General features: G+C 39.1%; 1 protein-coding gene and 1 pseudogene across 1 annotated transcript; both read left to right on the forward strand.

Moving 5' to 3' along the window:
* The first annotated feature begins 17601 nt into the window (after positions 1-17601).
* LOC118356641 (gamma-taxilin-like) lies at positions 17602-66734 on the forward strand. The gene is given in 12 exon segments (XM_035725940.1): positions 17602-17731; positions 29556-29859; positions 36442-36533; positions 53529-53699; positions 55536-55730; positions 58154-58273; positions 59905-59979; positions 63137-63229; positions 65353-65381; positions 65383-65445; position 65599; positions 66394-66734. Coding segments are annotated over 11 exon segments (1461 nt in total). The 5' UTR covers positions 17602-17731; positions 29556-29558; the 3' UTR covers positions 66715-66734.
* A 46623-nt stretch (positions 66735-113357) lies between these two features.
* On the forward strand, positions 113358-114576 carry LOC118356638 (annotated as a pseudogene).
* Positions 114577-144179: the final 29603 nt, after the last annotated feature.

Below are 144179 nucleotides of genomic sequence, written 5' to 3' on the forward strand. Positions count from 1 at the left end.
GATCCAGTATATGATCTATTCTGGAGAGTTTACATGTTCACTTAGAAGGAATATGTATTCTGGTTCTTCAGGATGAAATGCTTTGATTATATGTTAAGTCCACTGGCCCAGTGTATCATTCAAAGCCCTTGTTTATTGGTTAATTTCCTGCCTAGATGATCGGTCCATTGCTGTAAGATGGGTGTTAAAGTCTCCTACTACTGTTGTGTTATTATCAATGAGTTCCTTTATGTTTGTTATTAATTGTTTTATATATTTGGGTGCTCCCATGTTGGGGGCGTAAATACTTATAACTGTTCTATCTTCTTGTTGCATAGTACCTTTCATTATGTTATAGTGCCCTTCTTCATCTCTTGTTACAGCCTTTAGTGTAAAATCTAGTCTGATATAAGTATTACTCTTCTGGCATTCTTTTGACATCCATTTGCATGTAATGTGTCCCTATATCCTCACTTTCAATCTGCAGGTCTTGAATGAATGAGTCTCTTGGAGGCAGCATATAAATGGGTCTTATTTTTCTAATCCATTTTGACATCCTATATCTTTTGATTGGAGCATTTAGTCTGTTTACATTCAGAGTTATTATTGATAAATATGTATTTAGTTTTATTTTATTGTTTTATCATTATTTTGGAGATTTTCTCTGTTCCTTTCTAGTCTTTGACACTTTTGTTCTTTCCTTCCCACCCAAAGTGTTGATCTTAATATTTCTTGCCTGACAGGTTTAGTGGTGATGAATTCCCTTGGTTTTTGTTTGGGAAACACTTTATCTCTCTCCTTCTATTTTGAATGATAGCCTTGCTGGATAAAGTATTCTTGGCTGCAGATTTTTCCCATTCAGCACTTTGAATATATCATGCCACTCTCTTCTGGCTTGAAAAATTTCTGTTAATAAACCTGCAGCTAACCTTATAGGTCTTCCCTTGAAGTTAGGGACTTCTTTTTTCTTGCTGCTTTTAGGATTTTTTTCTTTTTTACCATATTTTGAAAATTTAACTACAAGATGTCTTGTGTTAACATAATACCAAAGTGTTAACATGCTTTTGTTGAATTTGATGAGAGTTCTCTGTGCCTAATAGACGTGGATGTTTGTTTCCCTTCCCAGATTAGGGAGGTCTTCAGCTCTAACTTTCTCAATTACTTTTTTCTGCTCTCTTTTCTCTTTTTGTTCTGGAACTCCTATAATACAAATGTTATTATATTTGATGGAGTCTTTGAGTTGCCTGATCTCATAATCTGTCATTCTTCTTCCTCTTTCATTCAGCTTCATTATTTTCCATAATTGTATCTTCTATATCAGTTACTCATTCTTCTGCTTCTTTCATTTCTGTGGTTATTACCACAAGTCAATTTGAATCTTGGTATTGCATTTTTCATTTCTGATTTTTTTTTAGTTCTTTTATCTCTGTGGTAAGGATCTCCCTGATGTCTTTCATGCTTTTCTCAAGTCTAGCAAGTATCATTATGTTTGTTTATTTAAATTATGCATCAACAATATTACTTATATCTATTTTGATTAGATTTCTGGCCATGAGATCTTTCTTTTTCTTTCTTTGTGGATGAATTTCTCCATCCAGCATTTTGTCTAAGTCTGTGTAGTCTTCTTTGTATTAGAAAATCCTGTTAGGGGCACATTGGTGGTGCAGTTGGTTAAGTGTCTGATTTTGGTTTTGGCTCAGGTTATTATGATCCTGGGGTGGCGGGATTGAGCCCGGTGTTGAGCTCCGTGCTCACTGGGGAGTCTGCTTGAGATTCTCTCTCCCCTCTCCCTTTGCCTTTCTCCCTGCTCTCTCTCTCTCTCTTTCAAATAAATACATCTTTTTAAAAAAGAAAATCATGTTATGTTTCCTGCTCCTATGAATAGCGGCTTTGTGAAGAAGAGGTCATATAATGTCCTGGGTCTGTCACATCAGGGAGTGTCTCTGGTGTGTGCTGCCTGCACCCTGCTGCTGTGTCCTTCAGACCAATTGTCTGCAGAGGCTCTCCTTGCCAGCAATGGGCAGTGTTTGTACCTTGTCCAGATTATGATGAGTTTTAAGCAGGTGTGCTCTCATCTGCTTGTTATATGAGATCTGATGCTTTTCCCCTAGAATTGAAGCTTTTCAGAAGTCTGTCGTCAGTACATGTGGAGCATGTGTGCATTTGTGCTGCTCTTCTCTGGAAGAGGCCCCATGCACTGGTCCTTAGGCACACTTACCAGAGAGAAGCAGGACCAGCAGAGCACAGGGAGATGTGACCGGTTGTAAGCAGTTTAGGCACCCAGTACTGACACTGTACTATTTAGTAAAGCTGGCTTATGCTGGATGGCAGGAGAGAAAATGATGCCAGCCAGCTTCTTTTTCCCCAGAGGGGGAGTTCATGATTGTTGCTCCCAGAGAAACCCTCTCAGAATGGTGAATAATTTTCTCTAGTGTGTCCTGGGCATTTTTCAGATCCACTGTTTCACACCATCTCAAGATTCCTTGTCTTTCTGAAGCAGCACAATGCACTTTGGTCTTTATCACAGCCAAATCTGATGACTTTTAAAACTCCAAGCTTTATGGACCTAGTGTGGCAAGGTACCTGTGCTGGTCTCCTGCGTAAAGGTTTCACCTGCTGGAACCAGTGCAGGTTTGACCTAGAAAGGCAGTTGTGCTAGAGGCAGGGGCATGTGATTTGGAGAAAGCAGGCAAAATAGGCACTATTTGTGTTAGCCACCCTTGGCAGGTGTCTCTGAGCCTATGCTCAGGGGTGGGAGAAACAAAGTGGCAGCCACTGTCCCCAGAGAGGGATGTCTCGCAAAGGCACTCAAAGAAGAGTAAGTAATCTTTCCCTGTGTGTCTTAGGTATACTTCGGAACATGCCATCTATCTCAGGGTTGCTTGCCTGCTTTCTCCCCAGGAGTAGAGCAGTATCCTCAGGTTTATTTCCCAGCCAAGCCCACAGACTTCTAAAACTCCAGTCTTTGAGCCTGCTGGTTGCAAAAACTCACAAACACCAGCCCCTCTCTTTTTTCCCCAGCCAATGTCTTTGGGGAAGTGTTCTCCTTCTGTATATCCCTGTGTAGTCCACTCTCTCACATTATTTATGATCAAGACTCCCTCCCTTCCACAATACCATGGTCTGTTTGTCCCCTAAATCATGTCTCCATACTTCCTACCTTCCTTGATGTGGCCTTTTCTCTTTCTTTAGTTTGTTCTGTGAGTCCTCAGGCCTATTATTGTGTATTCAGAATGATTAATAGTTATCTAGTTGTGTTTAAGGGACAAGGTATGCCTAGGGTCCTCTCATAATGCTGCCATCTTATTGAATTTATAATAGAGAATTTGAAGTAGTTGTCATAAAGATATTCACTGGACTTCAAAAAAGGGTGGAGAACTTCATTAAGACTTTCAACAAAGAGATAAAAAATAACATATGAAGACCTCAGTAAATGAAATTAAAAATAAAATATTGGCATAAATAGTAGCCTGAATAATCAGGGTAATGTATCAGCGCTGTGGAGGATAGACTAATGTAAAGCAAACTGAAGAGAGAGACAAAAATTACTGCATAATGAGGGGCGCCTGGGTGGCTCAGTCATTAAGCATCTGTCTTCGGCTCAGGTCGTGATCCTGGAGTCCTGGGATCAAGCCCCACACTGGGCTCTCTGCTCAGCAGGAAGCCTGCTTCTCCCTCTCCCACTCCCCCTGCTTGTGTTCCCTCTCTCGCTGTGTCTCTTTCTGTCAAATAAATAAAATCTTTTTAAAAAAAAAAATTACTGCATGATGAGAATACATGTACAAAATTCAGTGACACCATTTACTGTAATAACATTCATATTATAGGGATCCTAAAAGGAGAAGAAAGAGAAAGAGGGGCATAAAATGTATTTGAAGAAATAGTAGCTGAAACTTTCCTAGTTAAGGAATCAGAAATCCAGATCCAGGAGGCACAGATATCCCCGAATCAATCCAACCCAAGGTGGTCCACATGCAGGCACAGAGAAATGAAAATAGTAAAAAATAATAATAAAAAATTGTAGAAGTTGCAAGGGAGAAAAGAATAGTTACATACAATGAAAACCCCATAAAAATCAGTGGATTTTTAGAATCTCTGCAAGCCAGAAGGGGTGGCCTGATATATTCAATGCCGAATGAGAAAAACTCGTGCCATGAACACCCTATCCAGCAAGGCTATTAATCAGTATAGAAGGAGAGATAGTTTCCCGGACAAACAAAAGTTAAAGGAATTCATGACCACTAAAGCAGCCCTCTAAGAAATGTAATGGGAGACTGTGAGTGCAAAACAATAAGTAGGATTAAGAAAAATAGGAAGTACAAAAAAAATCTAAGTATGTCTGTAAAAAATCAGTCAAGAGAAGTAAAAAATTTTAAAAAAATGTAAATTATGATACCAAATATCTGAAATGTGAAGTGAAGAGGAGTAAATAATGACTTCAAAATTAAGTGACCATCAGCTTAATGTAGAACACCAAATGCAGGTTATATATAAACTGAAGGGTAACCACAATGAAAAAAACAGTAATAGATATGCAAGAAATAAAGAGTTAGGAATCCAAGTGTTTCACGCAAGAAAACCAGCAAACCATGAAATAGCACGAGAAGAAAAGATCAGAGAAAAACTAACTAGAAAAATAACCACAAAACTGTAACAACATGGCAATAAATACCTATCTATCAATAATTACTTTGAGTGTAATAGGATCAAATGTTCCAAGAGACATAGGGCATCAAAATGGGTAAGCAAATAAGACCCATCTATATGCTGCCTACCAGAGACTCCTTTTACACCTAAAGACACCTGCAGATTGAAAGTGAGAGGATGGAGAAACATTTATCACATAGGTGGATGTCAAAATAAAGCCAGAGTAGCAATACTTATATCAGAAAATAGACTTTAAAACAAAGATTGTAAGAAGAGACAGAGAAGGACACTATAAAATAATGAAGGAGAAAATCCAACAAGAAAATATAACAAGTGTAAATATTTATGCCCTCGACATGGGAGCACCCAAATATATAAGACAATAACAAACATAAATGAACTCACTGATAATAATACAATAATAGTAGGGGACTTGAACACCCCACTCACACCAATTAACAGATCATCTAAGCAAAAAGTCAACAAGGAAACAAGGCCTTTGAATGACACACTGCACCACACAGACTTAACAGATATATTCAGAACATTCCATCCTAAAAACAGAATATACCTTGTTTTTACATGAACATGAAATATTCTCCAGAAGAGATCACATATTAGACCACAGAATAAGCTCAACAAATTGAAGAAAAACTTCCAAATACATTCTATGAGGCCAGCATTTATGCTGATACTATAACCAGAGAAAGACATTATGAAAGAAAGAAGGAAAGAAAGAAGGAAAGAGAAAGAAAGAAAGAAAGAAAGAAAGAAAGAAAGAAAGAAAGAAAGAAAGAAAGAAAGAAAGAAAGAAAGAAAGAAAGAAAGAAAGAAAGAAAGAAAGAAAGAAAGAAAGAAAGAAAGAAAGAAAAGAAAGAAAGAAAGAAAGAAAGAAAGAAAGAAAGAAAGAAAGAAAGAAAGAAAGTAAGAAAGAAAGAAAAAGAAAGAAAGAAAAAGAAAGAAAGAAAAAAAAGAAAGAAAGAAAAAGAAAGAAGAAAGAAAAAGAAAGAAAGAAAGAAAGAAAGAAAGAAAAGAAGAAGGAACTAAGGAAGGAAGGAAGGAAAAGAGGGAGAGAAAGAGAGAAGGAGAGGAGAGGAAGGAAGGAGGGAGGGAGGGAGGGAGGAAGGGAGGGAGGGAGGGAGGGAGAAAGAGGAAAGAAGAAAGAAAAAGAAAGAAAAGAAAGAAAGAAAGAAGAAAGAAGAAAGAAAGAAAAAAAGAAAGAAAGAAAGAAAGAAAGAAAGAAAGAAAGAAAGAAAGAAAGAAAGAAAGAAAGAAAGAAAGAAAGAAAGAAAGAAAGAAAGAAAGAAAGAAAGAAAGAAAGAAAGAAAGAGAGGGAGGGAGGGAGGGAGGGAGGGAGGGAGGGAGGGAGGGAAGGAAGGAAGGAGGGAGGGAGGGAAGGAGGGAAGGAAGGAAGGAGGGAAGGAAGAAAGAAAGAAAGGAGGGAAGGAAGGAAGGGAGGAAGGAAGGACGGACATCTTTCTTCTTAGCCTCAAAATCTTAGAAAAAAATTTATTATGGTAACAACAAAAACTATCATCTTAACTATTTTTAAGTGTACAGTTCAGTGGTATTAAATACAATTATAATGTTGTGCCGCCATCACTACCATCCATCTCAATAACTATTTTCATCTTGAAAAACTGAAACTCTGTGCCCATTAAACAATAACTCTTCATTCCCTGTCTCTCTCAGCCCTAGCAGCCACCATCCTACTTTCTGACTCTGATTGGACTACTCTAATTACTTTATAAGTGTGTTTTTTTTGTGCGTTTTTATGAGTTGCTTATTTCACTTAGTGTAATGTCTTCAAGCTTCAGCCATGTTGTACCATATTGTAGAATGTCTTTTCTTTTTTAAGGTGAATAATATTTCATTGTTTGTGTGTACCATATTTTACTTGTTTTACTATGAACATGAGTGTACAATTCTCTGTTCAAAATCCTGCTTTCATTTTGTGGGGTATTTACCCAGAAGAAGAATTGCTGGATTATAGGGTAATTCTATTCTTAATTCTTAGAGGAACTCCCATCTTGTTTTCCACAGCAACTATGCCATTTTATATTACCACCGACAGTGCACAAGTGTTCCAGTTTCTCTATATCTTTGCCAATATTTATAGTTTTCTGAGTTTGTTTTATTTTTTTTTTTTTTAGATAATGGCCATCCTAATGGATATAAAGTGGTATCTGCATGTAGGTTTGATTTGCATTTCCCAAATTATTTGGTGAAGTAGAGCATCTTTCATGTGCTTATTGGGCACTTACATATGTTCTTTGGAGAAATGTCTATTCAAGTCCTTTGCCTATTTTGTAAATTGTATTCTTTCTCTGATGTTGTTTGAGGAGTTCCTTAGATATTTTTAACTTATTTTATTTAAATTCAATTAGTTAACATATAGGTATCATTAGTTTCAGATGTAGAGTTCAGATATTCATCCATTGCATATAACACACAGTACTCATTACATCATGTGCCCATCATCCATCCCCCTAATCACCTCCCATCCAACAACCCTGTTGGTTTCCTATAGTTAAGAGTTTCTTATGCTTTGTCTCCCTCTCTAATATAATCTTATTTTATTTTTCCCTCCCTTCCCCTATGATCTTCTATTTTGTTTCTTAAATTCCACATATGTGTGAAATCATATGGTAATTGTCTTTCTCTGATTGACTTATTTCACTTAGCATAATACTCTCCAGTTCCATCCATGTAGTTGTAAATGGTAAGATTTCCTTCATTTTGGTGGCTGAGAAAAAATATTCCACTATATTTATCTATCATCTAGCTAGCTAGCTAGCTATACCTATCTATCTATCTATCATCATCATCTATCTATCATCTAACATCTATCATCATCTGTCTATCTCACAACTTCTTTATCCATTTTCTGTCAATGGGCATCTGGGGTCTTTCCATAATTTGGCTATTGTGGACATTGCTGCTATAGACATTGGGGCAAGTGTGCCCCTATGGATCATAACATTTATATCCTTTGGGTAAGTAACTAGTAGTGCGATCCCTGGGCCATAGAGAAGCTCTATTTTTATCTTTTGAGGAACCTCCATACTCTTTTCCAGAGTGGCTGTAACAGTTTGCATTCCCACCAATACTGTAGGAGAGTTTCCCATTCTCTACATCCCCACCAACAATTGTTTCTGGATTTGTTAATTTTAGCCATTCTGACTGGTGTGAGGTGGTATCTTATTGTGATTTTCAATTATATTTCCCTAATGCCCAGTGATGTGGAACAATTTTTCATGTGTCTGTTGGCCATTTGTATATCTTTATTGGAGAAATATCTGTTCATTCCTCTGCCCATTTCCTGACTGGGTTTTCTTTGAAGGGGGGGTGTTGAGTTTTTTTATAGATCTTGGATACCAGCTTTTTATCTGTAATGTCATTTGCAAATATATTGTCCCATTCTGTAGGTTGTCTTTTGGTTTTGTCAATAGTTTACTTTGCTGTGCAAAAGCTTTTTATCTTGCTGAAGTCACAATGGTTCATTTTGCTTTTGTTCCCCTTGCCTTTAGAAATGTGTCTGGCAAGAAGTGACTGCAGCTGAGGTTGAAGAAGTTGCTCCTTATGTTCTCCTCTAGGATTTTGATGGATTCCTGCCTCACATTTAGGACTTTCATTCATTTTTAGTTTATCTTTGTGTATGGTGTAAGAGAATGGTTCAGTTTCATTCTTCTGCATGTGGCTGTCCAATTTTCCCAACAGTATTTGTTGAAGACTGTCTTTTTACCACTGGATATTCTTTTCTGCTTTGTCAAAGATTAGTTGACCACAGAGTTGAGGGTTCATTTCTGGATTCTCTATTCTGTTCCATTAAACTGTATGTCTGTTTTAGTGCCAGTACCACACTGTCTTGATGACTACAGCTTTGTAATATAGCTTGAAGTCAGGCAACATGATGCCCCCAGCTTTGTTTTTGTTTTGTTTTGTTTTGTTTCAACATTCCTTTGGCTACTTGGGGTCTTTTCTGCATCTATACAATTTTAGGATTATTTGTTCTAGCTCTGTGAAAAATGTTAATGGTGTTTTGATAGGGATTGCATTGAATGTGTAGATTGTTTTAGGTGGTATAGACATTTTGACAATATTTGTTCTTCCAATCCATGAGCATGGAATGTTTTCCCATCTCTCTGTGTCTTCTTCAGTTTCTTTCACAAGTGTTCTGTAGTTTTCAGAATACAGATTCTTTACCTCTTTGATTCGGTTTATTCCTGAGTATTTTATGGTTTTGGGTGCAATTGTAAATGGGATCAAATCCTTGGTTTCTCTTTCTTCAATTACACTGTTAGTGTAAAGCAATGCAACTGATTTCTGTGCATTGATTTTGTATCCTACCACATTGCTGAATTGCTGTATGAGTTTTAACAATCTTGCGGTGGAGACTTTGGGTTTTCCACATAAAGTATCATGTCACCTGCGAAGAGCGAGAGTTTGACTTCTTCTCTGCCAGTTTGAACACCCTTTCTTTTTGATGTCTGATTGCTGAGGCTAGGACTTCTAGTGCCAAGTCAAACAACAGTGGTGAGAGTGGGCATCCCTGTCATGTTCCTGACCTTAGGGGAAAAGCTCTTTTTTTCCTCATTGAGAATGATATTCACTGTGGGGCTTTTCATGGATGGCTTTTATGATATTGAAGTATGTTCCCTCTATCTGTGGAGAGTTTTAATCCAGAAAGGATACTGTATTTTGTCAAACGCTTTTTCTGCATCAATTGAGGGGATCATATGGTTCTTGTCCTTTCTTTTATTAATGTGATGTATTACACTGATTGACTTGTGGATGTTGAACCACTCTTGCAGCCCTGGAATAAATCTCACTTGGTCGTGTTGAGTAACCGTCTTAATGTACTGTTGCATCGTATTGGCTAGTATCATGGTGAGAATTTTGGCATCCCTGTTCATCAGGGATATTGGTCTGTAATTCTCTTTTTTGGTGGGGTCTTTATCTGGTTTGGGGATCAAGAATGAGTTGGGAAGTTTTCCTTCCATTTCTATTTTCTGAAACAACTTGAGAAGAATAGGTATTAATTCTTCTTTACTGTTTGGTAGAATTCCGCTGGGAGGCTATCTGGTCCTAGACTATTATTTGTTGGGAGATTTTGGATTAGTTCTTCAATTTTCTTTTTGGGTATAGGTCTGTTCAGGTTTTTTATTTCTTCCTGTTTCATTTTTGGTCATTTATATGTTTCTAGGAATGCATCTATTTCTTCCAGATTGCCTAATTTGTTGGCATATAGTTGCTCATAATATGTTCTTATAATTGTATTCTTTTGGTGTTGGTTGTGATTTCTCCTCTTTCACTTATGTTTTTATGTATTTGGGTCCTTTCATTTTTCTTTTTGATAGATCTGGCAGTTTTTTGATCTTTGTAATTCTTTCGAAGAACCAGCTCCTACTTTCATTGATCTGTTCTACTGTTTTTCTGGTTTCTATTTCATTGATATTGTTCTAATCTTTATTTGCCTTCTCTTGCCAGGCTTAGGCTTTATTTGCTGTTCTTTCTCCAGGTCCTTTCAGGTGTAAATTTAGGTTATATATTTGAGACTTCTTGTTTTTTGAGAAAGGCCTGTATTGCTATATGACCACCTTTGCCGCAACTCAAAGATTGTGAACTGTTGTGTTTTCATTTTCATTGGCTTTCATGAATTTTTAAAATTCTTCTTTAATTTCCTGGTTGACCTACTCATATTTTAGTAGAAAGCTCTTTAACCTCCAAGTATTTGAGTTCCTCCCAAATTTGCTCTTGTGATTGAGTTCAAGTCAAGGTATTGTGGTCTGAAAATATGCAGGGAATAATCCCAATCATTTGGTACTGGTTGAGACTTGATTTGTGATCCAGTATGTGATCTATCCTGGAGAATGTTCCATTTGCACTTGAGAAGAATGTGTATTCTGTTGCTTTAGGATATAATGCTCTGAATATATCTATGAAGTCCATGTGGTCCAGTGTGTCACTGAACATTCTTGTGTTCTTGTTGATCTTCTCCTTAGATGATCTGACCATTGATGTGAGTGGGGTGTTAAAGCCCCTATTATAATTGTATTATTGTCAATGTGTTTCTTTAATTTTGTTACTAATTGGTTTATATAACTGGTTGCTCCCAAGTTAATGGCATAAATATTTACAATTGTTAGGGTAGACCTTTTAAGTATGATAGTGTTCCTCTTCATCTCTTATTATAGTCTGGTTTAAAATCTAATTTGTCTGATACAAGGATTGCTACCCTAGCTTTCTTATGATGTCCTTTAGCATGATAAATTGTTCTCCACCCCCTCATTTTCAATCTGGAGGTGTTTGGGTCTAAAATGAGTTTCTTGTAGGCAACATTTAGATGGGTCTGGTTTTATATCCAACCTGATACTCTGTGTCATTTGATTGGAACATTTAGCCCATTTACAGTCAGAGTAACTGTTGAAAGATATGAATTTAGTGCCATTGTATTACCTGTAAATTCAGTGTCTCTGTATATTGTCTCTGTTCCTTTCTGGTCTGTGTTACTTTTGGATTGTCTCTTCACTTAAAGTTTAGTTTTTCTTACAAGGCTGGTTTAGTGATAAAAAAATTCTTTTAGTTTCTGTTTCTCCTGGAAACTCTATCTTTCCTTCCAGTCTAAATTACCGCCTTGATGGATAAAGTAATCTTGGCTGTATGTTTTTCTCACTTAGCACCTTAAATATATTATGCCAATCCTTTCTGGCCTGCCAGGTCTCTGTGGACAGGTCTGCTGCCAGCCTTACATTTCTGCCCTTATAGGTTAAGGAGCTCTTGTTCCGAGCTGCTTTCAGGATTTTCTCTTTATTTCTGAAATTTGCAATCTCCTCTATTATGTCACCTGTTATCCTTTTTTTTGGGGGGGGGGCATTCTCTGTTCCTCCTGGAGTTGAATGCCTGTTTTCTTCCTCAGATTAGGGAAGTTCTCACCTATAATTTGCCCAAATAAACCTTATTTCCCTCTCTCTCTCTTTCTCTTTCTCTTTCCTCTCTTCCAAGACCCCTACTATTCAAATATTATTGAACTTTACTGTATAACTGATTTCTCAAAGCTTCCCTTCACGATCCAGTAAAAATTCTTTAGATTTTATGAATAGTAATCCCCTATCAGATATGTGATTTACAAATATCCCTTCCATTCTGTAGTTGCCATTTCATTCTGTTGATGTCTTTTGATGTACAACATTTATAACTTCCATGGAGTCCAATTTGTCTATTTTTTATTTTGTTCTCCTTACCTTTGGTATTATATCAAAATGATTGTCAAAGCCAATGCAGATTTTGCCCTATGTTTGCTTATGAGTTTTACAATCTTAGGTGTTGCATTTATGCCTTTGATTCATATTTATTTTAGATGGTGGTAGGTAAGCATTCAAATTCATTCTTTTGCATATAGATATGCAGTTGTCCTTTTTCCCATTAAATGTTCTTCACATTCTTGTCAAGAATCATTTGACTAAATATATGAGAGTTTATTTTGGGGTTCTCTATTCCATTCCATTTGTCTGTATGTCTGTTTTTCTGTCAGTAACACAGTGTTTTAATTACTATATGTTTATAATAAGTTTTGAAATCAGGAAGTGTGAGTTCTTCAGTTTTATTCTGTCTCACGCATCTTTCCTAGATTTGGTGGTGTTCTTTACCGGTATTCTTGGCATCTGTTGGCTTATAGCTACTACAGGTGGGGAAAAGTTCTGCACAGAATTCATTTATACCTTTAGAAACAAGAATTATTTTGTATTGCTGCAAGTAATCTGCAATTTACAGAGTTGTAAAATAGTTTCAGATGAAGAAAAGATAGAATCTGATAACCTGAAAGACTGTGCTATAAATATTACTTAGTTTCTGTTGAAAAGAACAGGAATCTTTTTGTTTATTTGCAGTATCCTCATAACATTTAGAAATGTCTCACATTACTTGAGAAACTTAATTGGAAGAATTATAAAAGGAAGAGGTTTAAATATTAGGTTGCTTTGGATAGAGTTCTCTCTTAAATTCCTACATAGGCTTGTAGAAGGATTTTTTCTTTTTTTTTTTTTTTTTTGTAATCACAAAATGAATGCTTTTTCTAGGATAAGGGAGACTAAACATTGATCACAATGAAATGCCAGAGGTTTGGCTATGTTTATGAAGTGCCTTAACATACTCTTACCTTCTTGTCTTCAGAAACCCTTGTGAAATCAACAGGATGGTGCTATTGTTTTCACATTACAGATTAGGAGACTCCTAGATAAGTTTCAGGAAGCTAGTTTTCCTCCTTGAACTGGATTAGAAGCCAGGTGAAATTTGCTTCCTCCTGCTCTGAAGGCCAATCTCATTTAGTAAACACTGCATCCTGTTCCAAAATTTTTCTGATGGAGATCGCCAACATATTCTGGTGGAGGCAGCTCCAGCAGCTCTCATTTTAGGCAGCTCTTTCCATAGACTGGAAACTGAAAGGATCGTATCTTTCAACCTTTCTGTTCACCCCGTTAATTCCTGAAGAAACAACTTAAAAGCATTTCTACATCTGGACAATCTGGATGTACTGGAACTTGTATAGACCCTAAGGGAGTTAATCCCTAGAGGGACAGCTGGATAATTCCTGGTGTAGGTTAGGGATTCCTGTGATTAAATATAATTAAATACAACTCCTATAGAGATTGGGGAGAAGATTGGCATGCTGTGACTTGGCAATGTGTGTTCCTTATCCCAGTAAATTTCAAAATTTTACCTGGCTGGTTGGACACCCAGTTATGTGGTCCTGGATCTCAGTCCATGATGCTGAGCTAAGCATAATGCAGGAAGACAGGGGTCATCTGAGAATTGCAGGGTCTTGAGAGACCAGTTTGCATGGACAGAACAGTGTTGTTGTTTTTGCACATTCATTTATTCCATTTTTGTGGAATGATGAGCCGCAATTGAATGAGGAAGTCATAAAGAAATACACAGTCAGTGGTGAAGACTACAGTGCCAGTTTGGGATTGCACTTCAAGAAAATCCATGGCTTCTGTCTTGAGGAATGCATAAGGTGTCTGTCAATGCTGTCAACTTTGGCTCAACTTTCTCCTATTTGCCCTGGTGGAAATTTTTTGGTGTCTAGGTTCAGGGGTTATTAGAGCAGTGGGCTGCAGAGGGATCCTGTGAATATGCCAAACCTGACCCAACAGTGAATTAATAAGTATTCACAAATTAGAAGTTAATCTTCTAGGGTTTAAATTGAACTGGATGCCCTTTCACTGACTACCAAGCACACACTGGAACAAGAAAGCTTTAGGCTGTGGTCAACACAAGACCCAATAGTGTTTGTAAGAGGGTGAGGAATGACCACACTGCCCTGGTTGCTGGTGATCAGAAGTTCACAGTAATCTGCCAATAACTGGCCACCAGAAGTTAGGTAGGGGATGGGGGGGAAAGGAGAGGGAATTCTATAAAAGACTTTCTCTGACTTTTCCTTCAACAGGAAAGAGGCTCAGCGATTTTCCTTTACAAACAAAAGGCTAAATATTAAGTCTTCTCTTTGTTCAATTTCATTGTATAACTTTTATCTTGGAAAGTTAGATCCCAGTTATTTGACTCAAAGCATCTCCCAAACTCCTTAACACTGAGGACCCAACTTTGGAGAAACAGAATAACTGGAGGCATCCAGATTTGTAAAGAAGAAACTAATACTATTTACAAAACATGCTCTTGTACACAGTGTAGAAAATATTAACAAACAAAAACACACACACATGTGCACACACACATTTCTGTTAGAACTAATAAATAAATTCAGGAAAGTTGAAGTAAATAGGATCAACACCCAAAAGCTAATTGTATTTCTATAAATTAAAAATGAATAGTCTATTCCATTTTCCCTCCCTTCCCCTATGGTCCTCTGCACTATTCCTTATATTCCACATATTACTGAAGCGATCTGATAATTGTCTTTCTCTGCTTGAATTATTTCACTTAGCATAATACCATCCAGTTCCAATGGAAAAAATATCAGAGAGGGAGACAAACCATGAGAGACTCTGGACTCCGGAAAACAAGTTGAGGTTTGCAGAAGGGTAGGGGTTGTGGGGATGGGGTAACGGGGTGATGGGCATTAAGGAGAGCATGTGATCTGATGAAGTCTAGGGGTTATACATAACTAATTAATCATCGAACACTACATCAAAAACTAATGATGTACTACATGTTGGCTAAATGAATTTAATTTAAAAAAGAAAATAAATGAGTGATCCAAAAATGGAAATAAGAAAACATTCCATTTTCAGAAGCATCAAAAAGAATAAAATACATAGGAATAAATTTATCCAAAGATGTGCAAAACTTGTACGTTGAAACTACAAAATATTGTTGAAAGAAATTTTAAAAGGCCTAAAAAAAGAGTGGAAAGACTTCTGTGTTCATGTATTGGAAGACTGAAAACTGCTAGCAGTACTCATTGACAGGTGATCTACAGCTGATCCCAAAAAGATCTGCCACTTCTATGCAATCCTTTTCAAAATCTCACTTGGCTTGTGTGTGTGTGTGTGTGTGTGTGTGTGTGTGTGTGTGTGTGTGTGTGCGCATGCTTATTTTGTTTTTACAGAGATGCACAAGTTAATTCCAAAATTCACATGGGTTTACAAGGGACCTGGAAAACCAAATCAATCTTCAGAATATAGGACTAATACTTCCAAGTTGCAAAATGTACTACAAAAGTAAATACAGTATAGCAATGGCATGAGAATTGACATACAGATCAATAAGAAAATTTAGAGTAAAAAATAAACAGTCACATGTATGGTCATTTGATTTGCAACAAGAGTGTCAAAACCATGTAATTGGGGAAAAGAGTCTCTTGCAGGAATGGTGCTGGGATAACAAGTTATCAACAAATAAAAGAATGAAGTTGGACTCTACAATACATAATGTACAAACACTATACAAAATTGTTTTAAGAACTTATAAGAATTCAAAATTCTTATAAATATAAAAATTAAAACTATAAAACTTTTAGGAGAAAACATAGCTACAAATCGTCATGTCTAGAATTAGGCAATGGCTTCTTTTTTAAAAAAATATTTTATTTATTTATTTATTTGAGAGAGAATGAGATAGAGAGAGCATAAGATGGGGGAGAGTTAGAGCAAGAACCAGGCTCCCTGCCTAGCAGGGAGCCTGACGCGGGACCCGATCCTGGCACTCCAGGATCATGACCTGAGCCGAAGGCAGTCGCCCAACCAACTGAGCCACCCAGGCACCCAGGCAATGGCTTCTAAAATATGACATCAAAAGTACACATGCAAAATAAACTGGGTTTCATCATTATTAAAAACCTTTTGTGGCAAGAGAAACCATGAAGAAAGTGAAAAGGTAACTCACAGAATGGGAGAAATATTTGTAAATCATACCTGATACAGGTTTATATCCAGAATGTGTGAAGAACTCTTACATCCTAGTAAGAATAGCCCAAATTTTAAAAGGGCAAAAGAGACATTTCTCCAAAAAGATATACAAACGGCAATAAGGAAAAGATGCTAGATATCATTCATCATGGGGGAAGTACAAATCAAACTATAGTAAGATCTGATTCACACCCCCTTGGATGGCTATAATCAAAAGAATGAATAACAGGTAGCATTGTTGAGAATGTGAATAAATATGTTGCTACTGGGAATATAAAATTGTGCAGCTGCTGTAGAAAACACTTTCATCAGTTTTTCGATAAATTAAGCATAGAATTACCATATAATCCAGCAATTTCTCACTCTTAAATATATACCCAAAAGAACTCAAACCAGATTATCAAATACTTGTTCAGAAATGTTCATGGCACAATGATGTTCACAATCGTCAAAAAGTGAAAACAATACAAATGTTCATCCACAGATGAAGAAAATATGGAAGTCCAAGGTTTATATGGAGCCCTAGAGCGATTTGAAGAACTGAGAATCTTGAAATCATTATTGTAAGTGAAAGAAACCAATCTCTAGGCTGAGGGAGAATGTGGTGAGTATGGTTTTTTTGTGGTTAGATGATGAAAATATTCTGGATTTATATAGTAGTCACTGGACAACTTTATAGATACCGTAAAAATTACTTAATTGTACACTAAAAACATGGAGAATTGTATGGAGTGAATTGTATCTCTAAAAAAGTCTTAAATCTTGATTTTATCAACTGGAAACAATGTTCAGGAACCCTCAGAGCAAGGTTGCATATTAACATCATCAACAACAACTAAAACTGACTCAGCAAACGAAGTGTATTACAAATCTAATAACGAAACAGTGGCTCACAGTAGAATCCATTCAACAAGTATTAAACATCAACTATTTGTGTAACTGTGTTCTTGAAGCCCCGGAAGGTTAGCTAGCACTCAACAAGACACGGTCCTCATCCCACAATAATGTGAAACTAGTAACGGACCACCAAGGTTATGATGGCTGGGCGGGGCTCTGGGCAGACGTTTGAGACCTGACAAATTATAAAAGCCAATACTCCTGAGTTTTTTCCTAAGTGTGAGGCCGCCATATAGCTTAAAGCAACAGGGACAAAACAGAAGCATATAATTCCTTTGATGTATTAACTTCCCAAACATTGGAATACTTACAAAGTTTTTCGAGTACTTTCCATAACCCGACCACCACCCCTTGAAAACTACAAATCCCAGTAGGCTGTGCGCGCAGCTCAGTGGGTACTTTCCCTTTCTCAGAACCCTGAATTACGCCATAAACATTATCTGGGCTTGGGGAGCTAGGACCACGAAGCTTGCAAGGAGTGTCAGTTTTTTCCAGAGTCTTCATCAGGGACTTCGCAAACTCGTCTCGGCCAGTACCCAGCTTTTGGCGGACGAGTTCAGCCTAGCGTCTAGTATTCCCCACCCCCATCCCAGGCCCTTCCTTCTGGGGCCAACCTCCTCCGGTCACGTGGAAGGCCTCGTGTGCGCGATTGGTCGCCGGGGTACAGAAGCTGGGAGATAGATCTTGCGAGCTTCCGTGCTGCTGGTTGAATTGCGGTTTTGTTGGCTTCCGTCAACTTTCGGCGACTTGGGTCAAATAGGCCGTCCGGAAGGAGGCGTCCACTTTTCCTAGCAGGTCTGTCGCCTAGATTCACTGGTCACCGCTGGCTGCAGGGGTAGAGGGTAAGGGAGAATACGGTCTTTTACAAGTTGGCTTTTAAGTCGTTTGTTTACTTCAGCCGCGGGACGAACACTCGGCTTTCTTTCCTCCCGGGGGATCACGGTGGGAGCAAGTGTGTGTTTTTATCTGTGTGACGGACTAAATGGGGTGGAAGAAACGGCCAGGGTTTGGGGGCGCGCGGCTGACAGAGAAGGAAAGGGAGGGAACGCAGCCCTGTCTGAAGGAATAGTATGCGAAGCAGGGGTGAGCCAGGTGTGACAGCCACGTGCGGACGGCGCCGCGGGGGCTCCGGGAGGCTGGTGTCCTCTCCCCCAGCCCCTGTCGTCTCCGTGCTCCCCGCGCTGGGCACCACCGTCGGGAGACTAACTGAGGTCGACAGCTAGCCCTCAGGTTTTGGCGGGTGCACAAGGAATTGCGCAGGATCCTCCCTGGCAGAGCTATTGCGTAGTTCCGTGATGGCGCGGAAGCCGTCGCTACGCTACCTCCTCCCTTTCTAGGTCTTTTCCTTTCTTTTCATCCGCGAAGGGTTGTGGGCTGCTGTGAAGTAGCTGGTTATGGCTGCGTGGTTCCTGAGACCGTGGCTCTTGGTGTCACCGGTTTGGCGACACTTGGGGCAGCGATGCCGATGTGCCAGACGACCTCACCAGCGGAATTGGCAAACATCGTCATGTAGTAACTTCTAATTCATGTTTTTCTTCCCTTTCTTTTTCTTGTCCTTTGAATGCCTCTCCTATGGCTTTTGGTATCTCAACCTGTGATACATCCTAGAAAATTTCCCTTATTTTATTTACGTCAAGGAGTTTTCATTGTCTTTGTGGATACAGGAAAATGGGGACCTCCTTAAGATTGGGAAAATCCAGGAAAAATCCTGGGGTCAGTGTATAGAATTCGGCAAAGTTCGCACAATGGATGGGCTAACCTCTCTACTGTTTTCAGAGCCGCGGAGTGGAGAATTGCAGGGAAGGGCCTGGGAAGATGAAAACCCCGTTTGTTTTTCCCTTCACTTGGGCATATTGGAACATTCACGCCTGTATGAAATTACGAAATAATCTTCTAACAACTTTAATGAATTTCAGAAGGTCAAGTTTATATTTGATCAGAGTGTCAAGAATTCGCTTTTGAGGTTCTCTTTCCTATGTCAGGTGTTTTCATGTGTCACTACAAGGTGTTTACTACTCAGTTGTGTCCCCCCACCCCCTCCACCCCCGCCCCTTTTCACTTTCCATACATCTGAAAGAAAGATCCAGTACCTGCAGCATTGAAAGAGAAGCCATGGATTCAACATACTCTAGGGATTCAAAATTGTAACTTTTGGTGACAGTGATGTTGGAGGTCTTTACCTGAGGGACAACTCTGATTTAAAAACAAAACACATTGCTATTAAGGACGTAAGTTTTGGTTTATGCTCCTTGGGGTGAGGGTAGAGACCTGTTGAATCTGGAACAAAGTTTTATTCAATTAACAGTTGAAATGACCAAAATAAAAAGGTCAAGGTAATGACCCTTTGTGTTAGTAGTTGGATATGAATGGTCTGAAACTAATAGTGCCTTAACGGTGTCATTTTCATTTACCAAAGTATACAGTCCGTCCTTCTCTGCCTGTGCTTTTCTGAGCATTTTTCTAGTTTTATCATCTTTCCTCATTTAACAACACGGGATTGATATACATGATAAAGTACTAGTTTTTCAATTTTTATTTTAAAAACTTGGGTAAATATCTACTGTCTGCATATATCACTTTTAGGTAGGTTCTTTATGACTCTTTAATTTTTAAATTTTCTCACTGACTTGAAAAAAGTACTTAACACTACGTTAACCTCTGTTCTTTCTTAGGAAGCAGAAATGATGTATAATTATTTGGGTTTTTTTTTTAATATTGGGGAAATTAAAAAACAAGTGACTTTTGTCTCTCTTTACCTGAGAAGAGGGCTTTTATTGGGTTCTTATTTTAGAATTTCCTATTTTTCCCTTCAGTTGTGTTTGTTATTGCTTATATATTTTGGGGTTCTGTTAGGTGTATGTAAATTTGTAATTGTTAATTTTCATGCATTGACATTTCAGTCAATATATAACACTTTTGTAACAGTTTTTGCCATAACATCTTTTTGTCTAATTTTAGATTGCCACTCTACTTTTCCTTTATTTTTTCCTATGGAATATCTTGTTCCATCTTTTAGTATTCCTATAATTTGAGTCCTTCTGTATGAAGTGAGTCTCTCCTAGAAAGCATGTAGTTGGATTATTAATTTTTTAGAATACTTTCTTTATTTGAGAGAGAGCAAAAGAGAATATGAGTGGGGGTCCAGAGGTGAAGGGCAGATGGAGAAGGAGAATCAGACTCCGTGCTAAGCAAGGAGCCCTGTGCAGCGCTCAATCCCAGGACCCCTGGGATCATGACCAAAGTCAAAGGCGGATGCTTAACCTACTGAACCACCCAGGCACCCCATATTATTAATTTTAAAATCCAAGTGTCATACTTTGCATTATTTATTTACTTATTTATTTATTTTAAAGATTTTATTTGTCAGAGAGAAAGAGAGCATGCACAAGCAGGGGGGAGGAGCAGAGGCAGAGGGAGAAGCAGGCTTCCCACTGAGCAAGGAGCCCGGATGCAGGACTACATCCCAGGACACTGGGATCATGACCGGAGCTGAAGGCAGCCACTTAGCTGACTAAGCCACCCAGGGCGCCTATATACTTTGCTTTTTAATTGGCAAGTTTACTCCATTTACATAAAAATAATTACTAACAGACAAGTTTATTTCTGTTAATTTGTTTTTGTAGGTCTTTTTTCCCTCTATTACTGCCTTCTTTTGTGTTTGTGTTTTTTGTAGTGTAGCATTTTATTTCTCATTCCTTTTTCTATACATTGTTTAGTTTTCCATTTTCTGGGTATTATAATTGGCAACTTCAGTTTAAAACAAATCAATTTGAATTAACATCAATTTTTCTTCAGTAGTATGCAGAAAGTCCGCTCCTATATAGTTCTGCCCTCCTTTCTTTTGTTACAGTGTCTTAGACTATATCTTTATAGATGAAATAGTTTTATTAATGTTTGTAATTTATCTTTTAATCATGGAGAGAAAAAAGGAGATAAAACCAATAATGTAATAATAATGGCTGTCTAATGTAGCTATGTTTACTATTGTTTATTTCTTTGTATGGCTTTGAGTTGCTGAGTGATATCCTTTCATTTCTGTCTCAGGATTGTCATTTTCATTTTTTGAAATGAACAGACATCAGCACTGAACTCTGGAAGCCAGATTCTGCCCCTACTCCCTAGGGTTCCTGGTTGCTGCTTATAAGGGGTTGTAGTTGTTTAGTAACTTTTTATGCTTTGGCTAGTTGGGGGGGGGGGGTTGCTCTTTTGTTAAATTTGTTATTTTATTTTTTTATGGAGTGTGGTTGACATACAATATTGTTTTCAGGTGTACAACAAAATTATTCAACATTTGAGCACGTTAACGAAATGATCATATGCTTAATCTCGTTACCATTTGTCACCATCTTCAGCTTTTGTTTATCTAGAGATTAAAACATCTCTTTGTTTTGAAGGATAGACTTTGAGTTTATCATATCTAAAGTTCTTTTAGTTCATTGGATGTGTAGATGAATGGTGTTCCTCAAATGTGAGAATTTTTTTGGCTATTTCTTCTAAAAAAAAATTTTTTTTTTGGCATCTTTCTCTTTCACTTCCCCTTTAACTCTCATTGTGTGTATACTGGTATGCTTCCCGGTATCCTAGAAGTCTCTTAAGTGCTCCTGACTGTGTTCATTCTTCTTTCTGTTTCTCGGACTAATTTCAGTTGACCTAACTTCCAGTTTGCTGATTCTGCTGCCTGCTGAGCTCTGCTATTGAACCTCTCTCTTTAATGGATTTTGCTTTTACAGTTACTGTAGTGTTCAGCTCTGGGGTTTCTATTTGGTTCTTTCTTTAAATAATTTCTCTTTACTGATGCTGTTATTTTGTTCATATATCATTTCCCTGATTTAGTGCTTTGTTTAAGTTTTATTTTTTTAGTTTAACTTTTCGAGCATAGTTACAACACTTGGTTCAACATGTACTCCGAATTAGTTCTATACCAGGGTTTGCTCAGGGACATTTTCTCTTAATTTCATACCTGTAATTTGCCCATCTTTCCATGTTTCTTTGCATAATTTGTAATTTTTCTGTTGGCAAGTAAATGTTGTGAATGTTATAATGTTGTCAAACAAAAACAAACTGTGATTTGATAAGACACCTTATTCAAGGACAGTACAGCAATAGGGAGAACATTCTGATTTTAGAAATCTGAAAGTATTTCAGAATCAGAATGATTTTTCTTTGATTGGAAGGGGTAGGGTAAGCAGGACTAATAGAAACTTTATAAGAGGAAACTGAGCAAGGAAAGAAAGAGCCGACAGCATGATAGAAAATGTGTCACAGCTCTTCCTTGGGATGACCTCTTCATTAAGGGGGCATAATCTGTATTTTAGTGCTCACTCAGGGGTAAGCCCAAATTCAGGGACCTGAGGGAAGGAGAGAAACTTGACTAAAGTTTGGTCAAGAGAAGGCAATGAGTACGAGGTGTGCCGTGGTGAACACTGAACTCTGGAAGCCAGATTTCTTCCCCCTACTCCGTTGGGTTCCTGGTTGCTGCTTATGAGGGGTTGTAGTTGTTTAGTAACTTTTTATGCTTTGGCTAGTAGGAGTTTTGTAAAAATAACATATGCTTTGTATGGCTTTGGAAGTCTCTTCTTTTAGCTTAGAGGTCAGCTAGTGACTTGAAAGAGATTTCCTTGAGAACGGGGAACACCGAAAAAACAAACTCAGTCTTTGCAAATGGGTTCTGTTTGGGGAACTCCTTAGCGCTTAGCCAGGCCATTTAAAATTTGCATGTACTTCCACCTTGAATATAGCAAGATGTAAAGTGTAGGGTCTTTGAGGTCTTTTCTGAGCATGTACCCTGCCCTTTCATATGTGTGGTCTTCTAGATTCCCTGGTATACCTGGAGCTTTTTCAAAGCTCTGTTCCATGTATCTTCTTTCTCAACCTTCTCATTTCTAGGCTGTTTGCCTTACCTGTTATTCTTAGCCAGAACAGTAGCTGCAGCTGTTAACTTCAACTTTGATACTAGGAGGCTACACCAGTCTGAGAGAGTTCTAAGGCTGGCAAAACAAAGACTCCTTGGGAGCTGCCATGTAGGTCAAAATCCATCATCAGGGCTCTTAAGAGTTTCTGTTACCCACCCTGGCAACCAGCAAGTCACACCAGGAATGCTAGCTACTTCCAGGCTACTAGGCAGGTAGTTAGAAAGCCACAATGTCCCTTTACTGAAATGTAGTATTCTTTCTTCATTTAGCCTGTCTGTGGTTGTTGTAAATTTTGATTATATTCCAGAGTTTCAAAAAATTAAATTTTTTCGTTGTGTTTTTGGAGCTTAATCTTTGCTTTAGTGTAGGAAGAATGGGTTTTTAGAAACCCTGCTTCATCATTTTCAGTCATGTTTCTCCCTCTAGTATAAGCTTAATTTTGTAAAGTAGTAGTATCTGGATAACACATCCAGTTTAAAAAACAAACACAAAAAAACAGCAAAACTTCCTTAGGTGACGTAGTTCCTAATCATGTTGCGGATGTTTAATCAGAGCAAGCCAGAGCAATGAAGATACAAGGGAAAATGCTTTATATCACCTCCTATTTGGATTTTCCTGGCTTGATAACACCGATCACTTCACAAAAGGAGGTCTTATTTATAAGTTACAGTTGATTGAGAAGGAAGTGGTTGGTACTCCTCTCCCTGTTGTCCTACCCAGTTCCACGGCATTTTCCCTAAAGTTGGGTTTGCCTGATAACATGTAAGGTAGGGATCCCTCTTCGACAATGTCTTTTTTTCTACTGTCTTCCTGTCTGTGTCCTTGTTTACACCCAAGGGCAACAGTTCTCTAACTTAACTATTACTTTTTTTTTTAAGATTTTATTTATAACTTAACTATTACTTAATTTTACTTTAAAAATTACTTAAAAAGCACTGATGACTCCAATATTGAATCTTAAACCCTATTAGAACTTTTTCTAATGTGCCCTTTTAAAAATCCAATGCTCTGTTTTATGCTTTAGATGCAGCCCTGTCTCTTTGGGTCATTTTGTAATGCATTGTCATGCGGAAAATATTGAATCACTGAGTTGTGTAGATCTTTCAAATGCTGTTACAAAATATTAGACTATCATAGTTGTTGGTACCATGATCAGTCTCATCATAAAAGTCTTTATGTACTGGGAAGCTGCCAGTCATGGTGGCTGACTGAAATTTTCCAAAAATTCTAATTTTCGTTTCAAAGTTTGAATTTTCCCATTGCAACAGATACTGTCTGTTCTTTATCCTTATGAGGTTGTTTCATTCATTTTCTAGAAAATGCCTGGCACATACCCAAATTTGAATAATCACAGTGACTAGAAACTACGAAGGGTCTGAGATGTTATTTTACTTACAAACTAATTTTTTTTTTTGTCATAGTTTTTGAGTACTGGGAGAAGTGTCAAGACAAAAGCCAGGTTTTTACAATAACATATACCAAAGTGTCCACATTCACACCTGTTTCCTGAGCCTCAGTTCCTGCACGGTGATGTAAAGAGAACCAGATGATGTTTGCATTTCATAGGAGGAATCCTAAGCTTAGGATCCTAAGATGACTCTTTTAGAATGTGGCAGACTCAAAGATGCCCATGTCTTAAACAGGGATCTGTAAATTATCTTATTGGCCGTAGGGATTTGGTATAGATGTGCTTGCATAGATTAGGATTTTGAGGGGTTATCAGGATGGGCCCAGTGAAATTGCAAGGATCTTTATAACAGAAGGAGGAAGACAGGAGTCAGACTGAGAGGGTGGGCATTGTGCATAAGGCTTGTCTTGCTGTTACTGGCTTTGAAGATGGAAAGAAGAGCCAGGAGCTAGCCTCCATAAAAGGCAAGGGAATGGATCCTCCCATAGACCCTTGAGAAGGGGATGTAAGATGATAATAAATAAGCCACTGAGCTGTGGCAATTTATTATAGCAGCAATTGGAAACATGCCAATAAACAAATATGTTTTACTGCTTTCAAAATAGACACCATTTCTCTTTCCCACCCACCCTGCAAGGCTGTTTGCTGTATGGGCATCCTTGGAAAGATGGCCTGAAACAAAGGCAGTGTCTCTGTCCACAGGAGAAGCAGAAATACTGTCATAGGTTCTGGTGAATTTTCCCTTGGGTATACAACTCCACTGCTAGGACCAGATTTGTTCAGATTATCTGATAGGATACTATCAACAGGACTCCAAGCATCAGGAAGAGCCCAAGTGGCAGAATTAACTTCAGCCCTACCCTGAGATCCAGATGTAACAGGCTGAACAAGTCTCATAATCTATCAGATCTACCTCAGAAAACCAGCTGGTTTTCTTCCTTGAGGCTCCGTGTTGACCTTCCACTGGCTGGGAGTGTGGCTCATGAATGGTCCACAAGAAGGGCAGTTTTATCATTACTAATCATTATCATTACATTTATCATTACTAATAACGGACTCACCTGAAACCAGGCAGTCATTGATCATTTCAACTAAAGTTTTGGACAGATTGCAGACTACCTTTTGTTAGTGAGTGGCTCCCATTGTGGGGACAAAACTACCTGCAGTGTGGGCATAAGCCCATGTTATGTGTGGAATGAGTTGGCCCTCTGGTGACTTCATGCAAGGAACCAAAGGTGTAAGGGCTACATGAGTACTAGTTGTGTTTCCTTAAACAGTTGATGATCTTTTATGACCACCCCTCAGGGAGAAGGCACAGAGTTTTTTTGAGGGATGCAAGTTAATGCACAGCTTCCATGAAAGAAGAGGTGCATATTGTACATCTGTAAAGAAAGTGTTTTTATGATTTTGGGGCTTCCCAAGTAGTACTTAAATCTGTGTTCTCAAGCGGATGCAAGTTTAGAGCGCTTTACTGCTTAGCTCCCTGGAGAACTTGGAAGTCTTACGATTTCCCGTTGAGTAATTAAATTACGCCCTCCTCCCCTTTTTGAAAGGCCTGCCTGAGGCCACTCTGTCCAGTTTGCCCTGTCTCTCGATTACATCAGCTGGATGACATTTGTTTACCCCTGGAATGACTTGGTGATGACTAGAGGAATGAGGGCAGGAAAGACATTCAGTCACTTAACATAAGTGTTTTATTTGGGGGATGCAGGAGTTGGGACATCCATTTCTGCTTCCCTTTAAAAGGCAATAAACTTACCATCGCTGTCTCTCTGTCAAATAAATAAACACACACACACACACACACACACACACACAGGAGTTGGGACATCCATTTCTGCTTCCCTTTAAAAGGCAATAAACTTACCATCGCTGTCTCTCTGTCAAATAAATAAACACACACACACACACACACACACACACATTTCTGCTTCCCTTTAAAAGGCAATAAACTTACCATCGCTGTCTCTCTGTCAAATAAATAAACACACACACACACACACACACACACACTGGTGTGGTCTTCTCAAACTGTTACACACACACACACACACACACACACACACTGGTGTGGTCTTCTCAAACTTACACACACACACACACACACACACACACTGGTGTGGTCTTCTCAAACTGTTACACACACACACACACACACACTGGTGTGGTCTTCTCAAACTGTTACACACACACACACACACACACACACACACACACACTCACACACACACACACACACACACACACTGGTGTGGTCTTCTCAAACTGTTACAATGTCCTTGGATCTGAGGCACTGCGGAATGTAGCTTCCAGCCAGATCCAAGGACATTGCAACAGTTTGAGAAGGCCACAGCAGATGTGTATGTTACATATATTTGTATGTATATGTTATATACACATATATATATATATTTAAGATTTTATTTATTTATTTGACACAAAGATAGTGAGAGAGGGAACACAAGCAGGGGGAGTGGGAGAGGGAGAAGCCGGCTTCCTGCTGAGCAGGGAGCCCGATGTGGGGCTCGATCCCAGCACCTTGGGATCATGACCTGAGCTGAAGGCAGACGCTTAACAACTGAGCCACCCAGGTGTCCCCAGAGTATATTTTTTATGAGGAGGTCTCCAGGAATAGTTTTGAAAGACACAGGATAGTTAATTACTTTCCTCCCTCAACACTCCTCAGTCTAAGCTGTTACTCAGTACCTAGATTTTGTAACTGCCACAAGGTTGGTATTTCCAGTAGATTCAACTTCACCTTTTGTCCAGTCATCCCTCACTTGTAGCAGTCCTTTTGTCCAGAAAGGTTAGGTGCTTGGGGGATGGGGAAAGTTTTATAGACTGTACAGAGGTCAGAAGACCTCTTTGACATGTGTGGGCTGTCATCCGAGGGATACCCCATGGGCAGTGGACAAGTGGTCATTATCCTTGTGATATAGGACCATGTCAGTCCCATAAGAGAATCCAGGTAGCTGAACCAAAGTTTGACTCCTCTAGGGCCCATTTTGTACCTGGAGAATGTACCATGTGGATTGATTTGGTTTTGCTTTTGGGGGAATGAAAGAAGCATCAGTTTATGAATGGTCAGGGTTCTTTGAATTTCATTTGATGGTGGTGCAAATGTCATGATCAGTGCAATGACTGTTACTCAGGTAGCAACGGTGGCAATCTGGGTGGGGCAGGCTTGATCAGTGGCTTCATGGCTTCATTTTAGTTGCCTTGGGCATCTGTATGAATAGCCCAGATGATTCATTTAGTAGGTTTGATTGATTTCCTCATTTTGTGATGCTGAAGAGGAGGTCTTTCATCTACGACTGTATTCATCTACTGCTCCACAGTTTTCTAAGTTGAACACCAAAGCGTGAGGCTGTAATAAGGCTTATCAGGGAGTACAGGTCAGAGCAATTCCCTCCACTAACACATTCTTGGTCCTTCATAATTTATGTTGAGGCAAATCAGCCACTGCAGCCAGCTGCACACTGTTCAGTTTCATTGTAACTGAATCCCCTAGTAAACAGGAACAAGGCATTTGCAGAGCCTCTGTGAATCCCACTGGGCCAGTGGCTTTGCTTTAGGCAACAGATCTCCAAAATGATGCCCTACACTTCTTTGTGTAGCATTGAGATGAGACTTTGCTGGCTAAATTCTTGACTCTAGACTCTACCATTTCAGTTTGAGAAATGAAGTTTGTTGTGCCTTTCCTACATGGTTAGTCTGATAAACTGAGCTGACCCACCCCAAAAGAAGAGTATTAGGCCAGAGACTCAGGAGGGTTTCATTCATTAGGTGTTAACTGTTTGCAAGAGCCCCGAGGTAAGATAATCGGTGCTTTTCCAAAAGGATATGTCTGGTGTGTGAGGGAGGCTGCTCTTTGCTTGCCTTAGCATAGAGACTTGTGACATAAAAGAGTCATTAGGGTTTGCGGACCCCCAAAGTACTTATTTGTGGGTTTCCCAAATGAGAGAATCCCCATTGGCAGCATATTACACTTCATATCTAATGTATATACGTATTTGTGTAGTAATCTATACTATACATTCAGATTTGGGGGCAGCACCTACAGTACATTGAATAAAGGCCAAAGCTGGTTGGTCTAACTTCGTAGGTCCACTGTGACGTGTGCCCCAGATGCCATTAGTGAAACAGAATCAGGTGGGCCAGTGATTTAGGTAGCTGTTTCCAAACAGAGACCTAAAAATTTGAGTCCCTCAATTCTACACAGCGCGCCAACATACTAGGATGCGTATGTGTGACCTTTGGTTTCATTTGGGGATGGGGAATCCTTGGTCCCAGCCCTAACCATCTTTCTCCTTAAGGTGGTTAACGTCAGGTTACACAGGAAGAAATGAGAGGACATGAAGGAGAGAGTAGGTCCATCCACGTGATACGCAAGAAGTGTTTCTTCTTGCTTCTGAACAGCATAACCAGGGTGTTTATAACTCTGCTTTCAAATGTTAGCCTTCACTTCTGTTTGAAGTCCAGACTGAAGGCCAGGAGGAGATAAAAGATAAGTTTGGGATGTGAGAGCTTTTAAAAGCATATCATCATCTCCTTTTCCAATTTCTCTCCTCTCAGTTTTTTTTTTCCCCCCTCTGTTGCTTGCTTTTTCCTGATTGTTGTCCCTTAATCCAGCTGTTGAAGTCAATATTTGTGCCTATAATGCTTTTATCCAGAGCTTCCTGGAAAGCTGCCCCACCTTGGGGCAGCTCTCTCAAGAGTGAAACAAAGGCAAACTCTTGCACAGGTTTCTCAGGGAGCTGCCAGAAAGGTTGAGGGAATCCTTTGAAAATAATGTCTGTATTATTCCCTCTGGCACTAAGAGTCTGGGCTGCCATCTTTACGGCCACTGTTGTTAGAGTGTGAGGAAAGGTAGGTGGGTTGTTTTAAATCCCACGGTGCTCTCCTAGAGCAAAACAGCAGCTTTTCTATTCACTAAAGCCTTCCATTTGGGTTGAAGTTTTAATTTCCTGGGTACATTTTTAGAAAATTCCAGAAGGAGTTTCTGTGAAAGTTGTTTCTGATGGATTCTGCCAGTATATACTACTTTTGGAGGCACAGGGCCTTGGAGTTTCTATTCCACTGTTACGGTAGTCCTTTTTAACTCTTTGCCTCCTTTCATTCTAAACAGCATCGTTATTTTGTAAACAACTATGAAAGGATGAAAAAGTGTCAAATGATGACGTGCCTATTGATTGTACCACATACAAAAAGTAAAACGTACATTTAGACATGAAGAAAGAGTGTAGGATGGAAAACTGTATTTTTGTGTACTGCGTAGTTCCCTCCCTTGATTTCATTTGATTGAGCTTCCCTTCCATGACCTTTCTTTCTCCTCATTCTTTCTAGCTTATGATTGGCATAATGGAAGACTCTAGAATTTGCAGGCTAGGACTAAAAGCAGATATATCGTGTATCTCTCAATCAAATGACATTCTTCAACATCAAGACTCAAATTGTGCTGGCGCAAGTTATAAGAATTCCTTGCAAGAGGGTGAAGGCAGTAACTTTATAACAAAGAACAGGAATTTGGTGAGCCCAGTGCACTGCATGCAAGAGTCAAGAGTGGATCCTTCTGGACCAGAGGCTGGAACAGATCCTTCTGATAGTCAACAAGATTCAGAGTGCAACAGGAACAAAGAAAAAACCTTAGGTAATAATCTCATAAATAAATCTCATGTCTCATAAAATTTGACATTTTTACATGCTGCTCATTTTACCTAACTTTTCTGTGGCACAGGCAATTACAGAACCTGTCCAGTTTCGAGGTAGTTGTGGTTTTGGTTAAAACACACCTCTGTGGTCAGTTATATGTAGAAGGGGAAAATGGCGAGATAGGGACCTTAGTTATAGGATCTGAGTTATTTCTCCCTGAATAATCAAGAAATTTTTTTGTGTGTGAAAAAGTCTGTGACCATTTGGCAGAAGCACTATTCTTTTGGCCTGTTTCTTTTGGTTCTGTAAAGTAATCGGACCAATTACTGTGAAGACTGTGTTTTTGCTCAATTTATTTAAAGAATATTTACTAATATTTGGCATGATACATTATTGCTGGCTTAGAAAGCAGGCTAGTAACACTGGATTTCACGGTGCGTTTTCTCCCTTCTGCTCTGGTAGTTTGAGAATTTAGGGCTAAGAATGTGATATGTTAAATTTCATGAATAAAATCTAAAACCCTAACTTTGGCTTTAGGGGTTGCTTCTCATTTTTAAAAATTCCTGTTCATGGGGCGCCTGGGTGGCTCAGTCATTAAGCGTCTGCCTTCGGCTCAGGTCATGGTCCCAGGGCCCTGGAATCGAGTCCCACATCAGGCTCCCTGCTCAGTGGAAGGCCTGCTTCCCCCCTCCCCCTGCTTGTGTTCCCACTCTCACTGCGTGTCTCTCTCTGTCAAATAAATGAATAAAATCTTTAAAAAAAAAATTCCTGTTCGAACCAACATTTACCGTATTTGAATTGAGTGATTTCTGTACCTGACACTAACTTGGAATTTTTTTAAATCCACTTTCTGCCATCCTTTATGACTTTAAAATTTATAGGAATATGGGTAGTATTTAAAATTCCTTGCAAACAAGACAGGTATCTTCAGACTAGGCATCCTCGACAATATATGTAAAATGCGGCTTTAGGTTAAGATTGTTTAAATAGTTGTAAATGGTTACAGTTTAAAATCTTCATAAAATTACATTTTAAATGTTCTGTTACTTAACCAATTGTCATTCCCTCTTTATTTGTCCTTGAACTCAAGGAGAAACAGTTTCAGAATGAAACTTTTATGTGCAAAGTATTTTATTTTATATTATTTAAATTCAATTAAATAACATATAGTGTATTATTAGTTTCAGAGGTAGAGTTCAGTGATACATCAGTTGTATGTAACACCCAGAGCTCATTCCATCACAAGTCCTGGTTAGTGCCCATCACCCAGTTACCCCATCCTGCCTCCCCCTCCCTTGCCCCCAGCAGCCCTCAGTTTGTTTCCTAGAGTTAAGCATCTCTTACGGTTTGATTCCATCTCTGTTTTTGTCTTATTTGTCCTTCCCTTCCCCTATGATCCTCTGTTTTGTTACTTAAATTCCACATATGAGTGAAATCATATGATAATTGTCTTTCCCTGACTGACTTATTTCGCTTAGCATAGTACCCTGCAGTTCCATCCATGTCCTTGGAAATGGTAAGATTTCATTCTTTTTGATGGCTGAGTAAAAGTCCGCTGTATATCTTTATCCATTCATCTGTCGACGGACATCTGGGCTCTTTGCATAGTTTGGCTATTGTGGACATTGCTGCTATAAACATTGGGGTGTAGGTGCCCCTTTGGATCACTATTTTTGTATCCTTTGGGTAAATAATTAGTAGTGCGATTGCTGGATCATATGGTAGCTCTATTTTCAACTTTTTGAGGACCCTCCAAACTGTTTTGCAGAGTGGCTGCACCAGCTTGCATTCCCACCAACGGTGTAGTAGGAGGGTTGCCCTTTCTCCACATCCTCACCAACATCTGTTGTTTCCTGGGTTGTTCATTTGAGCCATTCTGACCATGGAAGTGGTATTTCATTGTGGTTTTGATTTGTATTTCCCTGACGATGAGTGATATTGAGCAGTTTTTCATGTGTCTGTTGGCCATTTGTAAGTCTTTGGTGAAATATCTGTTCACATCTTCTGCCCATTTCTTGACTGGGTTGATTGGTTTTTGGGTGTTGAGTTTGATAAGTTCTTCATAGGTCTTGGATACCAGCCCTTTATCTAATAAGACATTTGCAAATATCTTCTCCCAATCTCTCGGTTTTCTTTTGGTTTTTTCACTGTTTCCTTTGCTGTGCAGAAGCTTTTTGCCTTGATGAAGTCCCATTAGTTCATTCTTGCTTTTGTTTCTCTTGCCTTTGGAGGCGTGCCTAGCGAAATTTACTGTCACCGAGGTCACAGAGGTTGCTGCCTGTGTTCTCCTCTAGGATTTTGATGGATTGCTGTCTCACATTTAGGATTTTCATCCATTTTGAGTTTATCTTTGTGTATGGGGGAAGAGGTCCAGTTTCATTCTCCCACATGTGGCTGTCCAGTTTTCCCAACACCATTTGTTGTAGTGACTGTCTTTCCCCATTGGATATTTTTTCCTGCTTTGTCGAAGATTGGTTGACCATAGAGTTGTGGGTCCATTTCTGGAGTCTCTATTCTGTTCCATTCGTCTATGTGTCTGTTTTTGTGCCAGTACCATGCTGTCTTGGTGATCACAGCTTTGTAATAGAGCTTAAAGTTGGTCAGCCTGATGCGCCCCTAGCTTTGTTTTTCTTTTTAAACATTCCCCTGGAGATTTGGGGTCTTTTCAGGTTCCATACAAATTTTAGGATTGTTTGTTCCAGTTCTGTGAAAAATGTTAGTGGTATTTTGATAGAGATTGCGTTGAATGTGTAGATTGCTTTGGGTGGTATAGACATTTTAACATCATTTGTTCTTCCAATCCATGAGCATGGAATGTTTTCCCATCTCTTTTGTGTCTTCCTCAATTTCTTTCACAACTGTTCTGTAGTTTTCAGAATACAGATCTTTTACCTCTTTGGTTCGGTTTATTCCTAGGTATTTTGTGGTTTTGGGGGCATTTGTAAATGGGATCGAATCCTTGGTTTCTCTTTCTTCAGTTACACTGTTAGTGTAAAGCAGTGCAACTGATTTCTGTGCATTGATTTTGTACCCTGCCACATTGCTGAATTCCTGAATGAGTTCTAGCAGTTTTGGGGTGGAGCCTTTTGGGTTTTCCACATAAAGTATCATGTCACCTGCAAAGAGCGAGAGTTTGACTTCTTCTCTGCCAGTTTGAATGCCCTTTATTTCTTTTTGCTGTCTGACTGAGGCTAGGACTTCTAGTACTATGTTAAACAATAGTGGTGAGCGTGGGTATCCCTGTCGTGTTCCTGACCTTCGGGAAAAAGCTCTTTTTTTCCCCATTGAGAATGATATTTGCTGTGGGCTTTTCATGGATGGCTTTTATGATATTGAGGTATATGTTCCCTCTGTCCCTACACTGTGGAGAGTTTTAATCCAGAAAGGATGCTGTATTTTGTCAAATGCTTTTTCTGCATCAATTGAGAGGATCATATGGTTCTTGTCCGTCCTTTTATTAATGTGATGTATTACATTGATTGACTTGTGGCTGTTGAATCAACCTTGCAGCCCTGGAATAAATCTCACTTGGTTGTGTTGCATAACCGTCTTAACGTACTGTTGCATCCTATTGGCTGGTATCATGGTGAGAATTTTGGCATCCCTGTTCATCAGGGATATTGGTCTGTAATTCCCTTTCTTGGTGAGGGTCTTTGTTTTTGAGATCAGGGTAACTCCAGCCTCATAGAATGAGTTGGACATTTTCCTTCCATTTCTGTTTTCTGAAACAGCTTCAGAAAAATAGGTGTTGGGGCACCTGGGTGGCTCAGTCGTTAAGCCTCTGCCTTCGGCTCAGGTCATGATCCCAGGGTCCTGGGATCGAGCCCCGCGTCGGGCTCCCTGCTCGTGGGAAGCCTGCTTCTCCCTCCCCCACTCCCCCAGCTTGTGTTCCCTCTCTCGCTGTGTCTCTCTCTGTCAAGTAAATAAATAAAATCTTAAAAAAAAGAAAAATAGGTGTTAATTCTTCCTTAATGTTTGGTAGAATTCCACTGGGAGGCTCTCCGGTCCTAGACTATTCTTTTTTAGGGAGATTTTGAATTAGTTCTTCAATTTTGTTGCTGGTTATGGGTCTGTCCAGGTTTTTTATTTCTTCCTGTTTCATTTTTGGTAATTTATATGTTTCTAGGAATGCATCCCTTTATTTCTTCCAGATTGCCTAATTTGTTGGCATATAGTTGCTCACAATATGTTTTTATAATTGTTTGTATTTCTTCGGTGTTGGTTGTGATCGCTCCTCTTTCCCTTATGTTTTTATTTATTTGGGTCCCTTCTCTTTGACAAATCTGGCTAGGGGTTTTTCAGTCTTGGAATTCTTACAGAGAACCAGCTCCTATTTTCATTGGTCTGTTCTACTGTTTTCTTGGCTTCTATTTCATTGATGTCTGCTGTACTCTTTATTATTTGCTTTCTCCGGCTGGGTTTAGGCTTTAATTGCTGTTCTTTCTACAGGTCCTTTAGGTGTAAGGTTAGGCTGTGTATTTCAGATTTTTCCTGTTTCTTGAGAAAGGCCTCTATTGCTATATACTTCACCTTCGCGCAAAGGTTTTGTAGAGTTGTGTTTTCATTTTCATTGAGCAAAGTATTTTTTTGACGTCAACCTGTTTCTTCCTCCCTACCCCCCTTGCATTGCAGTTTGTAAAGTGTATACCAACTAGGAAAGTTTTCCTCAGATTCTTAAGATGAAATAACCTAAATACAAGAGTGAACAGTTTAGAAAATAAAAAAGCACCTACCCTCAGGGTAAAAAGGAAACATTATCACTTACTTTGAAGTACCATTTGCCTGCACTTATCTCAGCCACATCCTTCTTCCTGCCAAAGTTATTAAAAGTATTCTTTTTTTTTAAGATTTTATTTATTTATTTGAGAGAGAGAGAGAGAGAATGAGAGATAGAGAGCACGAGAGGGAAGAGGGTCAGAGGGAGAAGCAGACTCCCTGCTGAGCAGGGAGCCCGATGTGGGCCTGGATCCCGGGTTGCCAGGATCATGACCTGAGCCAAAGGGAGTCGCTTAACCAACTGAGCCACTCAGGCGCCCTTAAAAGTGTTCTTTTAAAATTCTTTTCCCTGAGGGAAGAACGAATTATTCGACTTTGTTTTCTTGAACCTAAAGTTGGTTAACACCCAGAATATGGTTGGTAAATCACCTGAAAACAATTATAACTCAAATTGGTCCTTGGAAAAGTTGTTGGTCACAGTGGATTTTGTGTGTTTTCGATAGGCAGAGTGTGCTAGCTGAATAGTCTTAAACTTCCTTCAGTATTTGTATTTGGCCAGTGGGAAGGTTTTGAAAACATTCCCACCCTTTGTAAAATGTTTTACCTTGGAATCAGCAGTTAAGTAAGAGGTGTTTTTTGTTTTGTTTTGTTTTAATTTTATTATATTCGTCACCGTACAATACATCATTAGTTTTTGATGTGGTGATCCACGTTCCATTGTTTTCGAAAAACCGAGTGCTCCATGCGGTACGTGCCCTCCTTAATACCCATCACCAGGCTAACCAATCTCCACTCCCCCTTCCCCTCTAAAACCTTGTTTGTTTCTCAGAGTCCATAGTCTCTCATGGTTCATCTCTCCCTCCGATCCCCCTACCTTCATTTTTCCCTTCCTACTCCTAATGTCTTCCGTGCTGTTCTTATGTTCCACAAATAAGTGAAACCATATGATAATTGACTTTCTCTGCTTGACTTATTTCACTTAGCATAATCTCCTCCAGTCCCATCCAAGTTGATGTAAAAGTTGGGTATTTGCAAATGACACTACAGATAGAGGGCTGGTATCCAAGATCTATAAAGAACTTCTCAAACTCGGCACCCAAAAGACAAATAATCAAGTCAGAAAATGGGCAGAAGATAGGAAAAGACACGTCTCTGAAGAAAAGTGGCTAACGGACACATGAAAAAAATGTTTATCGTCATTAGCCATCAGGGAAATTCAAATCAAAACCACATTGAGATACCACCTCACACCAGTTAGAATCGCAAAAATGGACAGGGAAAGAAACAACAAATGTTGGAGAGGTTGTGGAGAAAGGGGAACCCTCTTCTGTTGGTGGGAATGGAAGTTGGTACAGCCCCTTTGGAAAACAGTGTGGAGGTTCCTCAAAAATTTAAAAATAGAGCTACCCTATGACCCAGGAATTGCATTCCTGGGTATTTACCCCAAAGACACAGATGTAGTGAAAAGAAGGGCCATATGCACCCCAATGTTCATAGCAGGCATGTCAGCAATAGCCAAACTGTGGAAAGAGCTGAGATGCCCTTCAACAGATGAATGGATAAAGAAGATGTGGTCCATATATACAATGGAATAAGTAAGAGTTTATAAACTTTCAGTAAGTGGTGTGCTTACTGTCTTAAGTGCCAAGTAGCTAGTTGCTAATGGCATTAGTAAACTGAAGAAATTTGATGGGGGGGCAGGGGGGGCTCTTCCTCATAGTTTCACTGATTTACTGGTGACTCTATAGCTGATTAACAGCCTTACATCATAATCTGAATATTTGAATATCACATTTATGTAGAATTTACAGATTGGATTCATTTTTTCCTTCTGGTACTTTTTTTTTCTTTTATTGACCATCAGGAAAAGAAGTGTTATTATTGATGCAAGCCTTAAACACTCTTTCAACTCCAGAGGAGAAGCTGGCAGCTCTCTGTAAGAAATATGCTGATCTCGTGAGTATTAAGGGTGCAAAACCTACGTAAAATAATAGCAAAATGTGTGTTTTAAATAGAATTTTGATATGGCTTTAAATGTAAAGTTGTATTTCACTACAAAATTGAAGGGAAGAATCTCTTTTCATTGTTGTTATTTTTTTAAAATTTTTTTATTGTTATGTTAATCACCATACATTACATCATTAGTTTTTGATGTAGTGTTCCATGATTCATTGTTTGTGCATAACACCCAGTGCTCCACGCCGAATGTGCCCTCTTTAATACCCATCACCAGGCCAACCCATCCCCCCACCTTCCTCCCCTCTAGAACCCTCAGTTTGTTTTTCAGAGTCCATCGTCTCTCATGGTTCGTCTCCCCCTCCGACTTACTCCCCTTCTTTCTTCTCCTCCTGCTATCTTCTTCTTTTACTTTTTTCTTAACATATGTTGCATTATTTCTTTCAGAAGTACAGATCTGTGATTCAACAGTCTTGCACAATTCACACCACTCACCGTAGCACATACCTTACACAATATCTATCACCCAGCCACCCCCATCCCTCCCACCCCCCACTGCTCCAGCAACACTCAGTTTGTTTCCTGAGATTAAGAATTCCTCATATCAGTGAGGTCATATGATACATGTCTTTCTCTGATTGACTTATTTCACTCAGCATAACACCTTCCAGTTCCATCCACGTCATTGCAAATGGCAAGATCTCATTGCTTTTGATGGCTGCATAATAATCCATTGTGTATATATACCACATCTTCTTTATCCATTCATCTGTTGAGGGACATCTTGGCTCTTTCCGCAGTTTGGCTATTGTGGACATGGCTGCTATAAACATTGGGGTGCACGTACCCCTTCGGATCCCTACATTTGTATCTTTGTGGTAAATACCCAGTAGTGCAATTGCTGGGTCGTATGGTAGCTCTCATTTCAACTGTTTGAGGAACCTCCATACTGTTTTCCATAGTGGTTGCACCAGCTTGCATTCCCACCAACAGTGTAGGAGGGTTCCCCTTTCTGAAGGGAAGAATCTAATTTCTTGAGGCTTAGGTTGATTGTATGGCCTCATTTTATGGTGTGATATATACAACATTTTATTGCTTTCTGACATGTAAGGTAGATTTTGTAAAACTCGGTCGGTTTTAGCATTTCTTTCTTTTTTAAGATCTTATTTATTTGAGAGACAGAAAGCAAGCATGGTGGTGGGGACGGGGGCAAGGGAGAGGGAGCCTGAAGAGAGGCTCGACCCCAGGACCCTGGGATCATGACTTGAGCTGAAGGCAGATGCTTACCTGACTGAGCCACCTACATGCCCCAGTTCTAGCACTTCTAAGCGAGCATTTTAATTGCATGTTTATATACCTGACAATTGTGAGGGAGTAATTTCATGTGTAAATCGAGGAATTCTAGACATGAAAGCAGTACTAAGTTTGAAGGATTTAAGGATTTTGAATGAAGTTGTGAGTTGCATGAAGTAGTCTAGCAGTTTCTTAGGAAAATATTTCCTTAGCACCCACTCTATGCCAGGCATTGTATTTTTTTCCCATGTTCCAAAGAAATTGACTCCTAAAAAGAGTTTGTTCTGAGCTATGGTCTGTGTTAATTTAAGTAGCATTAATCCTTTCTTGGGGGATATGAAAGAACTCTCAACATGGAAACCCTGCCATCATTTTAAAAGTGAAGAATGGGAAAGTCATAAAACCTTTTGAAGAACAGTTGTGGGAATTTTTTAGAATCGTTGGTTCTGATGTAAATGCTGAAATTCTTGTGTTTTGTGAAATATTTATGTGAATTATTTCTGGTGAATTGTATGCATTCACATGTGTTATTAAATCAACTGCGCTATATCGTATATATTAGATTGGAAGGTATGCATCATATCATCTAATAGACGATGTTTTGAGAATAATGGACTCTAAGTGTAGAGCTGGAACAATTGTAGTTACTATTCCTTCAGGTAGTACACATACACCCCACTGGCATTTTCTGAAATTGTGAGATGCAGGAACCACTCAGCATCAATGAAAAGGCCTAGAAACTGTCCAGATACAAAGATGGCCGTAATCAGAGTTGTTGGAATGCTGGCCTCAGGAAAGGAAAGGGCTGTTGCCATTGGGTAGGGAAGTCAGTCTGTAATGGTACACTCACATGATGAAAATCAAATGAGAAAAGGTAGAAAAAGAAATATGGAGAAAGGAGTGAAACTCACGTAGGAAAGTGGCAGAATGGAAGGTTGGGTAGTTGACCTGGTGATGTGATATATCAGCAGGCAGCATGAAAGGATTAGGGAAGAAAGAGCAAATTGACTAGCAAGCAGAGTGGGCTAGGGCAGTCCTTCTCAAACTCATACACATCACCAGAGGATTTTGATTGTAGATTCCGATTCGGTAGATGTAACATTCACTTTATAGTAGGTCTGAGGCAGGGATGGGGGAGATGGCTAAAACACCGTATTCTAGCAAATTACCAGTTGATGGCCAAAGCTGTTGGCCCAGGGACTAGACTTGGAGAAACAGAAATCAAGTGGGGTTTCACTTAGGAGGAGGACACGATAAGTAAGAATTACTGCTTTTGTTTTAGCAAGCAACACATTAGAGACTTTGCTAGTGAGTAGCCTCTCTTTGATCCCATTCAGATTAGTAGTTCTTGTGAGTAATACCAGCAGGCATATTTTGTTTTGAAAAAAAAACACAATGTTCTAATACTTTGTTACTTGAAAAACTAATTTCCTAAAAAAGTAGAGTAGTAGAGTTAGGGTACATAACAGTGAGACCATCTTGAGAGTATAACATCAGTATCAGAGTAAAAAGCAAAGGGCCACATTACAGTGGATAGGAGAGACCGAGACACAAATCCCATCCCCAGCATGGCTGCCAACAATCCGGAGGATTGTCTGTGAGGAGCAAAGCGTTCATAGCTCATATGACACACCCCAAGTTTGAAGATCTGCAACTGAGAGACAGACCTCCACAATATCAGGCTTTGAATACTGGTGGGGTTTCTATTCACAAGACCCAAAGGGCAGTGTCACCTGAGATACTGTTCTGTAAGGACTTGTGCCTAGACTCACTTGCCCTAGGGCCCAACACAGAAGCCGCTGTTTGAAAAACACCCAGACTTAATGTGCAAGACACTCATCTGATTATCTTAGAGTGTGGACCTGAGGGACAAGGGCGTGTTGGAATGCTCCTCAGGGACTGCGGTGATAGCAGGCACCATTTTTATACCGTCCTTCTCCTATCCCTTGCTAAAGCCCATGAGTGCCTTTTTTTCCCCCTTAACTCTAGACCCCCGCCAATCCCCCCTTTAGTGGGTGCCATCTTTGCCCTCTCCCTGTGTGTTGCTACAATCCATGGGAACCATTCTTTTATTTCCTTTTCCTTGGTGGTGCCATCTTTGAGCTCTCCGTCTGCCATGCTCCCCAACTCCCAGGGGGAAGCTTGTTTTTGTGGTTGCCTCCCAGGGGACAACAGTTTGTTGTCTGGCTCTTGAGGCTGAGGAAGTTGTTTTGCTGGATCCCACAGGACTGTAACAAGCAGGGACAGTTCTTGGCTGATTACCACCCCCAGGGCCCTGCACAGACACCACACAGGTAGCCGACTGAAACATGTCTTCAGTCTTTCTGGGAAACTTTATCATCACAGCTGCAGTCTGAGGGTCTGTCTTATAATAGACATGCCTCGATAGGCAGACTGTAAACATCTCCAGAGATCTTGGAAGTTGTGTGTTGTCTTTGAGCTCTCCCTCTCCCACTCTGGAGCACCAGATTCTCTTAGAGAACAGCTCTTATACGTGTCTGCTGCCCACAGGACACCCCTTGAATGCCTCGTCCAGTGGCCACAAAGTCTTGTGTTCCTGGATCCCATAGGGCTGTAACAATCAGAGAGATAGTTCATGGCTAGAACCACCCACAGGACATTGCACAGGCAGCCGACTGAACCATGCCAGCAAGTCTCTGTGAAAAAAGCCTGTTTGCTTGTCCTGAAACATCAGCTCGAGAGGCAGGCTTCAGGTTTCTATATAGTTGCTCTCTTGGAAGAGAGGCCAGAGTATGCCATGATTATTCTCTTCCTCTGCCTCACTACAGCTCACGATTATCTCCCAGAAAGGAGCTTGTTCGCTCCTCTGGAATTCTGATTTTTATGACTTTCACCCAGGGGATACCTCCAGATCTCCTGTTCTGGGAGACAGGCTGGCTTATGCTTCTGGTCCTACAGAACTCCAGATATTTGCGTATTTTAAGATGTGTTATCTGGGCCTGTCTTCCAGTCAGCACAAATCTCAGTGATCTCTGAGACCTGCCTACTTTGGGACACTGACATATCTTGGCACACTGAACAGCTGTGAGTCCATGAAGGGACAAACAGGCCACTGGACACTCACGAAGGCTTGACAGACAACCAAGACGTAAGGCATTGCTGAATTCCACGGTTCATCCCACAGAAGGCACTCCTTCAAGACTAGGAGGGGTGGCTGCTTCATCTGCTGCATAGAAACCAGGACAGAGAGTCAAGAAAAAGGAAGAAACAGAGGAATGTGTTCCAAAGGAAAGAGCAAGATAAAAAACCATAATGAAACAGAGTAAGTAATTTACCTGATCAAGAGCTCAAAGTGATGGTCATGAAGATGCTCATTGAACTCGGGAAAGGAATGGTTGAAAACAGTGAGAACTTTAACAAAGCCTTAGAAAACACAAGAAAGAGCCAAAGAGAAAAGGAATACGATAACTGAAGTGAAAAATACATTAGAGGGGTTCAATAGCAGACTAGATGAGGTAGAAGAAAGAGTTGGTGAACTTTGTAGCAAGAACAGTGGAGCTCACACAATCAGAGCAGCAAAAAGAAAAATAAGAATAAAAAAAGGTGAAGATAGCTGAGGGGACGTAACCGGACAACATCAAGTGGATTAACATTTGCATTATAGGACTCTGAGATGGAGAACAAAGGCAGAAAGAGAAAGAAAATTTATTTAAAAAAGAATAGGTGAAAACTTCCCTAACCTGGGGAAGGAAAAAGACCTTGAGATCCAGAAAGCACAGTTCCGAAGAAGATGGACCCAAACACATCCACACCAGGACACATTGTACCTAAAATGTTAAAAGTTAAAGACAGAGATTATTAAAAGCAGCAGGAGAAAACAAAACAAACAACAACAACAACAACAACAAACACCTTATATACATAGGAACCCTACTAGATTATCAGCAGATTTTTTAGGAGAAACTTTGCAAGCCAGAAGGGAGTAATACAATATATTCAAAGTTCTGAAAGGAAACAAAACAAACAAAAACAAAACCTCTAACTAAATGAGAACACCTACCAGGTGAAAGCTATTATTCAGAATTGAAGGAAAGGTAAAGAATCTTCCAGATAAGCAGAAGCTTAAAGGAGTTTGTCAGGCCTAAACTGGCTTTACATGAAATGTTAAAGGGACTTCTTCAAGCTGAAAAGAAAGGGTACTACACAGCCATAAAAACACAGGAAAGTCAGGGCGCCTGGGTGGCTCAGTTGGTTAGGCGACTGCCTTCGGCTCAGGTCATGATCCTGGAGTCCCCGGATCGAGTCCCGCATCGGGCTCCCTGCTCAGCGGGCAGTCTGCTTCTCCCTCTCACCCTCTTCCCTCTCGTGCTCTCTGTCTCTCATTCTCTCTCTCAAATCAATAAGAATAAAAAAAAAGAAATTAAAAAAAATAAAAAAATAGAAACACAGGAAAGTATAAATTGCCCAGGTAGAGGTTAAAGGCTATAAAAGGCAGTGCGTTAATCACTTATAAAGCTAGTATAAAGTTTAAAAGACAAAAGTAGTAAAAATAACTACAGTATAGACATGGACATGGATATATAGTACAGGATAGACATGATAAAAAGATGAAAAATGTGACGTAAAAACATAAAATGCAGAAAGAGAGAATTAAAATGTAGAGCTTTAGAATATATTCAGTCTTACATTGCTATCAACTTAAAATAGTCTGGCACATACACGTATATGTATGATGTTATGCGCAAGCCTGTTGGTAACCCAAAAACAGAAATCTATGGTAGATACCCAGAAGACATTGAGAAATGGATGTAAGCCTACCGCTTAAGAAACTCATCAAACCACAGAGGAAGAGAGTAACAGAAGAAGAAAGGAACAGCGGTAGCTACAAAATAGCCAGAAAACAATTAACAAAATGGCACTAAGTGCATACCTATCAATAATTACTTGAAATATAAGTGGACTAAATTATTTAATCAAAAACCTAGTGATTGAATGGATTAAACAACAGCAACCACAACCACCACAAAAAAAACCCCAAAACAAGAGCTGTCTATATGCCGTGTATAAGAGAATAACATAAGATGTAAGGATGCACACAGACCAGAAGTGAAGGGAAGGGAAAAGACATTCCATGCAAATGAAAACCAAAAGAGAGTTGGGGTAGCTATAGTCAAATCGGACAAAATAGCCTTTAAAATAAAAAACCAAGACAAGGGCATTTCGTAATGAAAAATCAGTCAGTCCAACACGAGGATATAATGGTTTTAAGTATCTACGTCTGCAACTTAGAACAGCCCAAATCAAACACTAAGAGACCTAAAGGAAGAAATAGATAGGAATATAGTATCAGTGAGGGGCTTTCACACTCTATTTACATCAATGGACAGAGCGTCCACACAGAAAATCAGTAAGCGAATATTGGCCTTAAAACAGCACCGTTAGAGCAGATGGACTTTACAGCTATATATGGAACATTCCATGCTAAAGCAACCGAATATACATTGATTTAAAATGCACATGGAACATTCTCCAGAATAGATCACATCAGGCCACAAAAGATTTCTTAGTGCATTTAACAAGATTGAAACCATGTCAAGCATCCTTTCCAAACACAATATATATGTTGGTATACAACGAGAAATCAGTCAGGAGAACTAAAGTGGGAAATTCACAAATGCGTGGAGGTTAAATCACGTGCTGAACCAGTGGATCAGTAAAGGAATTTAATTAATTAAAGGAAATTTTTTTAAATGTTGGGACAAGGGGCACCTGGGTGGCTCAGTCGTTGAGCGTCTGCCTTCAGCTCAGGTCATGATCCCAGGATCGAGCCCCACGCCTGGCTCCCTGCTCAGCGGGAGGCCTGCTTCTCCCCCTCCCACTCCCCCTGCTTGTGTTCCCTCTCTCGCTGTCTGTCTCTCTGTCAAATTAATAAATAAAATATTTATAAATAAATAAATAAATAAATAAAATGTTGAGACAATTGATGATGGAAATCACATCATACCGGATTGTGGTATACGCAACTGCAAAACCAGTTCTCAGAGGGAAGTTCATAGCACTTTGCGCCTACCTCAACATGAGAAATCTCAAACAAACAACCTAAGTTTACATATCAAGGAACTAGAAAAGGAAGTTAGGAGAAGGAAGGAATACATAAAGATAATAATATTAAGATCCCAGTTGAAATGAATGATAAAGAGACCAAAAAGCAGTAGAAAAGATCAACGAAACTAAGCTGGTTCTTTGAAAAGATTAACAAAACTGACAAAATCTTCAGCTAGACGTAGCCAGAAAAAATAGGGATGCCTGGGTGGCTCAGTCAGTTAAGCGTCTGCCTTTGGCTCAGGTCATGATCCCAGGGTCCTGGGATCTAGCCCCACGTCAGGCTCCCTGCTCAGCAGGGAGTCTGCTTCTCCCTCTCCCTCTGCCTGCCTCTCTGCCTACTTGTGCTCTCTATCTCTCTGTCAAATAAATAAATAAAATCTTAAAAAAAAAGAAAAAGAAAAATATAGAGAGGCCTCCAATAAATGAAATAACTAATAGAGGAGACCTTCCAAGTGATAGCACAAAAATACCATTAACTATAGCTGCTGATAGTGGCTGTCTGTGGGAAACCAATTCCTAGGCCCTGCTCATTGAGCCACACTACCAGAATAATCTTGCCTCCTGGCCGTAAGTGAAAGCCATGGTGCCTAGGACTAGGGGAATTAGGTCTTGAGGATGGATGATGTCTTTCCTTCTCCCCTCTGACCTCCACCAAAAAGGAAACAGACAAAACTTCTATGGTCGTCTTTGATTCTTACTCTGTACCACATGAAATGCAAACTCCAGAATTTATAGCCATATCTAAAATCAGTACCTCAACTTGTATTGCCGAAAGCTGTTTTTCCCCTGAGGACCTTACTCCCTTTTGGTCTCCCCTCCCCCCCCAAATATCTTGAGGCTAGGAGGTGCACCGTTTGCACTTCTTTCTGTTTCTCTGTCTTCTTTTTTCTTTTTTTTAAAGATTTTATTTATTTATTTGACAGAGAGACACAGTGAGAGAGGGAACACAAGCAGTGGGAGCGGGAGAGGGAGAAGCAGGCTTCCTGTGGAGCAGGGAGCCCGATGCGGGGCTCGATCCCAGGACCCTGGGATCATGACCTGAGCCGAAGGCAGACGCTTTAACGACTGAGCCACCCAGGCGCCCCTCTGTCCTCTTTTTTCAAAACCTGTGTTTCCAAAGGTTTGAAACAAATCTAGCTCTCGTGCTGTTTTTATTTATTTATTTATTTATTTTCCTCTCTCCCTCTTTTTGTTACTGTCATGAACCATCTTTTCTGGTCACCCAACTCTCTCACTCATTGAAGACTTTTGCACTGACCCACAGTGGTCCACAATACCCCGACTCCTATTCTCAATCCTGGTGCTTCCTCACTATGGGTGCCCCATATGAAACTCCAGCCCTGGCCTCTTGTTTCTGTGTTTTTAAAATAATGTGTTTTAATATATATACATACATACCATTAAATGTACCATATTAACCACTGGTAAGCAGTGCATTTCAGTGGTATTAAGTAAATTCATATTGTTGTGAACAGTCGCCACTGTCCATCGCTAGGAACAAACCAAACCTCTAAACGGTAACTCCTCCTCCTGCTCTCCCTCAGCCTCCAGTAACCACAATTCTACTTCCTACCTCTACGATTTTTGACCACTTGAGGTGTGTCATTTAAGTGGTATACGTACATACATATACACTGTTTTATATCATGTAGCATGTCTCAGAGTTCATTCATGTTGTAGCATGTATCAGAACTTTCTTTCTAGCAGAATAATATTGCATTGCATGTGTATACCACATTTTGTTTATCCACTCATCCTTTGATGGACATTTGTTTTGTTTATATCTTTTGGCTGTTTTGAATAACGCCTCTATGAATATGGGTGTACAAATAATCTGTTCATGTACCTGCTTTCAGTTATATCACGTGCATACCCAGAAGTTGAATTTGCGGATTATATAGTACTTCTGCATATACCCTGGTGGCTATAGCCAGCCAGCAATGCTCAATGATTGCATTTTCTCCACATCTTTGCCAACATTTGTTGTTTTCTGTTTGTCTGTTAAAAGCCATTCTAATGGGTGTGAAGGGGTATCTCACTGCAGTTTTGTTTGCATTTCTGTAATGACTGGTAATACTGTGCATCTTTTATATGCTTACAGGCAATGTGTATGTCTTCTTCGGAGAAATGTCTATGCAAGTCTTCTGCCCATTTTATAACTGGGTTATTATTTTGTTCTTATGTTTTAGGAACTGTCTATATCGTGCAAATACTAATCTCTTATGATATGGAACTTATACATAACATTTGTTTTTCTGTTCTGTGAGTTGCCTTTTCACTTCCTGGATAGTGTCCTCTGATGTACAACAGTTTTTAATTTTGTTGGAGTTAAGTTGTTTGTTTGTTTCTTTTTCTTTTCTTGCCTATGTCTTTGGTATCAGGTCCAGGAATCATTGTCAAATGCAAGGATTCTTTTCCCTATGTTTTCCGGTAAGAATTTTACAGTTTTAGGTCTTACATGTAAGTCTTTGATCCATTATTTTCTCTTTTAGGAGACATTTGGAATACAGTCTCTAGGTTGTTGTTGTTGTTGTTGTTTAATAGGGTTCTTCATTTTTTTTTTTAGTATAGTTGTTAACGTTACTTTCAGGTATACAACATGGTGACTGGACAAATTTAAACATTATGCTATGCTCACTACAAGTGGAACTACCATCTGTCCCATTACATCCCTATTACAACTGTGCATTTTACTCTTGACACTTAATCGTTCCATAATCGGAAGTCTGTTATCTCCCACTCCCCTTCACCCATTTTGCCCATCTTCCCACTCCCCTCTGGCAACCATCAGTTTGTTCTCTGTGCTAATAGGTCTAGTTCTGCTTTTTGCTTGTTTTTTAATTTTTTCCCTTAGATTCCACTTATGAGTGGAATTGTGTGGTATTTGCCTTTCTCAGTCTGACTCATTTCAATTAGCATTGCACCCTCTAGTCCTGCCATGTTGGTGCAGATGGCATGATCTCATCCTCTTCTATGGCTGCGTAATATATCATTGCAAGTTATACCACATTTTTCTTACCCATTTTTCTTAGGTTGCTTCCAAGTCCTGGCTGATCTAAGTAATGCGGCAGTAAACTTTGGGACACATATTTTTTCGAATTCATGTTTCATTTTCATTGGGTAAATACACTGTCATTGAATTACCAGCTCATACGGTAATTCTTTTTTTAATTTTTTTTGTGGAACCTCCATACTTTTTCCAGAATAGGCTGTACCAGTTTGCAGGAGGGTGGTTTTTCTCCACATCCTCATCAACAGCTGTTGTTCCTTGTGTTTTTTATTATAGCCATTTGGGCAGTGTGAGGTGATAATCTTATGATGGATTTGATTTTCACTTCCCTGAACATTATTGATTTCTTTTAATTAAATTAATTAATTTTTAGATTTTATCTATTTGAGAAGGACAGTGAGAGAGAGAGAGAGTAGGGGCGGAGTGGGGGGAGGTGCAGAGGGGGAGGGAGAAGCACTCTCCCCACAGAGCAGGGAGTCCGAAGCGGGGCTCGATCCCAGGACCCTGAGATCACGACCTGAGCCAAAGGCAGACGCTTAACCGATGGAGCCACCCAGGCGCCCTGAGTTGTTTAAGTTCTTTATATATTCTGGCTATTAGGCCCTTATCGGTTATGTCATTTGCAAATATCTTCTCCATTTAATAGGTTGTCCTCTGTTTTGTGGATTGTTTCCCTTGCTGTGCAGAAGCTTTTATTTTGGCATAGACCCAGTAGTTTTTGTTTTTGCTTCCTTTGCCATAGGACACATAATGGAGAAAAATATTGCTGCGATCGGTGTCAGAGACATTACTGCCTGTGCTCTCCTCTAGGAGTTTTATGATTTCGGGTCTGAAGTTTAGGTCTTTAGTTCGTTTTCTGTTTATTATTGTGTGTGGTGTAAGAAAGTGGTGCAGTTTCATTGTTTGGCTCCTTGCTGTCCATTTTTTCCCGAAACATTTGTTGAAGAGACTGTCTTTTTCCAATTGCATATTCTTGGCTCGTGCCAAAGATCAGTTGACCATATACCTTGGGGTACCTTTCAGGGTTTTCTGTTCTGTTCCATTGATCTGTGTGTCTGTTTTTGTGCCAGTACCATGCTGTTTTGAATACTACAGGTTTGCATTATTTCTTGAAGTCCGGTAACATCTTACCTCCAGTTTCATTCATTTTTATCCGTATTTCTTTGACCATTCAGGGTCTTTTGTGGTCCCACACAAATTTTAGTTTCATTTGCTCTAGTTTTGTGAAAAATGCTGTTGGCATTTTGATACAGATTGCATTAAATGTGTGGAATGCTTTGGATAATGTGGAGATTTTAACAGTATTCTTCAAATCCACAAGCATGAAATATCTTACCATTTGCTTGTGTCATCCTGAATTCATTCCATAAGTGTTTGTTATAGAGTATAGATGTTTCAGCTCAGTGTTAACTTTATTCATAGGGTTGTTGAATTAATTTATTTATTTGGTACAATTATAAATGGTATGTTTCTTTAATTTCTCTTTCTGCTACTTTGTTATTAGTGCATAGGAACACTACCTATTTCTGGGCATTAATGTTGTATCCTGCCACTTTGCTGAATTAGTTTATGACCCATAGTAGTTTTTTTTGCTGGAGTCTTTACGATTTTCTATGTCATCTGCAAACTTTAATTTCATTCTTTTTGGATATTATTTCCCCAGCATCTTTTGTTGAAGACACAGGTTTTCCCCCATTGAATGGTCTTGGCAGCCTCGTTGAAAATCATTTACCATGTACTTGAAAAACTATTTCTGTACTGTTTATTCCATTGATCTGCATGTTTGCCTTTATTCCAGTCCACACTATTTTGATTAGTATAGCTTTGCAGAAGTTTTAAAGTCAGGAAGTGGTGAGATATTCAACTGTTCTTTTTCAGTATTTGGCTATTCTTGTCCCTTGAGATTCCACATGTTTAGGGTGGATTTTTGTACTTTTGTGAAAAACCAAAAACCAAACCAAAACAAAACAAAAAAGCCCACACCATTGGAAACTTGATAGGGATTTCACTGAATCTGTAGATCACTTTGGTAATGTTGCCATCTTAACAATATCCTGACACTAGTATAGCCACCCCATTTGTCTTTTGGTTCTCTTTGTGTGTAATGTCTTTTTCTTACCTATTTACTCTACCTATGTGTATTTTGGACGGTAAGTGAGTCTCTTGTGGACAGTGTGTAGTAGGCTCATGCATTTGCTTGCCCATTTATTTACTTACATTTTTTATTGAGATATAAATGGCACGACATTTATTAGTTTCAGTTGTACAGCATAATGATTAACATTTGTATATGATCGAAAATGATCACGATAAGTCTAATTAACGTCCATCAACACACATTATTTACAAATTTTATTTTTCTTGTGATGAGAACTTTTAAGATCTTCTGCCTTGCCAACTTTCCAATATACAGTGCAGTGTTAGTTACAGTCACAATATAATACATTACATCTTCAGGACTTACTTATAACTGGAAGTTTGTACCTTTTGACCACATTGACCCATTCTTGGCTCCCCCACCAACCCTGCTTCTGGCCACCACCAGAATTTCTTTTGTTTTTGTTTTAGGATCCACATATAAGTCAGGTCACAAGGTATTTATTTTTCTCTGCCTGACTTACTTCATAGCATAATACCACTTAGCATAATGTCCTCAAGGCCCATCCATGTTGTTGCAAGTGGCAGCATTCCATTCCATTTTTATAGCTGAATAATATGCCCCTTCCCCTTTCTGTGAGTGTATGACTTCTTTATCCATTCATCAGTCAGTCGACACAGGTGGTTTTTATGTGTGGCTAATGTAAATAAAGCTTCGGTGCACATATACGTTTGAGTTTGTACCTTCATTTCCTTCACAAAAGTACTCACAGGTGGAATATGGTACTCCTATTTTTAACTTTCCAAGAAACGTCCATACTAATCACCATGGTGGTTCTGTGGTTCTGAGCCTCATGTAGGACAGTTCTGTTTCTGTGCAAAATGCCATTACAGTTTGGATACAGACTGCATGAATTAGTAGATTGCCTGGGGTAGTATGAACATCTTAGAATGATAATTCTTCCAACCCATGAGCATGGAATTGCTTTACATTTATTTGTATATTACTCATTTATTATTATTATTTATTTATTTGACAGAGAGAGACAAAGCGAGAGAGGGAACACATGCAGCGGGGAGTGGGAGAGGGAGAAGCAGGCTTCCCACTGAGCAGGGAACCCGATGCGGGGCTAGATCCCAGGACCCTGGGATCATGACCTGAGCCGAAGGCAGACGCTTAACAACTGAGCCACCCAGGCACTCCTCTTTTTTTTTTTTTTTTTCATCAATATCTTATAGTTTTCAGTACAGGTCTTTCATCCTCTTGGTTAAATTTATTCTGAAGTATTTTATTAGTGTAATCTTATAAGGGATTGTTTTCCCAATTTCTCTTTCTGGTACTCCCTTTGTTGCTGTGTAGAGAAAAACACAGCTGATCTCTGCATATTAATTTTATATTCTTTAACTTTACTGATTCATATATCCATTCTAACAGTTTTTTCGTCGAGTTGTAAGGGTTTTCTCTACATACATATCGTGTCATCTGCAATTAGTTAGAGACACTTTTTTCCTTTCCAATTTGAATTATTTTATTACTATTTTTTCTTGTTGAATTGCTTGGCTAGGATTTCTTTTCTTTCTTTTTAAGATTTTATGTATTTATTTGACAGAGAGTGAGGGAGCACAAACAGGGGAAGTAGCAGAGGTAAAGGGAGAAGTAAGCTCCCTGCCTGACACAGGGCTCGATCCCAGGACCCCAGGATCAGGACCGGAGAGGAAGGCCGGCGCTTAACCGACTGAGCCACTCAGGCACCCCGTGGCTAAGATTTCTGATACTATGTTGAATTAAAGTGGTGAGAGTGGGTATCTTTGTCTTTTTCCTGATCTTAAAGATCAGGAAAGCACTGATTTATTTATAGAGACAGGGAAGAGAGGGGGAGAGGGAGACGGAGAGAAAGGATCTCCAGTACTCTATGCTGAGGGTAGAGCCCATCACAGGGTTTGATCTCAAGACCCTAAGATCATGACCTGAGCCAAAATCAGAAGTTGGATGCTTAACCTACTGAGGCACACAGAGCCCCCTTGGCTTTTCACCATGGACTGTGATGTTAAGTGTGGGCTTATCACATATGGCCTTTATTGTGATGAGGTGTGTTTCCTCCCAACCCACTTTATCAAGAGTTTTTATCATAAATGGATGTTGGTTTTTCTGCATGTACTATGATGATCCTATGGTTTTTGTCCTTTATTTTTTTGTTGTTGTAGTATATCATATTGATTGATTTGTGAATGTGGAACCATTCTTGTATTCCTGGGATAAATCCCACTTGATCGTGGTGTCTGATCATTTTACTGTATTGTTGAATTTGATTTGCTAATATATTGTTGAAGGTTTTTGCATCTATGCTGCTCAGGGATACTGGCCTATAATTTACTTTCCCGTCTTGTCCTTGTCCGGTTTTGCTGTCAGCATAGTGCTGGCCTCGTGAAAATGAGATCAGAAGTGTTCCCTCCTCTTCAGTTTTTTCTTGGAAGAGATTGAGGTGGGGTGTTAATTCTTAAAAGTTTGGTAGAATTCCCTGGTGAGGCCCTTGGGTCCTAAACCTTAGTTTGTGGGGAAGTTGTTGATTACTGAGTTAATCTCCTTACTTGTAATTTGTGTGTTCGTATTTTCTATATCTTCATGATTCTGCTCATAGGTTATTTGTATCTAGGAATTTATCAATTTCTTCTAGATCGTCCAATTTGTTGATCTATAATTGTGTGTGATAATCTCTTATGATCCTTTGTATTTCTGGGGTATTTGTTTTTATGTCTCCTCCTTCGTTTCTGATTTTGAGTCCTGTTGTTTTCTTGGTAACTGTGGCTAAAGATTTGTCAATTTTATTATTATTATTTTTAAATCAGCTTAGTCACTGAGGTTTTCTATTGCCTTTTTAGCCTCTATTGCTTTTATTCCACCTGATCTGTGCTATTTCCTTACTTCTACTAATTTTGGGTTTTGTTTATTCTTTTTTGTTTGTTTGTTTGTTTTTTAGTTCCTTGAGGTATAAATTTAGGTGGTTCTTCATTTGGGCTCTGTGTTTTGATGGAGGCATTTATTACTAAGAACATCACTGTTAGAAATGTTTTTGCTGCGTCCCATTTTGGTAAGTTGTTTATCCACTTTAATTTGTCAGAAGATCTTTTTTAATTTCTTTTGATTTCTTCATTGATCCATTGGTTTTTCAGTATGTGATGTTTAATCTCCACACATTTGTGTATTTTCCCCTTCCCCCCCCCCTCCTTGATATTGATTTCCTGTTCCGTACCATATTGTTTGAAAAAGGATGATACGATTTCAGTGTCCTCAAAATGGGCTTTGGGGCCTATCATAAGACCTCTCCTGGAGAATGTTGCAGGTGCACTTCAGAAGAATGTGTATTCTGCTTTTGGGTGGGGTGTCTCTGGTGCAGTTTTGTTATATCCTTTTGGTCTAACCTTTTTTAATCCATAGATTGATTTTCTGTTTGGGTGATCTTCCTTCTTGTCTCAGTGGAGTTTGCTTTGAAATCTGTTTTGTCTGAAATAAGTGTAGTTACCCCAGCTCTTTTGGTTTCCATTTGCATGTACAATTTTTTCCATCCCCTCATTTTCAGTCCTGTGCATTCTTATTGTTGAAGTGAGGCTCTTCTAGGCAGCAAATGGCTAGTCTGTCTTGTTTTTTTAAATCCATTCAGCCACTCTGTGTCTTTTGATTAGAGAATTTAGTCTATTTACATTTAAAGTAACTGTTCCTGCTGTCCCTACTGCTGTTTTGTTCATTGTATTCTGTCTGTTAATGAATTACCAGTGTAAATGTGCTGTAATCATAGACCATAGTAGGACTCAAAAGCAAAACTATTCTTTCCTGGCAGGAATTTCAATGAAAGTATTTTTAGTAGCTGTAAACATGTTGCCTCCAAGAGTGTTTTTTTTTTTTTAAGATTTATTTGTTTGAGAGAGAGAGAGAGTGCGAGCGAGTTGCCTGAACATGTGGGGGGAGGGGCAGAGGGAGAGAGCGAGAATCTCAAGCAGACTCCCTGCTGAGCACTGAGCAAGACAAGGCTGGATCCCATGACCCATGAGATTAGACCTGAGCTGAAACCGAATCGGATGCTTAACTAACTGAGCCACCCAGGTGCCCCACCTCTAGGAGTGTTTGATAAATCAACATTTGTCAACATTTTTTTCTTCATGAAAGCTTTATTGAAGTGTCAGCAAGACTCCTATAATTTGCTCTGTCTACAATTGCCTTCTTCTCACTCACAAAGAGCTGCTAATTTTTTCAATAAAGTAGTTTTTGTATGTTCTTGTAGAAAAGCAAACCCAGATGGTGTGTGCGTTCATAAGAAGTTTTCCTAAAAGATCTCTCTTTGTTTTTCATGAAAAATTAGACACTGAGGTTTGATTTTCTTCATACACTAAATTATTTGCATACCTTTTTTATGTCTCAACTGAATAAGAGAGTAGTAGAAAGATTCCATGATGGTACCTCCCCAATTTTGCCAACTGTAACTCAGAGGTTCTTACTTTACTTTGTAAACGTATGGAGTGCTTGTTAATTTTAGCTGGAGGAGAGCAGGAATGCTCAGAAGCAAATGAAGATTCTGCAGAAGAAACAAGCCCAGATCGTGAAAGAGAAAGTTCACTTGCAGAGTGAACACAGCAAGGCTGTCTTGGCAAGGAACAAGCTAGAGTCTCTTTGCAGGGAACTTCAGCGTCACAACAGGACATTAAAGGTTAATTTGTTGACTTTTTTGTTTTTCAGGAGATCGTTAGGGTGATTTTATAAACACTGTGTATGTGTTCGAAGTAAATCCTTGCTTCACTTGCTGTACTGGAACTTGGTTGTAATAATGGCTGCCCGTTCATATTCCTAGGTACACTTTCTCTGATAGGTTAGGTTCCTGAGCAGAGGACTTTGTGGGGTCCTCAAGGACGTACTACTTTGCTTACTTGTTTATTCTTTTTTGCCTGGGTTAATGCTGTATGTGAGTCCACTATAAATCTGAGACTCTGTCTATCCAACTCGTGGTTTCAGCTTCAAGGAAGAGCTCTGTAGTATGTATATCTTATACTTGATCACAGGGAACCGAGATGGTATTGATGTTTACGTCCATAGCCTTCCTGCTTAGTAGGGAGCTCAAGGTGGCCAGATACTCTGCTGACCATTAACGTAGTTGATTACCACACTCTTCTTAGATAAGAAATGAAATGCTTAGCTGAAATGAAGAGACTGGTAGGTACAGACTTGAATCAGAATGAGTTTAAGAAGGAAAAACAGGTTGCAGAGCCGAGCCGCACTATGGATGCTGATTGGTGAGGGTGCCTGAGTATTCTCTGCCAATCTTCAGCTATTCAGTTGCTAAATACTGCAGAATAGCACTTATACCTAGGCTGATTTTATGTACCTGTGTGTATGTAAAAAGTATATATAAATCCAGGTAGTCCTATATATAAATTAATGTCCTGTATATAGGATTATAGATTATTTGATTATTTGTATATGAAAAGGGTTATATGTGTGTATTATATATGCATATGATTTTATACATAAAGAATATGTATATTTATACATAAAGGAAGAGGGAACAGGTATCAAAATTTGTGCAAACCAGGGAAGAAGGAACAAGAACAGAGACTCTAGAAGGACTCTGCCTTCTATAAAGGGAACGTGTCTGCTTTTAGCTAACAGTAGCTAAGCAGGTACAAATGGAGTAGGATTTTGATTAAGTAGGATTTCTAATTACCTCTGTCACAGCACACTCCCTGGAATATAGGACGACTCATGAAATGAATCCTTATGTAGTGTGAGGCTTGCCCCCCGCCCCCCCCCCCCGTTTAGAAGCCTTAAATTTGGATTTAACGAAAGTGGGTTTTTTTCCCTCCTTATTTCAAATTAACATTTTGACTAGACTGATCATTGTTTAGGTAAAGCTCTTTTGTGCTTGTATCCTATGAAGGATGGAGAGTAAGGGTTTTTTTTGTTTTTTGTTTTTTTTTATTATGTTCACTTAGCCGCCGTACAGTACATCATTACTTTGTGATGTAGTGTTCAGTGATTCATTAGTTGTGTACAAAACCCATTGCTGGGTGTTAAGGAGGGCACGTGTTGTGATGAGCACTGGGAGAATAAGCTTTTAAAATAAAGGTTCCATGTGTCCCTTGACCCTTAGGGAATGGAAAGTGTGACTCAGAAAGTAGGCTGCTAGATGGGACATCTCTCTTCAGACTGATATAGAATGATGTTTTGCCAAACCAGTGAGGAGAATAGTGGGGAAAATAATGAGGAAGAATATGACTGTGTGGAGAAGCTTCTTACTTGCGCTTTGGGCAGTAAGGTCTGCACAGTCAGCAAAACACTTATTTGGTAAGCAGGGCAGTTGTTTCTCTCTGATTATCTACTTAGGAAATATGTTTGTTTTTAAATGAAAGTTTTCTGGTCATAGATAAGGAGAAGGAGGTGAGAAGCAATACTTGGGGCAGGATTACATGAACTGACATAGCAGTAACGTGAGCAGTTTATGTATGAGTTTTATACCATACCAGTAACAGAAATTATTTTGGATAATAAGGAAGAAAATACGCAGCAGGCACAAGAAGAGGAAGAACATCGTAAAGAAGCAACTGCACGTTTCCAGTTTACTTTAGATGAAATCCAGGCACAGCTGGGACAACATGACATACACAATGCCAAGCTCTGCCAGGAAAACACTGAACTGGGAGAGAAGCTGAAGAAACTTGTTGAACAGTATGCATTAAGAGAGGAGGTAAAGACGTTTTGTTTATTTAGACAGCATCTTGTTGTTATGAAAAACTTTTCACCATTCATTACTAAAGACTACTGTCACAGGACAATATTTGAAAACTTGTGTACACAGGGTAGTAGTCGGGCATTCATTAGGAAAGTATTAGGCACACTGTGAAGGACTAATTGGGGATCATCACTGATGACCCCGGGGTCTTTGGATTTGGATTTGAGGTACTTTCTGCAAGACATGTTGAGTGGTGCTTGTTTTCCATGCGATAGTAGAAGATTGTGGTTTTAGCATACAGATTGTTTTTCTCATACACAACCTACCAGTAAATAAATATTTGGCCCCCCGATATCCAATAACTCAGACTTCCATGGTAATCCATCATATATCTATGATGATACAAGGTATAGTACCATTGCATTCTACCTACCATACTTTTTGGGAGAAAAAAAAAAAAAAGAAGCTTCTTTTAACAGAGCACCCAATCTTCTCGGTTGTCACACACAGTAAGTTTACAGGAATGATCTATAGCTGTACAGGTGCAGTTATTTTACACAAACTAGTCTGGAAGTTCCGTGGCATCCAGCTTAAGAGGAAATTGGTGATAACAGGCTCATTAAATTTTGTTACTTTCTGAGTTCAAGTGTACAGGGTGAGAGCCTTTGGGTTTTCCAGAGGGTACATTCCTCTGCCTTTACTATGCTTTAAGGGTAGTAAAATGTGGCATTAGGTGTGTTGAACTCCTCACACAACAGATTAAAACTGCTAATTCAAAAACATTCTGACCAATAAAAATGGCTAAAATGGTAAATTTTAAAATGGTGTATTTTATTCGCCAAAAGAGCCCCCAAACAAATCCAGCAACAATTTCTATGGCCTTTATCCAATTGTACTTCAAATTTTAGATTGTTTTAACTTACGGAGTTATTTACAGCCTTTGAAAACATAGTTAGGATTTTGAGCATTTTCCTAACTATTCTCGTTCATTCATCTTTTAACAGCAAATCTGTGTTTAAGCATATCCGAGATGTCATATTACTTCACTCAGCACTATTTGAACATATCTTGAAAGGACAAGACTCTCTTGAAGCAGAAACACAATACCATTTTCACACCAAAATATTTAATAATAATTACTTAATCAACTACCTTGTCACTACCCACCTTTTTCTGTTCCCCAACCGCCTTTTTAAGATTGTTTTAATCAGATCCAAACAAGGTTTATACGTTTCATTGGTTGTTGTGTCTCAAGTCTTTTTTCAAATACAGGTTTCCATCTCTGTGTTCATTCTCCGTGCAGTGTATTTATTGAAGAAACTGTTTTTCAGGCCTACAGAGTGGATTGTCTTTTCACTACGTTTATTTTATAAAGTTCTCATTTTCTTAAAGTTTTCCTTCATTCTGTGGTTGTTACAAATGACAGCCTATTTCATTATTAGTGTGGCACATTTTGAAAGTGTATGTTCAAATCATACTACGTGTAAGTCTTTTTGTTTTAGAATTTTCTCTCGTCTGCCCTTTTTTTAAATGAGGTCAGAATATAATTTGATAATCTAAACAATTTACAAATTGTTTAGACAAATCTAGTGCACTCCTTAAAACTTAGATGACTCATTATTATCTAGCATTTCTTCCTCTCACATGGAATATTGAACAAAAACTTTTAATGTTTCTCCATCTGTAAAGGATATTCTGATGACTTTATTATACAGAAATACTACTTAACAACCCAGTTTGGAAATAGGAATGACTTCTTCTCTTACTAAGTGTCTAATGTGGTTAGGCACCAAGCACATTAAATACGGTAAGCATTGTATTGATTTTTACAATAACGTCAGAAGGTACATGTGTGGCTGTCCTTCATATAGGACAGTAAAGGAGCTGAGATTCATCAAGGAGCAGAATTTGTCCAAGGCCATACACTGAGCCATGATGCAACCCCAGGCCATTCCTACGACTTACCATGCTACTACTATCTACTCTAAGAAATTTGGGGAAATTTAATGAGGAGAAAAAGTATCCTAGAGTTGTGTGTGTGATAAATGGGTTCCGTAGTTTGATCTCCTTATCTGTCTGGGGTTTTTTGGTTGTTGTTGTTTGTTTGTTTGTTTGTTTGTTTTGATAGTTTGAGCCTAATTCTCAGTGTAAAGCAGAAACAAGAACTACAAAGCCATTGATTGGGTTAGACCCCATCAACAAGAATGGCCTCAGCTTAGTAGTCAGAGGGAATCATTTCTGCAGCTGCAGAGTGGTTTGCAAGGTGACATGAATAGATGCTTCTGCAAACACAAGGATAGAAAGACCCAATGTTATTAGTTATGGTGGTATGAGCAGAAAGAACAGGGAAGGAAATTATTGTTAACTTGTGTTGTATCTCCTCACCAATGTATAGCCTTTTTCATTAAGTGATGGGAGAAATTTTATATTTTCTGTAGCATATTGATAAAGTGTTCAAACATAAGGAACTGCAGCAACAGCTTGTGGATGCCAGGCTTCAGCAAACAACACAGCTCATAGAGGAAGCAGATGAATAACGCCAAAGGGAGAGAGAGTTTGTAAGTTCTGTTTCCTAAAAACATTATTGCACAATTGTAAACAAAATATTTAAAATCCTTAAATTCATTCAATATTTTACATAGACCTGGGCATGTAATTTGTTTTTTTACTGTCAAGATTGAGAAATTTTAGAATACAGTCTGCTTTTTATTTCTGGTTAAATTTTCTTACAGAAATAGACTTGGAAATAATTAGACCAAGTGAGTCGAAAGACCTGCAGTTGGCGATTTTGTTCATGTGTAGAATGTTATCTTGATTTTTAGGTAACAGTCACCAGGTACAACAGTTGTGGCAGGTATTGGCAAATTAGGCCTTAAGAGCTACAGACAGTTACATTTCAGATCAAGTTTATTGTCTCCTATAGCCTGTTACATTTTCTCTTAAATGTACTTAAATGAGTAACTTGAAATAGGCAAGCTGGTTGTTTAACAACTCTGGTATAATTTTCTGGTAAAATTTAACAGAATTCCCTATTTCCTTAATCATGCAGCATTTTTCCCCTGAGGATGTACTTAGATTATTTTGTGTGTCAGTAATTGTGAACATGGTGAAATCTCATATGTAACATACACAGGTCAAACTGTATATGCTTAAGTTAGCTTAGATAAATTGTGGAAATTGTGAACATGGTGAAATCTCATATGTAACATACACAGGTCAAACTGTATATGCTTAAGTTAGCTTAGATAAATTGTGGACTATTTCATCAAGCATTTCACATTTCATTCAAGTACCCTAGATGCTGAGGTAATGATGATATGAAATGCTTAGTTCCTGAATCTTCCTCAGGATGTGAACAACACATACTAAGTCTGAGTTTGGAAAGATGGATTTTCCAAAGCATGGACACCTTTAGTGCAGTGCAATAGTGATACCTGGTGTACCTCTGAAGGAACTGTTGCCATTTCCAACCTGGAGTATAAAGAGAGTGTGTATGTGTGTGTGTGTGTGTGTGTGTACACGTATGTATACATAAACGTGTACATACATACATTACATGTATTATACTTTCTGGTTGGTTTACAAACCTTATTTGTAATATATGTGACATTTTACTTCTGAAATTCAAAGACTGGATTTCACAACTGCTTACTCTACAACTTTTTACTATATAATTTTCTTAAAAACCCGGGTACAAAACTAGACTCTCCTCTTCCCCACTTTTATTTTTTTAAATGTAAGCAGAAACTGATACCTGTTTTCACTGCTTTGCTCTGTGTGTTCCCTTTCTACCTGCCTCATCTTACGTCTCTCTTGGAGTGGAAAGGCTTTCTAAACCACCTAGATAATGCCAAGGTTTCCAGTCCTGTTTTGTGCTTCTAAGTGTAGTTGCCTGATTTCGTTCACCTAAACATGACAATTTTAACCCTGAGTTTTATAAACCCTATTATGCCTCCAGGGTACTTTTTCTCCTTAAGCAGTTTAAAGATGCTTCCCACATTCCAAAGTATTAGCAGGTGGTGCAGATCAAAGATAGAAATACTTGGCAACTGATATAATAGGATGCTTGACCTGTGATTCTTGTGAAAATAATGAGAGGGAACACTAAACCTAAGTATCTGGTTATTTGACGTTTCAGCCACATGTGTAATTGCTATTAGTATTTTGCCAGAATGTTTCTGTTTCCTAGTTCTTAAAAGAAGCAACAGAATCAAGGTACAAATATGAAGAAATGAAACAGCAAGAAGTACAATTAAAACAGCAGGTAGCTTGACAACAGAGGATAGTAGAATTTGTGAGTTGTTGTTCCCAGCCAATGCCAGCTAGAACTGAAAAATAGATCTCTTGACCTCCTGGAATGTTCCTCTTCATTTATGGTAACTAAGTCATCGTAAATTGACTAGGACTTTTCTCAAACTAGCACTGTGAGTCCTGTGTCTCAAAGAACTCCCTAGTCCCAAGCAAGTCTGGATGGCTGGTGAGCCTATTTTCAGTGTCCTCTTTCCAATGTCCTAGATTATCTTCTCCAGGGCTTTTGAATTTTGTTCTATGGGGAAAATAAAACAGGCAGAAAATACATACCTTGTTGTATGTGTAGTCTTAAAAACCGGCATATGCTTGCCAAATTCACTTTGCAGGTGAGTGTGTGTAGTGTGTGTCTGTGTACTTTCTAAAGGAGGAATTCAGATTCTTTGAGTTCAACCTTCTTATGTAGTTGCTTTATGTGGCATAAAGGAAGTAGATGCTGCATCATCGCTTCAGGAAAAGGTCCAGGAAAGTTGGTGCTTTCGTCTCTGAAAGATTACTAATATCTACCTAGTGCTTATAGACAATAACAATTAGGTATTTATCCATATAATTTATTCTTTTACTTAACCAAATTATATGTGTTGAAAAAAATATCACGTACTTTTTAAAACTTTATTAAATGGTGTTTAACATAAGGACTCTCTTAATTAGTTCTAAAATACACTCAAAAATTAAGACTGGCACACACTTTCATGAGCAACTCTTCTGTGAGTGCTCTTTATCGCTTTGGGAACAGTTTTTAATGTGATATGGGTGATAAAGCTAGTAGCCCCACTTACTGTGAAAATTGAAGAGGAATCAGATAATGAGAAGTCTTTTCTTCTTATGAAGCATAAGTTATGACTCTGCTTAGCATGCTTCCAGAAACTTCAAACCCTTCCTTATTAGTCCTATATACTCAGAAATCCATATAAAAGGCAGAGAGGATTGATGTGGAGAAGGTATACAATGTCTATATACAGCTTTGGAAGATGTTCTTTAATGTGGGATCATTGATAATTTCTCCAGTACCAGTCAGCAAAGGGCGTGTGATCAAGCGCCCAGGCAGCTCTGATTCTGTTGGGCTGTTCTTATTGCAACTTCTGTTGTCTGTACATCTGTGTCACTATGGGTCGTGTTATCGGATCATTACTTTGTATCCTTTGCTGTCGCCTCTTCCTTGTCCCAGTCCTTAAATGTGGCTCTCCTTTCCAAGACTCAGTCTCACGTGTCAGTTTCCAGCAATTTGTTGAGGATAGACTCACATTGGTGTGTGTTGACCATAAGGCAGGCATGTACGTCCAGGGGTGTTGGTAGTTGCCACTTACTAACTACCCAGTTTGAGCCACCATTGAGCTCTTGGATGGGAAAGTCTACCTGTTCCATCTTCAGTATATGCACACCATGCCCAGACTGCCATAACTTCTTATCTCCCTCAAGTGCCCAAACACTCCCTTTGTCTCCCTGAGCAGCACCATTGCTCTGACTGCAGGCCAGCACCTTCAGAAGCCCTGTCAGTGTGTGTCCCTCTACAGACTGCTCACAGGATTTTCCACATCGCTCCTGAGTTTTGATTCAGACTGGTCCTTGCCTTCCCTTTCTGTGGAAGTGAGTTGGTTATCTTATAATCATCTTGTCTACCCTGTTACCGGTAACACTCCCTTTAGTGTGTTTCTCCCTCCCATGTGTGGCAGAACTTGCTTTTTTATTTGATTTGATTTGGTTTGATTTGATTTGATTTTAATTTAATTTAATTTAATTGTTTTATTTTATTATTTTTATTTTATTTTATTATTTAATTTAATTTTATTTATTTTAGTTTAATTTTATTGTTTTATTTTACTTATTTTATTTTATTTTATATGTATTTTATTTTATTTATTTATTTTTATTTTATTTTAATGTTATGTTATGTTAGCCACCATACAGTACATCATTAGTTTTTGATGTAGTGTTCCATGATTCATTGTTTGCGTATAACACCCAGTGCTCCGTGCAGAACGTGCTCTCCTTAATACCGGTGATGGGTATTAAGGAGAACTTGCTTTTAAATGCTGTTTCCCATATGACCCATTCCATGTGATAACGGGGTGGACCGGTTCCATCATACCACATCCTATCCCTTCCCCATTGTGTTCAGGTGGTTTTGTTTATTAGTTCTCATACAGCACTGATGAAAATGGAAAGATATCACTTATATTATTTCTGGGCCTCTGATGGTTTTTTATTCTTTTCTAAACTTTTCTTGGGCAAACCACTATATTTCTCTGGTCCTCTTTCCTCATCCTGAACATAATATAATCATATATTAGTTACATACACTATGTAACATGTACCATATATAATATGTATGTAATATTTGTATAAAATTAATTACCTTCATATTTGGAGACGGTCTTCAAAGGGCTCCCCCTGGCCTACGTAAAACAATTCAGCCCATCCTGAGGCCTAGCTCAGCACTCACCTATGTGAGCTTTCTCTTCTGGCCACTACTATGCATGTCCCTCCCCTCCGCTGCAACTCCTTTTCTCAGGGGAAGAAAGAAGGGAGTCTGCATGCTGTATCCTTTGGGCTGCTCGGTTGGCATTGTCTTCCCAGCTACAATTTAAAAACTTCTTGAGGGTGGGCATTAAAAGAAAAATTGGTGTCTCTAACTTAATTTAGCTTTCCTTTTTCTCAACTACAGTCCCACTGAATTCTTTATCCTCCAACCAAGCCATTCTTCACCTTCTGTTATATTTTCCTGCCTACATTAAGGAAAGATTTAACCTTGGTATCAAGCTAACAACTATGCAGGCTACTGATCTAAAAGAAAGATTCCCCCCCGCCCAAGAAGTTCTTCAAATGTATGGACAGGGGGTAGTGCATAAAGCATTATAGTTATAGGAAGTTTATAGTTTCAGGAAATTTTTAGTTTTCATTATTGACATAATACAGCTAGTAAAGGCTTGACATTTCAGATATTTATAGTTAGATTAAATCAACAAGATTTCAGAAGTTTCAGAGCATTTCTTCTTCTTTGTAGCACTTATAACAAGTAACTAAGGTTTCACCATAGTACGTTCTTTTGCAAGTCTTTGGGAGTGTAAATCGCTTATCTGGAACTCAGAATATTTGATACTTTTTTTCTGTAGCTTTCTCTTTATATGGATAAGTTTGAAGAATTCCAGACTACCATGGCAAAAAGCAATGAACTCTTTACAACCTTCCGGCAGGAAATGGAAAAGGTATTTACATGATTTTAAGTAGAATATTACCACTAAATTTATCTGAGGTCATTTTAAGCGTAATTAGTATTTGGATGAGTTTATATTGAACTGATATGATTTTAACTTTGTCTTTCCTGGTCTTCACCTGGCATACTCAGACATTTTGTCTTGAAATTACCCCAAGTTGCTCATGATTGCTTGATGCTCTCAAAATTCTATCATCGTTAAAAATAATTCTTTTATTAAAGACAGCTTATTGTTAGAAGTAGATTTTGTTTTAAAAAAATCACTTCAGATGATCCCCACCCAGTTCTTTTCACAGAGCATTATTTATTTTTTTTTAAATCAAGGTCAAGGGAAGTTATGATATATTTTGGTAGAAATAGATGATTTCGGAGGATCTAGGTAAGCTGAATGTATTCTTGCTCTTTTAAATTTGATCTTTATACATACAATATACAGGGACAGACGTCCTTATAAAATTTAAAAATACTGTTAAAATTCAGGGTAGAAAAATGTTTGGGATCATTCCAGTTCAGAATGTGGGCTAAGTTACCTGCCTCTTCCCCAAATAAATAAACAGCCACCTTGGTTTGGAGCATGGACTTTGGAACTGGGTTCTCTTATTTGCATTGTGTAACTTCCGTGGGGCAAACGGTTTAGCTTGGCATTTCCGCCTTTTAAAATTGGGATTTAAAAAGAAATGGTGGTCAATAGAGGATGAGTAACAGTAAGGCTGACATTTTGTAGCCATCCAGTACATACCAGGCATGACTATTACTAGCTCTTACATGATGGTTGAGAGCATATGCTCGTTAGTCAGATTTCTTGGATTAATAGTCCTGGTCATCACTTACGGTAGACCTTGGACACGTTGTTTAACTTCTCTGTTCCTTCATTGTTAAGAATGGGAATAACAAAGCTAACTGCTGTGTTTCAAATGGTGCTTAGCCATGCTAAGTAGTCCAGTTACTACCTTCAGGTATTTTAACACCCAGTGGTGCCTAGAATTCAGCAGGCAGCAGATTGGTTGTGCCTGCCAGTCCTTTCAGCTGGGTGCTGCAATGGAAGGGAAACTCCTCCACACAGAGAAAGTATTAGCGGACAGGGACTCCTCAGTTTGCTACCATTCTGGAGAACTCACTGGAGTGGAACATATTCCTCTGTGCTAGTTGCCAATGCCTGTAGAGATCCCAGTTGGCAACACTGAACTTAGATCTTTCAGGAGCTCCTCCCACAGCTGTTGTCCTACTCTGCCTTGTGGGACTTCTCTGGTCAATTACCTTTGGCACAGGGCGTTGCCTCTGGCTTATCCTAGTTTCCCTTAACAGTGCCTGATGCAACTTCCCTACTTGGAACAGAGCTGATGTGCAGACCAACACTAAAGGAATATTGGAAAGATGGATGATTGATGGGCATAGTTGAATCTAATTTTGAATTTCGGAGAATTGGGGTCCTGTAGCATTAATTTAAGATCACTCTTATTTTTACCCCCATTTTATCTTTAATAACAATCTTGAAATAGAATCATCCTGTGAGTTGTGAGGATGGTTAAAGCTAAGGATTTAATAATTCCAGTATCATTTTCCTGATCACTTGCCTGAATTATGTGGCCTTTACTTCTGATACTTGATAGGGTTTTAGATTCTTAATCTCTTTGTGGACTAAGAATATCGCTCTTTCTGGAAATCTGATGAATTAGTTTAGTGTACTGTATCTATAGAAAACTCGAGGTCATGGACGTTTTTTGATACAATTTAGGGAGAAGGTAGTCCCATTTCTTGCTACCTCTGGCTGGAATCAATGGCACTCCACTCTTAACTGAAAGAGTTCGGAGCGTGGTGGTATCTGAAGTTTCCATGTGCTGCTTCCTCTGAAATTGAGGAGATCAAGTTGTTGTTCTTCTGATTATATGAAACTCCTACCTACTTTGGTTCCTGCTGCCACCACTGTAGGGTTTTCTGCTATATTAGTTCTGCTAACAACAGTCAAACGTAGCTACTTTTAGCAAGACATGCACAACTATCAGCTCGTTGAAGCAAGTGCACTAAAGAGGCAGGGGAGGAACAATATAAGATATTTTCGTGGTGGGTCAGGGAATGCAACTTAGAATTTAAACTTACAATTGTGTTGATTCACAGATGACAAAGAAAATTAAAAAACTGGAAAAAGATGATAATATGGCGTACCAAATTGGAAAATAATAATAAAGTACTTCTGCAAAAGGCTGAAGAGTTGAGAAGTCTTTACATGAATAACTGTTCATTTATTTCAGTAGTAAGGCAGGCTAACACTTCTAGAGGTTTCCTTACATGGTCTCTTGCCTGTAGTAAGTTAGGTTGTCTTAGGTGAGGGATCAAAATTATTTCCCCAACTTATTACCTCAGGGTTGTGTTATAGACACCTACAAAGTAAGGAGATTTTGCTTTCCTCTACAGCAAACCTAGCTTATAGAGACTAAGGCTTGTTAAACAGGATGCTGTGCCCACCGTGCCCCCGCTTTTGATTCATTAGATCTGAGGTGTGGCCTAAAATTTTGCATATCTAACAAGTGTCCAGCATATGTTCCTGTTGCTGGTTCAGGAGTCCACAAGTTGAGAATCCCAGCTTTTCCAGGAACACAACTTTATTCAAATTGCCTATGGACAGAGAACAAACTTTTAACCCAACAACTTTTTAAGTTGATTTTGTATCTTGACTTACTTCCAAAGGCAGCAAAGTACTTTTTGCAAGGTTTGCTGTAAAGGAAGCTGAAGTATATTCCATTTGCTAAATTTCTCACTTTCATAAACTGGATAAGGAGTCGCTCATAACATTTCGTGGGAGAAAATATTAGGGTTAGAAAATGGTGGAAAGGAAGAAAAATCGAAGAAATAAGCATTTTAAATTAAAATCCTGAATTTTGTTAATACTTCAGTAATTTGACATAGATACTTGCAGTCAAAAAGTGGATTTTGGTTACTTTAAAGAGATATGAAAGAAGAGTATTTAACTTTTTGCATTGCTACAGAATAATTACAAATATTTTAAATATCATTATAGAGGGAGGTTCAACAGATGACAAAAGGTAGTTTACAGTATAGCACAGATTTCTTAATTTCCTTTTTTTGTATGCAGTAATATAATTTCTATTTACATGTAGAATGGTTACATGAATTCTGCGCTTTTCTTTCCCCCCTCAGAAAGCCGTCCGCGGTAAAGAGTACAGGGCCTTTCAGATAAAACTGGAACGGTTAGAGAAGCTGTGTAGAGCTCTCCAAACGGAAAGAAATGAGCTCAGTGAGCAGGTGAAAGTCCTGAAACAGCAGGTCTCTGTCAATGCAGTGGATGTAGATTTAGCTGCACCTGTAATACGGTCCTGCACTGCTCTTGTTTCTCAGAATGAGTTGTCGAGTTCCTCTAGTAAAGATCCAGGGGTCTACCTGGATGCTGAGCTTGAGGGAGTGAATGAAACAAAACGCAGCTCCAAAGACCCTCTCTACATGATCTCTTCCAGGCACTGATTCAGTTGACTAACATGAAGTGTGATCACTGTATTGAATGGTATTTTGTGTATAATTTTCTGTGTTAGTTACTGTTGGTTTTGTGGTGAATGTTCTTAACTTTTTCTATTATATCTGTATTTTTCAAGAACTTTTGGACTGTGTGGTACAGGAGGCTGTTAAGCAGTCTTGCATTGTTTTAATGCATACACTTTCCAGGGCTGTATTGCACACCTGCCTTACCTTCCCCTTCCCTGGAATACATGAGTTCATTGCCTTATGCTTTTCACTTTGTGTATTCTTTTGCCTTAATCTTGCCCCTTGTGTAATTATCATAAGTAAATGGTTTCCCAATGTGGAAACTAATACTAATTTAAACTCTATAGTCCATTGATACAAAAGAAAGAGGGAGAGAGACAAAGAGAGAAAGAGAGAAAGAAAGAAAAAGAAAGAGAAAGGAAGGGAGGGAAAGAAAGAAAATATAAAGATGATTAGTTTTGTCCGGTAGCTCATTTAAATGCCATGTTAAAATGTCAAGTGTGGGGTATGAAATAAGCAAAGCAAATTTGATATAGATTGTTTTTTTAATAATATTTTCATCACTTGCAAATTGAGATGACTGCAAGTTTGTGGTACAATATGTATACGAAGATGTCATTTGTAAAGAAAACAGCATAATGCGGGCAAGTGATTGGACAAACAGGTTTCATGCTTGAGTCACTAAAAATAGTTCTACTGCTTTGATTTCAGCTTAGAACACATGTTTTAAGAAAAAAATTGATTATCTAGTCCGCTGCATTTACAGTGGCAAAATTTCTGGAATTTGTAATTTTGTTCCTTACTTTGTTATTTCAGCGTTCAAAAGCTAGTCTTATTTATGTGTTCCTGTCACATTTACAACCTAAAATGGGTTGAAAAGTGAAAATCACCTAGTAGGTAAGATAGTCTGGAGTGTGAGGTACTTGTAATCTTTCACCACTGACCATGATTAATTAATGGCTAGAGGGTGAAAGGAAAGAAATTTACATGAAATTTGACACTCAGTCCTCCAGGATGAGCAAAACCAAACAACAACCCTCCACAACTTTTTAAAAGCCGCTGCATCAGGCTCCAAAGACCCACTACTTTGAGGGGAAATGAAAGTTATGTGTCACAAATATAATTTACCTTAAAAGTAATACTAATGATCATATTGCGGCAGAACCCAGCTGCACGTAAAGGTCTTAACATCTTAACTAAGGTAGTTATGTGGCTCCCACACTTCTTTGTGGCACTTGTTTTGTGTGGAAGGTAAATCTTGGGCCGAAAGCGATGTGGTTCAGAGCATGTGTTCTACTGCTTTGTGTTTAGTAGGTAAATGTTAGATAGTATTGTGTGAAATAATGTAAGACATTGACAAGATCTGGATTCTGTTTGGGAAGCATTTGGTTTCCTTTCAGATTTTTTTCTCTGGTTAGCAAGAAAAAAGGAGCCCTTATGACAAGGATAAGCTTCCAAATGACTTTGTAGTATGTGCAGTAATACTATATTCTGGAACACAGGAGTTGTCAAACCAGCTCTATATTGGCTAGGCCTGCTTTCATACTACAACTGCTGAGTTGAGCAAGTCTTAAATATGTACTATCTGACCTTTGTTTGTCAGCCCTGTTTAAAAGCCTTGTAGCTGGCCCAGGAAAAGTTTAAATGTTGCAGTCTGTTAAATTATGTTTGTTACACCACTCTGTGGAACCCTCTGGAGTTGTAAAATCAGTAGTGTCCGTGGACTCCAAGGTGTAGAAAAAAACATGGCTCTACAAAAATAGGACATTTCATCTTCATGTGTGTAGGGAGTACATTTTGTGGTCATGAGACCAGTATTTTTAAATTATGTATTAACTGTCTTATCACACCTGCTTATCACAGTTCATCTCTCAGGTGTTAACAGGAATATCTACCTCTCAAACTGTAACTGACAATAACCCAAAAAAGGATGCAGTGCTAAATAAACTGCTCTATTTTTACAGCTCACATCTTTCATGAAGATACAAAATTGATGAAGCAGCCATATTTTGCTTTTCAAAGACATTTTGTAGAGATTTTTCACTAATGTGAATCTGATTTAATCTACTCTGTTAAGGTTGAATAAATATGTGATGATTAATTTAACAGTGTCTGTGTGTTCTTTATACTGAATGTGACTTAACTTGTAGCATTCAAGCTGAAAGATAATTGTTCTAAATAGCTGATTTCTCAGGTCTTAAAACACAGCTAATTAATTATTACACAATTCAATAAGCAAGGGGTGGAGGAGATTGCCTTCTGATGTTGGTAAAAACAATTTATTCCACCAGAGCACTGTAAGCACTCCCCCTCACCCCCATAAAGTAGGTGATTGTAGTTGATGTCTATGGCATCCCTGTGAATTTCTCTGGTCCTATCCGACCTTACCAAGAGACACTTGTATATAGAATGTCTTTCTGTTGAACTCGTTGTTGATAATAAAAGGCGCAGTTGATCTGATCCTATATAAGCAAGTTAAGTGAGTGAGTATTTTCTAGTTGAATAACCTGGGAGAAAGCTAATAATTGAGTACCCTGTTCAGGTTCAAGTTAAAAAATAAAAAGTCAAGAATAACATCATAGAAAATGCCAGGAGTCTGGCCCTGCACTGAAACAACCAATTTTGAAAACTTTATGTCAAAGAACGTTATCTAGTAAGTGCAAAGGTAATCTATAAAATAGAAAAAAAATCTAAATCATGTATCTGATCAGGGTATACCATTCAGAAGGTACAAAGAACAAAAAGACAATTAAAAACTAGGTAGAAGGACTTGTATAGATATTTCCCATATGTAAGACCCTATGTAATCATTAGTTAACCATATGAAATGAAGCTCAACATTAGTAATCTTTAGTGACATGCAAACCAGTATCATGAGACACCAGTTCATATTCACTAGTCCAAATAACAGTAGTAAACACTAGGCAAAATGAGAGAATGTGGAGAAATCGGAACTCTTGTTAATTGCTTAGGGGAATGTAAAATGGTGCAAATGCGGTGCAAAAGAGTTTGGCTGCTCCTCAAACAGATGGGAAGTGAGTGATATCCCAAGATGGCAATATAGGTCATTCTCAGTTTCACCCCCCTCTCACAAAAACCACCAACAGCTGTTCATGGACAAGACACGACTGACAGAATCCTAGAATATGCAGGTGAGGCTGGGGCAACCCTCCGCACCTCAGAGACCAAGACAGACTGCCTTAGAAGGGTCAGAGGAAAGGCTACATGCTGATCTCATTGCCCCTCCCCCAGGCCAGTGCAGCACCATAAGGAGAGGTCTCCCTGAGCCTATGGTTCCTCCAGCGGGAAGAAAGAACCCAGGGTGGACAACCAGCCCCATCCCTCTCCCTGCCGCCCTCATGTGGGTCACTTTTTGGGAGCCACTACCCTGACCTCATCTCATGGAGAGTGCAGGGGAGTCCACAGGGCCCAGCCACAGGGAATCTGACTGTGATGGAGAAGGGAGAGGGGCTCGCAGGGATCTTGGCTGACTGAATGCATACCTATAGTGCCCAAGTAATATTCCCAACTGGTGGTTTTGCTCATCTGCAGAGCCATGTTGGGGGAGGGTTCTAATCACGGAGCTTGGCAGGGGCAGGTCTGTGTGACATGGATCCTTAAGTGAGTTTGCCAGCCATAAAGCCTGGTTGGCCCTGTGCAGTAAAGGTGCTGAATCACCACCCGAACCTGTTGTGGAGAGTGCCTTCCAGTCCCATCTGACATGCAGGGCGCCTGGCATCTCCTGGAAGCTGTGTGGCTGTGTGGCCTAGTGGCACTTGAACTCAGAAGCTGAGAGGTAGTACCAATAATTTGCAGAACAGAGTCAGTGGCTCACCTCAGCCAGGGGAATGGGGATGCCCGGTGGCTTGAGTTAAGACGATAAATGAAGAGATCTACAGGCTTTAGAACTGCTTCCCCCACTGTGCGTGGGGAGGGAAGCTATTTTGTAGTGCCACTCATCAGTGAATACAGACTTCATTCAGCCTGTCCTACAAGGAAACCTAATGACAGCAAGTGGGAAGCTGTGTAGCCCAGTCAACAGCCATATGTACAGTAGCACTTGAAAAGAGAGCACAACCTGTGGTCTCACCCAAGTACAGAGCAAAACTGGTGGCCGCCCCGCACCAGGAAATTGACTGCATACTCCACGCCTCATTTGGACCCTCTAATGTTGAGCTGTACAGGACATAGGTTCCCTTCTGCTGCCCTGCTATGTCATGACAGCTAATTCATAGTCCCACTGAGTATAGTACCCAGTCCTGGCCATAGAAGCCGCGCCACAGAATCCAGGCAATGCAGAACCTATCCTACAACCTCACTTGTGTAGGGAACCAAGCCACTAGTCCTACCCAACTTTTGTCAATTAGAGACACACCCCACATCCGTGTCCCCATGTCTATCCCAAAACTATGCTCTAAGAGTAGGCCCCACCTGCCCGAAGACTTTACCAGCAGATATGTCCAGAAACTCAAACTGAGCTGATATGATGAACCATCTCTGGCAAAGTAAACCTGTAAAGTCTGGAAGAGGAACCACATTACTAAAATGCACAGATATCAAAGATCACAAGAAATGAGGTAAACATGGTATCAATAAGTTTCAAAGGAAAATAATACAGCTCCAAAAACTGACCTTAAAGAAATGGAGATCAGGGCGCCTGGGTGGCTCAGTTGGTTAAGCGTCTGCCTTTGGCTCAGGTCATGATCCCAGGGTCCTGGGATAGAAAGAAGGGAAAGAAAGTAAGGAAAGAAAATAAAAGAAAGAAAGGAAAGAAAAGAAAGAAAAAAAGAAGAAAGAAAGAAAAAGAAAGAAAGAAAGAAAAAGAAAGAAAGAAAGAAAGAAAGAAAGAAAGAAAGAAAGAAAGAAAGAAAGAAAGAAAGAAAAGAAGGAAAGAAAGAAGGAAAGAAAGAAAGAAAGAAAAGAGGAAGGAAGGAAGGAAGGAAGGAAGGAAGGAAGGGAGGAAGGAAGGAAGGGAGGGAGGAAGGAAGGGAGGAAGGAAGGAAGGAAGGAAGAAAGAAAGAAGGAAAGAAGGAAAGAAAAAGAAAGAAAGAAAGAAAGAAAGAAAGAAAGAAAGAAAGAAAGAAAGAAAGAAAGAAAGAAAGAAAGAAAGAAAGAAAGAAAGAAAGAGAGGGAGGGAGGGAGGGAGGGAGGGAGGGAGGGAGGGAGGGAGGAAGGAAGGAAGGAAGGAAGGAAGGAAGGAAGGAAGGAAGGAAGGAAGGAAGAAAGAAAAGAAAGAAAAAAAGAAAGAAAGAAAGGGAAGGAAGGAAGGAAGGGAGGGAGGGAGGGAGGAAGAAAAATCAGGTAAACATGGTATCAATAAGTTTCAAAGGAAAATAATACAGCGCCAATAACTGAACTTAAAGAAATGTCAGGAGGCCTGGGTGCCTCACTCACTGAGTGTCTGCCTTCGGGTCAGATCATGATCCTAGGGTCCTGGGATCGAGCCCCTCATCAGGCTCCCTGCTCAGTGCAGAGCCTCCTTCTCCCTCTCCTTCTGCCATTCCCTCTGCTTGTGCTCTTCTATCTCTCTGTCAAATAAATAAATAAAATCTTAAAAAAAAAAGAAATGGAGATCAGTGAAGTCAAAGAATTCAGAATAATCCTCTTAAGGAAGGTTAGAGTTACACGCCGACAACTAAATGAAATTAGGAAAACAATGCATGAACAAAATTAGAAATTTACAAAGGAAATAGTAACCATTAAAAAAACCAATAGAGGTCACCCAGGTGGCTCAGTCATTGAGCATCGGCCTTCTGCTCAGGTCATGATCCCAGGGTCCTAGGATTGAGTCCTGGTCAGGTTCCCTGCTCAGCAGGGGGAGTCTGTTTCTCCCTCTGCTGCTCCCCCTGCTCATGCTTTCTCTGTATCTGTATCTCTCTCTCTCTCTGTGTCAAATAAAGAAAATCTTTAAAAAAAAAAAAAGCCAACAGAAATCCTGATTGAAAAATACAATAGCCCAACTGAAGAATTCAGTAGGCTTTCTAAATCAGACTCAAGCATGCAGAAGAAAGAGTAAGTGACCTGGGAAAATAGACATTTAAAATGCGCCCCAGTAAGGGGAGTGAAAAAGAAAAGAAAACATGAAAAAGAGTAAAGAAAGACTATGGGACATATAGGACACAATGTGCATTATGGGAATTCAAGAAGGAAAACAGAAACACAAAGGGACAGAGTATATTCAATATATACTCAACTTCCTGAGCCTGGGGAGAGAAATGGACATCCAGATGCATGAGGCCCGAATAGGGTTACACAGAATCACAAAGTAATTAAATTGTCAAAAGTCAAAGACAAAAAGAAGGACTTCTGGGAAAATGGTGGAGTAGGAGGCTCCTAACCTCACCTCATCCCACAGATACACCTAGATAACACCCACATCAGAGCAATTAACCCAGAAATGGGTCCACAGGACTGTCCATAGGAGCGAGGGACTCCATGGGTTTCAAGAGGGAAGAGGACCACACCCCCATACCCCCAGACATGGGGGACCCTAACTGTGAAGACATCCCCATAACATTTTGTTTTGAAAACCAGAGAGCTTAACTTTATGAATTCTAACAACCAGCACAGCTTAACATCTGGAACTTTACACATCAGTGGGCTCAGCTCTGGGGAAGCTGGAGGGTGAGAGTGAACTGTGTCCCTGCCCTTAAAAAGGCAGTCCAACAAAGAGCGCAACTGATATGGCACAGAAACAACAGTTTGCAAAGTACATGGGGTATACGGGAAGGAGATTTGTTTACTAATCTCAGAGCATGCCCTGGAGGGACAGGGATCTTTGGGGGACTCCTCCAAGAACAAAAGAGCTGGAGGGCATCATTTCAGTCCCCTGCCCTGGACACTCAGACATCTTTAAGAGCCAGCACAGCATGAACAGTCAGCACCTAGCTTGCTAACAGCCCACCCTGCCCCCACACTCTCCCGCAGACCTGCACCCTCCAACCTTCCCCCAGCAGTTCTCCAAAGCAGCTGCAGTTTGCCTTCCACAAGAAGCCTGTGCAAACCTTCCTAATGCCAGGCACCCCAGCCCTGCATTGTCCTGTAGACTTGTCCCCTTGGCCAGAATCCTACTCCAAAGAGGTGCCACAAGTGTGGCAGGATGCAAGCAGCCCCCATAGGGACCAGCACCACTCTGGTGTGACCCCTGCCCCAGAAACAGATAACATCTGTCAGACTGCAGTCCTAGGAGTGGGCTGGGGGCAGGGTGCCCCCAACACCATGGAAATGCCACCACCCATGGAAAGCTCATCAGGGACATCACAGGGAGAGGGCCTTGCAGTTCAGTCTGACTGTAACATTGGAAAATACCTGGGCTGACCTAGCTCAAGCCCAAATCAGCCCCAGACTGGCCGACTACCAACACCATGACCAAACCCTGCCACAACAGGCCAAGACAGCCATTGCAGATGACTGGAGGGAAGGCAGACACAACTCAATCATAATAGTAAGAGGAACACAAAACACATAGCAGACACCCTGGAAGCCCCAGGTCCTGGTGAACAGGGTTAGGGTTAGGGTTGGGGCACTACAGGACCTCATCTTCATAAGGTGACTATTTTAAAGAGCAGGAGATGCAGCTGGCCTTCCTAACACACAGACACACACATAGAAAGAAAAATGAGGACATAGAGGAATACATCCCCAAAGAAGGAACAAGGCAAAATCACAGTAAGAGAGCTAAATGAAACAGAAATAAGTAATACACCTGAGAGAGAATTTGAAGTAAAGGTCAAAGTTCTCTAGACTTGAGAAAAGAGTGGAGGATTTCAGTGAGACCCTCAACAAAGGGACAGAAAACATTAAAAAGAACCAATCTCAGGTGAAGAACTCAAGAACTGAAATTAAAAATACACTACAGGGAATAAACAGTATACCAGAGGAAGCAGAAAAATGAATCAGTGAGCTAGCTGCAGGGCAGAGTAATGGAAAGCAACCAAGCTGAACAGGAGAAAGAAAAACAGGATAATAAAAATTGAAAATAGCTTCGGGGCTTCTGGGTGGGTCAGTGAGTTGAGCATTGACTCTTGATTTTGGCTCAGGTAACGATCTCAGGGTAAGGAGATCAAGCCCCGCATCTGGCTTCCTGCTCGCGGGAAGCCTCCTTCTCTCCCTCTCCCTCTGCCTCATGCCACCACCCTCAAATAAATAAAGACATCTTTAAAAAAATGAGAACGGGGGCACCTGAGTGGCTCAGTCGTTAAGCATCTGCCTTTGGCTCAGGTCATGATCCCAGGAGGATCATGCTCCCCTGCTTGTGCTCTCTCCCTCCCTCTCTCATAACAACTAACTAACTAACTAACTAACTAACTAACTAACTAACTAACTAACTAACTAACTAACTAACTAACTAACTAACTAACTAACTAAGTAACTAAATAAATAAATAAATAAAACCTTAAAAAATTATTTTAAGAAACATTTTAAGAATCCCAGAGGAGAAGAAAGAGAAAGGTGGGAAGAAAATTTATTTGAAAAAACAATAGCTGAAAACGACCCAAATCTGAAGAAGGAAAACAGACATCCGGATCCAGGAGGCACAGAGAACTCCCATCAAAATCAACCCAAGGACGGCTGCACATAATTATATTTGTTGGATTGTACACATTCTTTACAAGTGCACCATGGAGCATTCCCCAGAACAGATCACATGGTAGCCCACAAAAGAATTCTCAACAAGTTTTTGAAACGTCCAAGTCATATATAACTACACATAGTAATTAAAATGACAAAAAGTAGTGATAAGGAGAAAAATTTTAAAACAACAAGACAAAAAAAGACTTACATTCAAGGAGAACTTCTAAGGGCTTTAAGCTGATTTTTCAGCAGTAGCATGGCAAGCCAGACAGGAGTGGCATGATGTGTTCAAAGTGCTGAAAGCAAAAAAACCTGAAGCCAAGTATACTCTATCCAGTAACGTCATCATTTGGATAGGAGAGAGAAAAAGAGTTTCAAGGACAAATAAAAGTTAAAGGAATTCATCACCATCCACCCGGCTTTACAAGAAATATTAAAAGGGACTCTGTGTGTGGAAAGGAAAGACCAGAAGCAGGAATAAAAAAGAAGTAGGAAGCACAAAAGCTGTAAAATTAAGTATATCTGTAAGTATACACAAGGGATTCACAAAATAAGAGAACGTAAAGTATGACTTCATGTACCTAAATTGTTGGGGGAAAGGAGTAAAACTAGTGATTTTAGAATGGGTTCAAATTTAAGTGGCCATCAATTAAATACAGACTCCTATAGGCAAAATGTTATACATAAACCTAATGGTAACCACAAATATGCTTGCCCCGATAATAGATATGCAAAAATAAAGAAAAGTAATCCAAATATATCAATAGAGAAAACCTGCAAACCCCGAGAGAACTAGAGAAGAAAGAAACAAAGAACTGCAAAAACAACCATAAAACAAGTAACAAAATGGAAGTACATACCTACCAATAATTAATTTGCATCCAAATGAATTAACACTCCAATTGATGTAGGAAAGACATTATGTTTCAAAGCCAAGAACCAAGAAAGAATTCTTGAGATGTCTTTGGTGCAAAAATGTGATTTTATTAAAGCACAGGGACAGGAGAAAGAACTGCCCTGGGGTCATGAGGAGTGGTCCATTATATACTTTCAAGTTGGGAGGGGGTTAGGGATAGCATAAGTCTCTAGGGAATTTTGGAAGCAAGGTTTCCAGGACCTTGAGGGGGCTAGCTATTGTTGGGAAAAGGCCATTTATTACCGTCTAGGTAAAACCTGAGTCATGAGACCCTCAGATGTGTATCAGTGGGTCATATGCTTGGAGGATGATTGGCAACACCTATCTTGGAGGGGGGCAGTTGGAGATAAAGGAAGTTTCCAAAGCAATTTTTATATGTTGAAGTAGACTTAGAGGATCCTGGTGGGGCTAGGGGGAGGGGGTCAGGCTACGATTGTCTTTGGCCCTTAGCAAAGCCTCAACATCGAGGCACTTCAGTCCCTAGAGGAAGGTCACTTTGCCTGTTTCAAGGACTTGTCAAAGGGCTGTAGGTAGTAAGGAAATTTAATATTTTTTCTTCTGCCTTTGTTTCCCACATCACACTCAAATGACATAGAGTGTCAGAATGGATAAAGAAACAAGACCCATCTATAATGCTGCTCTCAAGACACCATTTTAGACCTAAAGTCATCTGCAGATAGAAAGAGTGAGGGGGTGCAGAAACATTTACCATGCAATGGAAGTGAAAAGAACTTCAGAGTAGCAATATCTATATAAACAAAATAGATTTAAAAAACAAAACAAAACAAACAACATTTTTGTTTGTTTGTTTGTTTGTTTTTAAGATCTACTTATTTATTTGAGAGGAACAGCGTGAGAGAGAGAGAGAGAGAGCGAGATCACGAGCAAGGGGAAGGGGTAGAGGGAGAAGCGGACTCCCCGCTGAGCAGGGAGCCAGATGCTGGACTCAATCTCAGGACTCTGGGATCACGACCTGAGCCAAAGGCAGATGCTTAACTGGCTGAGCCCAACAAAATAGATTTAGAACAAAGCCTGTAACAAGAGAAAAATAAGGACACTACATAATCATAAAGGGAACAATCCAACAGATATATAACAATTATAAATACTTATGCACCCAAAATGGGAGCACCCAAATACATTAAGCAACTTATAGCAAATATAAAGGAAATAATGGGTAGTAACACAATAATAGCAGGGGACGTTAACACACCACTTACATCAATGGAGAGATCATCCAAACAGAAAACCATAAGAAAACAGTAGCATTAAATGACACATTTGACCAGATGGGTCTAACAAAATGTGTTCAGATCACTCCAACCGAAAACAACAGAGTACACATTCTTTTCAAGTGCACATGGAGCAATCCCCAGAACAGATCACATATTAGCCCACAAAAGAAGTCTCAAGTTTTTGCAAAGTCCAAGTCATATTGTGCATCTCTTCTGACCACAGTGGTATGAAATGAGAAGTCAACCACAAGAAAAAATCTGGAAAGGACATAAATACATGGAGGTTAAATACCATGCTACTGAACAATCAATGGGTCAACCAAGAAGTCAAAGAGGAAATTTTAAAAAAGGACATGGAGACTATCAAAAATGAAAATGCAATGGTCCAAAACGTTTGGGATGTGTCAAAAGTGGTCCTAGAGTCCATAGTCTTCTTTCTTTTCTTCTTCTTTCTTTCTTCTTCTTCTACTTCTCCTTCTCATTCTTTCCCTTCTCCTCCTCTTCCTCCTTCACCTTCTCCTTCTCCTTTTCCTTCTCTCCTCCTCCTTCTCCTTTCTTCTCCTTCCTTCTCCTTCTCCTTTCTTCTCCTTACTTCTCCTTCTCCCTTCTCCTTCTCCCCTTCCCCCTCCCCCTCCTCCTCCTCCTCCTCCTCCTTCTTCTTCCTTCCTTCCTTTTTAATATAATGTATTATTTGTTTCAGAGATACAGATCTGTGATTCATCAGTCTTACACAATTCACAGCATCACCACAGCACCTATCCTCCCCAATGTCTATCACCCAGCCAACCCATCCCTCCCACCCCCCACCACTCCAGCAACACTCAGTTTTTAGACTATGGACCCTGAGAAACAAACTGAGGGTTCTAGAGGACAAGGGGTGGGGGGATGGGTTAGCCTGGTGATGAGTATTAAAGAGGGCACATACTGCATGGAGCCTGGGTGTTATATGCAAACAAGGAATCATGGAACACTACATCAAACACTGATGATGTAATGTATGGTGATTAACATAACATAATAATAATAATTTAAAAAGTGGTCCTAATAGGGAAGTTGATAGAAATACAGGTCTACCTCAAGGAGCAAGAACACTTCTAATAAACAAACTAACCTTATACTTGAAGGAGGTAGAACAGAGAAGAGAAAACAAAACCCAGAGCCAGAAGAATAAAGGAAATAATGGTTAGAGAAGAAAACAAAATAGCAACTCAAATACAATAGAATGCATCAATGAAATCAGTAGGTCGTTCTTTGAAAAGATCAACAAAATCAGTAGACCTCTAGTTAAGAGTAATCAGTGAGAGAGACAGAAAGAGGGAATAAGGGAGGGGAGCCAGAGAAGGACAGGGAGAGAGAGAGAGAGAGAGAAAATCTCAAATTCAGAAATGAGAGAGGACAAATAACTGATACCACAGAAATACAAAGGGTGATAAGAGAATATTTTGAAAAAATTATATGCCAAAAGTGAGACAACTTAGAAGAAATGGATAAATTCCAAGAAACATAAAACCTTCTAAAACTGAAGCAGGAAGAAAATTTGAAGAGGCCAATTCACCAGCAAAGAAATTGAATCAGTCAAAAAACTACCACCACCACCACCACCAACAACAACAACAACAACAACAACAACAACAGCAAAACATACCAACAAGCAAAAGTCCAGGAACAGATGGCCTCACAGGCTATTTCTACCCAGCACTTAAAGAAGAATTAATACCTATTCCTCTCAAACTATTCCGCAAGAGAAGAGGATGGAAATCTTACAAATTAATCATATGAGGCCGGCATCACTCTAATTCCAAAATGAGATAAAAACAAAACAAAACAAAACAAAAAACCCTCCCCCAAAAGAGACTACAGGTCAGTATCTCTAGGTAACCTAGATGCAAAATATCTAGATAACCTAGATACAAAAATCCTCAACACAATATTGGCAAACCAAGTCCAGCAATATATTTAAAATGTCATTTATCTCAAATAACACGGATTTGTTCCTGGGATCAAAGGGTGCAAGGGTGGTTCAGTATTTGTAAATCAATCACTGTGACGCATCACAATAACACAAAAGGGTGAGAAAATCACATGATCATTTCAGTAAGTGCAGACAGAGCATTTGACAAAGTACAACATGCGTTCATGATAAGATAAGTCAACAAGGTAGGGTTAGAGGGAACATTCCTCAGCATATATTAAAAATCCCACAGCTAACATTATCCTCAGTAGAAAAACAACAATAACAACAACAACAAAACAAAACAAACAAAAAAACGGAGAGTTTTCCGCTAAGATCAGGAAGACGACAAGAATGTCCACTCTCACTAGAAAATGATTAGCAGGGACGCCTAGGTGGCTCACTCGTTAAGTGTCTGCCTTTGGCTCAGGTCTTGATCCCAGCGTCCTGGGATCGAGCCCCGCATTGAGCCCTGCATGGGTCTCCCTGCTCCGCTGGAAGCCCGCTTCTCCCTCTCCCACTCCCCCTGCTTGTGTTCCCTCTCTCGCTGTGTCTCTTTCTCTCTGTCAAATAAACACATAAAATCTTTTAAAAAGAAAAAGATTAGTAAATAAAGCCTAAAACCAGCAGAAGAATAGAGATTGGAGCCAAAATAAACGATATAGAAACAACAACAACAACAACAAAACCAGTACAGATCAACAAAACTAAGAACTGGTTCTTAGAAAGAATGAATAAAATTGATAAGCCCCTAGCCAGACTTATCAACAGAAGAGAGAAAGGAGCCAAATAGATAAAATCACAAATGAAAGAGAGAAGATCACAACAAACACAACAGAAATGCAAACAATCATAACAGAATACTATGAAAACTTATATGCCAACAAGCTGAGCAACCTGGAAGAAGTGGGCAAATTCCTAGAAACATACAAACTACCAAAACTGAAACAGGAAAGAAATGGAAAATTTGAACAGATCCATGACCAGGAAAGAATCTGCATCAGTAATCAAAAATCTCCCAACAAACAAAAGTCCTGGGCCAGATGGCTTCCCAGGGGAACTCTACCGGACGTTTAAAGAAGAGTTCATACGTACTTTTCTCAAACTGTTCCAAAAAATACAAATGGAAGGAAATCTTCCCCACTCCTTCTATGAGGCCAGCACTATCTTGGATCCAAATCCAGGCACAGACCCCACTGAAAAGGAGAACTACAGGCCAATATCCTTGATGAACATGAATGCAAAAATGCTCAACCAGATCCTCACAAATCAGATTCAACAGTACCTTAAAAGGATTCTTCACCGTGATCAAGTGGGATTTATTCCTGAGCTGCAGGCGTGGCTCAATATTTGCAAATCAATCCACATGACAGGCCACATTAATAAAAGAAAGGAGCAGAACCACATGGTCCTCTCAATAGATGCAGAAAAATCATTTGACAAAATACAGCATCCTTTGACAAAATACAGCATCCTTTCTTGATAAAAGACCTCATCCTCTGGTAGGGATAGATGGACCATACCTCAACATCATAAAGGCCATATGCGAAAGACCCAGAGCTAATATCATCCTCAAGGGGGAAAAATGAGAGCCTTTCCCCTACCTATGGTCAGGAACACGACAGGAATGTCCACTGTCACCTCTGCTACTTAACATAGTACTGGAAGTCTTAGCCTCAGCAATCAGACAACGAAAAGAAGTAAAAAGGCACCCAAATTGGCAAGGAAGGAGCCAAACTTTCACTATCTGCATATGACATGATACTCTATGTAGAAAACCCAAATAATTGCTAGAACTCACACATGAATTCAGCAAAGTCACAAGATATAAAATCTATGTGCAGAAGTCTGTTGCATTTCTATGCACTAGTAACGAAGCCACAGAAAAAAAATCAAGGAATCCAACCTATTTGCAACTGCACCAAAAGCCACCACATACCTAGGGATAATCTCAACAAAAGAGGTAAAAGATCTGTACTCTGAAAACTATAGAACACTTATGAGAGAAATTGAAGAGGACACAAAGAAATGGAAAAGCACCCCAAGCTCATGGACTGGAAGCAGACACATTGTCAGAATGTGTATACTACACAAAGCAATCTACACATTTAATGAAATCCCAAACAGAATACCACCAGCATATTTCCTGGAGCTAGATAGAACAAGGAATCCTAAAATTTGTATGGGTCCACAAAAGATCCCAAAGAGCCAAAGCAACCCTGAAAAAGAAAACCAAAACTGGCAGCATCGGGATTCCAGACCTCAAGCTCTATTACAGAGCTGTGGTAAACAAGACAGCATGGTACTGGCACGAAAACAGACACATAGATCAATGGAACAGAATAGAGAGCCTAGAAGTGGACCCTCAACCCTGTGGTCAATTAATCTTTGAGGAATCAGGAAAAAAGTAGCCACAGCAGGAAAAGAGACAGTCTCTTCAACAAATGGCATTGGGGGAACTGGAGGGCAACATGCAGAAGAAGGAATCAGGGCCACTTTCTTACACCACACACAAAAATAAGTTCAAAATGAATAGAGCTACCGTATGACCCAGCAATTGCACTACTGGGTATATACCCCAAAGATACAAATGTAGGGATCTGAAGGGGTACATGCACCCTGATGTTTATAGCAGCAATGTCCACAATAGCCAAACTGTGAAAAGAGCCAAGATGTCCATTGACAGATGAATGAATAAACAAGATGTGGTATGTATACACACACACACACACACACACACACACACACACACACACACACACACACATACACACAATGGAAAATTATGCAGCCATCAAAAGGAATGAAATCTTGCCATTTGCAAGGATGTGGATGGAACTGGCGGGTGTTATGCTGAGCGAAATAAGTCAATCAGAGAAAGACATGTATCATATGACCTCACTGATATGAGGAATTCTTAACCTCAGGAAACAAACTGAGGGTTGCTGGAGTGGTGGTGGGGGAGGGATGGGGTGGCTGGATGATAGATATTGGGGAGGGTATGTGCCATGGTGAGCACTGTGAATTGTGTAAGACTGTTGAATCACAGATCTGTACCTCTGAAACAAATAATACATTATATGCTATAAAAAATAAAAAGAAGAAGAAGATAGCAGGAGGGGAAGAATGCAGGGGGGGAGACAAACCATGAGAGATGATGGACTCTGAGAAACAAACTCAGGGTTCTAGAGGGGTGGGGGGTGGGGGGATGGGTATTAAAGAGGGCACGTACTGCACGGAGCCCTGGGTGTTATACGCAAACAATGAATCGTGGAACACTATATCAAAACTAATGGTGTCATGTATGGTGATTAACGTAACATAATAATGAAAAAAAAAAGTTCAAAATGGGTTCAAAAGACCTGAATGTGAGACAGGAAACTGTCAGAATCCTCGAGGCAGCAACTGCTTTGACCTTGGCTGTAGCAAGTTCTTACTAGACACACCACCGGAGGCAAGGGAAACAAAAACAAAAATGAGCTACTGGGACTTCAACAAGCTAAAAACTTCTGCATAGCAACGGAAACAGTCAACAAAACTAAAAGGTAGCCTACAGAATGGGAGAAGATATTTGCAAACATATCTGATACAGGGTTAGTGTCCAAAATCTATAAAGAAGTTATCAAACTCAATGCCCCCAAAACAAACAATTCAGTTAAGAAATGGGCAAAAGACATGAATAGACACTTTTTCAAAGAAGACATCCAGATGGCTAATAGACACTTGAAAACATGCTCACCAGCACTCACCATCAGGGAAATACAAATGAAAACTACAATTAGATACCACCTCACACCTGCCAGAAAGGCTCAAATCAACAACACAGGAAACAGCAGCTGTTGGCGAGGATGCAGACAAAGGGGAACCCTCTTGCACTATTGGTGGGAATGCAAATTGGTGCATCCATTCTGGAGAACAGCATGGAGGTTCCTCCGAGTGTTAAAAATAGAATTACCCTACGACCCAGCAACTGAACTACTAGGTATTTATTCAAAGGATACAAAAATACAGATTTGAAAGGGAACATTCACCCTAAAGTTTATGACGGCATTATCAACGATAGCCAAACTATGGAAAGAGGTCAAATACCCATCGACTGATGAATGGGTACACACAGTGGAATATTACTCAGCCATCAAAACGTATGAAGCCTTGGGCACCTGGGTGGCTCAGTTGGTTAAGCGACTGCCTTCAGCTCTGGTCATGATCCTGGAGTCCCGGGATCGAGTCCCGCGTCAGGCTCCCTGCTCAGCAGGGAGTCTGCTTCTTCCTCTGACCCTCTTCTCTCTCGTGCTCTCTATCTCTCATTCTCTCTCTCTCCAATAAATAAAATCTTTAAAAAAAAAGTATGAAGCCTTGTCATTTGCAATGACGTGGGTGGAGCTGGAATAGACTATGCTGAGCGAACGAAGTCTGTCAGAGAAAGACAAGTACCCTATGGTCTCCCTCATTTGTGGAATTTAAGAAACAGAACAAATGAACACATGGGAAGGGGGAAAAGAAAAGAAGGAGAGAGGAAAGCAAATCACAAGAGACTCTTAATGATGGAGAACAAACTGAAGGTTGATGGAGGGAGGTGGTGGGGGGATGGGCTAGATGGGTGATGGGGACGAAGTTAGGGCACTTGTGATGAGCACTGGGTGTTGTATGTAAGTGATGAATCACTGAGTTGTACTCCAGAAACGATTACTGCAGTGTATGTTCACCAACTAAGATTTAAATTTAAAAAAAAAGAAGAAAAGGGGGAAAAATGCACAAGGAACTCAACACTCCAAAACTGAGTTATGGAATTTAAAATGGGGCAGAATTATGGATAAACATTTTTCCAAAGGGCTAGTTAATTCTTGAGAGACAGTGAAACAATTTAGGCTTGAGCACATCTTTCAAATGCAAACCAACTAAATCCAGAGCCCACTTTCCCAAGTGTTTCTTGCACTCTTACTCACTTCCCCCTGCCCTAAATATGCCAAGGCCAGGTGCCAGACAATTGGAGAAACCTCCATGCCCCAGAGTTTATTGAACTTACTCAAATCAGGCAAAGTAAACCTGCTTAGAGTTTCACAGGAGCTTTTACACAGAAACACCATAAAGACTCCTGCCCACATTTTCTCCTCTCCCCTCCTCTTTATCCTGATGCTTCCCTGGGAGAGCAATGGTCTTCTTCCCATCCCCCTGCACTATGGTGTGGCCCCTTCTTTGGGACAGGCAAGTATAAGAAATCTGTTTCACTGTCAATTATTTCGTAATCTGTTGGCCTCACCGTACCAATAAATAAATAAATTAGATAATAATAAAACCTGTTTTATTATTTATTTTTCAAAAGATATTTATTTATTTGACAGAGAGAGAAAGCAGGAGTGCACAGGCAGAGGGAGCAGCAGAGGGAGCGGGAGAGGGAGAAGCAGGCTCCCCGCCGAGCAGCGAACCCGATGTAGGGCTCCATCCCAGGACCCTGGGATCATGACCTGAGCCGAAGGCAGTCGCTTAACCAACTGAGCCACCCAGGTGCCCCTAAAACCTATGTTTTAAAACACAAATACCGAGAATGGATACATCCATGGGTATATTGGTGTTTGCCAGGGGCAAATTGGTGTTTGCCAGGGGCTGTGAGGAGATGAAATAGGGAGTGACTGGCTTATGCGCAGAGAGTTTTCGTTTGTGGTGATGAAAATGTTTTGGAACTAGATACCGGTGGTATATGGTACAACACTATGAATGTATTAAATCCCTCTGAGTTGTATGCTTTAAAATGTTAATTATTGTTATGTGAATTTTGCATAAAAAAAGGAAAAGATAGAGGTGAAAATGTAATTTGAGGCAAGTTTACATATCTGACAACCTCCAAGTACAGACGCCTTTCATTCCCCTTTCTACCTTTGGATCATATAATCATGTACTTTGAAAACATAAATAAAGTTCTCAATGCATACTCCCTTGGATACATAAAATTTTCCTTACTGATAAAATGAGGCAATTAAGGAATTGGAAACAAAATAGTAAAAAATGTGTTTATTTTTGGTCAAGATTTGGAACACACACCCATCTGGTCACTTTTAATATAGTTGTAAAACATATTTAAAAACTATTTCTGTAAAGCCAGTCAAGAACTGCTTGAGAGAAGAAGTATAAAAGACATTCTTGCGTATCTTGCAAATGTTCCAAGAAGTTTAGAAAATTTGGACTTGAACTGCTTGACTCATAGGTGGTACCCTGCTACTTGTATTTCAAGACAGCCATGTCGGCTTTGGTTAAGCAACCTCTTTCTTAAATGTTATAAAACATATAGTAGCTCATTGGAAAGTGCTAGAGTCAAAGGATAATGACTGCCATGCCATCCCACTGAATATCCTGCTTGCTTTTTTGGCACGTGATAAATGAAGGTTTACATTCCAAGGAAGATGTTTGAATGTATCAAGTGGTCCCCAAATCTCCAATGATCATTTAAATGAACTCAACCTATGCCAAACACCAAAAACAAAACAAAAACAAAAACAAAAACCATCTCTTGCACTTTGATTTTAAGATCCTCCGACCCCTGGGTGCAATATTCTAATGTCTCCTCTCCATTGTATGTATTTCCAGCCCAGAGATAAATCAAGTAATTCATGAGTAAACTTCAGGTTTTAATAAGATGACGGTTTTTTTCCAGATCAAATAATGTGCTCAATTCTGTATGACTAGCTTTTTAATTTTTTTATTTTAATTTTTTTAATTCATTGATTGGTGTGTTTCAGTACTAGAAATTAAATATGGACTTTTAAGCTTTTGAGGGGAATTTATTCACCAGTTCCATTTTTGTGTTTTCCCCAAGAACCTATATATTTTAATGGAAAGGCAGGCCAGTATTTTCAAAAATTGTTCACACCTGTGTACTTCCACAAACATACTCAGCCTCTTATGCCCTGCTTTTATTTCAATTATTCATAAAAATTTCCACAAAGCATTTTCAAACATCAGTTTGAGGGACTCATAGCCCTGAAGGGGTTGACTGTCAACTAAATCCCTTAGAGATAGTTCATTAGAGAATTCAGCATCATTTTAAAGGTCTTGATGTTTTCCTCTAGTATCCTTCATGCCTATGTATGACAAAGCACAGACGTTAGTGGAGAAACACTGTAATAATAATGGAAATAGGAGAGCAGAAGCTACATCAATGTCTGTATATTTTTATTAGATGAGTATAGAGACTTCTCATGACCTGATGTGACAAAAATGATGGATAAAACTATAATATTGAACTATAGACGCTTGTTAAAATTTAAAATATTCTTATAAACTCTTGGTTTTCTATAAATATTTGGTACAATATGCATCTAAATAGTCAAATATTTTTACTATGTTATATATAACACTAGTAAATTTTTCTTCAAAATTTTTATTGTTATGTTAATCACCATACATTACAACATTAGTTTTTGATACAGTATTCCACGATTCATTGTTTGTGTATAACACCCAGTGCTCCACGCAGAACGTGCCCTCTTTAATACCCATCACCAGGCTAACCCATCCCCCACCCCCCTCCCCTCTAGAACCCTCAGTTTGTTTTTCAGCGTCCATCGACTCTCATGGTTCATCTCCCCCTCCGATTTCCCCCCGTTCATTCTTCCCCTCCTGCTATCCCCTTCTTTTTTTTCCCTTAACATATATTGCATTATTTGTTTCAGAGGTACAGATCTGTGATTCAACAGTCTTGCACAATTCACAGCACTCACCATAGCACATACCCTCCCCAATGTCTATCACCCAGCCAACCCATCCCTCCCACCCCCAGCACACCAGCAACCCCCAGTTTGTTTCCTGAGATTAAGAATTCCTCATATCAGTGAGGTCATATGATACATGTCTTTCTCTGACTGACTTATTTCACTCAGCATAACACCCTCCACTTGCATCCACGTATTTGCAAATGGCAAGATCTCATTGCTTTTGATGGCTGCATAATATTCCATTGTATATATATATATATACACCACATTTCTTGATCCATTCATCTTTCGGTGGACATCTTGACTCTTTCCACAGTTTGGCTATTGTGGCCATTGCTGCTATAAACATTGGGGTGCACATACCCCTTTGGATCACTACATTTGTATCTTTGGGGTAAATACCCTGTAGTGCAATTACTGGATCTTATGGTACCTCTATTTCCAACTTTTTGAGGAAGCTCCATATTGTTTTCCAGATTGGTCACACCAGCTTGTATTCCCACCAACGGTGTAGGAGGGTTCCCCTTTCTCCGCATCCCTGCCAACATCTGTCGTTTCCTGACTTGTTAATTTTAGCCATTCTGACTGGTGTGAGGTGGTATCTCATTGAGGTTTTGATTTGGATTTCCCTGATGCTGAGCAATGTTGAGCACTTTTTCATGTGTCCGTTGGCCATTTGGATGTCTTCTTTGGAAAAATGTCTGCTCATGTCTTCTGCCTGTTTCTTGATTGGATCATTTGTTCTTTGGGTGTTGAGTTTGATAAGTTCTTTATAGATTTTGGATGCTAGCCCTTTATCTGATATGTCATTTGCAAATATCTTCTCCCAGTCTGTCGGTTGTCTTTTGGTTTTGTGGACTGTCTCTTTTGCTGTGCAAAAGCTTTTTATCTTGAAGTCCCAATAGTTCATTTTTGCCCTTGCTTCCCGTGCCTTTGGCGATGTTTCTAGGAAGAAATTGCTGAGGCTGAGGTCAAAGAGGTTGCTGCCTGTGTTCTCCTTTAGGATTTTGATGGACTCCTGTATCACATTTAGTTCTTTCAAAAATTTTGAGTCTGTTTTGTGTGTTGTGTAAGGAAATGATCCAGTATCATTCTTCTGCATGTGGCTGTACAATTTTCCCAACACCATTTGTTGAAGAGACTGTCTTTTTTCCATTGGACAGTCTCCCCTGCTTTGTCAAAGATGAGTTGATCATAGAGTCGAGGGTCCATTTTGGGGCTCCCTATTCTGTTCCATTGATCTATGCGTCTGTTTTTGTGCTAGTACCATATTTTCTTGATGATGACAGCTTTGTAATAGAGCTGGAAGTGTGGAATTGTGAAGCCGCCAGCTTCGCTCTTCTTTTTCAGCATTCCTCTGGCTATTTGGGGTCTTTTCTGGTTCCATACAAATTTTAGGATTATTTGTTCCATTTCTGTGAAAAAAGTGGATGATGGGGATTGCATTAAATGTGTAGATTGCTCGAGGGAGTATTGACATCTTCACAAAGTTTGTTCTTCCCATCCATGATCATGGAACGCTTTTCCATTTCTTTGTGTCCTCCTCAATATCTTTCATGAGTATTTTATAGTTTTCTGAGCACAGATCCTTTGCCTCTTGGGTTAGATTTATTCCTAGGTATCTTATGATTTGTATCTTGTAAATAGGATCGACTCCTTAATTTCTCTCTCTTCTGTCTTGTTGGTGTACAGGAAAGCCACGGATTTCTGTGCATTGATTATATATCCTGCCACTTTACTGCATTCCTGTATGAGTTGTAGCAGTTTTAGGGTGGAATCTTTTGGGTTTTCAACATAAAGGATCATATCATCTGCAAAGAGTGAGAATTTGACTTCTTCTTTGTCGATTTGGATGCCTTTGATTTCTTTTTGTTGTCTGATTGCTGTGGCTAGGACTTCTAATAATATGTTGCATAGCAGTGGTGATACCGGACACCCCTGCCATGTTCCTGACCTTACGGGGAAAGCTCTCAGCTTTTCCCCATTGAGAATGATATTCGCTGTAGGTTTTTCACAGATGGCTTTTATGATATTGAAGTATGTGCCCTCTATCCGCATACTCTGAAGAGTTTTGATCAAGAAAGGATGCTGTACTTTGTCTAATGCTTTTTCTGCATCTATTGAGAAGATCATATGATTCTTGTTCTTTCTTTTGTTAATGTATTGTATCACGTTGATTTGCGGATGTTGAACCAACCTTGCAGCCCAGGGATGATTCACATTTGGTCGTGGTGAATAATCCTTTTAATGTACTGTTGGATCCTACTGGCTAGTGTTTTGGTGAGAATTTTTGCATCCATGCTCATCAAGGATATTGGTCTGTAATTCTCCTTTTTGATGGGGTCTTTGTCTGGTTTGGGGATCAAGGTAATGGTGGCCTCATAAAACGAGTTTGGAAGTTTTCCTTCCATTTCTATTTTTTTGGAACAATTTCAGGAGGATAGGTATTAATTTTTCTTTAAATGTTTGGTAGAATTCCCCTGGGAAGCCATCTGGCCCTGGGCTTTTGTTTGTTGGGAGATTTATGATGGCTGCTTCAATTTCCTTAGTGGTTATAGCTCTGTTCAGGTTTTCTATTTCTTTGGTAGTTGATACATACCTGGGAATTCATCCATTTCTTTCAGGTTATCTAATTTGCTGGCATAGAGTTGCTCATAATATGTTCTTCTAATTGTTTGTAATTCTTTGGTGTTGGTTGTGATCTCTCCTCTTTCATTCATGATTTTGTTGATTTAGGTCATTTCTCTTTTCTTTTTGATAACTTTGGCTAGGGGTTTATCAATCTTGTTAATTCTTTCAAAGAACAAACTCCTAGTTTTGTTGATCTGTTCTACTGTTCTTTTGTTTCTATTTCATTGATTTCTGCTCTGATCTTTATTATTTCTCTTCTTCTGCTGGGCTTAGGCTTTATTTGCTGTTTTTTCTCTAGCTCCTTTAGGTGTAGAGTTAGGTTGTGTATTTGAGACCTTTCTTGTTTCTTGAGAAAGGCTTGTATTGCTATATGCTTTCCTCTTAGGACTGCCTTTGCTGCCTCCCAAAGATTTTGAACAGTTGTGTTTTCATTTTCATTTGTTTCCATCAATTTTTTAAATTCTTCTTTGATTTCCTAGTTGACCATTCATTCTTTAGTAGGATGTTCTTTATCCTCCATGTATTTTTTTTAGTTTTTGTTTGTCCTGGAAGCTTTTTATCTCTCCTTCTATTTTCAATGACAGCCTAGCTGGATACAGTATTCTTGGCTGTATATTTTTCTTCTTTAGTGCTCGAAATATATCCGCCATTCCTTTCTGGCCTGCCAGGTCTCTGTGGATAGGTCTGTTGCCAATCTAATGTTTCTACCATTGTAGGGTACAGATCTCTTCTCCCAGGCTGCTTTCAGGATTTTCTCTTTGTCTCTGAGACTCGTAAGTTTTACTATTAAATGCCAGGGTGTTGACCTATTTTTATTGATTTTGAGAGGGGTTCTCTGTGCCTCCTGGATTTTGATGCCTGTTTCCTTCCCCACATTAGGAAAGTTCTCTGGTATAATTTGCTCCAGTATACCTTCTGCCCCTCTCTCTCTTTCTTCTTCTTCTGGGATCCCAATTATTCTAATGTTGTTTCATCTTATGGTATAGCTTATCTCTCGAATTCTGCTCTCATGATTGTTTAGTTGTTTATCTCTCTTTTTCTCAGCTTCTTTATTTTCCTTCATTTTGTCTTCTATATCACTGATTCTCTTCTGTCTCATTTATCCTAGCCGTTAGTGCCCCCATTTTTTATTGCATCTCATTAATAGCCTTTTGGATTTCGACTTGGTTAGATTTTAGTTCTTTTATTTCTGCAGAAAGGGATTCTATAATAACTTCCATGCTTTTTTCAATCCCAGCTAGTATCTTTAAAATCATGATTCTGAACTCTAGGTCTGACGTCGTACTAATGTCCGTATTGAGTACATCCCTGGCAGACGTACCACCTCTTTTTCTTTTTGTTGAGGTGATTTTTTCCGTCTTGTCATTTTGTCCAGAGGAGAATAGATGAATGAAAGAACAAAATGCTATCTGGGTAACAACATCCCGAGCAAATATACTCTAAACAAATCAGAAAAGACATGAAACCAGGGGATTCTCTCTTTTGTTCAGCTTCATTACTTTCCATTACATTGTCTTCTGTAGCACTTATTCATTCCTCTGCTTCTTCCAGCTTTGTATTCATTTTCCAGTGTTTTAAATTTCAGTTACTGTAATTTTTTTCTTCTGACTGCTTTTTAAACTCTATCTGTGGTAATGGCCTCTGTGAAGTTTTCTATTCTTTTCACAAGGCCAGTGAGTACCCTTATGATTATTGCTTTAATTTCTCCACCAGTGCCCATCATATCAAGGCCCCTCCTTAATACCCATCATCCAGTCACCCCATTCCACCATCCACCTCCCCTTCCCAAACCCTCAGTTTGTTTCCTTGAGTCCAGAGTTTCTCATGGTTTTTCTCCCTCACTGAATTCTACCCATTCAGTCTTCCCTCCATTCCCTTATGGTTCTCTACACTATTTCTTATATTCCAAATATGAGTTAAACCATATGATAATTGTCTTTCTCTAATTGATTTATTTCCCTTAGCATAATCTCCTCCACTTCCATCTATGTTGATGCAAATGGTAGGTATTCATCCTTTCTGCTGGCTGAGTAATATTCCATTATATATGTACAACATCTTCTTTATCCATTCAGCTGTTGAAGGGCATCTTGACTCCTTCCACAGTTTGGCTATTGTGGATATTGCTGCTATGAACAGTGGGGTGTATGTGCCTCTTCTTTATACTACATATGTATCTTTGGGGTAAATACCTAGTAGTGCAATTGCTGGGTCATAGGGTAGCTCTATTTTTATCATCTTGAGGAACTTCCATCTGTTTTCTGAAGTGGCTGCACCAGTTTGCATTCCCACCAACAGTGTAAGAGGATTCCCCTTTCTCCACATCCTTACCAACACTTCTTTTGTTTCTTGTCTTGTTAATTTTGGCCATTCTAACTGGTGTAAGATGAGATTTCATTGGGTTTTGATTTGAAGTTCCCTGATAGCTAGTGATGTTGAGCATTTTTTCATGTGTTGGCTAGCCACTTGTATGTCTTCTTTGGAGAAGTGCCTGTTCATGTCTTCCTCCCACTTTTTGACTGGATTATCTGCAGTCTGGGTGTTGAGGTTGAGAAGTTCTTTATAGATCGTGGATACCAGCCCTTTACCAGAAATGTCACTGCAAATATCTTCTCCCATTCCGTGGGTTGCCTCTTAGTTTTGTTGACTGTTTCCTATACTGTGCAGGATCTTTTATCTTGATGAAGTGTCAAAAGTTCATTTTGGCTTCTGTTTCCCTTGCCTTTAGAGATGGGTCCTGAAAGAAGTTGCTGTGGCTGATGTAAAAGAAGTTACTGCCTATGTTCTTTTCTAGGATTTTGTTGAATTCCTGTCTCACATTGAGGTCTTTCATCCATTTTGGGTTTATCTTTGTGTATGGGGTAAGAGAATGGTCGAGTTTCATTCTGCTGCAAGTGGTTGTCCAGTTTTGTCAGCACCATTTATTGAAATGACTGTATTGAAAACAAAAATCTTGGGACTGAGGCAAGATGGAATAGTGGACCCCATTTAAAATGGTCCCCTGAAGTTAGCTGGATATCTATCAAACCATTTTGAACACTCACGAAATCAACCTGAAAATAAGAATACATATCTGGATCTCTACAAGCCAAGTAGTATTGCCTGTCATAAGGTAAGCAGGGCAGATTCGTGAATCTGTGGGGAGATGTTGGAAGATAAACACAAGGCAGACGGGGCCTCCATAAGCTGATTCCTGGAAAGTGAGATAACACTGGAGCCCAGAAGCATCCTGTGCAAGGGACCGGGCAAAAACTTGCTGGGTGGCGAGTAGTGGCTAGGAAAGGGCTTTAGAACAATGACCAGACAGGATCCAGCACCTGCAGGTGCACGCACAACCCCTCAGCTGTTGGAGGGTTCAGAAACACAAAGGGCAGGGACACACCCTGGCCCCTGGGATCACCTCTGAGAGTCACGGTGGGCCCGCACCTCAGGAGGCTGCAGTTTTCAGTGGCGCATACGGAAATGGAGATTGTTTGTCCTGGTGGGTTTACAGAAGAGAGCAGACTGCAGTTTCTCTGCTCTGGGCCAGAGGTTTTGGTATGGCCTTTTTGCTCTGACCCTCAGAAGACGCTCTGAAAGCCACCAGAGAACAAAAGCTCAAAAACCAAACAAACAAACAAACAAACAAAAAACAGCTTCCAGGGGCGCCTGGCTGGCTCAGTCGTTAAGCGACTGCCTTCCCCTCAGGTCATGATCCCAGGGTCCTGGGATCCAGTCCCGCATCAGGCTCCCCACTCTGCAGGAAGCCTGCTTCTCCCCCTCCCACTCCCCCTGCTTGTGTTCCCTCTCTCTCTGTGTCTCTCTCTATCAAATAAGTAAAATCTTCAAAACAAAACAAAACAAAACAAAAAACCAAACAAAACAAAAAACCAGCTCCCACTGAACCCATTCCCCCAACAGTGGGGCAGGGCAACTCCACCCAAACAGGGTTGCCTGAGCAACAGCGGGCAGGCCCCTCCTGCTGAAGACAGGCTGGAAGAAGATGAGGACAATGGTATGGTCCCCATAAGACTGTAAAATCCCAACACCAGGGGAAAATAGTATATTGAGCTCTAGCCGTTGCCTCGCGGCTTGTGTATTTTTCAGATACAGCTCCCTTTTTCTTTTTATTCTATCTCTTATGCTTCTCTGTTTTTTCTTTTTATCTCTTTCTCATTTCAACTAGATGTTTAATGTATCAACTTATATTTCATAGTAGCTTTTTAACTTAGACTTTTTCACACCTGTATTGTTTTTATAGATATATGCTTCATTGTAGTCCTTTTTTCCCTATTCAATGTTACCTTTATATATAGGTAATATATATTACCTTTATACACACACACGCATGCACACACACACACACGCACATTTTACTTTCCCTGTAATTTTGGGAAGTAGTGTCATCTAACAAACAGAACAAAATACACCCAGGAACAACCGAAACACCCTGCTTTGTCCAAACTGATATATAGCCACCCACCATAACTCACTTTTTCCCTTCTTTTAAAATTTTTAATTAAATTTTTTTTAATTTTATAAATTTTATTCTTGTGTTTCATTTTGGCTTTGTTTTTTTCAGTGGTGGCTTCCAACCGCTCCAGATTTTCCTAGGATACATCTTGCTTGGGTTGTGGTTGATATTTTGGGATCTGTACACTACCTCAGCCATCCCTCAACAGAAAGAGTAGGAGGAAGAACTCCCAACAAACAAAAGAACTAGAGACAATGGTCTCTCCTGCAGACCTAATGGATATGGATATAAGTAGGATGTCAGAGATAGACTTCAGGGTAGCAACTATGAAACCAATAGCTAGGCTTGAGAAAACAATTAGAGACAATACAGAATATCTAAGGGTCTAATCAAGCTGAACTTAAAAACGCTATGAATGAGATGCAGTCTAAACTGGATATTCTAACAGCCAGGGTAAATGAGGCAGAAGAACAAATTAGTGACCTAGAAGATAAGCTGATAGAAAGTAAGGAAGCCTAGGAGGATAGGGATAGGCAGCGAGAAGCTGCCCATGAGAACAGATTTAGAGAGATCAATAAATCCATTAAATGTTCCAGTGTCAGAATTATTGGGATCTCTGAGGGAGTGGAGACAGAGAGAGGACTAGAAGGTATATTTGAACAAATTGTAGCTAAGAACTTCCCTAATCTGGTGAGGAAAGAAACATTCTTGTCCAAGAGGCAGAGAGGACCTCTCCCAAGATCAATAAAAATAGACCAACATCCCAGTATATAATAGTAAAACTTACAAATCTTAGAGCCAAGGAAGCTATCCTAAGAGCAGCTAGGGGAAAGAGATTTCTTACACACAGAGGAAGGAACATCAGAATAATGTCAGATGTGTCCACAGAGACCTAGCAAGCCAGAAAGGGTGGCAAGACACATTCAGGGTATTAAATGAAAAGAACATGCAGCCATGAATACATTATCCACCAAGGCTGTCATTCACATAATGGACAGAGAGACAAAGAGCTTCCAGGTCTGGCAGAAATTGAAAGAATATGTGACCACCAACACAGCCCTGCAAGAAATATTAAAGAGGATTCTATAAAAGAAGAAAGACCTCAAGAGCAATACAGACCAGAAAATTGCAGAGACAATCTACAGAAACAGGGCTTTACAGGCAATACGATGGCACTAAATTAATATATTTCAATCGTTACTCTCAACATGAATGGCCTAAATGCTCCCATGAAAGGGCACAGGGTTTCAGATTGGATAAAAAGACCCATCCATATGCTATCTACAAGAGACTCATTTTGAATCTAAAGAAACCTCCAGATTGAAAGTGAAGGGATGGAGGAACATTTACCATGCCAACAGACCTCAAATGAAAGCTAGGGGAGCAATCCTCACATCAGGCAAATTAAATTTTAAAACAAAGTCTATAGTAAGAGATGTAGAAGGATACTATATCTTACTTAAAGGGTCTATCCAATAAGAAGATCTAATAACTGTAAATATCTGTGCCCCCAACATGGGAGCAGCCAACTACATACACCAACTGTTAACTAAAATAAAGAAATACATGGGTAGTAAAACATTAATAGTAGGAGAGCTAAACACACCACTCACAGCAATGGACAGTTCATCTAAGCAGAAGATCAATAAGGAAACAAGGGCTTTGAATGACACATTGGACCAGATGGACTTTGTAGATGTATACGGAACATTCCACCCTAAAAAAATACCCAGAATACTCATCCTTCTTGAGCGCACATGGAACTTTTTCCAGATACTGGGTGACAAATCAGGTCACAACTGATACCAAAAGAATGAGATTATCCCCTGACTATTTTCAGACCACAGTGGTTTGAAACTGGAATTCAATCACAAGAAAAATTTGGAAGGAACTCAAACACTTGGAAGTTAAAGAGCGTCGTGCTAAAAATGATTTGGTCAACAAAGAAATTAAAATTTAAAAACAGGTAATTAAAACACATTGGTCCAAAACTTCTGAGATATTGCAAAGGCGGTCCTAAGGGGGAAATACACAACCATCCAAGTCTCTCTCAAAAAATTAGAAAAATCCCAAATGCACAAACTTACATTCCACCTAAAAGATCTGGAGAGAGAGCAGCAAAAAAAAAGGCCTAGACCAAGCAGGAAAAGAGAAATAATAAATATTAGAGCAGAAATTGGTGAAATAGAAACCAGAAAAATAGTGGAGCAGATCAACAAAACTTGAAGCTGGTTCTTTGACAGAATTAATAAGATCAATAAACCTCCAGCCAGACTTACACAAAAGAAAAGAGAAAGGACTCAAATCAATAAAATCATGCATAAAAGAGAAGAGATCCACAACTAATACCAAGGAAATAGAAAAATTATTAGAAATTATTACTAGCACCTATATGACAACAAATTAAGCAACCTGGAAGAAATGGGTGCCTTCCTGGAAACTTATAAACTACCAAGACTGAAACAGGAAGAAATAGGCAATCTGAATAGACCAATAACCAGTAAGGAAATTGAAGCAGTCATCAAAAACCTCCCAAAAAACAAGAGTCCAGGGCCAGATGCTTCTCAGGGGGCTTCTACCAAACATTTAAGGAAGAAATAATGCCTATTCTACTAAAGCCGTTTCAAAAAATAGAAATGGAAGGAAAGTTTCAAACACGTTCTTTGAGGCCAGCATTACCCTGATCCCAAAACCAGACAAAGACCCCACCAAAAAGGAGAAATACGGACTAATATCCCTGATGAACATGGATGCCAAAATACTCAACAAAATTCTAGCCAATAGGATCCAACAGTACATTAAAAGGATTATTCACTATGACCAGGTGGGATTTATTCCTGGGATGCAAGGGTGGTTCAACATTTGCAAATCAATCAACATGATAGAGCACATTAATAAAAGAAAAGACAAGAACCATATGATCCTCTCAATTGGTGCAGAAAAAGCATTTGACAAAATACAGCATCCTTTCTTGATTAAAGCTATTCAAAGTACAGGGATAGAGGGTACATATCTCAATAGCATAAAAGTCATCTATAAAAAGCCCACAGCAAATATCATTCTCAATAGGGAAAAACTGGGAGCTTTTCTCTTAAGGTCAGGAACACGACAGGGATGCCCACTGTCGCCACTATTGTTCAACATAGTACTAGAAGTCCTAGCATCAGAAATCAGACAACAAAAATAAATAAAGGGCATTCAAATTGGCAAAGAAGAAGTCAAACTCTGATTCTTTGCAGATGACATAGTAGTTTATTTGGAAAAACCAATAGACTCCACCCCAAAATTGCTAGAACTCATAAAGCAATTCAGCAACGTGGGAGGATACAAAATCAATGCACAGAAATCAGTTGCATTGTTTTAGACTAACAGTGTGACAGAAGAAAGAGAAATTAAGGAATGGTTCCATTTACAATAGCACCAGAAGCCATAAGATACTTGGAAATCAACCTAACCAAAGAGGTAAAGGATCTATACTCTAGAAATTACTGAACACTTATGAAAGAAATTGAGGACAACACAAAGAGTTGGAAAAATATTCCATGCTCATGGACTGGAAGAATAAACATTCTTAAAATATCTATGCTGCCCAGAGCAATCTACACATCCAATTCAATCCCTATTAAAATAATATTGAACTTTTTCACAGACCTGGAAAAAACAATCTTAAACTTTGTATGGAACCAGAAAAGACCCCGAATGCCAGAAAAATGTTGAAAAAGAAAATCAAAGCTGGGGGCATCACAATGCCTGACTTCAAGCTATATTACAGAGCTGTGATCATCTGACAGCATGGTATTGGCACAAAAACAGACACATAGATCAATGGAACAGAAGAGAGAGTTAGAAATGGGCCCTCAGCTCTATGGTCAACTAATCTTTGACAAATCAAGAAAAACCATCCAATGGAGAAAATCAGTCTCTTCAATAAATGGTGCTGGGAAAATTGGGCAGCCACACGCAGCAGAATGAAACTGGACCAGTCTCTTATTCCATACCTAAAGATAAACTCAGAATGGATGAAAGACCTCATTGTGAGACAGGAATCCAACAAAATCCTAGAGGAGAACATAGGCAGTAACCTCTTTGACACTGGCTACAGCAACTTCTTGGTAGACATGTGTCTAAAGACAAGGGAAGCAAAAGCCAAAATGAACTATTGGGACTTCATCAAGATCAAAAGCTTCTGCACAGCAAAGGGAACAGTCAATAAAACAAAGAGGCAACCTACAGAATGGGAGAAGATATTTGCAAATGACATTGCAGATAAAGGGCTGGTATCCAAGGTCTATAAAGAACTTCTCAAACTCAACAACCAAAAAACAAATAATCCAGTCAAGAAATGGGCAGAAGACATGAACAGACACTTCTCCAAAGAAGACATACAAATGGCTAGCAGACACATGAAAAATGTTCCATATCACTTGACATCAGGGAAATACAAATCAAAACCACAACGAGATACCACATCACACCAATCAGAATGGCTAAAATTGATAAGGGAACAAGATGTTGGAGAGGATGTGGACAAAAGGGAAGCATCTTACAATGTTGGTGGGAATGCAAGCTGGTACAGCCACTCTGGAAAACAGTATGGAGATTCCTCAAGACATTAAAAATTGAGGTACTCTATGACCTAGGAATTGCCCTACTAGGTACTTACCCCAAAGATACAGATGTGGTGAAAAGAAGGGCCACATGCACCCAATGTTCATAGCAGCAATGTCCACAATAGCCAAACTGTGAGAGGAGCTGAGATGTCTTTCAACAGATGAATGAATAAAGAAGATGTGGTTCAGATATACAATGGAATATTACTCAGCCATCAGAAAGGATGAATACGTACCATTTACATCGCCATGGATGGAACTGTAGGGGATTATGCTAAGTGAAGTAAGTCAATTAGAGAAAGACAATTATACGGTTTCACTCATATGTGGAACATAAGGAATAGCATGGAGGACCACAGGGGAACGGAGGGATAACTGAATGGGAAGTAATCAGAGAGGGAGACAAACTATGAGAAACTCTGGACTCCAGGAACCAAACTGAGGGTTACAGAGGGGGACATGAGGGCGATGGAGTAGCCAATGGGTATTAAGGAGGGCTCAATTTGTGATGAGCACTGGGCGTTATATGCAACTAATGAATCATTGAACACTACATCAAAAACTAATGATGAACTGTATGCTGGCTAACTGAACATTAAAAATATAATAATAAAATAAATAATGGCTGAAATCTTCCTGAGCCATTGACAGAAATTATCATGAGATTCATGAAGCCCTAAAGGCTCCAGATAGGTTGAATTTAGAGGTCTAGACCAAGATGTAGTATAATTAGTTTGTCAAAAGTTAAAGAAAACCGACAACTTGAAAGCATCAAGGAAAAAGTAAATCATCACATATGAGGAAATCCCCATGACCCTCTCAACTACACTCTGATAGGAATCTTGCAGGCCAGGAGAGACTGTAATCATAAATTTTAAAACACTGAAAAAAATTACCAATGGGGAATAATACTGAACGCAACAAAACTATCATTCACATGTGAAGAAATAACATTTTGCTAAGCAAAACACAAAACTGAGGGAGTTTGTCACTATGAGCACTGTTAAATAAGAAGCATTACTGGAATTTCTACAAAAAGATGCTAACCAGCTACATAAAAAAATGTAGGAAAGCATAAATTTCATGGCGAAAGGTTGATAGAAAAAAGAATGTTGCTTTATTGTATTGTTGGTACATAATTTTAAATCCTAGTACAATCATTAAAAGATAAAATATTTGGGTACCTGGGTGGCTCAGTCAGTTAAGCGCACCCCACCCCCCCACCCCCCCGGCCCACCGCCCCGGGTCTCGATATCAACTTGGTTCTTGATTTCAGTGTTGTGAATTCAATTCCCACATTAGGCTTCGTGCTGGCTATGGAGCCTACATTTTTTTAAAACAAGATTAAAGTACTAAGGAAAACTCATTACTGTATACATAATAAAAATAAATAAAACCAGCTATCCGTAATATAAAGTGCAGGTGAAACTGTATAACTTTTGTATGTGATTGAAGTGCAGTTGTTAGCAGCTTAATGTAGACTGTTATAACTACGAGAGTTCAGTGCAAGTCTCATGGTAACCAGAAAGAAAAAACCTTATTAGGTACACAAAATATAAGAGAAAAGAATCAAAACATCATTATAAAAATTCTGTAAACGAAAAAGAAAGATAGCGAATGGAGGAGAGAGTCAATGCAATTAGAAAGCAACAAAAACTGAATAATAGCATGCCCTCACCTATAAATAATTACTGTAGATGTAATTGACTTAAACTTCTCATTCAGAAGATTTAAGTGGATTCTAAGTGGATCTTAAGGAAAGAAAAATAATGAACTATCTGCTGTCTATAACAGACTCACCTTAGATTTAAGGACATGCATAGGTTGAAAGTGAAATGTTGGGAGACAGTATCCCATGAATACAGTAACAACAGGAGCAGGAGGTGGCTATGCTTGTATAGGACAAAACAGATTTTAAGTAAAAAATGGTCACAAGAGACTAGGTCATTATGTAATGATAAACATGTCAATTCATCAGGAAGATGCATACACCCACCATCAGAGCACCTACAAAAGTAAAACAAATGTTGACAGAATGAAAGGAGAAATAGACCACGTTACATTAAGATTAGAAGATACACCTTACCTGTTTCTTTATTTTTAAAAGGTATTATTAATTAATTAATTAATTAAAGAGACAGACGGACAGCAATTGTGGTTGGGGTGGGGAGGAACAGAGGAAGGGAGAGGAAAAGAACTTCAAGCAGACTCCCCCACTGAACACACCAACACCAGGCTCCATCTCACAACCCTGAGATCATGACATGAGCTGAAATCACCAGTCACTTAACTGACTGAGCCACCCAGGTGCCTCTCCACCCCACATTTAATAATGGACAGAACAAATATTCAGGCAGAAAATTAATAAGAAAAGAGAAAAGCTGGACACCTACAAAGAATTTTTACTTCTACCTTTCTGATCCACATGCTTTTTTCTCATCTCATTGCACTGCTAGAACTTCCACTACTCTGTTGAATAGACAGGTGAGAGCAGGCATCTTTTTCTCATTCCTCATCTAAAAACAAAACAAAACAAAAACCTTCAATCTTTCACTATTATGATGTTGCTTTTTTCCACATACAGCTTTTATTCTTTTGGCATAATGTCCCTCTATTTCTATTTCTTTTAGTATTTTTTTTTAATTATAAGAGAGTTTTTAATTTTGTCAAGTGCTTTTTCTGCATTAGTTGAGATGACGATGTAGTTTTGTTCATCCGTACTGTTAATGTGATGTAATACATTGGTCAGTTTCTGTATGTTGAATCATCTTTGTCTCTAGGAATAAATCCCACTTGGTCATGGTATATAATCTTTTTAGTTTGCTGCTGAATTCAGGTTGCTAGTATTTTGCTGAGGATTTTTGCATCATTGGCATAAAGATACAGGTCTGTAGCCTTTTTGTAATATTAGTCTGGTTTTGGATCCAGAGTAATCTGGGCCTCACAGAATGAGTTAAGAAGTATTTCCTTCTCTTCAATATTTTTAAAATCCTTGAGAGATTGTGTTAGTCTTCTTTAAATATTTTTAAAATGTAGCAATGAAGCCATCAGGTAGTGCTCGGATATGTCAGGAGATTTTTGATTAATGGCTCAATCTCCTGACTAATTATAAGTCTATTCAGATTTCTAATTTTTGTGTATTTTTAGTGGGCTTTTTTTCCAGGCATTTTTCTATTTCATCTAGGTTTTGAAGTCCATGGTATGCAATTGCTTGTAGAACTCTCATAACCTTTTTACTTTTACAGAATCAGTACTAATGTCCCCACTTTCACTTCTGATTTTACTGCAACTAGAAATCAAACTAGACTAGAAAGTATAAGTCAAAAATACAGGAAAATGCACAAAATTTTGAAATAGAAGGACATGCTTCTAAACAACTAATGAATCAAAGAGGTAATCACAAGGGAAATTAGCAAACTCTTAAGAGTATTTCTCTTTGCTGTTAATCCCTCTAACTAAGTGTGCATGAATTTAGCTGGACTGTTCAAAAAACCTTGACTTTTAGATTTACTTGCCTCTGTGTTTTTTTCTTTTCTCCATTTCATTTGTTGTGGCTATGATCTTTAACATTACCTTCTTTCTTCTTGTTTATGGGTTAGTTTGGTACTCTTTTTCTAGGTTCTCAAGTTGTAATGTTTAGTTGTTGATTTTATTCTTTCTAGCTTGTTTATTATGTACTTTTACAACTATAAATTTCCTTCTTGGAAATTTATTTCTTTCACTAGGCCCCATAAGTTTTGACATACAATGATTTTGTTTTCATTCCTCTCTAAGTATTTGCCCATTTACCTTATGATTTCTTCTTTAATTCATTGGTTATTTAAATGTTTAATTTCCAAAATTTTGTGGACTATGTTTCCTTCTGTTTTTGATTTATAGTTTCTACTTTATTTTCTGGCTTTATTTCTAGTTGCACAGGAATATGAATTTACTTAATGCCTCTGAACTGCACATTAAAATGTTTAAGATGGTAAATTTTATGTTATGTGTATTTTACCAAAAAAGAAAAAGGAGGAAGTTGAGTCAGTTACTTTTTATGCATTACCAATGAGCCATATGAAAGAGATATTCTTTTAAAAACCCATTTACAAAAGCATCAAAAAGAATAAAACACAGGCATTACCCAGAGAGGTGAAAGGCTTATAAACTGAAAATTGTAACAGACTGAAGAAGGAAATTAAAGAAGACACTAATAAATGAGAAGATATTCTGTGTTCATGAACTGGAAGAATTAATATTGTTAAAATGACTCTACTATCTATAGCAGTCTACAGATTTGATGTAATTCCTATAAAAAATCCAGTGGCATTTTTCACAAAAATAAAGAATACAATCCTAAAATTCATATGGAACCACAAAAGACACAAGACTGGGAGGGATGGTGTTTCACCTATTGTATAGAAACCAACACAGAGAATGGAGAAAATGAGGAATAGAGAAATATATTCCAAATTACGGAACAAGATAAAACCTTAGGAAAAAAATCTTAATGAATTGGAGATAAGTAATTTAGCTCACAGTAGTGGTCATAAACGTGCTCACCTAAATAGGGAGGATGGATGAACACAGTAAGTACTTAAACAAGGGGATGAAAAAATAAAAAGAAAGTCCCAAATAGAAATCACAAGGCTGAGGAACACAATAAGTGAACTGAAAAATACTCTGGAGGAGTTCCACAAAAACTAGAGGAAGCAGAAGAAAAGATCTGCCAACTTGAAGACTGGGCTGTGGAACTCAAACTATCCGAACTATCCGAGCAGCTGAAAGGTTGGGGGTGGGGAGGAGGATGGAAAAAAAGAAGGTGAAAATAGTTTAAAGGATTTATGGGACAACATCAAACATCCTGCTCTTCACATCATAGATCTCCTCAAAGAAGAAGAAAAGAAAGGGAAAAGGGCAGAAACCTTATCTGAAGAAGCAATGGCTGGATAATTCCCTAACTTGAGAAAGGAAACAAACATCAAGATGGAGAAAGCCCAGAGATTTCCAAGCAAGGGGAAACAGAGACCCACATTATAATTAAAATGTCAAAAGTTAAAGAAAGGAAGAGAATATTAGAAGCAAGAAGATAAGTTGTTACATGTAAGGAAACCACACAGAACTACCTGCAGATTTTTCAGCAGAAAATTTGTAGGACAGAAGGGAGTATATGCAAAGTGCTGAGAGGAAAAAACTTCCAACTAAGAATACTCTAGCCAGGATTCTAAAGTTATTATTCAGAAAGAAGTAAAGGATAGATAAAGAATTTTTCAGACAAACAAAAACTACAGGAGTTCAACACCATTAAACCATCCTTATATGGAAATGTTAAACAAACTTCTTTAAATTAAGACAAAGATACTTAGTAACAAGAACACATAAAAATAAATCTTAGTGGAATGTATATATATAGTAAAGGTGTTGGATTAAATACTTATAAAGCTATTATGAAAGCTAAAAGACAAAAGTAACTATGTTACAATAATTAGTTATGGGATACACAAGATAAAAAGATGTAAAATATGATATCAATCACATAAAATGTGGAGAACAAAACCTTCTAGAAAGACCCTGAACTCACCTCCTCCTGCAAAAAAGAACAAATTCACAGCTACATATGGGATAATTTTCCTCTAAAAAAGTTCATACCTATTCTTCTCAAACTGTTCCAAAAATAGAAATGGAGAAACCTTCCAAACTCATTCTACAAAGCCAGCATTCTACAAAGGTGCCACTAAACACGAGAATTACAGGCCAACATCCCTGATGAACATGGATGCAACTAGATACTAGCAAACCAAAATCAACTGTACATTGTTTGTTGGGAGGTTTTTGATTCAATTTCATTGCTGATTATGGGCCTGTTCAAATTTTCTATTTCTTCCAGTTTCAGTTTTGGTCATTTTTATGTTTCTAGGAATTTGTCCATTTCTTCCAAATCACCCAATTTGTTGACCTATAGTTGCTCATAATATGCCCTTATAATTACTTGTATTTCCACCTGACAGCCTCAATTCTTTTTTTAGTGTATAATTGACATATAATGTTAATTTAACTTCAGATGTACAATATAATGACACAATATTCGTATTTATGCAAAATAATAATGGCAAATCTAGTTAACACACATGGTTACAGATTTTCTTTCTTATGATAAAAGATTTTTTTAAAAAATCCTTCTTTTAAAATTTACTCTTTTAGCAACTTTCAAAATAAAATAGAGTATTACTAAGTTATCATGATATACATTTTCATAATGTCTATTTTATAACTGGAAGTTTGTACCTTTGAACCCTCCTTCACCCGTTTCACCCATTGCCACACTCTGATTTTGGCAACCATCAATCTGTTCTCAGTAGCTATGAAGTCAGTATTGCGTACTTTATTGTTCTTTTTGTTTTTGTTTTTGCTTTCAATTCCATATATAAATGAGATCACACAGTATTTCTCCTTCTCTGATTTATTTCATTTAGCATAATGCCATGAGTTCCATCCATGTGGCATAAATGGCAAAATTTACTTCTTTTTTATAGTTACGTAATATTCCACTCTCCATACCTATTCTACTCTTTATTCATTTATTCATTGGTAGACAGTTTTCCTCCATATCTTGGCTACTATACATAGTGCCACACAGAATAAAGGGATGCATATGACTTTTTCAGCGTATGACATCTGTTTGGTTTTTTTTTTTTTAGATAAATACTAAGAAATGGGATTTTTTATTATATGGTAGTTCTAGTTTTAATTTTTTGAGGAAAAAAAACTTTCTTCAAGAGTGGTACACCAATTTACATTCCCACTGAGAGTGCACAAGTGTCCACTTTTCTGCACATTGTTGTCAACATGTTCTTTCTTGTCTTTTTTAAATAGACATTCTAACAGTTGAGGTGATATTGCATTGTGGCTTTGATTTGCATTTCCCTGATGATTAGGGATGTTGGACACATTTTCATGTACCTTCTAGCCATTTGGATGCCTTCTATGGACAAATGTCTATTCACATCCTATGCCCATTGTTAAATCAAGTCATTTGCTATTAAGTTGTATGAGTTCTGTTTATATTTTGGATACTACCTACTTAATAGATACATGATTTTCATATATTTGCACCCCATTATGTATGTTGCCTTGTCAATGGTTTCCTTTGCTGTACAAAGCTTTTTCGTGTATTCCATTTGTTTTTGCTTAGTTTCCTTTGGCCTTTGGTTTCAGATCCAAAAATCATCACCAGATCAATATCAAGGAACTTTATCAACCATGATTTCTACTACTATGGTTTCATGCATTACATTCAAGTCTTTAATCCATTTCGAGTTTATTTTTGTGTATGTTGTATGAAAGTGGTCCAATTTCATTGTTTTGGCTGTTCAGATTTTACTACACTGCTTACTGAACAGACTGTCTTTTAGTCATTGTGCATTCTTGGCTCCTTTGTCATAAATTAATGGACCAAGTATGTGTGGGCTCTTTTTATGTTCCATTGACCTATGTGTCTGTTTATGCAATAGCGTACTATCTTAATTCCTGTAGCTTTGTGATACAATTTGAAATCAGGGAGTTTGATGCCTCTGACTTTATTCTTTTCTGCATGATTGCTACATGATAGAAATTTTGTGGTTCAACACAAATTTTAGTATTCCTTGTTCTATTTCTATGAGAAAGTGTCATTTGGTTTTGTTGGAGAGGGTTTGAATATGTAAATTACTAATTCTTTCTTCCATGAGCACAGGATATTTTTCCATTTAATTTTCTTCAATCTCTTTCATCAGAACCTTACACGTTTTATTGTATTGTATTGTACTGGTCTTGTACTTCCTTGGTTAAATTTATTCCTAGGTATTTTATTTGATGCAACTATAAATGGCATTGTTTTCTTACTTTTTCTTTCTTTTTTTAAAAAATATTTCATTTATTTATTTGATAGAGCACACACAAGCAGGGGGTGGGGGGAATGGGCAGAGGGTGAGGGAAAACAAGCTCCTTGCTGAGCATGGAGCCTGATGTGAGGCTCAATCCCAGGACCCTGGGATCATCACTGAGCCACCAGGTGCCCCTTAATTTTCATTCTGATAGGTCATTATTAGTGTATAAAAATGTAACAGATATTTTCATACTGATTTTGTATCCTGAAACTTTACTGAATTCTTTGATTAGTTCTAACAGTTTTTTGGTGGAGTCTTTAGAGTTTTCTACATAAAGTATCACGTCATCTGTAAATAGTGGCAGTTTTACTTTTATTTTTCAATTTGGGTGTTTTAAGTTCTTTTTCTAGTCTGCATACTCTGGCTAGGATTTTTTTTAAAGATTTTATTTATTTATTATTTATTTATTTATTTGAGAGAGAGAGAGAGCAAAGGAGAAAGAGAGAGCAAAGGAGAAAGAGAGAGCACAAGCAGTGTGGAGGCAGGGGGAGAGAGAGAAACAGACCCCCCCCCGAGCAGGGAGCCCCATGTGGGACTCTATCCTAGGACCCTGGAATTATGACCTGAGCCAAAGGCAGACATTTAACCAACTGAACCACCCAGGTGCCCCTCTGGCTAGAATTTTTAATACTATACTGAATAAAAGTAGTGAGAATGGGATCCCTGTCTTAATCCTTGTCAAGTATAGTGTTAGCCATGGGCTTGCTATATGTGCCCTTTATTACTATACTTTGTTGAGAATTTTTATCATAAGTGAATGTTGAATTTTATCAAATGCTTTTTCTGCAACTATTGAGATGATTATATGATTTTTATCCTTCACTTTGTTAATGTGGTGCATCATGTTGATTGATTTCTGAGTGTTGAGCTATCTTTTTACTTCTGGAATGAAATACCCATTTGATCATGATGTACAAGCCTTTCAATATATTGTTGAATTCAGTTTTCTAAAAAAATTTTTAAAAGATTTTATTTATTTATTTGAGAGAGAGTGAGATCATGAGCGGGTGAGTGTCAGAAGGAGGAGCAGGCTCTCCAGTGAGCAGGGAGCCAGATATGGGGCTCAATCTCAGGACTCCAGGATCATGACCTGAGTCGAATGCAGACACTTAACCTACTGGGTCACCCATGTGCTCCTTTGTTAATAATTTTCCTGAGAATTTTTGCACCTATATTTCTTAGAAAAATTTTTTATTATGTTCAGTTAACCACTGCATACTACATAATTAGTTTTTGATATAGTTTCAATGATTCATTAGTTATGTATAACACCAAGTGCACATCACAACACGTGCCCTCCTTAATACCCATCCTTTCTGATGGCTGAGTAATATTCCATTGTATATATGGACCACATCTTCTTTATCTCTTCATCTGTTGAAGGGCATCTCGGTTCTTTCCATAGTTTGGTTATTGTGGACATTGCTGCTATGAACATTGGGGTGTATGTGCCCCTGAATGGGAAGACATCAGAGAGGGAGACAAACCATGAGAGACTCTGGACTCTGGGAACCAAACTGAGGTTTACAGAAGGGAGGGGGGTGGCGGGATGGGGTAACTGAGTTATGGGTATTAAGGAGGGTACATGTGGTGATGAGCATTGGGTGTTATATGCAACTAAAGAATTGTCAGACACTACATCAAAAACTGATGTACTATATGTTGGCTAATTCAACATAATTTTAAAGAGAGAGAGAGAAAAAGAGAGACATTGGGAACCTGAGGGACTTTAAACAAACACAGAAACAGAACTTTCTATATGCTGCCTACATGAGACTCACTTAAAAATAAAGGCACATACACAAAATGAAAGGATGAAAAACCTTGTTCCATACAAACGGAAATGAAAAGAGAGAAGGGAAAGCAAAACTTATTATATCCAATAAAATAGACTTTATTTTTTTAAAACAAAGGCTGTAACAAAAGAGAAAGAGGGACATTACATAATGATAAAGGTGTCAATCCAACAAAAGGATAAAACATTTGTAAACGTCTATGCAACCAGTATGGGAGCACCTAATACATAAACCAACATTAACTGACCTGAGGTAGAAATAGACAACCAATGGAATAACAGTAAGGGAGTTTGATACGACACTTACCTCACTCAGTAAATAGATCTACCAGATAGAAGAATAATAATATTGAAAAATTGACCTTAAATGACACATTAGTCCAGATGGAATTAATAAATACAGAAAATTCCATCCCAAAACAACAGAACACAATTTTGTTTTGTTTCAAGTGCACATGAAACATTCTCCAGGATAGATTACATATTAAGACACAAAACAAGTCAACAAATTCAAGAAGATTGAAATCACAGCAAGCATCTTGTCTGACCACCACGGTATGAAACTAGGAAAGCAAGTAAAGAGGAAAACTGGGAAAAAAACACAAATATGTAGAGACTAAGCAACATGCTAGCAAACAACCAATGGGTCTACAAATAAAAGAGGAAATTTTCAAAATACAATGAGAAAATGAAAATGGAAACCCAATGCTCCGAAAGCTTTAGAATACAGGCAAAGGCACTCCTAAGAGGGAAGGTCATAGTGACCAACACAGGTCTACCTCAAGAAACAAAATAAATCTCAAATACTCAAACAGTACAAGTTTATATTTAAGGAACTAGAAAAAGAAGGTTTTAAAATAGCCTAAAATTAGAAGAAGAAAGAAAAAAAATAAAGGTCAGAGTGAAGAGAAAGGAAAGGGACACTAAAAAACAGCAGCAAAGATCAATGAAACTAAGAGCTGGTTCTTTGTAAAGATAAACAAAACTGACATATCTTTAATCAGACCAACTAAAAAGAATGAGGGAGCCTAAATAAGTAAACTCAGAAATGAAAGAAGACAAATTATAACCAACACTAACTACAGAAATACAAAAGGAACATAAAACAATAACAATTTATATACCAACAAATTAGACAACCTAGATTTAAATAAATTCCTAGAAACACACAGTCTTTCAAGATTGAATTATGAAGAAGTATAAAATCCTGAAAGACCAAAACTAGGAATGCGATGGAATCACTTATTAAAAAGGAAAAACTCCCAGGGAGCCTGGGTGGCTCAGCTGGTTAAGCAAGCATCTCCCTTTGGCTCAGGTCCTGATCCCAGGATCCTGGCATGGAGTGCCACATCATGCTTCTCCCTCTCCTCTGCTCATGCTCTCTCGCACGTGTGTGCTCTTTTTCTCTCTCTCTCTCTCAAATAAATAAATAAATAAAATCTTAAAACAAAACAAAACAAAACTCCCAACAAACAAAAATTCAGGACCAGATGGATTCACAGGTGAACCATATCAAATATTTAAAGGAGAATTAACACTTATTCTCAAATTTTCCCCGCAAAAAGCATAGAGGTAGAAACATTTCTAAACTTATTTTAGGTAGCCTATATTACCCTGACACCAAAACCAAAGACATACCAAAAGGAAAAAAAAAATTATGAATCCACATCCTTGATGAACACACATGCAGAAATTCTTAACAAAAAGCAAAGCAAAATCAATAATGCATTAAAAGGATCATACACCATGGCCAAGTGGAATCCATCCAGGTATGGACAGATGGCTTAACATCCACTAGTCAATTGCCATGATTTTATATATATATATATATACTACATTAACAAAATGAAGGCTAAGAAAACCATACAATTATCCCAACAGATGAAGAAAAAGCATTTGACAAAATTTAACATTCATTTAGGATATATAATAAAAAAATTCTCAACAAAGGGGGTATAGAGCAAACGTCCTTCAATATAAGCAAACGTCCTTCAATAAGCCAGACCCAAAAAAATATACAAAAAAAAATATTCTCAACAAAGTGGGTATAGAGAAAACGTCCTTCAATATAAGGCCATGTATGAAAAATCCACAGATAATATCATATTCAGTAGTGAAAAACTGAAAGCCTGTCTTCTAAGATCAGGAAAAAAACAGATGCCCATTCTTGCCATTTATATTTCACATAGTACTGGAGTACCAGCTACAGCAATCAGACAAGAAAAAGAAATAAAGCTTTTCCAAACTGGTAAGGAAGAAACAAAATGGTCACTATATGCAAATGACATAGTACCATATTTGGAAAACACAATAGATTCCACCAAAAAACAAAAGCAAAACTATTAGAACTTAATAAATAAATTCAGTAACATCTCAGAATACAAAATTGGTATACAGAAGTCAGTTGCATACCTATACTATCAGAAAGAGAAATTAAAAAAACAACAGCATTTGCAACTGCATTAAAAGAATAGAGTAAGGAGAAATATATTTAATAAAGGAGGTAAAAGACTTGTACTCTGAAAACTGTAAAACATTGATTAAAAAGAATTGAAGATAACACAAATAGAGATACTATGTTCATGGATTGGAAAATAAATACTGTTAAAATGGCCACAATACCCAAAGCAATCTAGAGATTAAATGCAATCTTTATCAAAATGCCAATGATATTTTTCACAGAACTAGGAGAAATAATCTCAAAATGTGTATGGAACCATAGAAAACCTCAAATAGACAAAGGCAATCTTGAGAAAGAACAAAGCTGCGGTATCACAATCCCAGACTCAGGCTATATTATAAACTTACTGCAATCAAAGTGGTATATTACTGCACCTAAAATAGATACACAGGTCAATGGAGTACATCAGAGCACACAGAATTAAACCCACATGTATATGGTCAACTAATATATGACAAAGAAGGTAAGAATATATAATAGGGAAAAGTCAGTTGCTTCAATAAATGGTGCTGGGAAAACTGGACAGTCACATGTAGAAGGATGAAACTGGACCATTGTCTTACACCACACACAAAAATAAACTCAAAAGGGACTAAAGACATAAATGTGAGACCTGAACCCATTAAATTCCTAAAAGAAGAGGCAGTAAAATTTTGAGCATTGATCTTAGCAATTTCTTATTTTCTTATTTATTTATTTATTTATTTATTTATTTATTTATTTATTTATTATGTTAATCACCATACATTAATTACATCATTAGTTTTTGATGTAGTGTTCCATGATTCATTGTTTGCATATAACACCCAGGGCTCCATGCAGAATGTGCCCTCTTTAATACCCATCACCAGGCTAACCCATCCCCCCAAACCCCTCCCCACTAGGACCCTCAGTTTGTTTCTCAGAGTCCTTAGTCTCTCATGGTTCATCTCCCCCTCTGATTCCCCCCCTTCATTCTTCCCCTCCTGCTATCTTCTTCTTCTTCTTCTTTTTCTTTAAACATATAATGTATTATTTGTTTCAGAGGTACAGGTCTGTGATTCAACAGTCTTACACAATTCACAGAGCTCACCATAGCACATACCCTTCCCATTGGGGAGCAATTTCTTTTTTGATCTATCGAGGGAAGAAAAACAAAAGCAAAAATAACAAAATAATTTAAAAAAAATAAAAGGCAACCTACTGAATGGGAGAATATACTTGTAAATGATACATCCAAGAAGGAGTTCATATTCAAAATATATTAAATAAACAAATAAAAAAACAACTCATACAACTCAGCACCAAAACAAATAAGATTTAAAAATGGGCAGAAGACCTGAGTAGATATTTTTTTCAAAGAAGACAACATGCAGATTGCCAACAGGCATGTGAAAAGATGTTCAACATCACTGATCATCAGGGAAGTGCAAATTAAAACCTCAATTAGATTACATTTCACACTGTCAAAATTACTCAACAATTTGTAACAACATAGATGAACGTGGAGGACACTGCGCTATGTGAAATAAGCCAGACCCAAAAAGACCAATAGTGCATGTCTCACTTACGTGTACAATCTAAAGTAGTGCAACTCATAGGAGAGAGTAGAATGCTGGTTGTCAGGGGCTGGAAGCTGGGGAAATTAGGGAGATGTTAGTCAAAGGATACAACGTATCAGTTACTCAAGGTTAGTAAGTTCTGGAGATGTAATGTAGATCAATGCATGTATATTTGAAATTTTCTCAGGGTAGATTTTGAGTGTTCTCACCAAAAAGCAAGAAAGAGAAAAAAAAATTGAAGAAAATGGAAGACTAGTAACAATGTTGTTAAGTGATGGATATATTAATGAGCATGATTGTGTCAATTATTTCACAATGTATATGTATCATAACATTAGATTCCCTCTCCAGGCTGTGTCTCGTACCAGATCCCTCAGGCTCCGGCTTTTCCTCCCCGCGCACCAGGGAAGCCAACCCGTTTGCTGCCTCGCCAACCCCAGCCACAGCCCCTGCACCAAGAGGAGCCTCAGTGCTCCTGACACCTCCCTGCCCGCCAGAGCAAGGGCAGGACCAAAGGACGAACCGCCTCCAACGGCCTTCAGCTCCTAGAGGGAGGGCAGGTTGTTGGGGCGCCTCCACCTCCTCTTCCTAAAGCGGCAAGGTGTGGAGGAGTGGCATCATTCCAGCCAGTCTCTACAGCCACACGGTGCCCCAGGGTTGAGAGGAGGAGGGTTGTGCCAGAAAAGCCTGAATCTGGAAGCCTGGCAGAGTCCTTGGAACCATCCCGGGAGGAGGAGCAGTATGAGCGAGAAGCGCCACCACACCAGGAGCAGTGAGGAGCAGTAGTTGCCTACTCGCCTGTGGCTAAGTTCACGGGATGCAGGATAACACAGCCGATCCCAGAAGAACTGTTCACAGAATTTGAACGCATTGAAAAAGGCTCCTTTGGAGACGAGTTTTTGAAGGAATTGATAACGGTACCCAGCAAACGGTTGCTATTACAATCATAGAGCTCGAGGAAGCTGAAGATGAAATTGAAAACATTCAGCAAAAAATAACTGTTTTTAGTCAGTGTGACAGCTCATATGTAACAAAATAGTATGCATCATTTTTTTAAAGGATTCAAAATTATGGATAAAAATGAAGCACCTTTGTGGTTGTTCAGCACTGCATCTTCTTCAAGCTGGTTCATTTGAGGAGTTCCAGATAGCTACTAAGCTAAAGGAAATTTTGAAAGGTCTGGACTATCTACATTCAGAAAATAAAATTCCAGGAGACATAAAGGCCCCCGATGTCTTGCTGCCAGAACAAGGACATGTTAAACTTGATGACTTTGGAGTTGCTGGCCAGCTGACAGATTCATAAATTAAAAGAAATACCTTTGTGGGAACACCATTTTGGATGGCTCCTGAAGTTATTCAACAGCCAACTTATGACTCAAAAGCTGACATATGGTTATTGGGAATTACTACTACTGAGCTAGCCAAAGGGGAGTCATCTAACTCTGATATACATACAATGGGGAGTTCTGATTCTTATTTAAACAACAACAATAACAACAAAACCCACCACAATCATCAAATTCTTGTTGGCGACTTTACTAAGTCCTCTAAGGAGTTTAATGATGCTTGCCTGAACAAAGATCCCTCATTTCATTCTACAGCAAATGAACTTCTGAAACACAAAATCATTGTAAAAAATTCAAAGAAGATTTCTTCTTATCTGACCAAACTGATAGATCGATTTAAGAGATGGAAGGCACAAGGGCACAGTAATGATGAATCTGTTTCTGAGGGCTCCGATTCAGAGTCTACCAGCAGAGAAAATAATACTCATCCTGACTGGAGATTTACCACCCTGCAAAAGAAGCCTGATGGGGAGAAACTATAGAATGAGGTAGAGAAAGATCTTGTGCAAACCCTGAGCTGTTTGTCTATGATAATCATACCTGTGTTTGCTGAACTTAAATAGCAGGATGAGGATAATGCTAGCAGGAAGCAGGCAGTTGAAGAACTTGAGAAAAGTATTGCTGTGGCTGAAGCCACCTCTCCTGGTATCACAGATAAAATAGTGAAGAAATTAATTGAAATTTTTCAAAAGTGTTCAGTAGATGAATCCCCCTAAGGAACTTATCATTGGCTTCCTTTTCATATGGACACAGAGAAACCCACCAAAGCTATTTCAAACTTAACAATGCTTAACTTATGAGCTCCATGTGCCTTTTGGATCTTTGCAACATTGAAGATTTGGAAGAAGCTATTCAACTATTTTGTGATAGTGTTTATCGTTTTATATCTTAAAGAGATTATTTGTAAGGCATATTTTTTTTATTTTTTATCTTATTTGACAGAGAGACACAGCGAGAGAGGGAACACAAGCAGGGGGAGTGGGAGAGGGAGAAGCAGACTCCCCGCGGAGCAGGGAGCCCAATGCGGGGCTCGATCCCAGGACCCTGGGAAAATGACCTGAGCCAAAGGCAGACGCTTAATGACAGCCACCCAGGTGCCCCAGGAATAACTTTTTTTTTAAATTTTTTGAATTTATTTGCCAGAGAGAGAGAGAGCACAAGTAGGCAGAATGGCAGGCAAAGGGAGAGGGAGAAGCAGGCTCAGCTCCCGCTGAGCAGGGAGCCAGATGTGGGACTCGATCTCAGGAACCTGGGATCATGACTTGAGCCAAAGGCAGACACTTAACAATCTGAGACATCCAGGTGCCCCAAGAAATAAATTTTTTTTAATTTTTTTATTGTTATGTTAATCACCATATATTACATCATTAGTTTTTGATGTAGTGTTCCATGATTCATTGTTTGTTCATAACACCCAGTGCTCCATGCAGAATGTGCCCCCTTTAATACCCATCACCAGGCTAACCCATCCCCCTACACTCCTCCCCTCTAGAACCCTCAGTTTGTTTTTCAGAGTCCATCATCTCTCATGGTTCCTCTCCCCCTCTGACTTACTCCCCTTCATTCTTCCTCTCCTGTTATCTTCTTCTTTTTCTTTTTTCTTAAAATATGTTGCGTTATTTGTTTCAGAAGTACAGATCTGTGATTCAACAGTCTTGCACAATTCACAGTGCTCACCATAGCAGATACCCTCCCCAATGTCTATCACCCAGCCAACCCATCCCTCCCACCCCCAACCACTCCAGTAACACTCAGTTTGTTTCCTGAGATTAAGAATTCCTCATATCAGTGAGGTCATATGATACATGTCTTTCTCTGATTGACTTATTTCACTAAGCATAACACCCTCCAGTTCCATCAACGTCGTTGCAAATGGCAAGATCTCATTCCTTTTGATGGCTGCATAATATTCCATTGTGTGTATATACCACTTCTTCTTTATCCATTCATCTGTTGATGGACATCTTGGCTCTTTCCACAGTTTGGCTATTGTGGACATTGCTGCTATAAACATTGGGGTGCACGTACCCCTTCGGGTCCCTACATTTGTATCTTTGTGGTAAATACCCAGTAGTGCAATTGCTGGATCGAATGGTAGCTCTCATTTCAACTGTTTGAGAAACCTCCATACTGTTTTCCAGAGTGGTTGCACCAGCTTGCATTCCCACCAACAGCGTAGGAGGGTTCCCCTTTCTCCACATCCCCGCCAACATCCATCGTTCCCTGACTTGTTAATTTTAGCCATTCTGACGGATGTGAGGTGGTATCTCATTGAGGTCTTGATTTGGATTTCCCTGATGCCGAGCGATGTTGAGCACTTTTTCATGTGCCTGTTGGCCATTTGGATGTCTTCTTTGGAAAAATGTCTGTTCATGTCTTCTGCCCACCTCTTGATTGGATTATTTGTTCTTTGGGTGTTGAGTTTGATAAGTTCTTTATAGATTTTGGATACTAGCCCTTTATCTGATAAGTCATTTGCAAATATTTTCTCCCATTCTGTCAGTTGTCTTTTGGTTTTGTGGACTGTTTCTTTTGCCGTGCCACACCTTTTTATCTTGATGAAATCCCAATAGTTCATTTTTGCCCTGGTTTCCCGTGCCTTTGGCGATGTTTCTAGGAAGAAGTTGCTGTGGCTGAGGTCGAAGAGGTTGCTACCTGTGTTCTCCTTTAGAATTTTGATGGACTCCTGTCTCACATTTAGGTCTTTCAACCATTTTGAGTCTATTTTTGTGTGTGGTGTAAGGAAATGGTCCAGTTTCATTCTTCTGCATGTGGCTGTCCAATGTTCCCAACACCATTTGTTGAAGAGACTGTCTTTTTGCCATTGGACATTCTTTCCTGCTTTGTCAAAGATAAGTTGACCATAGAGTTGAGGGTCCATTTCTGGGCTCTCGATTCTGTTCCATTGATCTATGGGTCTGTTTTTGTGCCAGTACCATACTGTCTTGATGATGACAGCTTTGTAATAGAGCTGGAAGTCTGGAATTGTGATGCTGCCAGCTTTGCTTTTCTTTTTCAATATTCCTCTGGCTATTCGGGGTCTCTTCTGGTTGCATACAAATTTTAGGATTATTTGTTCCATTTCTTTGAAAAAAGTGGATGGTATTTTGATGGGGATTGCATTGAATTTGTAGATTGCTCTAGGTAGCATTGACATCTTCACAATGTTGGTTCTCCCAATCCATGAGCATGGAACGTTTTTCCATTTCTTTGTGTCTTCTTCAATTTCTTTCATGAGTATTTTATAGTTTTCTGAGTACAGATCCTTTGCCTCTTTGGTTAAATTGATTCCTATGTATCTAATGGTTTTTGGTGCAATTGTAAATGGGATCGACTCCTTGATTTGTCTCTCTTCTGTCTTGTTGTTGGTGTATAGGAATGCCACTGATTTCTGTGCATTGATTTTATATCCTGCTACTTTACTGAATTCCTGTATGAGTTCTACCAGTATTGGGGTGGAGTCTTTTGGGTTTTCCACATACAGTATCATATCACCTGCAAAGAGTGAGAGTTTGACTTCCTCTTTGCCGATTTGGATGCCTTTGATTTCTTTTTATTGTCTGATTGCTGTGGCTAGGCTTCTAATACTATGTTGAATAGCAGTGGTGAGAGTGGACATCCTTGCCATGTTCCTGACCTTAGGGGAAAAGCTCTCAGCCTTTCCCCATTGAGAATGATATTCGCTGTAGGTTTTTCATAGATGGCTTTTATGATATTGAGGTATGTACCCTCTATCCCTATACTCTGAAGAGTTTTGATCAAGAAAGGATGCTGTACTTTGTCAAATGCTTTTTCTGCATCTATTGAGAGGATCATATGATTCTTGTTCTTTCTTTTGTTAATGTATTGTATCACGTTGATTGATTTGTGGATGTTGAACCAGCCTTGCAGCCCAGGGATAAATCCCACTTGGTCGTGGTGAATAATCCTTTTAATGTACTGTTGGATCCTATTGGCTAGTATTTTGGTGAGAATTTTTGCATCAATGCTCATCAAGGATATTGGTCTGTAATTCTCCTTTTTGATGGGGTCTTTGTCTGGTTTGGGGATCAAGGTAATGGTGGCCTCATGAAATGAGTTCGGAAGTTTTCCTTCCATTTCTATTTTTTTGGAACAGTTTCAGGAAAATAGGTATTAATTCTTCTTTAAATGTCTGATAGAATTCCCTGGGAAACCATCTGGCCCTGGGCTTTTGTTTCTTGGGAGATTTTGGATGACTGCTTCAATTTCCTTAGTGGTTATAGGTCTGTTCAGGTTTTCTATTTCTTCCTGGTTCAGTTTTGGTAGTTGATACCTCTCTAGGAATGCACCCATTTCTTCCAGGTTATCTAATTTGCTGGCATAGAGTTGCTCATAATATGTTCTTATAATTGTTTGTATTTCTTTGGTGTTGGTTGTGATCTCTCCTCTTTCATTCATGATTTTGTTGATTTGGGTCATTTCTCTTTTCTTTTTGATCAGTCTGGCCAGGGGTTTATCAATCTTGTTAATTCTTTCAAAGAACCAGCTCCTAGTTTCGTTGATCTGTTCTACTGTTCTTTTGGTTTCTAGTTCATTGATTTCTGCTCTGATCTTTATGATTTCTCTTCTCCTGCTGGGTTTAGGCTTTATTTGCTGTTCTTTCTCCAACTCCTTTAGGTGTAGGGTTACGTTGTGTTTTTGAGACCTTTCTTGTTTCTTGAGAAAGGCTTGTATTGCTATATATTTTCCTCTCAGGACTGCCTTTGCTGTATCCCAAAGATTTTGAACAGTTGTGTTTTCATTTTCATTGGTTTCCATGAATTTTTTTAATTCTTCTTTAATTTCCTGTTGACCCATTCATTCTTTAGTAGGATGCTGTTTAGCCTCCATGTATTTGAGTTCTTTCCGACTTTCCTCTTGTGATTGAGTTCTAGTTTCAAAGCATTGTAGTCTGAAAATATGCAGGGAATGATCCCAATCTTTTGGTACCGGTTGAGACCTGATTTGGGACCTAGGATGTGATCAATTCTGGAGAATGTTCCATGGGCACTAGAGAAGAATGTGTATTCCGTTGCTTTGGGATGTAATTTTCTGAATATGTCTGTGAAGTCCATTTGGTCCAGTGTGTCATTTAAAGTCTTTATTTCCTTGTTGATCTTTTGCTTAGATGATCTGTCCATTTCAGTCAGGGGGGGTTAAAGTCCCCCACTATTACTGTATTGTTGTCAATGTGTTTCTTTGTTTTTGTTATTAATTGCCTTATATAATTGGCTGCTCCCATGTTCGGGGCATAGATATTTACAATTGTTAGATCTTCTTGTTGGATAGACCCTTTAAGTAGGATATAGTGTCCTTCCTCATCTCTTATTACAGTCTGTGTTTTAAAATCTAGTTTGTCTGATACAAGGATTGCCACCCCAGCGTTCTTTTCGTGTCCATTAGCATGGTAAATGGTTTTCCGCCCCCTCACTTTCAATCTGGGAGTGTCTTTGGGTCTAAAATGAGTGTCTTGCAGACAGCATATTGATGGGTCTTGTTTTTTAATCCAATCTGATAGCCTGTGTCTTTTGATTGGGGCATTGAGCCCATTTACATTCAGGGTAACTACTGAAAGGTATGAATTTAGTGCCATGGTATTGCCTGTAAGGTGACTGTTAACTGTATGTTGTCTGTGTTCCTTTCCGATCTTTGCTGCTTTTAGGCTCTCTCTTTGCTTAGAGGACCCCTTTCAATATTTCTTGGAGGGCTGGTTTAGTGTTTGCAAATTCCTTTAGTTTTTGTTTGTTCTGGAAGCTTTTTATCTCTCCTTCTATTTTCAATGACAGCCTAGCTGGATATAGTATTCTTGGCTGCATATTTTTCTCGTTTAGTGCTCTGAAGATATCATGCCAGTCCTTTCTGGCCTGCCAGGTCTCTGTGGAGAGGTCTGTTGCCAATCTAATGTTTCTACCATTGTAGGTTACATATCTCTTCTCCCAAGCTGCTTTCAGGATTTTCTCTTTGTCTCTGAGACTCGTAAGTTTTACTATTAGATGTCGGGGTGTTGACCTATTTTTATTGATTTTGAGAGGGTTTCTCTATGCCTCCTGGATTTTGATGCCAGTTTTCCTCCTCACATTAGGGAAGTTCTCTGCTATTATTTGCTCCAATATACCTTCTGCCCCCCTCTCTCTCTCCTCTTCTTCTGGGATCCCAATTATTCTAATGTTGTTTCGTCTTATCGTATCACTTATCTCTCGAATTCTGCCCTCATGATCCTGGAGTTGTTTCTCCCTCTTTTTCTCAGCCTCTTTATTTTCCATCATTTGGTCTTCTATATCACTGATTCTCTCTTCTGCCTCATTTATCCTAGCATTTAGTGCCCCCATTTTTTATTGCACTTCATCAATAGCCTTTTTGATTTCAACTTGGTTAGATTTTTGTTCTTTTATTTCTCCAGAAAGGTTTCTCTAATAACTTCCACGCTTTTTTCAAGCCCAGCTAGTATCTTTAAAGTCATGATTCTGAACTCTAGGTCTGACATCGTACTAATGTCCGTATTCAGTAGGTCCCTGGCTGACGGAACTACCTCTTGTTCTTTTTGCTGAGGTGATTTTTTCGTCTTGTCATTTTGCCCAGAGGAGAATAGATGAATGAGAGAACAAGATGCTCACAGGTTTACAACGTCCCCAGCAAATATACTGTATACAAATCAGAAAAGACCTGAAACCAGGGGAAAAGAAAGGGAAGGAAAGAAAAAAGAAAGAGAAAAAAAAGAGATAAAAAAGATAAAAACAAAACAGAACAATACAAAAAAAGCAGAATATGATCAAATATGATCAGGCTAGTGCATAGATCAGTGCCACACTAGATTTTGGGCGTATTTTGGTCTGTTAGAAAAAAGTGCCTCCTAAAATTTTAAAGGAAGAAAGACATATATGTACAAAATAAGGGTTGATACAATGAAGGGATGGAAGATGACTGTAAAGATGAAAATTATAAAAGATTTTATAAAAGGACTTGATAAGATAAGAAGTTGTTTGAAAAAAGAAAGAAAATTTAAGAAAAAAAAGGGAAAAGGGAGAGAATGTGATCAGGCAGGAGACTAGAACAAAGCCATACACTAGTGATTTAGGGTATATTTTGATCTGTTAGAAGAAACTGTATCTCAAAATTTTAAAGAGAGAACAACTTATATATATATGCCAAAAATAAGGGTAACTACTATGAAGGGATAAAATATGACTCTAAAAATGAAAAATAAAAAATGTTTTTTTTTAAAAAGGATTGATAAGATGTTGGTTGAAAAAGGGAAAAAGAAAAATAAAAAAAACAGTTAACAAAAATTAACTTTGATGAACTAATGAATCATGGTAAAAAAAAGCCATGAATTCTATGTGCAGTATTCCCCTAGCGCTGGAGTTCTCCCGTTCTCCTTGATCGGTAAACTTGGTCTTGGCTTGCTGGCTGTTCCTGCTGATCTTCTGGGGGAGGGACCTGTTGCTATGGTTTCCAAATATCTTTGCGGGAGGCTGAATTGCCCTGCCCTTGTCGGTCCGGGCTAAGCAAACTGCTCGGGTTTCCTCTCAGGAGCTTTTGTTCCCTGCAAGCTCTTGGTACAGCTTTGGAGGACCAGGGCAAAAATGGTGGCCTCCCAATCTCTCCCCTGCTCTGCCGCTTGTTGGGTCCCTGCTGGAGGAGCAGTGGCTCGACTGGGCCGCGGATCACAGTTTATGGCAACCCCGAGCTGACAGCCCACGTCTCGGCTCCGTCTCTGCAGCCAGCTTCCCCGCTCTGATCCCTGGGAGCTCTGCTGCACTCAGGCACCCCCGGTCTTTCTGTGATCCCAAGGGTCCTGAGACCACACTGTACCAGGAGGATTCCACCCCCTGTTTAGCCACTGCAGTGACGTCCCTCAGCTGAGGCAACTTTTAAAAGGTCCTATTTTGTGCTCCGCTCTATCACATGCCAGAAGCAGCCGGCGGAGGCCCCTCCCCCGCCATCTATCCTCCCGAATATCGCCTCGGATTCACTTCTCTGCACGTCCTACCTTCCAGTAAGTGGTCGCTTCTCTGTTCAGAGAGTTGTTGCTACTCTCCTCTTTGATCTCCTCTTGAGTTCGTAGGTGTTCACAATGGTTTGATCCCTATTCAGCTGAATTCCTGAGACCAGACGAAATCCAGGTCTCCTACTCCTCCGCCATCTTGCCTTTTTTAAGAAATAACTTTTAATACTATAGTTTCACCTGTAATCTACTAAATGTTGAGATCAGTTTTGCTTTTAGGTATCATTATTACATAAGTTACTGGGATGATTACCTTTCATGTTTTGACTTTTTGTTAACTGTACAGTCATACAAGCCTTTCAAGGTCATCCTAAATATTCAACTTTTGTAAATCTTCAAGTCTCAAAACAAACAAACAAACAAACAAACAAAAAACCCACAAACACAAGTCTGAAGATGACTATTGGTGGGGAGGTGGAAACAAGTCACAGCTTCTTAAAACAAGTTTTTAATAAGCTCTCAGAAGTGAAACCTGGAAACATACTGACTCTTCTAACAAGGTGGGATGATATACTACAGGCAGCTCACTTGAGAGCCCTGTGTGTGAAACATTTATAGCAGACAACATGTAGCAACAGAGGTACCTGTTGTGCAGTATTGACCTCCTTCAGAAGAGGAAATTAACCCTTATTTAATACAGTTGGAAATTTAAAGCAGTGGTCATTAGCCATGGATGGGTTTTTGGCAATACTGGAGGAATTAGTTGGGCTTTGTTTTTAAAATCCTCAACTCATACTGCATATTATCTGCTTGGATTTGGACACTTTTTAAAAAAGCCTATAATCATGATCAACCTGATCAATAGGTTGAATTTAACTTAACTCCAGCATATTTTGCCATGATAGTATAAACTATTTATTCATTTTTGTTCTTCAAAATTATCCATAATCCATAATTATCCATCATTGTTCATCTTTGAAAGGGTATTTAAATAAGTATTTTCTAATTCATATGAAAATAACCATAGTACAGAATGATCTGTGTCAATACGAAGTTAAGTTACACAGAACGGTTAATTTTCAGTTATATCTGTGGTACACTTATGTGGGTAATACCTTTTTTTTTTTCCTTAAGCCCAATACATACATGTTATGCCTAAGTTCTGAACTGGGGCTATATTTCAGTATTTGTAGAATTATTGATATTAATTAGTTTTGATAGTTAACGTTTTATTGTTTGGATCTGCACAGTTTGGTTTTTGCACAGAAATCATTTCTAAAAATCTTAATAATTGCCAGTGGGCAGAGCTGCTGAAAAGTCTGGTTGCAAAGACAGGAACGCCTAATCCTCAGCATGCTCCATCCTTACAGCATCCTTCCATGGCTTGGCAGGGCAGCGAGCCTCTGGCTGCCAACCCTGGAAAAGCCTAATGAATTCCTCCAATAGCAATCAGGATTTATTTACAGGCTGTTACCACAAGGTGTGCAAGGCACAAATGATATCCGAATCTCAGCGTGTGGCTCATTATGAGGTCTCTTCTGATTTGTTTAGTGTATATTTTCTGGGGACGTTGTTACCCTGTTAGCATTTTGTTCTCTGATTCATCTGTTCTCCTCTGGACAAAATGACAAGATGGAAAAACTCACCTCAAAAAAGAGAACAAGAGGTAGTACTGACTGCCAGGGACCTAATCAATATGGACATTAGTAAGATGTCGGAAATAGAGTTCAGAATGATGATTCTAAAGATACTAGCTGGGCTTGAAAAAAGCATGGAAGTTATTAGAGAAACGCTTTCTGGAGAAATAAAAGAACTAAAATCTAACCAAGTCGAAATCAAAAAGGCTATTAATGAGGTGCAATAAAAAATGGAGGCTCTAACTGCTATGATAAATGAGGCAGAAGAGAGAATTAGTGATATAGAAGACCAAATGATGGAAAATAAAGAAGCTGAGAAAAAGGGAGATAAACTATTGGGTCACAAGGGCAGAATTCAAGAGATAAGCGATACCGTAATTGGGATCCCAGAAGAAGAAGAAAGAGAGAGAGGGGCAGAAGGTATATTTGAGCAAATTATACCAGAGGACCTCTCTAAATTGGAGAAGGAAACGGGTATCATAATCCAGGAGGCACAGAGAAACCCCCTCAAAATCAATAAAAATAGGTCAACACCCCAACATCTAATAGTAAAACTTATGAGTCTAGGAGACAAAGAGAAAATCCTGAAAGCAGCTCGAGAGAAAAGATCCATAACCTACAATGGTAGAAATATTAGATTGGCAACAGACCTCTCCACAGAGACCAGGCAGGCCAGAAAGTACTGGCATGATATATTCAGAGCACTATATAAGAAAAGTATGCAGCCAAGAATACTATATCCAGCTAGGCTGTCATTGAAAATAGAAGGAGAGATTAAAAGCTTCCAGGCCAACAATAGCCAAACTGTGCAAAGAGCCAAGATGTCCATCAACAGATGAATGGATAAAGAAGATACGCTATATATATACAATGAACTATTATGCAGCCATCAAAAGGAATGAGATCTTGCCATTTGCAACGATGTGGATGGAACTGGAGGGTGTTATGCTGAGTAAAATAAGTCAATCAGAGAAAGACATGTATCATGTGACCTCACTGATATGAGGAATGCTTAATCTCAGGAAAGAAACTGAGGGTTGCTGGAGTGGGGGTGGGGTCGGAGGGATGGGGTGGCTGGGTGATAGACATTGGGGAGGGTATGTGCTATGGTGAGCGCTGTGAATTGTGCAAGACTGTTGAATCACAGATCTGTACCTCTGAAACAAATAATGCAATATATGTTAAGAAAAAAAAAGAAGATAGAAGGAGGGGAAGAATGAAGGGGGGAAATCGGAGGGGGGGACGAATCATGAGAGATGATGGACTCTGAAAAACAAACTGAGGGTTCTAGAGGGGAGGGGCTGGGGGATGGCTTAGCCTGGTGATGGGTATTAAAGAGGGCACGTTCTGCGTGGAGCACAGGGTGTTATGCACAAACAATAAATCATGGAACACTACATCAAAAACTAATGATGTAATGTATGGTGATTAACAACAATAAAAATTTAAAGGGGAAAAAAAAAGCTTCTAGGACAAACAAAAACTAAATGAATTTGCAAACACAAAACCAACCCTACAAGAAATATTGAAAGGTGTCCTCTAAGCAAAGAGAGAGCCTAAAAGCAGCATAGACCAGAAAGGAACACAGACAATATACAGTAAGAGTCCCTTATAGGCAATGCAATGACACTAAATTCATATTTTTCAATAGTTAACCTGAATGTAAACGGGTTAAATGCACCAATCAAAAGACAAAGGTTAACAGATTGGATGAAAAAACAAGACCCATCGTTATGCTGTCTGCAAGAGACTCATTTGAGACCCAACGACACCCCCAGATTGAAAGGGAGGGGGTGGAAAACCATTTACCATGCTAATGGACACCAAAAGAAAGCTGGGGTGGCAACCCTTATATCAGAAAAATTAGATTTTAAATGAAAGACTATAATAAGAGATGAGGAAGGACACTATATCCAAGTTAAAGGGTCTATCAAACAAGAAGATCTAACAATTGTAAATTTCTATGCCTCTAACACGGGAGCAGCCAATTATATAAGGCAATTAATAACAAAAGCAAAGAAACACATTGACAACAAAACAATAATAGTGGGGGACTTTAAAACCCCCCTGACTGAAATGGACAGATCATCTAAGCAAAAGATCAACAAGGAAATAAAGACTTTAAATGAAACACTGGAACATATGGACTTCACAGATATATTCAGAACATTCTTTCCCAAAGCAACGGAATACACATATTTTTTTCCTAGTGCCCATGGAACATTCTCCAGAATAGATCACATCCTAGGTCACAAATCAGGTCTCAACTGGTACCAAAAGATTGGGATCATTCCCTGCATATTTTCAGACCACAATGCTTTGAATCTAGAACTAAATCACAAGAGGAAAGTCAGAAAGAACTCAAACACATGGAGGCTAAAGAGCATCCAAGTAAAGAATGAATGGGTCAACAGGAAATTAAAGAAGAATTAAAAAATTCATGGAAACAAATGAAAATGAAAACACAACTGTTCAAAATCTTTGGGATACAGCAAAGGCGGTCCTAAGAGGAAAGTATACAGCAGTCCAAGCCTTTCTCAAGAAACAAGAAAGGCCTCAAATACACAACCTAACCCTACACCTAAAGGAGCCGGAGAAAGAACAGCCAATAATGCCTAAACCCAGCAGGAGAAGAGAAATCATAAAGATCAGAGCAGAAATCAATGAACTAGAAACCAAAAGAACAGTAGAACAGATCAACGAAACTAGGAGCTGGTTCTTTGAAAGAATTAATAAGATTGATAAACCCCTGGCCAGACTTATCAAAACGAAAAGAGAAATGACCTAAATCAACAAAATCATGAATGAAAGAGGAGAGATCACAACCAACACCAAAGAATTACAAAAAATTATAAGAACATATTATGAGCAACTCTATGCCAGCAAATTAGATAACCTGAAAGAAATGGATGAATTCCTAGATATGTATCAACTACCAAAGAAATAGAAAATCTGAACAGAGCTATAACCACTAAGGAAATTGAAGCAGCCATCATAAATCTCCCAACAAACAAAAGCCCAGGGCCAGATGGCTTCCCAGGGGAATTCTACCAAACATTTAAAGAAGAATTAATACCTATCCTCCTGAAATTGTTCCAAAAAATAGAAATGGAAGGAAAACTTCCAAACTCGTTTTATGAGGCCACCATTACCTTGATCCCCAAACCAGACAAAGACCCCATCAAAAAGGAGAATTAGAGACCAATATCCTTGATGAGCATGGATGCAAAAATTCTCGCCAAAACACTAGCCAATAGCATCCAACAGTACATATAGGTGAATAAAGGATTATTCACCATGACCAAGTGGGAATCATCCCTGGGCTGCAAGGTTGGTTCAACACCCGCAAATCAACGTGATAAAATACATTTACAAAAGAAAGAACAAGAATCATATGATCTTCTCAATAGATGCAGAAAAAGCATTAGACAAAGTACAGCATCCTTTCTTGATCAAAACTCTTCAGAGTATGCGGATAGAGGGCACATACCTCAATATCATAAAAGCCATCTGTGAAAAACCTACAGCGAATATCATTCTCAATGGGGAAAAGCTGAGAGCTTTCCCCGTAAGGGCAGGAACGCGGCAGGGATGACCATTCTCACCACTGCTATTCAACGTAGTATTAGAAGTCCTAGCCACAGCAATCAGACAACAAAAAGAAATCAAAGGCATCCAAATCGACAAAGAAGAAGTCAAATTCTCACTCTTTGCAGATGATATGATCCTTTATGTTGAAAACCCAAAAGACTCCACCCCAAAACTGCTAGAACTCATACAGGAATTCAGTAAAGTGGCAGGATATATAATCAATGCACAGAAATCAGTGGCATTCCTATACACCAACAAGACAGAAGAGAGAGAAATTAAGGAGTCGATCCCATTTATAAGATACAAACCATAAGATACCTAGGAATAAATCTAACCCAAGAGGCAAAGAATCTGTACTCTGAAACCTATAAAATACTCATGACAGATATTGAGGAAGACACAAAGAAATGGAAAAACGTTCCATGATCATGGATGGGAAGAACAAACATTGTGAAGATGTCAATGCTACCTCGAGCAATCTACACATTTAATGCAATCCCCATCATCCACTTTTTTCACAGAAATGGAACAAATCATCCTAAAATTTGTATGGAACCAGAAAAGACCCTGAATAGCCAGAGGAATGCTGAAAAAGTAGAGCAAAACTGGTGACTTCACAATTCCGGCCTTCCAGCTCTATTACAAAGCTGTCATCATCAAGACAATATGGTACTGGCATAAAAACAGACACATAGATCAATGGAACGGAATAGAGAGCCCAAAAATGGACCCTCAACTCTATGATCAACTCATCTTTGACAAAGCAGGAGAGACTGTCCAATGGAAAAAAGACAGTCTCTTCAACAAATGGTGTTGGGAAAATTGGACAGCCACATGCAGAAGAATGATACTGGATCATTTCCTTACACCACACACAAAAACAGACTCAAAATGGTTGAAAGACCTAAATGTGATACAGGAGTCCATCAAAATCCTAAAGGAGAACACAGGCAGCAACCTCTTCGACCTCAGCCTCGGCAATTTTTTCCTAGAAACATCGCCAAAGGCAAGGGAAGCAAGGGCAAAAATGAACTACTGGGACTTCATCAAGATAAAAGTCTTTTGCACAGCAAAAGAAACAGTCCACAAAACCAAAAGACAACCGACAGACTGGGAGAAGATATTTGCAAATGACATATCCGTTCTTTATCTGATCTATAAAGAACTTATCAAACTCAATACCCAAAGAACAAATGAGCCAATCAAGAATTGGGCAGAAGACATGAACAGATATTTTTCCTAAGAAGACATCCAAATGTCCAACAGACACAGAAAAGGTGCTCAACATAGCTCAGCATCAGGGAAATCGAAATCAGAACCTCAATGAGATATCACCTCACAGCAGTCAGAGTGGCTAAAATTAACAAGTCAGGAAATGACAGATGCTGGCAGCGATGCAGAGAAAGGGAAATCCTCCTACACTGTGAGTGGGAATGCAAGCTGGTGCAGCCACTCTGTAAAACAGTATGGAGATTCCTCAAAAAGTTGAAAACAGAGCTACCATATGACCCAGCAATTGCACTACTGGGTATTTAACACAAATATACAAATGTAGGGATCCAAAGGAGTACGTGCACCCCTATGTTTATAGCAGCAATGTCCACAATAGCCAAACTGTGGGAAGATCCAAGACATCCATCGACAGACGAGTGGATAAAGAAGAGGTGGTATATATATACAATGGAAAATTGTGCAGCCATCAAAAGGAATGAAATCTTGCCATCTGCAATGATGTGGATGGAATTGGAGGTTGTTTTGCTGAGAGAAATAAGTCAATCAGAGGTGACATGTATCATATGACCTCACTGATATGAGGAACTCTTAATCTCAGGAAACAAACTGAGGGTTGCTGGAGTAGTGAGGGGTGGGAGGGATGGGGTGGCTGGATGATAGACATTGGGGAGTGTATGTGCTATGGTGAGCGGTGTGAATTGCGCAAGACTGTTTAATCACAGACTTGTACCTCTGAAACAAATAATGCATTATATGTCAAAAAAAAAAAAAAAGAAGAAGATAGCGCGAAGGGAAGAATGAAGGGGGGGGAATCGGAGGGGGACATGGACCATGAGAGACGATGGACTCTGAAAAACAAACTGAGGGTTCTAGAGGGGAGGGGTGTAGGCGGATGGGTTAGCCTAGTGATGGTTATTAAAGAGGGCACATACTGAATGGAGCACTCGGTGTGATACGCAAACAACGACTCATGGAACATTACATTAAAAACTAATGATGTAATGTATGGTGATTTACATAACATAAAAAAAAGAATGGCTCACATCAACAACACAGGAAACAGCAGGTGTTGGGAAGGATGCAGACAAAGGGGACTCCTCTTGCACTGTTGGTGGGAATGCAAATTGGTGCATCCGTTCTGGAGAACAGCATGGAGGTTCCTCCAAGTGTTAAAAATAGAATTACCCTACGACCCAGCAACTGAACTACTAGGTATTTAATCAAAGGATACAAAAATATAGATTTGAAGGGGAACATTCACCCTATAGTTTATGGCGGCATTATCAACTATAGCCAAAATAGAAAGATACCCATCGACTGGTGAATGGATATACACAGTAGCATATTACTCAGCCATCAAAAAGTATGAAGTCTTGTCATTTGTAATGACATGGTTGGAGCTGGAATGTATTATGCTGAGGGAACTAAGTCTGTCAGAGAAAGATAAGTACCATATGATCTCTCTCATTTGTGGAATTTAAGAAAGAGAACAAATGAACACATGGGAAGGGGAAAAGAAAATAAGGAGAGAGGAAAGCAAATCACAAGACACTCTTAGTGATGGAGAACAAACTGAGGGTTGATGGAGGAAGGTGGTGGGGGGGTGGGCTAGATGGGTGATGGGGACGAAGGAAGGCACTTGTGATGAGCACTGGGTGTTGTATATAAGTGATGAATCCCATAATTATTCTTCAGAAACCAATATTGCACTGTATGTTAACTATCTAAAATTAAAAAACAAACACAAAATCAAATAGATCTAGTGGCAACCGGATGGCTCATTTGATTAAGTGACCGACTTTGATTTCAGTTCAGGTCATGATCTCAGGCTCTTGGGATTGGTCCCCTTTTTGGGCTCCAAGCTGAACACTGAGTCTGCTTGAGTTTTTCTCTCCCTCTCCCTCCGCCGCTCCCCCACTCTCTGTCTCTCTAAAAATTAATTAATTATATCTTTCAATGCAATGCCTATCAAAATACCACTGCCATTTTTCATAGAGCTTGAACAAACAATCCTAAAAATGTATGTCCTAAAAACAATCCTAAAAAACCAGAAAAGACCCCAAATTGCCAGGGGAATGTTGAAAAAGGAAACCAAAGCTGGGGGCATCACAATGCCTGACTTCAAGCTATATTACAAAACTGTTGTTTTCAAGTTATTACAAAACCATATTTTCAAGCATGGTACTGGCACAAAAACAGATACATAGATCAATGGAACAGAGTGGAGAACCCAGAAATGGACCCTCAACTCTATGGTCAACTAATCTTTGAGAAAGCAAGAAAGAACACCCAATAGAAAAAAGACAGTCTCTTCAATAAATGGTGCTGGGAAAACTGGACAACCACATACAGAATAATGAAATTGGACCAATCTCTTACACCATCCACAAAGATAAACTCAAAATGGAGGAAAGACCTCAATGTGAGACAGGAATCCATCAAAATCCTAGAGGAGGGCGCCTGGGTGGCTCAGTTGGTTAAGCGACAGCCTTCAGCTCAGGTCATGATCCTGGAGTCCCGGGATCGAGTCCCACATCGGGCTCCCTGCTCAGCAGGGAGTCTGCTTCTCCCTCTGACCCTCTTCCCTCTCGTGCTCTCTATCTCTCATTCTCTCTCTCTCAAAGAAATAAATAAAATCTTTTAAAAAAAATCCTAGAGGAGAACATAGGCAGTAACTTCTTTGACATCAGCCACAGCAACTTCTTTCAAGATATATCTCCAAAAGCTAGTGAAACAAATTCAAAAATGAACTTTTGGGACTTTGTTGAGATAAAAAGTTTCTGCACAGCAAAGGAAATAGTCAACAAAACAAAGAGGCAACCCACAGAATGGGAGAAGATATTTGCAAATGACATTACAGATAAAGGGCTCGTATCCAAGATCTATAAGGAGCTTATCAAACTCAACACCCAAAAAACAAGTAATCCAGTCAATAAATGGGCAGAAGACATGAACAGACACTTCTTTAAAAAAAAAAAAAAGACATACAAATGGATAGCAGACACATGAAAAAATGCTTAACATCACTAGCCATCAGGAAATACAAATGAAAACCACAATGAGATACCACCTTACAGCATTTAGTATGGTCAAAATTAATAAGGCAGGAAACAACAAATGTTGGTGAGGATGTGGAGAAAGGGGAACCCTCTTACACTGCTTGTGGGAATGCAAGCTGGTGCAGCTACTTTGGAAAAGAGTGTGGAGGTTCCTCAAAACGTTAAAATAGAGCTACCCTATGACCCAGCAATTGCGCTACTAGGTATTTACTCCAAAGATACAGATGTAGTGAAAAGAAGGGTCACCTGCACCCCAATGTTTAAAGCAGCAATGTCCACAATGCCAAACTGTGGAAAGAGCCCAGATGCCCTTCAACAGGTGAATGGATAAAGAAGATGTGGTTCCTATATACAATGGAATACTACTCAGCCATCAGAAAGGATGAATACCCAACTTTTACATCAACATGGATGGGACTGGAGATTATGTTAAGTGAAATAAGCAAGCAGAGAAAGTCAATTATCATACAGTTTCACTCATATATATGGAACATAAGGAATAGCATGGAGGACCACAGGGGAAGGAAGGGAAAAATGAAGGGGTGGGGGGGATTGGAGCGGGAGATGAACCGTGGGAGATTCTGGGCTCTGGGAAACAAACTGAGTTTTACAGAAGGGAGGGTGGGTTGGGGGGATGGGATAACCAGGTGATGGGCATTAAGGAGGGCATGTGTTGTGATGAGCCCTGGGAGTTATATGCAACTAATGAATCATTAAATACTACATCAAAAACTAATGATATACTATATGTTGACTAACTGAACATAATAAAAAATATTTAAAATAAAAGATCTCCATGGCCAATCACTATTCTTGTTGAGCTTGTATAAATAATTAAGTCAAAGTTGTTAAAATTGGACTTATTTACAAATGAATTAGACTTAATTTGGCTATCACTGGAAATAAGGGTGATTTTAGAGAGAAAAAAATATGTTTTAATAACCTACCACTGCAGATGTCAAATTCTAGGTCTGTTTGTCTTTGAATAGTTGCTGACTTGAGGTAATCTTCAGAAATATTGCCACAATAGCTCATGTATAGACATCTTCATGCTTGTATGATTATTTACACGCCTGGAAAATGGGATTGATTCCCCTAGTACTGTATAATTCAACTAGAGCCCTGACCAATTCTCTGTGGTTGGGATGACAAAATTTTTCCCTAAACACCAGAGAATACCTGACTCCTTGAGGTTAACTATGGTCTTTTGAAGATATTGGGTGGTCCCACCATCCCTGTGATTGTATTGGATGATGCACTTGGGGATGCTATTATCTCCTGAAACAAGTCTTCTTCCTATGCCAGTGATTCCTTGCAGTTAGGATATTGTTAAGGCTAGACCTAACAAAGAGGGTTTCTTGATGGTTTTATGCCTCAGCCATATTTATCTGAGAAGTCATTTCTATTGATATAAAATTGCAAGTAGAGGCTTTAGCAGAGCATACAACAGCCCTCCTAGTAGAAGAAGCCTCAAAACAGTCAGACAGTCCCTGGCTGTAATGATTCCATATCAGGTCCTGAGTGTTTTAGAGAACAGAGGCCACCAATGGATGATGGAGGCTGACTTATTAAATACAAGACTATGCTTATACTTGAAATAATACTTAAAATATACCTTATATCTGAAATAATACTTAAAACTTGTCAAACTTTAAACTCAGCTACCCTTGTGCCTGGGTCTGACCATGTTAAAACATGACTTCCATGTTAAAACATGAGTGCTCAGGTATTATTGACTGATGGCAGTAGTTTCATGGTAAAGGGGATAAGAAAGGTTGGGTATGCTATAGTTAGTCTAACTTGGACTGTTGAAACTAAAACGTCCTAGCAAATATGTCTGCCCCAAAGTGGAGATAATAGTGCTCATTCATGCTTTACAATTGGCAAAGGGTCTCTGTGCTGACTCTAAACATGCCATCCCAGTTAGTCCTACATGCCCACAGAGCAAATTGGAAGGAAAGGGGATTATTATCAAGCCATAACTCCCTAATCAAATATGGGCCTGAATTTATTACTCTTGAGACTCTACACCTACTTAAGGAGGTGGCTGTGAGTCACCTCAAAGGACATCAAAAGGATATGACCTTAGAGTTTAAGGAAATTATTTGGCAGACGTTGAAGCAAAGAAGATAGCACAAAATAAACAAATATTAACTCTTTTCTCAGTCTTAACTCTAATAAAGTCCATAAGTCCAGTCATTTCAGACCAAGAATTTCATACAGTCCAGGAACAAGGATATTCAAAAATGCACAGGACTGACTTATTAGTAATGAGGGGAAAATCCCTATAGCCAAAAATAACCAATATAAGGTAAAACAAGGTTTATACTAGAGTACTCATTTGGGTAAAAAGACCACTGAGGTGACAAAAACATTGCTAAGAGAAACTGTCCCTAGATTTGGACTCCCTTCGTCCCTACAAAGTGACAATGGACCATCTTTTATTGCACAAATAACTCATCAAATAGCTTGGGCCTTAAAAATTAAAAATTTATCCTGGCATCTACAATCCTCTGGAAAGGCGGCCCTCCAAAACTGAATAGCCCTTGATATCCTGACTGCAGTTAAAGGAAACCCAGAATTAGATGACTGTCTCCTGACAGGACCCAATGGCTATGTGGCTCTAACTTGTGTCCATAGCTTCTCCCAGGCTGGATAGGCCATTGTACTCTTGAGTTTTGCCTGGATGCATGCACACACTATTAAAACCATTACCAAACCAGCCAACTTTCCAAATATAAAACAAGAGTGGACATGTTCTGTGTTTCATTGCTATGACCATCTACCATCCATCTTTGGGACCAGAGGATGTTGTTTGGCACATGGAAGCTCTTAATAAGTACATAGTCAAAGCCTTAAATGACACTCAAAATAACATTTCTCTACTAAATACCAAAGTTACAAAAATATGTAAAGCAGTTTTACAAACTATAACAGCATTAGATGTTTTAACTGGTGCACAAGGTGGGATGTGTGCAAGCATAAAACCAGTATGCTGTGCATACATTCCAGATTACCACAGAAGTATTTCTGGGTTAAATGAAATGAATATTCAAACTGGAGCTATAGAAGCTATAGAAAGCTATATCTTCTATAGCTTTCCTGTTCTTTCCTTTAATGATTGGTTAAACTGGACAGGAAGAAAATTTTTGTCAACTATCAAGGGACTTTCATTTGGGTTTCTTTTTCTTTTTGTTACACTAATCATGTTTTGCTGTTTTCTCCCATGTCTTTCCACCTGGTGCCAAGACTCCTTCACTGCCATAGATTCAAGCCAACAAGTGATCCTTTCCACTCGGGGAGATCCACACATGTGGTCTCCCCTGGATTCAGCAACCTCTGCTGTAACTCTTATATCTATATAAGTCCCCAACTGACCAATGTTGACCCATAGGTAGGGACACCTCTATGCCCCTATTCAGTAGGAGGAAGTTACAGAAAATGAGATCTTCCACCCTCAGCAAACTTAAAGATGTAAGGATCAGAGTTGTTCAGGAGGGAATGATGTGGGAAACAAGGGCAAATTAAAAATTAAATTTTCTTACTGCCTACAGCCCATTGACAAGTCCTTGAAACAGGTACAGTGACCTTCATCTGGTTGCTTAGCTGCCTTGATGTTGACACTTTGCTAAGGGCAAAGGGTAATTTTAGCCTGACCCTCAGGATTTCACAAGTCTACTTTAACATATAAATTCCTTTGGAAACTTTCTTTATCTCTACTCTTCCAAGATATATTTTGTCAATCATCTCCCAAGCATAGGACCCACCAATATATTTCTGAAGGACCTCACGACTGAGGGTCTACTGGGCAGTAATAAATGACCTTTTCCCAACAATAGCTAGCCCCCTCAAGGTCCTGAAAACCTTGCTTCCAAAATTCCTTAGAGACTTGTGCTATCCCTAACCTCTTCTTGGAGGTTATATAATGGGCCTAAACTTGGAGGTATATAATGGGCCACTCCTCATGACCTCAGTGCAGCTCTTTCTGACCATGGGTTCTGTCCCTGTTCTTTAATAAAATCACCTTTTTGCACCAAAAACATTTCAAGAATTCTTTTTTGGACATTGGCTCTAAACCCCAACCACTTCCTACATCAGTAACAGAAAGAAGGGGAAGAACTGTTGATGTGTAACACTCAAAAAACCTGTAGCTATTTGTCTCCAAACAGTTTTTAGAGAACCCTCAAAGAGGAACAACTTGCCATTCTGAGAAACCACACAGGTAAAGTTGATGCCTGCCTTATTCAAGGACTAGCAACCTGAAATTGTATATTAAGGTATTTTTTTCTTCATTTAAATTTTAGTTATTAACATACAGTACAATATTGGTGTGGGGAGAATTCAGTGATTCATCACTTATATAAAACACCCAGTTCTCATCACAGTGCCCTCTTTAATACTCATCACTGATCTAGCCTACTCCCTCCCCACCTCCCCACCATCAACCCTCAGTTTATTCTCTGTCATTAAGAGTCTCTTGTGGTTTGTTTCCCTCTCCTTTTCTTTTCCACATTGCTATATGTTTACCTGTTTTCTTTCTTAAATTCCACATCTGAGTGCAATCATATGGTATTTCTCTTTCTGTGTCTTATTTCCCTTAGCATAACACACTCTAGCTTCATCCATGTCATTGCACATTGTTAAGATTTCATTTTTTATGGCTGAATAATATTTCATTGTATATGTATATACCACATATTTATCCTTTCATCAGTCAATGGACATTTGGGCTCTTTGCATAGTTTGGCTACTGCTGCTACTGCAGCTATAAACATCGGGGTGCATGTTCTCCTTCAAATCTGTATTTTTGTATCCTTTGGGTAAATATCTCGTAGTGCAATTGCTGAGTTATAGGGTAGCTCTATTTTTAACTTTTGGAGGAACCTCCATACTGTTTTCCACAGTGGCTGCACAAGTTTTTATTCAAATAGTTTAAGAGGGTTCCCCTTTCTCCACATCCTCACCGACACCTATTGTTTCCTGTGTTGTTAATTTGAGCTTTCTGACAGGTGTGAGGCGGTATCTCTTTGTGGTTGTCGGAATTCATAATGCCTGGCTCGATAAGATTTAAAAGCACAGTCCTCCCCAGATGAGACTAGTTAAAAAGTGAAGAAGGAGTGTCTGGAAAATTAGGGCTCCTTTAGAGTTTCTGGCCTGAAAACAGCCGGATCCTTGTTGCAGCTCAATGTACACATCCAGAGAGTAAATGCTTGACTTAGGAGAAACATTTATCTTTGGAGGTCACACACTCCATGTACTCCCTGCCTGCATGCACGTCACAAGCACAGCTTGTTCTATTCACATGATACTCCCTATACCACTGTCCTGATTATTAAAGCTTCACATTCTCTCTTGGTTTTCTTATTCCCTTATTGTATGATAGCATTCACAATAAAAGTGGAGGCAGAGTTTGGCTCAGGAATTTTGTCACCAGAGCATTTGGTCCCCATGCCCTCTCCTTTCTCCTACTAAGGTGTCTGGAGTAATCCTAGTGGGAGGAAACGATAGCAGAGGAGTAGGGGACCCTATTGCAATCTCTCCTTGGAATTGAGCTGCATATCTACCAGACCACTCTGAACCCCCACAAAATCAGCCTGAGATGTAAGAAGATAGATCTGGATGTCTACAAACAGAAAATCACAGGCAGATGGCTTCGAGGTATGAAGCAGGGAGCCATAATTCTGTGGGCACATATCTAAAGACAAACGGAAGAGGGAGGAAGCCGTGGGGATCCTACACCTCCGGTGATCAATAACCTCCAGCGCTGGAGACAGGGCACAGACTCGCAGACCAGTAGCATCAGGGAAAGGACTATAGGGCAGCCCCCCAGACTGAAACCTGGAGCAGCGGGACCGCACCTGTGAACTGGGGGGTGGCTGGCGATTTTAGAAGCACAAAGGGCAGAGATGTGCCCTGACCTGAAGGCGAGGACTGGTAGTGCTGCTGAGAGGTGCACAACCCAGGATACTGCAGTTTATAGCAGCACGGACAGAAAGGCAGATAGTGTGGCCTGGAGAGCTCACTGAAAAACAGACTGCAATCTCTCTGTTCTGAGGCAACGGTTGGAAACGATCTCTTCTGCTCTCGGAAGAGATGCGGAAAACTTCCAGGAAAGCCACCAGAGAACAAAAGCCCCCTAAAAATGGTTTTCACTGAGCCCCCCACCCCACAGGGAGCAGGGCAACTCTGCCCAAACAGGGTTGCCTGAGTAACAATGTGGCAGGACCCTCCCCCAGAAGACAGGCTGGGAGAAAAGAGGCCAGCAACCTGAAGGTCCTAATAAAACAGGTGCATATTGCTTGGGTCCTGGTCAATAATTTGCACTCTGTATATTCCCTCAACAGAATGACTAGGAGGAGGAACCCCCAAGATAGGAAAGAGTCAGAGCCTGACTTCTGCCACAGATTTCCAAATGGATGCAGATATAACCAAGAATGCAGAGATAGAATTCAGGGTAGCAATTGTGAAGACAATAGCTAGAATGGAGAAGTCAATTAATGGCAACATAGAGTCTCTAAGGGCAGAAATGAAAGCTGAATTGGCAGAACATAAAAGTGCTATCAATGAGATCCAATCTAATCTAGATTATCTAACAGCTAGGGTAAACAAGGCAGAAGAACGAATTAGTGATCTAGAAGACCAACTAATAGACGAGAAGAAAATTAGTAGGCCAGGGAAAAACAACTCAAAATCCATGAAAACAGAATCAGTGAAATAAGTGACACCATGACACGTTCCAATGTCAGAATTATTGGGATCCTTGAGGGAATGGAGAGAGAGAGGACTAGAAGATATATTTGAGCAAACTGTAGCTGAGAACTTCCCTCATCTGGGGGAATGAAACAAACATTCATGTCTTAGAGGCAGAGAGGACTCCCCCCAAGATCAAGGAAAACAGGCCAACACCCCGGCATGTAATAGTAAAACTCGCAAATCTTAGAACCAAGGAAACCATCTTAAGGGCAGTTAGGGTGAAGAGATTCCTTACATACAGAGGGAGGAACATCAGAATAACGTCAGATCTATCCACAGAGACCTGGCAAACCAGAAAGGCCTGGCAAGACATACTCAGGGCACTAAATGAGAAGAACATGCAGTAGAGAATACTTTATCCACCAAGGCTGTCATTTAGAATGGATGGAGAGGGGCAGAGCTTCCAAGACCAGCAGACACTGAAAGAATATGTGGCCACAAAGCCCGCCCTGCAAGAAATGTTAAGGGGGTTCTATAAAAGGAGAAAGACCCCAAGAGTGATATACAACAGAAATTTACAGGGATGGTCTATAAAAAAATGACTTCACAGGCAACATGATGACAATTAATTCATATCTTTCAATTATCACTCTCAACCTGAATGGCCTAAATGCTCCCATAGAATGGCACAGGATTGCAGGTTGGATAAAAAGACAGGACCCATCCATATGCTGTCTACAAGAGACTCATTTTGAACCTAAAGACACATCCTGACTGAAAGTGAAGGGATGGAAATCCATCTTCCATGCCAGCCGACCTGAAAAGATTGCTGGGGTAGCAATTCTCATATCAGACAAATTAGATTTTAAACTAAAGACTGTGGTTAGAGACTCAGAAGGAAACTATATCATTCTTAAAGGGTCTATCCAACAAGAAGACATAACAATTTTAAATATCTATATCCCCAACATGGGAGCAGCCATCTACATAAGCCAACTGTTAACCAAAATAAAGAGTCATATTGATAACAATACATTAATTGTAGGAGACCTCAATACTCCACCCTCAGTGACAGACAGACCATCTAAGCAGAGAATCAACAAAGAAACAAGAGCTTTGAATGACACACTGCACCAGACGGACCTCATACATATATGCAGAACATTTCGCCCTAAAACAACAGAATACTCATTCTTCTCGAACACACATAGAACTTTCTCCAGAATAGACCACATACTGGGTCACACATCAGGTCTCAACTGATACAAAATGACTGAGATTATTCCCTGCATATTCTCAGACCATAAGGCTTTAAAACTGGAACTCAATCACAAGAAATAAATTGGAAGAAATTCAAACACTTGGAATCTAAAGACCACTCTGCTCAAGAATGTTTGGGTCAACGAGGAAATCAAAGAACTGAAACAATTCATGGAAACCAATGAAAACGAAAACACATCAGTGTAAAACCTATGGGATACCACAAAGGCAGTCCTAAGGGGGAAATACTTAGCCATCCAAGCCTCACTGAAAAAAATAGAAAAATCCTGAATTCACCAACTAACTCTACACCTTAAAGAACTAGAGAAAAAGCAATAAAGGATGCCTAAGCCATGCATTAGAAGGGAAATAATTAAGATTAGAGCAGAGATCAAAGAATTAGAAGCCAGAAACACAGTAGATCAGATCAACAAAACTAGAGGTGGTTCTTTGAAAGAATTAATAAGATCCATAAACCACTGGCCAGATTTATCCAAAAGAAAAGAGAAAGAACCCAAATTAATAAAATTATGAATGAAAGGGGAGAGATCATGACTAACACCAAGGAAATAGAAACAATTATTAGAAATTATTATCAACAACTATATGCCAATAGACTGAGCAATCTGGATGACATGGATGCCTTCTTTGAAACCTGTAAACTGCCAAGACTGAAACAGGAAGAAATTGATAACCTGAACAGGCCAATAACCAGTAACGAGATTGAAGCAGTGATCAAAAACCTCCCAAAAAACAAGAGTCCAGGGCCTGATGGATTCCCTGGGGGATTCTACCAAACACTGAAAGAAGAAATAATACCTATTCTCCTGAAGCTGTTTCAAAAAAATAGAAACAGAAGGAAAGCTTCCAGACTCATTCTATGAGGCCAGCATTACCTTAATCCCCAAACCAGGCAAAGACCCCATCAAAACGGAGACTATCAGACCGATATCCCTGATGAATATGGATTCCAAAATCCTCAACAAAATCCTAGCTAATAGGATCCAACAATACATTAGAAGGATCATCCACCACAACCAAGTGCGATCTATCCCTGGGATGCAAAGGTGGTTCAACATTTGGAAATCTATCGGTGTGATAGAACACATTAATAAAAGAAAGAACAAGAACGATATGATCCTCTCAATAGATACAGAAAAAGCATTTGACAAAGTACAGCATCCTTTTTTAATCAAAACTCTTCAGAGTGTAGGGATAGAGAGTACATACCTCAATATCATAAAAGCCATCTATGAAAAATCCACGGCAAATATCATTCTCGATGAGGAAAAGCTGAGAGCCCTTCCCTTGAGATTAGGAGCATGTCAAGGATGCCCACTATCATCATTACTGTTCAACATAGTACTAGAAGTCCTAGCAACAGCAAAAAGACAACACAAAGAAATAAAAGGCATCTGAATCAGCAAAGAAGAAGTCAAAATCTCACTCTGCAGATGATATGATACTTTATGTAAAACCCAAAAGACCCCACCCCAAAACTGCTCAGACAGGAACTCAGTAAAGTGGCAGGGTATAAAATCAATGCACAGAAATCAGTGGCATTCCTATACACCAACAACAAGACAGAAGAAAGAGAAATTAAGGTGTCGATCGCATTTACAATTGCACCCAAAACCATAAGATACCTAGGAAGAAATCTAACCAAAGAGGCAAAGAATCTGTATTCAGAAAACTATAAAATACTCATGAAAGAAATTGAGGAAGATACAAAGAAATGGAAAAACGTTCCATGCTCATGGATTGGAAGAACAAATATTGTGAAGATGTCGATGCTATCTAGAGCAATCTACACATTTAATGCAATCCCCATCAAAATACCATCCACTTTTTTCAAAGAAATGGAAGAAATAATCCTAAAATTTGTATGGAACCAGAAAAGACCCCAAATAGCCAGAGGAATGTTGAAAGAAAAGCAAGGCTGGTGGCATCACAATTCCGGACTTCTAGCCCAATTACAAAGCTGTCATCATCAAGGCTGTATGATACTGGCACAAAAACAGACATATAGATCAATGGAACGAATAGAGAGACCAGAAATGGACCCTCAACTCTATGGTCAACTCATCTTTGACAAAGCAGGAAGGAATGTCCAATGGAAAAAAGTCTCTTCAACAAATGGTGTTGGGAATATTGGACAGCCACATGCAGAAGAATGAAACTGGACCATTTCCTTACACCACACACAAAAATAGACTGAAAATGGTTGAAAGACCTAAATGCGACACAGGAGTCCATCAAAATCCTAAAGGAGAACACAGACAGCAACTTCTTTGACCTAGCGGCAGCAACTTCTTCCCGGAAACATCGCCAAAGGCAAGGGAAGCAAGGGCAAAAATGAACTATTGGGACTTCATCAAGATAAAAAGCTTTTGCACAGCCAAAGAAACAGTCCACAAAAGCAAAAGACAACTGACAGAATGTGAGAAGATATATGCAAATGACATACCAGATAAAGGGCTAGTATCCAAAATCTATAAAGAACTTATCAAACTCAACACCCAAAGAACAAACAATCCAATCAAGAAATGGGCAGAAAACATGAACAGAGATTTTTCCAAAGACATCCAAATGGCCAACAGACATATGAAAAAGTGCTCAACATCACTCGGCTTCAGGGAAATCTAAATAAAAATCTCAATGAGAGACTACCTCACACCAGTCAGAATCGCTAAAATCAAGAAGTCAGGAAACAACAGATGTTGTCAGGGATGCGGAGAAAGGGGAACCCTCCTACACTGTTGGTGGGAATGTAAGCTGGTGCAACCACTCTGGAAAACAATATGGAGGTTCCTCAAAAAGTTGAAAAGAGAGCTGCCATACGACGCAGCAATTGTACTACTGGGTATTTGCCTCAAAGATACAAATGTAGGGATCCGAAGGGGTACATGCAACCTGATGTTTATAGCAGGAGTGTCCTCAATAGCTAAACTATGGAAAGTGCGAAGATGTCCATTGACAGACGAAAGGATCAAGAAGATGTGGTATATATATACAATGGAATATTATGCAGCCATCAAAAGGAATGAGATCTTGCCATTTGCAATGACGTGGATGGAACTGGAGGGTGTTATGCTGAGCGAAATAAGTCAATCAGAGAAAGATATATATCATATGACCTCACTGATATGAGGAATTCTTAATCTCAGGAAACAAACTGAGGGTTGCTGGAGTGGTGGGGCGTGGGAGGGATGGCGTTACTGGGTGATAGACATTGGGTAGGGTATGTGCTATGGTGAGGGCTGTGAATTGTGTAAGACTGTTGAATCACAGACCTGTATCTCTGGAACAAATAATACATTATGTGTTAAAAAGAAGGAGGAGAAGAAGAAGAAGAAGAGGAAGAAGAAGAAGAAGAAGAAGAAGAAGAAGAAGAAGAAGAAGAAGAAGAAGAAGAAGAAGAAGAAGAAGAAGAAGAAGAAGAAGAAGAAGAAGAAGAAGAAGAAGAAGAAGAAGAAGAAGAAGAAGAAGAAGAAGAAGAAGAAGAAGAAGAAGAAGAAGAAGAAGAAGAAGAAGAAGAAGAAGAAGAAGAAGAAGAAGAAGAAGAAGAAGAAGAAGAAGAAGAAGAAGAAGAAGAAGAAGAAGAAGAAGAAGAAGAAGAAGAAGAAGAAGAAGAAGAAGAAGAAGAAGAAGAAGAAGAAGAAGAAGAAGAAAGAAGGAGAAGAAGGAGAAGAAAAGAAGAAGAAGAAGGAGGAGGAGGAGGAGGAGGAGGAGAAAAAGAAGAAGAAGGAGAAAAAGAAAAGAAGAAAGAAGAAGAAAAGAAGATTACAAGAAGGGAAAAATGAAGGGTGGGAAATCGGAGGGGGAGATGAACCATGAGAGACTATGGACTCTGAGAAACAAACTGAGGGTTCTAGAGGGGAGGGTGGTGGAAGGATGGGTTAGCCTCGTGATGGATATTAAAGAGGGCACATTCTTCATGGAGCACTGGGTGTTATACACAAACAGCACTGGGTGTTATACGCAAACAATGAATCGGGGAACATTACATCAAAAACTAATGATGTAATGTATGGTGTTTAATATAACCAAATAAAATTAAAAAAAAATACACATGGGAGAAAACCCACATCTTGTCTCCCTGATTTATCATCCTCTCCTTCACTTCTCCCATTTGGCCCCACTGCTACACTTTCATTCATGTCAGGTACCTCTGGAAGACCTTACATCAGCACCATGCAGGGGAAGAAAATGGGGTTCTGCCCATTTTTTAACATCATATTTGCCTTTTCCCATTTTTCGTGACCTGAGTCATGGGTTGGGTGTTTATGTTTTGAATGTGTTTCCTCTAATTGTGTATAAAAAGACTCATGCAGTGGTGTCTGTAATACCTTTTATGTCTCTGTTGTGTACCAGTTAGGCCTTGCTTTGTTTAAACCACTGGTTGAGTGCTACTTGTGAGAAGTTATTTGTGACAAATGCCAGCATCTCAGTGTTTTTTGAAACAACTGTACTTTTCTAAGCACCGACTGGTAACCAATTAAAGGTTATTTTTTTTTCTGAAGTGTGTAGATTAATTTCCACATATTTGTGAATTTTCAGTTTCCTTCTGTTATTATTCCAAGGTTCATTTCACTGTGATTGGAAAAAATACTTGCTATGAGTTAGTCTTAAATTTAAGACTATTTTTGTGAACTAAAATGTATTTACTCTGGAGAATATGATATTTGTACTTGAAAAGAACGTGTTTTCTGCTGCTGTTGGATTGTATGTCCTGGATATATATGGTCCGCCTGGTGTTTAGCGTTGTTCACGTATGCTGTTTGCTCTTATTGTAGGTATTGATGTTCTATCTGTTGTTGAAAGTTGGGTATTAAAGCCCCCAACTCCGGTTGTATTGCTGTCTATTTCTCCCTTTGGTTTTAACACTATTTACTTATATA

This window comes from Zalophus californianus, chromosome Y (genome assembly GCF_009762305.2).
Source record: "Zalophus californianus isolate mZalCal1 chromosome Y, mZalCal1.pri.v2, whole genome shotgun sequence".
Lineage (NCBI taxonomy): Eukaryota > Metazoa > Chordata > Mammalia > Carnivora > Otariidae > Zalophus > Zalophus californianus.